Source organism: Ovis aries, chromosome 24 (genome assembly GCF_016772045.2).
Source record: "Ovis aries strain OAR_USU_Benz2616 breed Rambouillet chromosome 24, ARS-UI_Ramb_v3.0, whole genome shotgun sequence".
Classification (NCBI taxonomy): Eukaryota; Metazoa; Chordata; class Mammalia; order Artiodactyla; family Bovidae; genus Ovis; species Ovis aries.
Window position 1 is genome coordinate 4,628,919 of NC_056077.1, and position 138,123 is coordinate 4,767,041.

At 50.1% G+C, this 138,123-nt stretch overlaps 5 protein-coding genes and 1 pseudogene across 10 annotated transcripts; 1 reads left to right on the forward strand and 5 right to left on the reverse strand.

Moving 5' to 3' along the window:
- Positions 1-309: 309 nt before the first annotated feature.
- Positions 310-9,355, reverse strand: NAGPA (N-acetylglucosamine-1-phosphodiester alpha-N-acetylglucosaminidase). Its single transcript, XM_004020756.5, has 11 exons — positions 9,245-9,355; positions 8,687-9,142; positions 7,591-7,730; positions 6,535-6,643; positions 5,347-5,475; positions 4,723-4,928; positions 4,571-4,618; positions 3,370-3,498; positions 3,079-3,210; positions 2,928-2,991; positions 310-1,109 (listed from the first exon to the last, which is right to left on the reverse strand). The coding sequence occupies exons 1-11, from the start codon at positions 9,328-9,330 to the stop codon at positions 899-901; spliced, it is 1,710 nt and encodes a 569-aa protein (XP_004020805.3). The 5' UTR covers positions 9,331-9,355; the 3' UTR covers positions 310-898.
- Positions 9,356-10,147: 792 nt separating this feature from the next.
- Positions 10,148-24,224, reverse strand: C24H16orf89 (chromosome 24 C16orf89 homolog). Of its 2 annotated transcripts, XM_027961423.3 has the most exons (8): positions 23,984-24,224; positions 20,222-20,371; positions 18,962-19,112; positions 17,110-17,227; positions 14,938-15,073; positions 13,849-13,953; positions 13,151-13,237; positions 10,148-10,500 (listed from the first exon to the last, which is right to left on the reverse strand). In XM_027961423.3, the coding sequence occupies exons 1-8, from the start codon at positions 24,189-24,191 to the stop codon at positions 10,370-10,372; spliced, it is 1,086 nt and encodes a 361-aa protein (XP_027817224.1). In that variant the 5' UTR covers positions 24,192-24,224; the 3' UTR covers positions 10,148-10,369. The 2 variants fall into 2 exon arrangements, with proteins under 2 accessions (XP_027817224.1, XP_042095639.1); XM_042239705.2 differs by lacking the exon at positions 20,222-20,371.
- A 3,718-nt stretch (positions 24,225-27,942) lies between these two features.
- Positions 27,943-41,782, forward strand: ALG1 (ALG1 chitobiosyldiphosphodolichol beta-mannosyltransferase). Of its 2 annotated transcripts, XM_015104071.3 has the most exons (13): positions 27,943-28,175; positions 29,135-29,212; positions 29,553-29,656; positions 31,119-31,267; positions 33,423-33,512; positions 34,008-34,118; positions 34,866-34,987; positions 35,141-35,179; positions 35,488-35,547; positions 36,676-36,786; positions 38,101-38,215; positions 39,070-39,145; positions 40,220-41,782. In XM_015104071.3, exons 1-13 carry the CDS (start codon positions 27,968-27,970, stop codon positions 40,349-40,351), a joined length of 1,395 nt encoding a protein of 464 aa, XP_014959557.3. In that variant the 5' UTR covers positions 27,943-27,967; the 3' UTR covers positions 40,352-41,782. The 2 variants fall into 2 exon arrangements, 1 of the variants encoding a protein (XP_014959557.3); XR_009598429.1 differs by lacking the exons at positions 39,070-39,145; positions 40,220-41,782 and adding an exon at positions 36,899-37,108 and having other exon boundaries at positions 38,101-38,213.
- LOC121817904 (large ribosomal subunit protein eL33-like) lies at positions 31,909-32,243 on the reverse strand (annotated as a pseudogene).
- On the reverse strand, positions 40,947-52,032 carry EEF2KMT (eukaryotic elongation factor 2 lysine methyltransferase). Of its 4 annotated transcripts, none has more exons than XM_042240600.2 (8): positions 51,696-52,032; positions 50,111-50,173; positions 48,698-48,778; positions 48,028-48,129; positions 44,738-44,871; positions 44,359-44,654; positions 43,089-43,238; positions 40,947-41,209 (listed from the first exon to the last, which is right to left on the reverse strand). In XM_042240600.2, exons 1-8 carry the CDS (start codon positions 51,927-51,929, stop codon positions 41,109-41,111), a joined length of 1,161 nt encoding a protein of 386 aa, XP_042096534.1. In that variant the 5' UTR covers positions 51,930-52,032; the 3' UTR covers positions 40,947-41,108. The 4 variants fall into 4 exon arrangements, with proteins under 4 accessions (XP_042096534.1, XP_011959467.3, XP_060262031.1 ...); XM_012104077.4 differs by having other exon boundaries at positions 51,719-51,817; XM_060406048.1 differs by having other exon boundaries at positions 40,947-44,169.
- A 2,245-nt stretch (positions 52,033-54,277) lies between these two features.
- Positions 54,278-90,983, reverse strand: LOC101105047 (ectonucleotide pyrophosphatase/phosphodiesterase family member 7-like). The gene is made up of 6 exons (XM_015103812.3): positions 90,703-90,983; positions 71,103-71,248; positions 61,323-61,949; positions 57,805-58,042; positions 56,296-56,419; positions 54,278-54,524 (listed from the first exon to the last, which is right to left on the reverse strand). Exons 1-6 carry the CDS (start codon positions 90,962-90,964, stop codon positions 54,470-54,472), a joined length of 1,452 nt encoding a protein of 483 aa, XP_014959298.3. The 5' UTR covers positions 90,965-90,983; the 3' UTR covers positions 54,278-54,469.
- Positions 90,984-138,123: the final 47,140 nt, after the last annotated feature.

The window sequence follows — 138,123 nt, forward strand, 5'->3', positions numbered from 1 at the left end:
CTGCAGCCCTATGGTCTGTAGCCTGCCAGGTTCCTCTATCCATGGGATTCTCCAGGCAAGAATACTGGAGTGGGTCGCCATGCCCTCCTCCAGGGGATCTTCCTGACGCAGGGACAGAACCTGCATCTCTTATGTCTCCTGCATTGGACAGGCGGGTTCTTTACCACTACCACCACCTGGGAAACCTCTGGATTAAACAAAATGCATCAGGGAGCTGGATGTGCCCATGACTCAGACTCTGGTTAAGCAGTCCCCCACGTGTTAAGGCCTAGAAGCCCCTCAAGTCCACGACTGCTAATTCAGATGAGGTTCTTTTATTATATCAATTTATTTTTATCAATTTATTCAAGTGGTAAAAAAACCCCTCTCAGTGGCAGGGCCAAACAGAGAGCCTGTAAACATGATTTCACCCCTCCTCTCTTCTAAGGAGCTTCCTTCGACAGGAAACACCATTTCAGTGGGCAAGTTTGGTGATGAGGTCTGTTTAAAAAGGGTCCCGTGATGTGGCCATCGTCTCTTCAGTCCACCCCCGTCCAAGGGGAACGGCTGGACCCTGCCACTTGGCTGCGGCACGGTCATCACGAGTTCCGTTGGCAGCGGCTCCGGCCCCGGGAGGCGGAGGCTCTTTGGCAGCAGCGGGCAGGCCCGGGGGGGCAGGCCCCATGAGCAGCAGACACAGGCAGGCGGGGATGGAGGCAGGCCCTCCGGGAGTGCTGGATTGCGTGTGCCATGGCAGGCAGCCAGGCGCGGGGCTGAGGCACGTTGCTGTCGGAAGCCTGGCTTGGCACCCAGGTCACGACTACCCAGATGTGTCGGTGGCCTTGGGACTTCCTCTTGCAGAAGCCAGAGCTCCTGGAAATGAGCCTCGGGAATAGGACACGACTGGCAGTGGGAGGCTTCAGTCCTTGAAGGGGTTACAGGAGTCACCCAGCTGCTCCTTCTCGGCGGCCAGGTGCTCCCCGTTCACCTCCTGCAGCGGGTGGTAGACGTAGGCCCCGTCCAGGTGCCGGCTCCGCGAGGCCCTCGACCCCAGGAACAAGGACACATTTGCCGCCGTGCTGATCAGCAGGAGGAACGCCAGGGCCAAGGTGATGGCCAGCCAGGTGGTCCTGCGGGTGGGAGAGAACCCGGAACAGGGGTGCTGGATGCGATTCGGGCTGGGGCAGTGCCGGAGGGGCTCCCCCTCCCCCACTTTACTCTTCCAGAACAGGAGCACAGGATCAGGTGCCTCCAGGGACCACACAGCGGGAAGCAAACGGGCCTGCAGGGGTGAGGAGCGTACTCCACACACATTCAGAAGCAGCGCGGACAGTTATTATGTGGGACAAACCTTGCCTGATATCAGGCCCCCACCTTGCCTGGTATTTCAAGTGAAGTGAAGGAAGTGAAGTCGCTCAATCGTGTCCGACTCTCTGTGACCCCGTGGACTGTAGCCTACCAGGCTCCATCCATGAGATTTTCCAGGCAAGAATACTGGAGCGGGTTGCCATTTCCTTCTCCAGAGGATCTTCCCGACCCAGGGATCGAACCCGGCTTTTCCACATTGGAGGCAGACACTTCACCGTCTGAGCCACCAGGGAAGCCCTTATTTGAGAGCCTGGTGGGCTGCAGTCCATGGGGTCGCTAAGAGTTGGACACAATTGAGCGACTTCACTTTCACTTTTCACTTTCATGCACTGGAGAAGGAAATGGCAACCCACTCCAGCGTTCTTGGCCTGGAGAATCCCAGGGACGGGGAGCCTGATGGGCTGCCGTTTATGGGGTTGCATAAAGTCTGACACGACTGACGTGGCTTAGCAGCAGCAGCAGCAGGGAAAAACAGATTTTGACATGCACCTCCCTGAGTTTCAGATGCTGCTAATAAATGTCACATTGTACAGGGCACAGAACACACAGCTGGGGACCTAATCCACCCCAAGAGGCAGCGTTTTGCATCCTGGGTTCCTGAGGATGTTGGCAACAGAGGCTGGGCTCTCCAGAATCCTCAAAGCAGACAGAGCAGCGAGGACCCACACCCCTCCTTCCCAGGCAGGGAGCTGGCGGGGTGGGGGCGGTCCTTCAGTCATCTTTCTTCCTTCATGTGAATCTTGGTCTGAAATCCTCATGCAGCAGCAGACATAAGCTGGCTGCCCAGGGTGGGGACTGCAGCCTGTCCCTCAGGCCCCCACAGCTCCCCTCCCCTTGCTGCGGGACCCCGTGGTCTCATACCTGAGACCTGAGCTCGGGGTGCAGGGCTCCTGGGCGCCCCTGTCCCTGCGCCGGTGCGTTTTCCAGCACACCTCCCGGGCTTTCCTCCCAGCCCTCACCCAAGCACCACGTCAGGATCTCCAGGAAGGACCGGGGTTCTGAGTTTTGTGATGAGCTCCCAGGCTCTGCCTCCAGGCCAAGGGGTTTTTCATTCACACTGACACCTGGTTTCCACCTCGAGGGGGCGGGCCAGGCACTGCCCTGGGCTATGGGAGGGACAATCATGAAGAGAGGTTCTCCAAGGGGGGCTCCCAGACCCACAGCATTGGTTCTTGAGCCCAGCTCTGTCTTCTAATACACACCCCCTACCTGGACGTCAAGTTGAAGACCTGCGCTAGAAAATAAAGACCCCACACAAGGGGTGAACACCCCCAGGTGCCAGAGAAATGACATGAATTGCTCAGGCTTCTACACTGAAAGCTGAGAAAACAAGGCCACACCCAGCCCCCTTGACTCCACTGCGGAGGTGGCCAGGGTCCTGGCTCAGCGTCTCCCTGGACGGCTCAGGTGGCTGCATCAGCTGGGACTCTCCCCGAACTTACGCCGGAGAACTGTCACCTGGGTGCCCAGCAGCCACCTCCTAGCCCTGCCTGGGCCCTGAGCAGAGGCCATACCTCAAAGGCGGAGGGGTGGGGGGGTTTTCTTCCCGCCCTTGCCCCAGGTCCCACTGAAGCACCTACCTGGTGAGAAGGGAGAGTTCTCCTGCCCGCACAGTGACCTCAGGAGGTGGGAAACACTCCTTCACTGCAAGAGGCCAGGGGGAGGCTGAAGGCTGGGAGAAGAGGGGTCTGCCCTCTCCTGCTCCCAGGCGGGCCCTGGGAGGGGCCGTACCTTGGGAGAAGAGGCTGCTCAGGGTGGGTGACCAGTTGACACTGCAGTTGCCAGTCTGGGGGTCGCAAGGACACTGGTGCTCACACTTGCAGGGGCTCTGGCAGCCTGGCCCGTACCAGCCGAGCGGACACTCTGCGGGGAGGAGCCAGGAGGACAGCGGTGGGGCCCCGGTGGCCAGGCCTCTCTCTGCACTGTCAGGATGCGCCCGGGTGTGGACAGAGCCGGGCTGACGCAGGAGCACCCCCTGGGTGGGGCTCCCTCCTGGCTGACTCAGGGCACCTTCCTGCTTACCCTGCACACAGGTGTCTCCAGTGAAGCCAGGGGGACAGGCGCAGGCCCCCTGCACGGGGTCACAGGTGGCTCCATTATGACACTGACACTTCTGGGCGCAGTCTTCCCCGAAGAAGCCACTGGTGCAAGCTGGGGTGGGGAAGGGAGTCGTCTCTGCCAGACCTGGCCCTGCCCTCCCATCCCAGGCTGGGGCCCAGGGGATTGCAAACGCATCTTCATCACCCCCAGGGGCCCTGCTGGTTCACGTGTTCTCCCAAAAGGCAGTTCTGGAGAACGTGCCATGTGGCAGGGCTGAGGCCACGCCCTCGTGGAGCCTTTGCTCTGCTTGGGCAGCGGCTTCTGGTCTAGGAAGGCAGTGAGCCAGAAGGCACGCGTCGCAGGACGAGTGGGGATGCGTGCGCTGGAGGGAGGGGGCCGAGTGCAGCAGCAGCGGAGGACTGAAGCGGCAGGCTGGGGGGCTGCCGAGGGCCTGATCTGGGGCGTGCAGGGGGCTGTGGCCGGAGCACCCGCAGCCTGGCAGGCCATGCTGGGGAGTGCAGACTCTCCACTCAGTGCCAAAGACAGCCGCTAAGGATTTAAGCCACAGGTGACAGCAGTCCTGCAGGACACAGCTGAACTGTGTCCTCCCAGAGACAGCTTCCAATTCCAGAACCTGTGAGTGTGAGTTTATTTCAAAATACTGTCTCTGCACATGCAATTAAGGATCTCAAAATGGGGAGCCTCCTGCATTTAAGATGGACCCAAATCCCAGAGGCCTGGGTCCATGTAAGATAACGGAGAGGAAGACTGGCCCCGGACAAGGGAGGAGGCTGTGCCTGTGAAGTCAGAGACAGACTGGGCTGAGGCAGCCACAGCCAAGGAGCACTGGGGCCACCGGGAGCTGGAGAGGCAGGAAGGACCCTCCCCTGGACCTTTCAGGGCCAGCGCGGCCCCGCTGAGCCCTTGATTATGCAGTGCTGGCCTCCAGAACTGTGGGAGAATAAAGGACTGTGTCCATCCCGAGTTAGTGGACTCTTGCTGCAGCAGCTGCAGGTCACTAACATGGTGATTTACACATGGGGCGAAAGTGTGAGACAAGAGCGAAGAGACTAGTAGACCAGGAGGCGGGGATAAAGGCAGCTGAGGCTTGCAGCTCCCACGATCACCCCCGCCCGAGAGCCCCAAGAGGTACCAGGGAGGAGGTTGGCCTGGGGGCGCTTACCCTCACTGCAGTTGGACCCTGTCCATCCAGCTTCACAGCGGCAGCCAGCTGCCAAGACAAGACCAAGAAAGCCGGGTGAGGACTGGGCCGGGCCGGGGCCGTGAGAGCGGGGCACCCGGGCCGGAGCTGCCTCCCACAGAGCCACCACTCACTCTCCGTGCAGAGCCCGTGCTGGCTACAGTTGGCGGGGCCACAGTCCAGCTCGTCGCAGGCAGCACCCCGCCAGAAGCGCCCTGTGCACTGGCAGCGCCCCTCCACACAGGTCCCGTGGCCGCTGCAGTCTGGCGGCTGGCAGCGGGGCGCGTGCACACACGCTACGGTGGACACGCGGCGGGGACAGCGCCACATGTTGTCCTGGCTGCAGGAGGACAGGAGTGTGAAGAGAGGCTGAGGTGCTGGCCACCCCTCAGACCACCCGCTGCAGAGCCTGAGGGCTGCCTCGCTTCATCTCTTCTCCAGCCTTTTATAGGTGCTTCCCACCCCAGGGCCTTTGCACACACTGTTCTGGACCCAGTCACCTCCACACCCTCCAGCTCTCAGCTCATGATTCTCTATCCTCAGGTCTTCCCTGATCATCACCTGCCCCTTCCATTGGCCCCGGGCAGGGCTGGTACACTATGTATACCACTTCCTGTAAGCAGCAGGAAGCTGGGATCTCAGCTTCTCTACTGGACCCCCAGAGCCTGGCAAAAGACAGGCACTCAGTATTTGTTGAATGAGACAGCCGGGAACAGGCCTGGCCTTGGACCTCAGCAAGGGGGCTCTGGTGGGCTTACCAGTGATCAGAAGGGTAACTGGCCAAGGTCCCGTTGAGCACGAAGGTGGCAGAGCCTCCTCCATCCAGGTTGATGGCGTTGACCACGTCCTGTTTCAGCAGGAACTCTGCCATCTCCCACAGGTTAATGCTGTGGCACAAGATGAGCACTGCTGACCTTGCGGCATCTGCTTCCGGGTTAGTGCATCTTACTTTCCACAGTGGACAGTATCACACACCCGCTACAGCAGGCAAGTTTCTAAGTGCTCCCCCTGCCCAAGGTGCCCTGTCCAAATCTCTGGAAGCTATGACTGTATCCAGAGATCAGCCTCATGATCGTGTTACGATACACAGCACAACTGTCCACACATGGGGACCCTGTCCTGGATGATCTGGGTGGTCCCAACAGAATCACAGGAGTCCTTAAGAGCAGAGAGCTTTCTCAGGCTAAGGCAAAAGACGAAGTGAGGGAGACTGGAAATACGAGGGGGTTAGATGGATTTGACACACCTCTGGACCCTGAAGATATACAACAGGAGAGTATACATATGAGGAGGAAAGTGGGCGGCCTCATGAGTGCGGGGGCCCCCAGACAGGAATGACGCAGAGACCTCAGTCCTACAACTCCAAGGACTGCATTCTGCCAACAACCTGAGTGAGCTGCCAAGACAATTCTTTCCCAGAAGCTCCAGATAAGCCCCCTATCTGGCCAAGAACTGGATGCTGTCTGTGAGACACTCTGAACAAGAGAACCTGGCTGAGCACCGCCGCTCTCCGCCGACTCCTGATCTATAGAGCTCCAACCTAATAAATCAGAGCTGCCTGTGCCAATCCGTTACACAGTAGCAGCAGAGCCACTCACTTTATTGAGGAGGAAATGAGCTCAGAGGGGCCAAGTAACTTGTCCACGGCCACAGAGCCAGCACACGGCAGAGCTAGAATGGGGACCCAGGTCTACTCCTGGCTTTGTGAGTAGACACTTTGCGATGATTTCCTTTCACCCCAATCAGAGCTCAGGAGATGAGGCCCTAAGTCAAGGAAACTGAGAGCAAATGTGTGGAAGGTGATGAGTTCGTGGAAGTGGGACAGACCTAGGGACCCTCTGCCTGTGGGAAGATAGGGGACGGGTGGGTATGAAGATCCCCAGGGAACATCTGAGGGTCAGAAGGGCAGCTGATGGTGGGTTGAAGCTCCTCAGAGCAGGACTCACCCCCGCTGCTCCGTCTGCCCATCCACATGCAAGAGCACCAGCTGCCCCTTCCGGTCGTGGCCCACGGCTGTCCTGGCTGAGATCACGTTCACAAATCTGCTGAAGGAACCTGAAGGAGACGCAGCCTGGCTGATCGCCTGGCCCTTCGGGAGGCCTTCTGGGCTCTGCCTGCCACTTCCTGCCAGTCTGACACCACTCTGCACCTCTAGGTCTGTGTACCCAGCTATCTGCCTGCCCCCGAACCCCGCCCCAGTCCATCTCCACAGAGCGGGCAAAGGGCTGTTCTTCAGTGTAAATCAAGCAAGATCAACCTCCAGGTGAAAACACTCCAATGGCCTCCACTGTCCCAAGTCCAAACTCCAAATGCCTTACGGATGCCTGGCGTGACTTCCCTGGGCTGCTTGCTCTACCCCATCTCCTGGCGGTCTCCCCACAATTCCCTGCAGACACCTTCTGTTCCTTCTGGCCGGACTGGGCTTCTCCCCAGCTCTTCTCACAGCTTGCTCCTTCTGAGCTAAGCCACCTCCTCCATGAAGCCTTCCCTGACTGTATAATCTAAAACAGTCCATTTAAACACCTAGGCCATGGCAGACCTTCCCTGCCCCAGTATTTCACATCTCAGTGGTTCTCAAAATCCAACGTTAATCAGAATCACCCAGGGAGCTCCTTAGAACACACATTCTTGGACCTCACCCCAGGGATTCTGATTCTGTAGCTTCAAGGCAGAGGGGGAGGGAATGAAGTTCTGTGTTTATACCAAGATCCTGGGTGATGCTGATGCTGCTGGTCCACAGACATTTTAGGAACACTCCTCTACTGCCTTGTTCATAGCTCCATTCCTCCAACTTCCTCTGTCTTAGCACTAACCACTTCTTTTTAGTATACTATATATTTCCTTTCTTATACGTTTCATGAAGCAGGGATCCCCATGGATTCCCAATACTTAGAATGGTACTTGTGGAAAGACTTCCCCTACCACCCTTGTTTTCAAAAGACTTATTGCCAACACCCCCACTCATCACCCACATCTTATGGTACTCAGTGTCCCCTTCCCACCTGTCTCCTGGGTCTCCTCACACTCAGCCGCCTGACTCTCATTGATGTAGATGCTGCCGTTGCGAATCAGCCACACAACCCCACTCAGCAGCTGCACAAACGGATTCTCAGTGTCCAGCACCTCCTCTTCAGACAGATATCTGGACACAGGGAAGTAGCGAGATTCAGTCAACAGCAGCGGCAAACTGTGCATAGTGGGGCTCCCCATCCCCACCCCCTGCTTGGCTACTAGATTCCTCCTGATGTCCAGGAACCTGCCTGGTCCTAGAAGCAATCTTTGCAAACAGTCCACATATCCCAGTCTACACGTCACTTAACAGAAACAACCAACCCCAATAGATCTCAAGTCCACCTGTAGCCCTCAATCTCTCAGGCCGTCACCCCAGCCAAATTACCATCTGATGCCTGCAACAGCGTCTTAACTGGCCTCCTTGCTTCCACTATGGCTCAACCTGCTTAGTGTCCAGCAGGGTCAGAGCAAGCTCTTAAGTGACCAAAATCAGTTCTGTTCTCCTCTGATACTTTCCTCCTTCCTTCCCTCTCTCACACACCAAGCCCCTCTCCACCTCTGACCCTTAGCATCTGCTGTCCCTTCTGGCAGCAATGCTCTTCCTCCAGTTTTGACCCTGGTTGACCTGTGATTAAATTTCACATTAATTTTCTCATGTGCTTAAGGTCACCTTCTCAGACCAGTCTTTTCTGATTACCTTCCCTAAACTCAACTCTCTATTTACAGTCAGTTCATCCTGTTCACTGCTTCACTGCTTATATAGAATTTAAATTAACTTCAGTATCTCTCTGGATTTTGTTTAATTTTTCACTAGGATTGGGGGCTATGTGTGTTCTTTTTTGAAGGCAAAGACTGTTTGCTTGTTCACAGCCATATCCCCGGTACACAGCACACAGACCGACACAAAGCAAGCAGCATACCAAACTGGAAGACGAATAGACTACAAGGAAGGTACTACCTTCCCCTTCCTGGAGATGCGGAAACGGAGGCTCAGCGTGGTTAGGCGACTTGAACACAGCGGCACGGCTACCTCTCGACTCTCAGGCCCTCTGCCCTAAACAGTTACCGGACACCCTGCCTCCTCACCCGGTGACCAGAGTCCCGTCGCGGCGGATCCCGAACTGCGCGTTCTGCAGCCCCCCGGCGCTGCTCACCCGCCGCCCGCCGCTCACCACGTTGCCCAGGCACTCGCCCGTCTCCATGCCGAAGAAGCCGCCGTTCTGGGCGACGGTGCAGCCGGATGGCCGCGCCGTCTCCTCCACAGTGGCGCGGCGCCTCGACGCGCAGCCGCCGGGTCCGCCGGGTTCCAGGACCGAGAAGGTGCGCAGGGGCTCGGGCGCTCGCGTCAGGTGACCGGGCACCGCGCGGTCTGCGAAGTACGAGACGAAGGTGCGCACGGAGGGGCGGTGGGCGCTGGCGGCCTGGGCGGCCGGCGGCCAGCTCTCGTGCTCCAGGCGGCCGGCGTGCACTCTCGTGCAGTCCCGGGCGAGGCGCGCGCGCGCGCGGGAGTAGGGCAGGAGCACGTCGTCGTCGCGGGAGGCCCTGCGGGGATTGGGGGGCACACAAGAGTTCGGAGTGCTGTGCCCCGGTCTGGGGGACCGCCCCCGCCACAACCGGACTTGCCCCCGCGAGTGCTGTACTCACCCCGAGCCGCGGTCGCCGGATGCTTCCAGTAGGAAGCCGCGCAGCGCAATGAAGAAGAGAAGGAAGCGACCCATGGAGGACGCCATGTTGGACTCGGACCTCCGGTCACGTGAGCTTACCCCACGTGATCCAGGACCAAGCTCGGGTGGCAGCTCTTAGCTCTGAAGCATTTGTGCTTCGGATATCGCGAGATATCTTCCTGATAACTTGCTGCGTTAATTTTTTTAGAGGGGGCGGGGTTCTGGGATGGCGGGGACGTTTTACGTTGTAATATTGAAGTCTACGGGAAAGTTGACAAAGTAGTATAAAGAACCTCTGTGTACTTTTTATTTGTCTTTACCGATTGTTCCCGTTTGCGCTTCATTCATAATACACATTTTTGGAACCATTTCAAGCCAAGCTGTGGACATCATGAAGCATCACCTAGACACTTTTTATGTATCGCACCTTAACACTTTATGTATCCTCTGTGAGGATTTTCTTACATAAGCACTGGTCAAGTAAAATTAGGATGGTTCATACCAATAGAATTCTACTAACTAACCCACAGGTCACATTCAGATATTTCCAGTTGTCCACATAATGTCCTATATAGCTAGCCAAAGGCGGCATCCCGGGTTACGGTGGCCTTTTGGTGCCTCTGTAATGCACAAGCCACACAGGAGCCAGCACAAGTGTTCAGCTGCCAAAAATTCACCAGCAAACATTGGTCTGCTGCCAACTTCCGGGAAATCCCCTGTTCTCAATCAACCAGGAGTTGCAGGTGACTTTTGCTCTTCTCCCTACTTAGATGTTTGTCACTCCCTTATAAGTGTAATGTGTGTGTGTGCTAGTCACTTCAGGTGTGTCCGAATCGGAGCCCTAGAAGTCTGAAAGGCTGAGAACCAAGACCCAACGCCCAGCTCAGCTGCACTCTACGTTTATTCATCTGCTCCCACACCTGGGTCCATCCCGGCCCCACCTCCCCGGCTCGGCTCCCCGAGGGCAAGGGGGCCAGCCATGACCCTGGGTTCTTTGCTTCAGCTGCTTCTGCCTCAGGATGTGACCTGCACCCCAGGACTTCAGGATACGATGGACTAAAGGTGTGGGCTTCATCTTCCTGGTGGTGGCAGGCGTGGAACTGTGTCAGTGCTGGTTGGGTGGTGTCATCGTGGGTGGCTGCAGCTTTCCCTCTGCCGGGGGGTATTCCGCCAGGACATAGAGGAAGCCACCCAGGGCTGCAACAGCCATGGCTGTGTTGTGGGAGGAGCAGCCATCTGGGGAGACAGACAGAGGTCCCGCTGTGAGTCCTGGGAGGGGGGCACAGCAGGCAGCCACTGCTCCACTGTGAGAACTTCTCAGACCTTCTCCCAGCCAGCCTGGTGTCCCCAGATCTCCCTTGCAGGACTGGGCACCCACCTGCCAACCTCCATGAATGTTGGCTGCTAAAGTCTTCCCTCTGGGAAGAAATGTCTTCAGCCAGTTGGAACCTCATCTGGGAGGTTATGTGTTGTCGGAAAGACTTCCTTACACAGGCAGGGGTTACTCTAGGTTGTGATTCACGCTCCAGAGCCCCTTCCTGGAGGCCACATCCTGGTCTAGTTCTTTCCACCTTCCCCTAAGCTCAGGACCTGCATGAGACCTTCTAGAACAGCACCCAATGGCTCCATTTCACAGATGGGGAAACAGACACTCTGGGAGCAGAGCAGAAATCCCAACCCTGGAGACTATAGCTCATTTCTTCTACTTGACAGCCTCCTTCAGTCCTGCCTGGGGCCTACCTGGTCCCATGTTTGTCCAAACAGCAACCTGGGCCAGGAGCTCCTTTGACATTATTTATAATGGCCTCTTATTATGAGTCTTCTGAGCTCAAAATGAGCTGTCCACCTTTAGTCTCTGAGCAGGTTGAAGACAGCCATGACTTTACTTTCCTCTGGAGAAGGGACTGCCCCTCTGAGGGAGAGAGAATGCAGACTTCAAGGAGCCTAATTACTAACCCTGCAATCCATGCTCACTGGCGACCTTCAAAGGACAAATGTCGTGGGAAGCACGTTGCATGATGATCTGAAATTGACCCCCCAAATCCCCTATGAATGAGGCACTGCTTGGTTCCCATTTTACAGATGAGGAAACTGAGGCTCAGAGAAATTGAGCAACTCCCACAGCAAAGAAAAGCAAAAGCTGATTTGAACCCAGACAGTCTGATTTCAAGTCCCGTGCCCTTAGTCAACAGGTGTGCATGTCATAAGTGAAAGAAGGAACATGCCTCTCCCAGCTTCCTGGGCTGCTGGTCAATCTGCAGGGGCCCCAGGAAGGAACTCAGGCTGTAGGATTTCTGCAGCTCCCTCTCCAGCCCTCAGGGCGGTCCTAATGTCTAGCTGTCAGTCTCCAGGGAGCAGCGAGCTCTCCAGAAGTGCACAGCGGCTCCTCTACCACTGGCTACAGGCAGCCCCAGCCCCTGGGTCAGGCAGACCTTGCCAAGGCAGGGGGCCCTGGAGGTCTCCTGAGAACTCTACCCCCCACCAGCCCAGCCTTTGGTGGCAGCTACAAAACAAACCCGTCGTCACTGTCCTCTCTTGTCACTTGCAGGTAGATGGTGAAGCCGTGGTGGAGTTCCTTGTGAGACGTTTAGTTGTTGGAATCATTCCCCAGTGTGTGCTGGACGTCTCTGTGCTGGCCAGCTCACCTCCCTTCCTGCTCTTGCCTTGCAGTTATTTTATTTTTTATTAATAATTATAAAAGAAATCTTTTTGTGTGTGTGCTAAATGGCTTCAGTCATGTCCGACTCTTTGTGAGCCTATGGACTGTAGTCCGCCAGGCTCCTCTGTCCATGGGATTCTCCAGGCAAGCACACTAGAGTGGCTTGCCATGCCCTTCTTCAGGGATCTTCCCAACCCAGGGATCGAACCTGCATCTCTTCTGTCTCCTGAATTGGCAGGCAGGTTCTTTACCATTAGCACCACCTGGAATGCATTAATAGTCATAGCCTGTTTTTTGTTTCTCTACATTGATGGACTGACTACCTAGCGAACTCATCTCAGCTAGAACACATTTGCCAGGGAAGGGGGCGCTGTTCATAATGGCTCCAGGGAAATTCTCTGGAGGTCCAGTGGTTAGGACTGTAGGCTTTCAGTGCCAGGAACCCTGGTTGGATCCCTGGTCAGGGAACTAAGATCCCATAAGCCATGTGGCACAGCCAAAAAATAAATAAAAGGGCTCCAGGATGGCAGGTGTAAACTGGGAACACCAGGACATGTGGCCCCCAGGACCGTGCCTGTCACTTGTCCACTGGCTCAAAGATCCCCCTTCTGCCCTTCTTTGCTCCAAATCCCAGTGCACCAACTCCTCCAAACTATTCAATACGTTTACCAGACTGTCTTGCCCACCACCGGCAGGCACAGGTGGGATGAGGGGAGAAATCTCTCCCCCCGCCCCCGCCCCCTCTCCTCCGCATCCAGCCTCCACACGCTCTGCTCCTCCCACAGTCCCTCCAGCTCTGCATCCAGGGAGGACGGGGGCATCCTGCAGTGGCTAACCTCTGTGTTCCCTTACCTTTTCTGTTTTCAGCTCTTGCAGTACCTCTGAGATGAGTTCCCTATATTTAATTCCCTCTGCTGAAGTTCCCAATGAGGTTCTGTTTTCCTGACTAGGCTTTGATCAAGAGGGCTTACCTCTGTGACGTTCAGTGTAAAATACACTTAAACATCTCTTTTATGTTCCCATCACTGGAGACAGCATCTCTGGACTCCCCACTTTCAAAGAGGAGAGCATCATCAATTCCTACCCTTCCCTTCAGCTCCCAAACACAAAGACCCTCCAGTCTGGCCCCTCGGTGGTGCTGGGGGCCTGTTTGCCTGGAGTGTGAGCTGTGTGTATCTTTTCTAGGGCCTCTTGACAAGAAGAAGGTCCCTTGGGTATTTTCATTACCTGCAAACTGTTTCTCTCGCCTCTTCACTCTTCTCAAAAACTGCTGTTGGTACTGAATGGCTTTAGGTAATTCTTCATCTTCAGCAGCTGGGAGAAGAGTAAAAGGTGAACTTCTCAAGATGGATTTTTTTTTTTTTTGTATTTCTGTTTTTCTTTTTTTCAATTGGGGTATAATGGCGTTCCAATGTTGTGTTAGTTTCTGGTGTAAAATGGAGTCGATGGATTTTTAAACGTTACTGGCTGGGACTTCCCTGGTGGTCCAGTGGCTAAGACTCTGAGCTCCCAATGCAGGGGGCCTGGGTTCCATCCCTGGTCAGGGAACTAGGTCCCACCTGCCACAACTTAAAAAAAGATCCTGCACACTGCAACTTAAGATCCCATGTGTGGCAAATAAGACCAGGTGCAGCTAAATAAACACTGAAATAACTACTGGCTAAGCTCCCTCCTCTTCACAACACCTCAAGCAACACAAGCCTCCTGAATCTGGAGGTACTACCGGAAGTTTCTGCGAGCACCTGTCTGCTGCCACATCCCCAACACCTATGTGTGTCTGTGTGCACGTGAGTGCGTGGACACGCATGGTCCACGTCTCTCTCCACATTCCTAACACCACTGCATCCTTTTCCCACCTGGCCTAGAAGCCCAGCACCCCCCCGCCCCCAAACCCCGCTCCCAGTCAGGGAGGAAGTGCAGCTCACCTGGCTCCCCAAAGCATCCTTCCTGCGGCTTCTGCCAGCTGAGAATGGCCTGCAGCCACCGGAGCTTGTAGAAGTCGGAGAAGCCACTCATCCCACAGAACACAACTGGAAGCAAAGACAGGGGACCCTCTGCAGGCCTGCCCCTGCCCCAGGCCCATGTCTTCCCCCTTCCCAAGGCCACCATGGTGCCATCTACTAGAGAGAAGCAGCACCAGGAGGTGGGCACTCAACACTGTGGCTGGGACCTCCCCGGTGGTGCAGTGGATTGGAATCTGCCTGCCATTGTGGGGGACACCAGTTTGATCCCTGGTCCAGGAAGATTCCACATGCCTTGGAGCAACCAAGCCCATGTGCCACAACTACTGAGCCTGTGCTTGAAGGCCTGCAAGCTGCAACTACTGAAGCTCATCCCTAGAGCTTGTGCTGTGCTACGAGAGAAGCCACTGCAAGAAGAAGCCTGCAAACCGCAACGAAGAGTAGCCCCAGCTGACTGCAATTAGAGAAAGCCCTTGCCAAAAAAAATCAATGAAGACCCAGTGCACAAACAAACCGCACAGCGGCTGGAAGGAGGCAGCCCTGAGGGCCTGCCTTGGTGAGCAGGGGCCCCCAGACCCGAGCCCTGCTTCCACTTAGGGCCTCAGTCAGGGCTGCCCAAGAGTCAGGGTCAGTCGGGGGCCTGGACACCCAAGCAAAGGAGCAGCCACCAGGGATTCCTCTCTCGGTCTCCTCTCTCAGGCTTTAAGGGTCCGTTTGCCAGTCACCTAGTCGGCCAGTCTGTGCAGAACTCCAGCCCTGGGTCAGCTTTTGGGGGCAGGAAGCAGTCAAAACAGTGGCAGAAAAAATACAGAATGTGCACTTAAACTCGAGTTTCAAAAAAATGATGAATAAAAAAAGAGCTAAGTATGGCCCATGCAGTGTTGGGGATATACTAAGAATGTATTCATTGTTTATCTGAAGTTCAAATTTGCCTGGGTATCCTGTATTTTCATTTGCCAAGCCTGGCAGCCCTGCGCTGTGTTGTGTGTGTGTGTTTGCCTGAAATCAGGGACACCCTGCAGCTCTGTTCCTAGAGTAGAATGCGGGGCCCACTGTTTTCCATGAAGATATCCCGGGTTGGGTAGGCATATCCGATGGCATCGGCTCTCCGGTTCAGGTCCATCATGTTGGCACAGAAGACGTTCATGTAGTGCTGGCTCTGGCGGAACAGCCCTCTGGAGCACCCCCTCTGGGGGAACAAACAGAGAGACAGCAGATGTGTGCTCTGTCACAGGGAAACACCTGCTATTCTGAAATGGTTTTGCAAGTGGCTGCCTTTGACAGCAGATCTTTCTCCTATTTCCCCAAATTTCTTCCCCATCTGCGCTCCCAGCCATGGGAGGCTTAGTCACCGGGGGATGGAGAGAGCTGGGTTCAAGTCCTGACTCAGCCACTTAGGAGCTGGGCGACCTCTACCACCTAAGTTAACCTATCATGATCCTCAAGGGTCTTCATGGGGAGAAGAAAGTGAGGCCGCTGGGTGCTGCACCAGAGGGGCGCTGGCGTGGGTGGGAGTGCCGGACACCAGGGGGCTCTCTAAAGCTGTTAGCCGCTGTCACTGCAAGCTGATTCCAGCCTAACCACGCTGTAGCAGACAGCTACAGCGCTGCACAAGGGATAGAACTACAATATGGCCCAGCAATCCCGCTACTTGGTCATACACCCTGAGAAACCCACAATCCGAAAAATGCACACGTGCCCCAGCATTCACTGTAGCACTGTTTACAATAGCCAGGATATGGAAGCAACCTAGGCGTCCATCGACAGATGAGTGGCTGAAGAAGGTGTGGAAAATATGCAATGGAATATTACTCAGCCATCAGAAGGGAATGAACGCGAGTCAGTTGCAGTGAGGGGGATGAACCTAGAGCCTGTTATACAGAGTGAAGTAAGTCAGAAAGAGAAAAACAAATATCATATATTAATGTATACATACGGAAATCTAGAAAAATAACACTGATCAACCTGTTTGCAGGAGAGGAATGGAGATGCAGACATAGAGAAGGGACTTGTGTACTCAGCCGGGGAAGGAGAGGGTGGGACAAACTGAGAAAGGAGCCTTTACATATATACGCTATCGTGTGTAAAATAAATAGCTAGTGGGAAGCTGATAGATAGCACGGGGAGCCCAGCCTGGTACTCTGTGATGACCTAGAGGGGTGGGATGGGGGGAGGGGAGGAAGGCTCAAGAGGGAGGGGACATACATATATATACACACACACACACACACACATATATTTATGACTGATTTGTGTTGTACAGCAGAAACCAACACAACATTGTAAGAGCAATTATCCTCCAATTAAAAAACAAAAACAAAAAAGAGCCCAGGCTGCATATCGGTCTCCCCACACGGAGAGAAGGACGGGTGATGAGAACAGGCTTTAAAAACTGCTATAGCAATACGTCAGACTAATTTTCTATCCGCTGAATCTAATCATCACAACAATTTTCCTTGTAATTTGGCTTTTATTGTATTTATAAAAACACTGGGCTGTGACAATGTGCAAATAAATAATAATAAAAAAGCTATTAAAATCAACAATCCTTTCTTGATTAAGAATTTCTGAGCATTGAGTAGCATTTTTGAATAGAGATAGCAAGCTCTGCTTTGTATGTAAATAAATATATGTTTAAAATGAGTATTTAGCGAGAGTTCCCTGGCAGTCTAGTGGTTAGGATTCTGTAATTTCACTGCTGTGACCTGGGCTCAGTCCCTGGTCAGGGAACTGAGATCCTGCAAGTCATGTGGTGAGGCCAAAATAAAATAAAATGAGTGTTTAGCAAAATGTGAGTGCTTGGGGTTGAAGAGTGTTGGGCACAGGGAGGGGATGGTGGATCTCTTCTGGTCTTGGCTTGGTTTTCTGGAAGCAGCTAGCGACGGATTTTGTTCTAAGACCTTTTCCATCTGTTGTTTACTGAGTTACTTCTGCGGCTCCTCTCCCAGCCCTTCTCTGGTTCGCTGATGCCCTGTGATCCAGTTCAGCATGCAAAGCTCTTTGTCCAACAGAACCTCAACACTACCACCTCCAACCTCGCCCCCACTTTGGTTGGATTTCACTCCCAATGAATGGCATGCAATTTCCCACTCCTGAGGTCTGAAGCACAGGTTTAAAACCCACTTATTTTCCTGGTGTGAACGTGAAAAACCACACTGTCAAGAGTGCCTTCTGGTCATTTTTTCTCCTCCTCTGGCTGTGGCTGGGCCTATGCCTGGCACTTACCATTCTGGCTGAGAGGAAGAAGAGTAGCTGGTGGGACAGGCAGTAGCCAGAGCAGCCAGGCCTGGTCATGAGGCTTCTGCAGAAATTGGAGAGCCTGCAGGGCTGGCTGCTGTTTGTCCTGCGGGAGAAGTGGTTCCAGGCTGTTAAAAGCATCCTGAATAAAGCCTGGGGGCCTGGAGCCTTCCCAGGTCCTGATTCCCCCTCTAGTTACTACAGCCCCCAGCAGGGTCCAGGTTCACAGCTGAGCCAGATAAACACGTGTCCTTTTCTGGACCAGCTGAATCGGTCCCTCTGGCACAGTGAGGTGACACTGGAGCTGTCCTGGGTTGGGGGGAGCCACCAGGGGCTGTGACATCTCATATCTCCGTGGGACTCCCCAGTACCATCTTTCCCAGAATTGCCCTAAACAGCAGATCCCTGGGCCTGGGCTGTCCCTCCCACACCCCGTGTGCCAGGCCTGCCCCATAGAAGGGACGGGGCAGGTCCCCCATTGCAGCAGAGCCACTCTGCCAGCCCAACTGTGTCCTGGCCCAAACACCTCTCTGAAGGATGCTGAGATGACGGGGCCTGGGCACCTGCTGCCTCTTCTGCTCATGGGTTCCATGGGTCCCTGCACCTAGGGCTGGCCCTGGAGGGTTTCCTCCAAGCCTTCTGCACAGCAGGATAAAATGGTGAGCTCAACAAGGCTGAGTCCTTCTTTCTGGGACTTACAGCCCTGTCCTGCTTTTTGGAACCTGTTCTCTTAGGTGGATGCAGTTTGCATTTGTTCTGCAGAACCATAAAACAAGCGTGAACTGCACCTGGCAAGGAGAACTGGTCCGCCGAGGGAGGTCAGCTTCCTGCTATGGGGTCAGGGAAGGTTCTGGAAGCAGGATACTGGAGCTGGCCTAATTGTGAGCAGTTACTTAAGCACAGGGGCTGGGGTGAGGTAGTGGGGAGGGGAAGAGATCCCACAGAGGCGACTTCTGGGCACGGGCAAAGGCCTGCAGTGGGAGGGAACAGGTGCATCTGAGGGTCTGAAAAGAGGCCCCAGGGGCTTGACCAGAGGACCCTGGGGACCTGGGAGGGCAGAGAAAGTGCTAGTCGCTCAGTCGTGTCCAGTTCTCTGCAACCCCCATGGACTGTAGCCCAGAAGGCTCCTCTGTCCATGGGATTCTCCAGGCAAGAATACTGGAGTGGGTTGCCATTTCCTCCTCCAGGGGATCTTTCTGGCCCAGGGATTGAACCTGGGTCTCCTGCATTGCAGGCGGATTCTTTACCATCTGAGCTAGCAGGGGAGGGCATAGGAGTTGAGGCTTTACCTGAGAACAAGGAAGCTCCACACTGGGGTGGGGTGTTCAGATGCACCTTTTGGAAAGACCCCTTTGGTGTGGGGAGACCAGTCAGTTGGGAGGTGCAAGGCATAGAGGTGGGTGTCTGGAGTGGGCCGGAAGCCTCAGATGGAGGTGGGGGCCAAATCAGAGATGGGGGTGGGACAAGGAACAGCTCTCAAGGGAGCTGGCACCTAGTTTTGCCCAAACCCCTGGGGTTTTGGGGGCTTCCCAGGTGGTGCTAATGGTAAAGAACCCGCCTGTTAATGCAGAAAATATGAGAGATGCAAGTTCCATCCCTGGGTTAGGAAAATCCCCTGGAGCAGGGCATGGCAATCCACTCCAGTGTTCTTGCTTGGAGAATCCCATGGACAGAGGAGCCTGGTGGGCTACGGTTCATAGCATCACAAAGAGTTGGACATGATTGAGGTGACTTGGCACAGCACAGCGCTGGGGCTTTGGGAAGCAAGTGGGACTGGAGGACTGGCGGAAGGCAGGTGCTTTGGGGTCTTCAGGAAGTGAGGCAGGTCCAGGGGACCCACCCGGTTCCCAGCAGCTGCACCAGGCACAAGTCACTGAGCTCCTCTGAGAAGGAGTCCTCCTGCTCAAAAGTGGGGTAGACCATGGAGGCCTCAGTGTGAGTCCAGGCACGTGGAAGCTTCCAAAACCCAGGTTTGATGGTCAGGTGGAACTCTGTAGAGAGGAGGGAGTAGGGGGAGACACAGGAGTGGTGAGCTATGCCATGGTTAACCACCCCCAGGCTCCTGTGGTTCTGAGCCTGGGAACTGGCTGTCCCTCCCCTGGCAGCCCTGACTGCACTCGGGTGCCTTCAGGGCTCTGAGCATTGCCTGAGGGTTGAGCACTGCATTTGAAATATTCAGAAAGCTTTTTATCTGATTTTTTTTTAATCACTAGGAACCATGTTGGGACAGGCTCTGAGTAAATCCACCACACCCCATGGAAGCTTCTAGGAAGGGTTAGTTGCCTCCTTTGGTTCTATTAGAACATGGAGCTCTTACAGAACTGACCTCAGGATGAGCCAGGCTGGGATGGTCTTAGGGACCAGGCCTGGGAGAGGGTGTATGCTCAGTTGCTAAGTTGGGTCCGACTCTTAGAGACCCTATGGACTGTAGGCCGCCAGGCTCCTCTGCCCATGGGATCTCCTGGGCAAGAATACTGGGGCGTGTTGCCATTTCCTCCTCCAGGGGAGAGGGTGGAGCATCCCACATTCAGAGAAGCAGGCCGATGCTCGGGAGGGCCAGTTATCTCCCCACCTACCCTCCTGGACCTGGGACAGGGAGCCTGGGAGGCAGGGCTGGACCACATAAGAAGCTAGTTTATACCCCCTACAGCCCCCACCCAGAAACAACTCAGGCCAGGGCTTATAGGGAGGGGCCCCTTGGTAGGATGACTCCAGGCTGACAAGGAGACAGAGGCTCTGCATTCTAGGGCGAGAAGAAAGATACTGGCAAGATGCACAGTTTGCTGTGCAAAGGGCCAGATTATGTTTTAGATCTTGACCCTCCCTCTCCTCTGGTCTGGGATGAGCCTTTGCCCCCAAGCCTGGACATGAGCTGAAAAAATGAGGGACAGCCGCTCCCTACCTTCCACCTGCCCTCCGTGGGTGGGAGAGGCCATCTGAAGCTGAAGTCAAGGATGACCAAACCCCCCCAGGGGCAGCTGGTTACAGGTCCTCCCAGAGCCTCCCTGACACTGACTGAAGCTATACCAGGCGGTTTCAGTGGACGCCCCCAGAAGCTGTCTGTGCTCCTGAAGAAACAGGACCCCACCCATGCTCTTACGTCTCAGGTACTCGGGGTCACTCAGGTTGAGGTAGAAGATGGAATCATGGAGGAGAGGAGCCAACTTCTCCACCAGCTTGCCCACACGCAGGCTGAGTGGCTGCAGCTGGGAGTCCTGTGCCCACTTCTCCTGAACGCCTTTGAGCTGCACTGCAAGGGGAAGCAGAGTTCATTCATCTGGACATTGGACAAACCAGATGGACAGGAAAATATACTCCCAGTTATAATGCATACTGAGCCTCTCTGCTTCTTCCAGCTCTTGAGGGGAAAATATTTGCTGAGTTTATTGGAAATTAGGCCTCTGTGGAGCTCAGCTGGGTACTGGCGGGGCGGGGAGTGGTGGTCAGAATGAGGGAAGGTGGTGGCTAAGAGCTTGATTTCTGGGGGAGGGGGGCAGGGTTCAGATTCTGTCTCTAATGCTTTCTCATTGGGTGACCTGAGGAAGTCATTTAATTTCTCTCTGCTTCACTTTCTCCATCTGTAAAATGGAAGTAATGATATTCCTTACTTCTTGGAGATGGGGTTATAAAGATTAAATGAGCTAATGCATGGCACTAGTGGTAAAGAACCTGCCTGCCAGTGCAGGACACGTTAAGAGACGCGAGTTCAATCCCTGAGTTGGGAAGATCCTCTGTAGAAGGGAATGGCAACACACTCTAGCACTCTTGCCTGGAAAATCCCATGGACAGAGGAGCTTGGTGGGCTGAGGTCCATGGGGTTGCAAAGAGTTGGACATGACTGAAGTAACTTAGCAGTAATGTGTATAGAGGACTTAGCATTGTCCAGAGTGCAAAAAAAAAAAAAAAAAGCACTTAATAATGTTTACCTATTACTATTTGTTATGGAGACTTAGGCTTTGTGGTCCAGGAGGAAAAAATGAGGGAGAGACTCAGATTGCAGAGTGGAGGACTGTTGTGTACAGTTGAGCAGGTTGTACACTGCACAAGTGCAACACACATTCCTATCATGGGTTTGTACATGTTTTAAGACAATTTTCCAGCAGATGTCAGTCAAGTGACTCGAGAAAGGTGGTACCTTTTTCTAATTCTCACAGAGGTGCCCTGTGGACTAGTAGTGGCCCAGAAGGGGCGGGAGAGGATGGGGTGGCTGGAAGAGAAGGTCATGGGGTAGCCAGAAAGAGAGGAGATGTGAGGGGGAGCTTCAGTGCAGAGCTGAGAAGTGAGACGAGGTAGGGCAGCTGCTGTCAGGTTGGGCACTGCGTGGAGCAGAGTGGACAAGTTTTAAGGAGGGTGCTGAGCAAGTCTGGCGGGATGATGGGCTCCGTAACACCCCTCCCCCAACTCCGCTCCCTCTCTGAACTTGAATCAGGCAGTCTAGTTCTGAAGCCTTGTTCTAGATTGTTTGGCTGAACCTGTAGATGGAGAGTCCCAGGAGGGTTGCTGATCCTCAGAGAGACCAGGTGAGCCCAACCTGACCTCGTGGTGATCCTAGGTCCTTGGGCTTGTTCCTGTTTCTCCCTGCATGTGTGGTATCTGCTGCCGCATTCTGGAACCCCCTTGAGGCAGCTGGAAGCAGCTGGAGGGACCCTTTGCTCTCCTAGATCAGTGTCTGCCTGTCCAGCCCCAAGCAGAGAGGACCCAGGAGATCGATGGGCAATCTCTTATCACTGGACCCCTCCCAGAATGTGAACCCCCCTCTCTCTCCCAGGAAGGTTGAGAATGCAGGCAGGATCCTTAGAAGGAGGGCCCATCCTTTCGGCCCCCTCCTGCTTGGAATGGGGCCAATCAGTGAAACCAACATGAAACCGGGGAAATGGCAACATGCGACTTCCAAGCGTGTGCTCAGTCGCTCAGTCGTCTTCGACTCTTCACCAGGCTCCTCTGTCATGGGATTATCCAGGCAAGAATACTGGAGTGGGTGGCCATGCCCTCCTCTAGGGGATCTTCCTGACCCAGGGATCCAACCTGCATCTCTTGCATCTCCTGCTTTGGCAGGCGGGTTCTTTACCACTGAGCCACCTGGGGAGCCCCTGTGACTTCCAACATTAGGTTGTAAGAGACACTGAGGCTTCTGCCCAGCTCTCTCTTGGGTCACTTGCTCTGGGTGAAGTGGCTGTTGAGCTATGAGGATGCTCAAGCAGTCCCTGGAGGAGCCCACGTGGTGGGGAACAGGGGCCTCCGGCCGCCAGCCAGCACCAACCCACCAGGCCTGTGTGTGAATGGGGCAGGTCTGCCAGCACTAGGGAAGCCTTCAGATGATCACAGTGCTGGCCACCATCTGGATGGGAACCTCACACGAGACCCCGAGTCAGAACCTCCCGGACAAGCTGCTCCTGGATTCCTGACGAACATAACCCAGGAGATAATTGTTTCAAGCAGCTAAATCCTGGGGCAGTTTGTGCAGCAATGGGGCTTCCCAGGTGGTGCTAGTGGTAAGAATCCACCTGCCAATGCAGGAAATGCAGGTTCGATCCCTGGGTTGGGAAGATCCCCTGTAGTAGGAAACAGCAACCCACTCCAGTATTCCTGCCTGGAGAATCCCATGGACAGAGGAGCCTGGTGGGCTACAGTCCCTAGGGTTGCAAAGAGTTGGACACAACTGATGTGACTTAGCACGCACATATGCCAATGCAGGAGACACCAGAGATGCAGGTTTGATCCCTGGGTGGGGAAGATCCCCCGGAGAAGGAAATGCAACCCACTCCAGTACTTTTACCTGGGAAACTCTGTGGAGAGAGGACACTGGTGGGCTGCAGTTCATAGGGTCACAAAGAGTCGGACAGGACTTAGTGACTCAACAACAGAGGAGTTATAAGACGGGACCAGGGTTACATGAAGGAGACCCCACCCTGATCCTGGCCTGGAGGGGAGGGGACCAGGGTCTTAAGGGTCTCCAGGATGCAGCCTGGGGGTGGGGGTCAGCGGCGTGGGGAGGCCACAAGGACACAGTGCAGAAGGTCCCAGAGCCCCACCGCCTGCTGGGATCGGAGTCTTGGTGTGGGGAAAGTTGCTGTGGCAACACAGATGGGGTGACACAGGAGTGGGGCCAGCCAGAGCCCGGGAGTTGTCGCTGGGGTCAGGGAGGGGCTCCCTGAAACCCTTGGTGAGTGTGGGGAGTGGCCACCTGTTTGCCTTGGCCTGTCTCCAGCCTCCTCCTCGGGGATCTTATATCCCTCAAAGCTGAACAAACACTTGGCTCTTTTCTCGGAGCCTGCAGGCCGCTCTGGATGGATGTAGGGGGAGCCGGGGAGGGCACACTCCTTCTGCTAGCCTTGGTCCTGGCATGTCTGGAGGGGGTGTGCTTAATAGCCCAGTTGTGACCCCAAATACTGTAGCCCGCCAGAGTCCTATGTCTACGGGATTCTCCAGGCAAGAATACTGGAGTGGGTTGCCACTTCCTACTCCAGGGGATCTCCCCGACCCAGGGAGCAAACCCGCATCTCCTGTGTCTCCTGCATTGGCAGGCGGATCCTTTACCTACTGAGCCGTCGGGAAGCCCTGGCATGTCAGGAGGGAGGGATTGTCAAATGAATCATTCCTCCCTGGAAAATAATAATTTCCAAATCTTTTCTTGAGTGGCCTCTGAATCCTTCCTGCTTCTAAAAAAAAAAAATTAACTGATTGCATAGGGTCTCTAGACGCCCTAAAAGGGGCCAGCCGCCCTCTGCCCCTCTTTCCTTATAGTCAGAGCATCGTATTTGGGGACCAGAAGGTGGGCTGGTCCCGGGGTGCAGAGCAGGCAGGTGACGGGCTGAGAACTGCCTTCTCGGTGGCCAGTCCAGGCCAACCAGAGTGCACCCACCTTCCAGCATCCGGAACCCCACCACGCCGTCCAGGTTGATTTCGGGCAGCCTCTTTTTCAGGAAGGACGTGGCTCTGTCCAGCGCAGAGAGGATGAAGCCCGTGATGGTGGCCTTGCCCTCTGGGGTACCTGGCGGCGGCAGCCAGGAGGGCTGCAGTGGCGGGGCCGCCAGCAGCAAGAGCAGGAGCGGGAGCCCTGGGCTGGCCATGGCTGGTCTTCTGAGAGAGGCTGCTGGAGTGCTTCAGCCCCGGGCCGGCCCGCCCCACGCGCCCGCCTCCCGCCTCCTCCCCCTCCACCCCAGGAGAAGCAGAGGAGAGGCGGGGCTGATCCTGTAGCCTGGAATGGCCTGGGCAGAGGGTTCGGAAAAGGGCGGCTACCAGGGACTGATTGTGGGGATGGGGGTGGGGTGGGGTGGGGTCGGGGAGGCAGGGGTCAGAGCCTCACAGTCAGGCCAGCCCTGCACATGGAGCCAGCTGTCTGCAGGCTGGGGAGAGGAACCATCCTTTCCTCTCACCCCTGACTCTCTAGGCCCACAGGCTACATCTCTGATCGAGCAACTGCAAAGTTAGTTTGGCTTTATTTTGCTTTGTTTGAAATAAGTTTGAAATGAAAAGAGGTTTGCTCTTTGGAAGGAAAGCCAGTTCTTTGCAACCCCATGGACTGTAGCCTGCCAGGCTACATGGGATTTTCCAGGGAAGAATACTGGGGTGTGTTGCTGTTTTCTTCTCCAGGGCATCTTCGCCACCCAGGGATGGAACCCGGGTCTCTTACATCTTCTGCATTGACAGCCAGGGTCTTTAACACTAGTGCCACCTGGGACTCCCTGACAAACCTGGACAGTGTATTAAAAAGCAGAGACATCACTTTGCTGACAAAGTAATGGGTTCATATAGTCAAAGCTATGGTTTTCCTAGTAGTCATGTATGGACGTGAGAGTTGGACCATAAAGAAAGCTGATGCTGAAGAATTGATGCTTTCCAAATGTGGTGTTGAAGAAGACTTGAGAGTTCGTTGGACTGCAAGGAGATCGAACCAGTCAGTCCTAAAGGAAGTCAACCCTGAATATTTATCGGAAGGACTGATGCAGAAGCTGAAGCTCCAATACTTTGGCCACCTGATCTGAAGAGCCGACTTCAGATCAGAAAAGACCCTGATGCTGGGAAAGACTGAAGGCAGGAAAAGACCCTGATGCTGGGAAAGACTGAAGGCAGGAGAAGAGGGTGACAGAGGATGAGATGGTTGGATGGCATCACCGACTCAATGCACATGAGCTTGAGCAAGCTCTGGGAGATGGTGAAGGGCAGGGAAGCCTGGCGTGCTGCAGTCCATGGGCTCGCAAAGAGTCAGACATGACGGAGCCACTGAGCACGCACACATCACATATCTATTGACTTTTCTGGCTGTTCCAGGTCTTGGTTGCAGCACGTGGGATCTCTAGTTGCTACATGTGAACTCTTAGCTGTGGCATGGGGGCTCTAGTTCTCTGGCCAGGGATCGAACCTGGGCCCCCTGCATTGGGAACTTAGAGTCTTAGCTACTGGACCATCAGGGAGATCCCTGTATCTGTGCTTCATGCAGAAATGGCTTAAAAAAAAAGCATAAGGTTTTCTTTATTTCTCAAGAACCAGTATTTGCTTTCTTGGGTGTGCCATTGAGCACAACTGTTCCAGGAGAAGCTTGTCACCATCATCACTTCTGTTAATCCTTACAACAAACTCCTGACGTGGGTACCATTCTTGTCCTCTTTTATACCATAAAGTCTGAGGCTCTGGGGGGTAAATGACTTATTATGACCCACTGTCTCACAGCTAGGGTGGTACAGGATTCACGCCGGAGTCCATGTAACCATTGGGAAATACCGCCAGGGTTCAGCTTCGGTATCTGGAAGGGAAACAATACCCTCTTGACCTACAGAAGGATTGAGTTTCACACGTGATGTCAGCCAAGTGGGCAAGCAGGACAAGCAGGCCGGGTTGGTGTGGCATCTTGTTCCTCTCTCTCCAGAGAAACGATCCAAACGCCTTCCCCAGTCAGGGTTTCATCTTCCAGGACAAGGCGTTTGCTCCTGGTTTGTTGCAGCTGGGGTGCCTGGTCCTTAACCTCTTAGATCATAAGAACAAGAGGGGGCCTCTCAGGTGTAAAGTCCCCCTCCCTTAGTTTACAGGTCAGGAAAGCCAGCCGACAGAGAGGGATGTGCTCAACATCAAGGAGCCCCTGAGGCCGGGGTAGGTCCGGTCCTACCACAGATGGTGCCTGGAGGGGCGGGGTCCGTATTCCGGTCTCGTGACCCCAGCAAGACAACTGAAGGCGGGGCCTCCCTGGAAACTGGGGGGTTGAGGCTGCCCGCAGACAGCCCATCCCTCCATCTACACATATTTACTCCTCCTTCCTCACCCTCTTCTGCTTGGGTTTCAAGCCCTGCCTCTGCCACACACTCACTAAGGATGTGACCTTCAGGAGTCACAGAGCTATTGTGAGAAGCAAATGAGCTACATGCCACATCCTGAGCTGGGTTTTAGGGTCCCTGGCGCTGCTCTGTCTGGGTTCTCATAGAGGGAGGAGGTGCTGTGTTGATTTTTTGTCCAACATGTGAGTGGGTGGAGGGGGGACCCCCTAGAGCAGGTGGTCCCTGCGCCTGACTCTGTGGGTTCTGGGGCAGCTCCCAAGATGAGGGCAGTGGGGTGACTTCAAGGGGATGCCTTTTAAAATCAAAACGCTGTCAGAGAGACCCACACAAAATTCTTTAGTGTGGTTACCATGGGGGGTGAGACAGGAGGGTTAGTGAAACTTTCCCTTGTTACAATGGATCAGTTCTGTTGTTCGACTCTTTGCGACCCCATGAACTGCAGCACGCCAGGCCTCACCATCCATCACTCCCAGAGTTTACTCAAACTCATGTCCATTGAGTCGGTGATGCCATCCAACCACCTCATCCTGTCATCCCCTTCTCCTCCCGCCTTCAATCTTTCCCAGAATCAGGGTCGTTTCAATGGATAGTGAACATCATTATGGTTTTTACTTTCTTCCTTGTCCTTTTCCTCTCTCTATATATATTTATTTTATTTTTCTTCTTCTTCTTTCTTTTTTTTTGGCTATGTTATGCAGCTTGTGGAATCTTAGTTCCCCCACCAGAGATTGAACCCTCAGCTCTCCGCAGCAAAACGGCAAAGTCCCAACCACTGGACCGTCAAGGAATTCCTTTTCTCTATTTTAAACATTTTATTCAAGTACAACATGTGCTGTGCTGCCATTTCAGTCATGTCCTACTCTTTGCGACCCTATGGACTGTGGCCCACCAGGCTCCACTGTCCATGGGATTCTACAGACAAGAATATTGGAGTGGGTTGCCTTGCCCTCCTCTAGGGGATCCTCCCGACCCAAGGATAGAATCTGCATCTCTACAGACCCCTGCATTGGCAGGCAGGCTCTTTACCGCTAGCGCCACCTCAAGCACAAGATACATCCTGAAAAACGGGTAAGTTCGCTGCTTAATGGACCACACCCGCCTTACAAGCACTCAGATCGAGAAACAGACCACGGTATGCCTCCCCACCAGCTCCCAGCTGCCCCCACCCCAACTCACTCCCTGATCCTCCAAAGAAGATCACCCCATAGACTTCGTGCAATTAAGGGTCGTTTTGATTTTTATATGATAGAACCAGCTGCTATGCGTTCTGGCATCTTGCCCCTTTCCTTAACATTATACACGGTTCAAACGAACTGTTATTTCACTATATTGTAAGTTATCTTAGAAATCTGAAGAAAGAAAAAATGTTCCTAGCTCCCTACATAATAACGACTTTACCTTAATACCACTAAAGCTTGGCTCCCAGGGGTTCCTCGGAGGTTCCGCGGACCCCCGCTTACGAAACTAGGTTCCCGCCTCTCTTGTCTCCGCCCACCTCGGAGGCTCGGTCTGCGGCTGCGCACTGCGAGCCCGGCCGGCGGGGAGCGCGGTCACGTGACGGGCGCCGGCCCGCCAAGATGGCCGCCTCCTACGTGGCCCTGCTGACGCTGTGCCTGTTCCTGCCGCCGCTGCTGCTGGTGGCGTGGAAGCACTGGCGGCGGGGGCGCGCGGCCCGCCACGTTACTGTCGTGGTGCTGGGCGACGTGGGCCGCAGCCCCCGCATGCAGTACCACGCGCTGTCCCTGGCCAAGAGCGGCTTCTCCGTGACCCTCCTCGGGTTCTGCAGTGAGTGCCCGGCCCCGGGAGGGAGGCTGCTCTGTCAGCCTTTGACCCTCGGCTTTGGCCCCCCCGGGGCGGGGGGATGGCCGCGGCGGGGGCGCCCGCTTTCTCTCTCTCCTCCCTCGGGCAGCCCTCCGAGACTGTTCTGGCCTGGACAGCTGTTGCCAGGTTTCTGCACCCCAACCCCCGCCCCAGCCTGGATGTTCCTAGAGAGCTAGGAACAGTCAGCATTACCCGAGCGCCTGCCATATGCCAGGACTGTGCTAAGCTAAATGAACTCAGTGCATAGTCGTACTTATTCTTCCTAGTAAGTGGAAAGATGGGACTGGAATTCAGATGGGTGTGACCCCAGGGCCAGTGCTGGTAAGCACATCTCTGAGGCTGTGTCTGAGCCAACGGGCAGCTTGTCTCCATTCCTCACCCTCAGTGCAGAGCTCTGCAGGCAGGAGATGTTTTGTTTTCTCAGCATGTTGAGCTTTTTCCCTTAGTGTGAGGGGGCAGTGGTGTCTGCTCCTCCATCTTCCCCCACGTTGACATCTTCAGAAGGTAGCTCTAAACAGAGCCCATATCAGGGGAAAGCTGAAACAGCACTGGTTGCCTCAGGTGCTTGCTTAGATTCTGCTACCCCAGGATGAGGGGCGGGAGTGGGACTTCCTAGAGGTCTCCCTGGGATGTGATAATTCTATCATCCAGGGAACCTAGGTCAACTTAAGTGCCTGGCGTTGTGTTAAGTGAAAGTGGATAAGATTCCGGGCCCCCTTCTGTGGTTGGTCTAGAGAAGTCTGGACAAGAACTGGCTTCATTCTCTGTTCTGGCTACTGAGGAACAGAGAGGTTTGGAAAGTCTTACCTTCCAAAACACTCTTCCTTATTCAGTCTAGGGTGATGGTGGGGAGTGGGGCAGGGATCATCAGACTTTACATTAGATTGTCTTGTCCAGCACATTAAAGGGGACATTCTTTTCAGACTCTAAACCCCATGATGAGCTCTTGCAGAGTGACAGAATTCAGATTGTGAGACTGACGGACCTTCAGAGACTTGCAGGTAGGAAGCACTCAACTCTAGATTCTGTGTGTGTGTGTGTGTGTGTGTGTTTGGCGGGGGAATCTGCAAATTACCAAGAACTCCTTTACTAGTGGGGCTTCCCCGGTGGCTCACTGGTAAAGAATCTGCCTGCCAAGGCAGGAGACCTGGGTTCAGTCCGCGGTTGGGGAGGATCCCACAGGGAAGGAAATGGCAACCCACCCCCGTATTCTTGCCTGGGAAATCCCATGGGCAGAGGAGCCTGGTGGGCTACAGTCCATGGAGTCACAAAGAGTCAGACACGACTTAGTGACTAAACACCAACAGCCTTTACTAGCGACAGCTGTTTTCTGTCTTGCAGTTGGGCCTCACATTCTCCAGTACGGAGTCAAAGTTGTATTCCAGGCAGTGCACTTGCTGTGGAAGTTGATGTGCACGAAGCCAGCAGCCTACGTCTTTCTCCAGGTATGTGTCAGCCCCGCCTCCCGCTGTGAGAACCACTGTTAATAGTTTTCTTTACTTTCCAGTCTTAAACATGTACAGACTGGTAAATGAATTGCATATTCATGTATGTGTATATAAATCTTCAAACACTTGAGTAGGAGCCTGTGGTCTGTGTCCATCCGGTTTATGATACCCATCCTGTCTGTTTCTCAGTGTCATTGCAGATAGTTACTTATCACGTATCTGAATGTTTTACATGCACTATCTCATTTAATTCCTCACAACAGTCCTAAGAAATAGGTTCTCGTGTTATGTACACTTAGAGATCACACAGCTGGGAAGTGGCTGGAGTCAGGATTTGAACTAGGTCTTCATTCTAGCTCTGAAGTTACGGTTTTAGCCTCTTACTAGCACTGCTTTTTAACAGAAAAGTTCCTTCTTTTAACTGACTATCGTGTCCCAATGTGATATATTCTCTGATGTATTTATTTAGTATCATCTTAATAAGCACTCAGATTGTTCCTGTTTTTTTTTTTTTTTTTTTAAATATATCTGGCAAAGTGGCAAAGAGCATCAGCGAACATATGTTTTTTGCATGGGTCCAGTTTCTCTCTTAGGATAAATTCCTAGTAAGGGAAGTGTTTGGTCAGAGTCCATGTACTTTAAAATGTGATTACTGGATAGTACTAGAGAAGGTTGGGTCATTTTATCCCCCTACCCAGCAGAGAGGCCTTTTCCCTCTCATCCTCACCACCACCAGGTATCATAAGTGTTTTGTTTCCATTCTGACAGGTGAAAAATGGTACTTCCTTGTTCCGTTTTTTTGTCTCCTTGGGTATCAGTGCTCTTGGAATTTTTATGTTCATCAATTTTCCTTTCTTTCTTTCTTTTTAATTACTTGTCTGGCTGTGCTGAGCCTTATTTGTGGCGTGTAGGATCTAGTTCCGTGACCAGGGATCAAACCAAGGCTGCCTGCATTGGAATGTAGAATCTTGGCCACTGGACCATCATGGACATCTGATCAGCTTTCTTTTTTATGACTTTTTATACTTTTTGGTCGGAGATGGCAATGGCACCTGACTCCAGTACTCTTGCCTGGAAAATCCCGTGGATGGAAGAGCCTGGTAGGCTACAGTCCATGGGGTCGCTAAGAGTCGGACATGACTGAGCGGCTTCACTTTCACTTTTCACTTTCATGCACTGGAGAAGGAAATGGCAACCCACTCCAGTGTTTTGCCTGGAGAATCCCAGGGACAGGGGAGCCTGGTGGGCTGCCGTCTATGGGGTCGCACAGAGTCGGACACGACTGAAGTGACTTAGCAGCAGCAGCATACTTTTTGGTGGAGAAGAGGGGTCTTCTGTTTATCAATTTTCAAGAGCTCTGTAAACAGAATTGACACTTTGCCATGTACGTTATTCTCACTTGGTTTATTCTCAACCATGGTCTGGTTTCCTCTGCTTCATTCATGTCTCTCTTTCCTAGAACCCTCCGGGCCTGCCCGCCATTGCGGTCTGCTGGTTCGCAGGCTGCCTCTGCGGGAGCAAGCTTGTCGTCGACTGGCACAACTACGGCTACTCCATTATGGGTCTGGTACATGGCCCCAGCCACCCCCTCGTTCTGCTGGCCAAGTGGTGAGGTTCTGGAAGGAGGATGCAGTCACTGACTCCAAACTGTAATGGGAAGGAGGGCCAGTGCAGAGACCTGGGGAAGCTGGTCCCCTGTGTGCCCTGTAGGGGCGAGGGCAAGGCTGGGTGTTGGGTGATGCTCGTGACCAGTGATAAAAACAGGCCTGAGCAAAGGAGGGCATTTGTTGGCCCATGAAACTGAGAAGTCTTGAGAAAGGGCCAACTTTGAGCTCAGAAAGGGTGTCATCAGGACCTCTCTCTTCCCACACTTCCCTCTGGAGGTGTTTCTCAGGTTCTGGGAGCCCCTTGCTCCCATCCGAATCTCATCCAGCTCTGTGGAGAGAGCAAGCCTGACTTCTGCTCACCTGGTGTCCTCTGACCCTCACTGAGCCCGGGGCGCTTCAATACCCTGTTGTCTCAGGCTTGGGACAAGTGCTCAGCCAGAGAGCTGGGGTCCCTGGCACGCAGACCAGATCCCCAGATGCAAAGTGGGGGCTGCTGTTGACAGCTGGGGGTGTGGGCCACCGTCTGTGAGCTAGGGGGAAGGAAGAAGGGCCTCAGGAGCAGGTTGCGCTTGCAGGAGGAAGCAATGCCATGTTCTTTTCTTTAACAAATCCACACTTTCATTTACTTACTTTGCAATAAGTTTAAATCCTCAAAGGGTACAGTGTCACTCAGATTCTGTGTCCCGTGTTCTTGGCAGGAAGGTTGCTTCAGAATTTGGCAGAAACCATGCCACTCATGTTTCCATGAGCGCGAGTCGTCTTTCCCCAGATTACTCTGGTTTTGTGAGGTTCTCTGCCAGGCGTCCTTGTTTTATGCTTTATAAACACAAGCACATCTCTTGCCTGGATAGAATTCAGCCTCATCTCGAGGACATACACCCTCAGTTTTTGGGGAGAGCTGTGTGCTCCCTCTGGTTCTGTAGACCCCGCTTATGGCCAGCACAAATGGCCTTGGACCACCACAGCCTGCCAGACATATTGGTTGTGTTAGAAGTCCTGTTCCCAGCAGGCTTGCACAGGGTCCCGGGTGGCTGAGCCAGTGCTGGGTTCTGAGCCCGAGTTACACCGCCTGCCTCGGTGTGCACTTGCAGCCGCAAGCCATCGGCCGGCTGCAGCCTTTCCCCTGATGGGTCGTTCGTGGGTGGTAGTCACGGTGGCTATCAGCGTGCACTGTCTGCACGGCCTCAGCCCAAGCCTTCCTCCCATCCAGACTCCACTGCCACCCAGTGAGGGCGTCCCGTGATTGCTATTCTTTTACAAACCAGGAAACTGAGGCTGGGGGCCCATATGCCACAAGCCGCACCGCTGATAAGTGCGAGCGCCAACCTTCCATTCCCAGGACGGACTTCGGAGCTCTCTCTGCATCCTGAGTGAGGAACAGGCCTTGGTTCACACACTCATTCGATAACCCTGTTCATTCCCAGTTCTTTTTCAGTTCTTCCCAGTCACCAGGGCTCATGTCTCAGTGTGGAACTAATCTCTTGATAATGCCTTTCTGACATTTGATAGGGCTTCCCAGGTGGCACTAGTGGTAAAGAACATGCCTGCCAACGCAGGAGATGTTAAGAGACGTGGGTTTGATCCCTGGGTCAGGAAGATCCCTTGGAGGAGGGCATGGCAACCCACTCCAGTATTCTTGACTGGAGAATCTCCATGGACAGAGGAGCCTGGCTGGCTACAGTCCATAGCATCATGAAGAGTCAGACACAACTGAAGCGACTTAGCACCCTGCACGCACAACATTTGCTCAGCTCCCTTTGTGACACAGTGGGAGTGAGCCTCAGCCCCACAGCCTTTGCAGGGAACAGTGCAATGTGGCTGAGATTTAATGATGAGGCCTTTATTGTATTTCTCCTTCATTTTATGGCAGGAGAAAGTGGATTTTCCCTTCCCTAGTGATGATATGATTTCTCCCGAAAGTAATTGTGTTTAAGCTGAAAAGCAATCTGATTTAAAGAAAGGTGCGAAAGAAATAATAGTATAGGTGGTGGAACTCAGTGAAAACACTGGGAAGGCACCTTGCCAGTGACCTGATTTGAGAGACCCCAGCTCTGCAGCCTCTTTGATATCAGAAGGTGTCGAGTCCTGTGCCGGTTGGTGGCGGGTGGTGGTGCTCGGCCCAGGGCTCCAGGTTGAACACTGACACTTCTCTTCAGGTACGAGAAGCTCTGCGGACGCCTGTCCCACCTGAACCTGTGTGTGACCAACGCGATGCAGGACGACCTGGCTGAGAACTGGGGCATCAAGTAGGGGTCCCTCCCAGCGCCGTGACTCCCAGCTGCTGTGTCCTGCTGGCGAGGCACTGGGAGTTCCTGGGGGTCCGGGGAGTGGTTGCTGGTTTGGGGGAGCTGAGCGGGGAGGAGGCTGGAGTTTTTTTTGCCAGCCAGCCAAGTGGTCCAGGCTGTTTTGGTGTTGAACCTTCTCTCTGTGCTTCTCCCAAGTAATTCTTTTTTAACTGGACTTTTAAAAACTGTGTATCTGGGTTTTTTGTTTTGTCTGGTCATGCTCTGTGACAGGTGGGATGTTAGTACCCCAGCCAGGGACTGAACGCAGGACCCCTGCGTTGGATGTGCAGAGCCCTCACCGCTGGACTGCCCGGGAAGTCCCTCTCCAAGTCATTCTGAAGTTTACTGTTGAGACTTGGATCTCCAAGCACCCTTCTTCTGGATCCTTCTGGGTTTTTTCTTCTTTAGGTCTTTTCTTTGCCCCTCCTTACAGCCACCCTAACGATCTCATTGCAGAGCCGTGACCGTGTATGACAAGCCAGCATCATTCTTTAAAGAGACGCCCTTGGACCTGCAACATCAGCTCTTTATGAAGCTGAGCCACACCTACCCTGTGTTCAGGGCCCGGTAAGTCTGCCGTCTTCAGCTGGCTTTCAGGTGCCTTGTTTTATGCTCGCTGCTGACTTGGGGATCCATCAGACCAGGGGTTGGCAAACTATGACTGCAGGCCTGCTCTCTTTATTTTTATAAGTAAAGTTTTATTGGAATGCGGTGCGTGGGTTCATTTATATATCGTGTGTGGCTGGTTCTGCACTATAAGAGCAGAGCTGAGCTTGGCAACAGAGACCATATGGCCCCCAAAGCCTACAGGGTTTACTCCTCGGCCCTTTAAGGAGGTTTTTGCCCTGCACTAGGCTGTGGGTGTCCTTACCCACCTGCCAGGGTTCCTGACCCTGTGGCAGGGTCTGTGCACCTGTGTGTTCTCTGGGCACCTCCTGGAGGGTGAGGAGAGCCTCTGTGAGTGGCTCTCTGCACACCTGGTCTTTGTTCAGTAACCTGGGGGCCATTACAGGGGGTCACAGCATCCTCATCTTAAGTTGACACGGTGATTAGAACAGAAAGCCCCCTGAAGGCAGGGCTGAGTCGGTCTTGTCTGCTGTTGTGGGCTCAGCGCCTGCTGACACGTCAATAATAGGGATAAAGAGAGAAAGTGGGTGCAGGTCAGCACCCAGGCCCCAGGTGGTTGGATCACCTGGTGACTCGGCTGTGGCTGCACCCCGACCGCTGCCTGCGGGCCTCGCCAGCGGGAGACGGCTGTCGCGGGGCCTGAGAGCCTGCTCTGTGGCAGCTCACCGGCTCTCTCCACTCCTTCAGCTCAGAATCTTCGGACCCGGACACGGAGAGGTCAGCCTTCACGGAGCGGGATGCCTTGAGTGGAGCGGTGACCCGTCTTTGCGGGCGGCCGGCCCTGTTGGTCAGCAGCACGAGCTGGACAGGTCTCAGGACCCTCCCGGGCACTTGGGGCTCCTACGAGTGTCAGTCCTGCGCCCCCATGTATTTGGGGCCCTGATGGGAAAGGAGAGCGCACTGAGCTGGTGGGGGAAGCACCTAGAAACCAACCCATGACACTCAGTTCTCTTTTCTTGTAGAGGACGAAGACTTCTCCATCTTGCTGGCAGCATTAGAAAGTAGGTGTGTGCCTGTGATCAGGAGCTGGGCTTGCCGGGGTGTCCTCAGCTGCGGGATGCTCACAGGCCTCGTGTGGTGTCCTCAGCAGAGTGTCCAGGGCCACTGGGTGGGCCAGCCTGATGACACAGGGTGGCGGTGGCGGGCCTGGGTCCCCATTTGGGTCAGTGAGTGACCCCCGGCTTTGAAGCATCCCCTCCAGGGTTGCGTGGCTGGGAGCAGCACCCTGCCCTCCACCCCTCCCAATTGCCCCTTACTCACCCGACTGCCTGATCTTGGTTATCACGTGTTTATTTTTTTTTTAATGCAGAATTTGAACACTTGATTGACAGTGGAGAAAGCCTCCCTTCTCTGGTCTGTGTCATAACAGGTATCCACCTGAGAGCATCCCTGTTCTGTATTAGATGAGTCACTAGAGGGGACAGAAGGCCCTCCCCATGTCAGGCCTGTGATGTTTGCTGTCTCGTTGATCCTCAGCCTAACTCTTCGATGCGTGGTTCTCTCTGCCAGCTTAACAGAGGGGCAGGCTGAATGAAGTTCACAGGGACTTCACAGCAGGCCACGGAGTCTAGATTTGAACCTCAGGGCGACCTCAAAGATACTGCACTTTCCATTGCACAGTGGTTTTTGAGCCTTTTTAAAAAAAATGATTTCACTTATTTCTTCCTGGCTGTGGTGGGTCTGCGTTGCTGTGCGGGCTTTCCCCTGGTTGCAGGGGGTAGGGGCCGCTCTCCAGTTGCGGCGTACGGGCTTCTCATTGTGGCGGCTTTTCGATGCAGAGCACGGGCTCTGGGGCCCGTGGGCTTCAGTAGCTGCAGTGTGAGGGCTGAGTAGTTCTGCCCCCCGGGGCCCCAGGGCACAAGCTCAGTAGCTGTGGCACACGGCTTAGTAGCTACGTAGCACGTGGGAACTTCCTGGACCAGGGATCTAACCCACGTCTCCTGCTTTGGCAGGTGGATTGTTGACCATGAGCCACCAGGAACACCCTCTTTCTTTTTCTTTTTAAATGAGAGTCCACTGTCCAGGGTAAAACTGTTTCCCAGTGAAGAGAGAGAAGCAGAGGAGGTTTGGTTGGAGGAGGAGGGCCCTGGGCCAGCAGCCCTGCTTTGGACACTCTTCTCCTGGTCCCCGGACTCCCAGGGGTGGCAGGGGCCCACCGCTCAGGCTGTGCTGCCTGGGGGTCCTGGGCAGGGCGCGGGGGCAACCTGTGTGAGAATCTGTCTCGGTGGGTACTCTGGTGACTGGCTAGAGTTTATCCCAGACACATTCCCAGCCTGAGGTTCCCTGGGCACAGGTTGCTGGGGGAAGGGCTGTGTGTGTCAGGGTGCACACACCTGGGCAGGTGTTTCTGGAGAGCTTCTGGCTGGGGCCTGATGGGAGCTGCTGAGTGTGGGCCTGCTGCTCACGCCCTTGCAGGCCCTCGCAGGGGCTTCCCAGGCCTGGGGCCATGGGCCAGGGCGGAGGGGTACCCAGTGGGTGACTGTGTTTCCCCTGCCAGGCAAAGGGCCTCTGAAGGACTATTACAGCCGCCTCATCTGTCAGAAGTGCTTCCGGCACATCCAGGTCTGCACCCCGTGGCTGGAGGCTGAGGACTACCCCTTGCTTCTGGGTGAGAGTGTCTGGCGGGAGGCCTCTGGGAGGAGGGAGGGCTTTACAGGGGATACCCGAGGGCAGTGGGCCTCCCAGGGGCTCCTTGGTAAAGAACCCGCCTGCCATTGCAGTAGACAGAGGTTCGATCCCTGATCCGGAAAGATCCCCTAGAGAAGGAAACGGCAACCCACGCCAGTATTCCTGCCTGGGAAGTGCCATGGACATTTCCAGAGGAGCTGGGCGGGCTGCAGTCCGTGGGATCACAAGAGACCTGACTTAGCAACTAAACAGCAACAAATAATCCGAGGGCAGGGAACAGTTTTTCTGAAAAGGGCCAGATGGTAAATGTTTTGCCAGCTTCTTTTGCATATTCCCTGTTTTTATAACTCTTTAAAGATTTAAAGCCATTCTCTGTTCAGGGGCCCGCCACACGCAGGCCTCCGGTTGGGATGGGTCCTGGCTGGACTCCGGGAGACGAGGCAGTTTCCCGGTGTGTCTGCTCCTCCCTGTCTGTTTGCCAGCGTCACGTCTGAGTGCTCTGGGGCTCCACACCCTCCAGCTCGGTCCTGCTGTTCCCATGGGCAGAAGAGCCGGGCTGGGCTGGGTTAGGGCCACTTCCCAAGTAATGGCGGTGCAGAGACCAAGAGTTCAACAGTGCGGACTGTTAGGCAGTGAGGACAGCCGCCCGCCTCTTGCCGTCTTGATCCCTCGGGGAGAGCTTGTTGGCTCAGTGCTGATCGACCTCAGCATCTAAATAATCCATCTCAGGCGGGAAGTTCCTTTGCAGACAGGAGTTCCCAGGGTGCTGAGTGATTCGAGGGTGCTTCCTTGGGTCTGTCTGCACAGTGACAGCTGGTTTTATGTTGGATCTGCTTTGGGTTCTTTCTGTAATTATCGTGATAAAATACAAACAAAAACGTGCCATTTCCCCACTTTGTAATTGTGTTCAGTTCAGTGGCACTAATTACGTCCACGGTGTTATGTGGTCACCGCTACTGTGTCTTGCCAAGACATTTTCATTATCCCGAGCAGAAACTCTGAACTCAGTAAGCAGTAATTGCTAAGAGGGTCCGTTTATATAAAAACATTGGTGATGGGCCGGGAGTTCTCAGAAAGGGCGGAGCAGCCAGGAGCAGCAGGTGGGAAGCGCCCGCGTCCTTGCCTCAGGCCAGGCCACTTGGCCAGCTCCAGGCGTCTGTACGCGGGGTTGAGGGTGTGATTAGCCCCTTTCCTCTCCTCCCCACAGGCCTCGGTCCACAGGCCTGCGGGATGTGTGGTCACTGGGGGCACGGCCGATGCTGACAGCCCCTTCACTCTCGTCCTCGCCCTGCAGGGTCTGCAGACCTGGGCGTCTGCCTGCACCGGTCCTCCAGCGGCCTGGACCTACCCATGAAGGTGGTGGACATGTTTGGATGCTGCCTGCCAGTGTGTGCCGTGAAATTTCAGTGGTAGGAGTGAAAAACACAGTTCCACCGGGTTATATTCTCAAATCAGCACCTGGGTGGCTGGTTAGAATTGCCTGGGGAACCTCCTGGGAGGGTGCCGCTTCTGATCTGTGCAGCTCGGCCACCCCTAGGGAACAGGAGCCCCTATAGTACCCGTGGGTGGGCTGTGCCCCCACCAAATGGGGTGGCTTCCACTTTGATGTTGAGTGAAAATGATGAATCAGATACTCTCCCTGGGGGTGTGTGCTCACAGCGTGACATGGTGGCTGGAATTGCCCGCCTGACTGATGGGGACTTATCTCTCTCTCTGTCCCTTTTGTCTCAGCTCATGTAGTTGGGTTCGAGTCAGCTGGATGTGTCTATTTCTGTCTCCGCTCTTCTTGGAAAAGATGGGCAGGAGAGGTCAGTGTTAGAAGAGGTTTAGGTGCAGTGGCCCCACCGTGAGCAGAGGGGTCAGCTTCTAAATGGGAAAGCCAGGATGTTAGACTCCGGGGTCACATCATGTTGGGGTCAGCCCCTGATCAGTTCTGAGCCTGCCTCCAGCGCGGCTGCCCTTTACCTGATTTCTCTGCTGTAGAATTAAGGAAAAAAAACAGAACACAGAGCTCACCAAGAAGAGCACACACGGCACAAAAGTCCGAATGCCCTTCACTGCCTCTCCTTCCCCAGATCAGTTTGAATTCCTAACACGTGTCCTTCCAGGTCGTTCTTCAGTTCAGACGCCAAGTCTAAGGACAAGCTCCCTGAAGGGAAGGACAGACTGTTCCTGACCCCCAGCTTAGCCCGAGGGTGGGATGAGTTCCGTTCTCCCCCCGCCCGCCCCGACAGCTCTCACACCGCTGCCGTTCTCTCTACAGCTTACACGAGCTTGTGAAACACGAGGAGAATGGGCTGGTCTTCGAGGACTCGGAGGAGCTGGCAATTCAGCTACAGGTGGCGTTGTCTGCCCCACTCGGGGGCTCGCAGGCATTCGGAGATTTGTTGTTCCTGCAGCTGGGTGGGTGGGCCTGGGCTGGGCGCGCTGCGGGAGTGGCAGTCTCAGAGGCTGGGCCCCAGCCTCTGAGGGAATCAGGGCTCGCCCTGCCTGCCGCCTGGGTTTACGGAGCTCATACCACACAGCTGACGCTAGAGCTGGGTGGACCGTGTGCCATTCAAGGGGATATGGATTGGAGGAGGGAGAGGGAGGCGTGAGGGGCGCTTCCTGGAGCAGCCTTGCAAGATGGGTGGGTGTCTTCAAGGGTACTTATTTCTTACTACAAATTACAAAAAGCAGTACATCATTCTTGACAATGGAGCCCAAAGGCAAGAAACCTTGGAAAGGCCCAGAAAGAAAGTATTTTAGACTTTGCCATAGTCTTTTGTCAAAACATCTCAACTCTGTTGTGAAAGCATCCAGTCTGTGAATGAAGGGGTATGGCTATGTTCCAGTAAAACTTTATTTACAAAGACAAGTGGAGGGCTGCAGGTGTCCCACAGGCTGGCATTTGCAGACACTTTAGGAAGGTTGGCAAGAACACAGGCATTGCCTGGATCTCAGCATATGGGCAGGAGGGTGCTGGGCAGATGGTGAGGGGGTGGTGCCCCTGGCGGGAGCAGAGCCTAGCAGGAGCAGGGGTGGGGGCTACCGCAGGTCACGGGATGTGGATGTGAATGCTGCCACTTGGCTGTGCCGTCAGGTCTGAACCGTAGCGGGTGGAGTGAGCTGGGCCTGGAGGGCTCCCCTGAGTCCGGTGAAGGCGGGGCTTGCTGGGTTGGCGATGGGGGTCAGAGGTGATGAGAAGGGTTACCAGCCAGGCCTGGTGGGGAAGCTGGAGACCCCAGAACATGGGTGTTTCTGCAGGTGTTGGGGATGAGGGCGGGCTTCAGTGGGATGACAGGGTTGAGGGGGCGATGTCTGGCAGCTGGGTTTGGGGTGCGGCTGGGAAGGGGGAGCAGCGGCAGCTCGGAGTGGGGGGCCTGGGGTGGGGAACGGGAAGTGGTAATGAGGTAAGTTTTCATCTCTTTTAGATGCTTTTCTCAAAGTTTCCTGATCCTGCTGGCAAACTGCACCAGTTCCGCAAGAGCCTCCGGGAGTCAGAGCAGCTCCGCTGGGATGAGAGCTGGGAGCGGACAGTGCTCCCTTTGATCTCGGACACATGACCCCTCGGGCCAGTGAGGTGTCCCATGCGGGACGCCTTGGACGCCCACCCCCTCGCCTTTCCCCTTCCTTCCTAGGAGCCGCTCACTCCTGTCCTCATGGCTGCGCCGCCTGGTGGACAGCCGCTGGAAAGACAGCAGTGGGCACTGCCTGGGGAATGAAGCCACTGTTGGTAATCGGGCTGGTGGCCCGGGAAGCTGGCTCAACCAGCTTTCTTCTTGGGAGGCTCTGAATTCCTTGTTCTTCTGTGAGTGTTTCCCCCTCAGTCTGTGAGGAGGGAAGTGACTTTCCCATTACTTGCTTGTAGCACCTTCAGGATCCCAGTTCTGGGTCCTGCTGCGTTTGCCCAGGCGTGTCCCTAATATTTTGATTCCTGCCTTGAAAACAGGCACCGCAGGCCACCCCTGCCCCCCCAACAAGGGGACCCTAGGATGTATCCCACATGCAGCATTGCTCTGTGAGGGACATGTGTCCAGGTTGGGGAAAACACACTTGGTATATTTTTATCTGCACAAATGAAATGCTTCTGTCTGAGCCAAAAATTTCACTTCTGACTTAGTGATTTGCTTAAGAAATAAGAAATCTGGCAGAGAGGGGTACCCACACTCTCGAGCAGTTTATATTTTGTTAGAACACTTTATGGTTCTGGATTCAGAATTTAACATCCTTCAAACATTTAAGTCCAGTGGAAGTTTTATCAGATTCTTTCCAGGACAGTGATCTGATTTTCAGGCTGTCCTTCAGAACCATCTGGAAAAGCTACAGCGTTAGTTTCAGAATCGCCATCTCTGAGTGCTCTTCGTAGGGAAACAGTTTCTGGTTGTGACGAGGCACCTCTTCCCACGGGATCCCAGCCCGGCCTGGAAACAGAACAGACACATCTTAGGGTGCTGGAGCTTGGGGGCGGGACGCCATCCTATCAGGGTGGGGCTTTGGGACAGATACCCGGAACCAGCCTCCAGGGTGGGACCAGGAATCCCCTTGGCAAGCAGCTCACAGCAGCCAGCTTTCGTGCGTCCGCCCACTGGGCTGTGTGTATCCCTTGGAGGTCACGGCCCTGTCGGTTCCCCATTGCTCTCTGCCTCTGTGCTCTACCCTCTCACCGGGCACAGCTCAGTAGGAGCTGAGGTCTGAACCCACGTCTGCCTGACCGCTCAGCCTGGTGCCTTCAGAGGCTGGGCCTGTGTCAGAGGGGATTACATCCTCTCTGTAAGCACAGATGTCTGACAAGTCCCCGGCAAGGGTGGTTTTGTCATCAGCTTTTTATGAATGAAAAATCAGTATTTATAAAAATGAAATACTAGATGCACTGTGTAAGTTTCATGACCCTGCTGTCCAAGTATAACATGTTAATAATGTTAATTAGCAAGTATGAAATTGCCCCATGTGTGTATTAACATTTTTAAAAATAAAAATGGGCTGTATATGCTGCATGTGTGTGAGTCGCTCAGCTGGGTCTGACTCTCTGTGACCCCATGGACTGCAGCCCACCAGGCTCCTCTGTCCGTGGAATTCTCCAGGCAAGAACACTGGAGTGGGTTGCCATTTCCTTCTATATGCTGCGCATATATATATACACACACAGCACCTACAGTGTAGGTATATACTGTATATGCTGTTCAGTACTCAGATTTCTTCACTTAAAGTCTGGAGGGAACTTCCCTGGTGGTCCAGTGGCTAAGACTGCGCTCCCAATGCAGGGGGCCCAGGTTCCACCCCTGGTCAGGGAACTGGATCCCATACACCACAACTAGAGAGCCTGCGTGCTGCAATTAGGACCTGGAGTAGCCAAATACATACAAAAAAAATTGTATTAGAAAATACAGCATGGATATTTTTTCTTGTAAGCATCTGAAAAAGGACTCCGTTATTCATTGAGGCCTAACACCCGTTAGTGGGACATGGTATATGGGGGTGGGCACTGGTCATCTCTCTTGGCAGAAGGAGCCGCGGGAGGGCTTTGCTTGGTTTGGGGGTGGGCTTGGGGCTGGCGCAGGGCTCTGCGTGGCTGTCTGGTCTGTGTGGGAAGCCCTGACGACGCCTGGCACATGGTTGGGGGTTGCAGGGCGGGTGTCATGGGGTGGCGGGTGGAGACAGCGAGCTGGGTGCCTGGATGATTACTTAGCCGCCCCGCACCCCGGTGTTTTTCTGGGTGAGACAGGATGACAGCACCCCCATGCCCCCACCAGGTGCTAGAGGGGTTGACACAGGTCAGGTCTAAGGACAGCAACCCCCTGCCCTGCAGCCGAGTCAGGCAGACCCCCTTTCTCTAAGGCACCCGACTCTTGCTGTGTGCTTGATCCAGTGGCGGTGGCCGCCGTTTCCCCGAGGGCCCCTGCTTAACATCTGAGGGGGATGTTTCCGCTGTACAGCGAGGACCCGGAGACGGTGGCCCAGCTCCCATCCACCCTGATGCCGGCTGGTGCCCACCGCCCTGCCCATGTCACAGACAAAGACTGAAGGCTCTCAGGACCCCCAAACACACAGTAGGACTGCTGCTCTCTGGCGTCTGAGGTCACTGCATAAGCTGCCCCCCTCCTCCCATGCTGCCTCCTGCGCAGAGGGTGGAGGTGTCAGTCCCGCACACCGTGGTCTGGGTCTTCCTGGTTTGTCTCCAGGTCACCACCCCCTTCTTTTACTTTCCTGGTTTCTGTGCTCCCTGGAGTTCTGTGTGGGGCCAGTGCAGTGACCCTGCAGGCCTCTCAGAGACAGCAGCCTGGCCTGGGGCCCGGGGCTCACCCAGCTCCGTGGTGAACAGCTGGCATGTCTCCGGGTTGCGGATGGTGAAGGCAACGTAGGCATCAGGAGCCCGCTGGTCCTTCCGGCAGGTGGAGAGCTTCCGCAGGACCCCCACCAGGGAGAGGACCGTTTCAGGACCATACAGCACATCTGTAACGGAAACCCAGGTCACTGGAAGGGCTCCCCAGGATGCGGGCTTCCGTGCCGACACCTGGAGATGAAGGCCCGGAAAGCAGCGGTTTAATTAGGCTTTTGCTCTTGGACGGCAAGAAAATGACGTTGGGTAAAAACAGAAAACCTCAGCAGAGCAAAAAGGCTACTGAAAGACACTACAACATGTGAAAAATATCCAGGACTCACTGGCGTTCCTTTACAAGAAAAAAATTCAATCTTTGCCTGCGGCCCGTTTAGAAGATGCTTCATGAAGCAGGCCTGACTCTGCCCCAGCCTTCTGGTTTCCTTCCTGTGGGGACAGGGCCCCTCCTGCCCGCCAGCTGGGCCCGCGGGGTGCACTGCTTAGACTGCGTGCTCCGCTGCCCCCAGCCTGGGTCTCAGGGCAGCACCACTGGCCCGACGGCCTGGGTGAGCTCGGCGGAGCAGGACGGGCCTGTTGGTGGCCAGGCCACACGCCACTTTCCTCAAGGGCTCCAGAAATGGGTGGGCCCTGCTTGTGGGGCTCATTTCGTGGACCCAGAACAGAGGCATATAAGCAGAGCCCTAGGCCTCAGAGACGCACAGGTGTGCATGGAGCAGATGTGGGGCCCCCAGAACCCCTTCCCCGACCCAGCCCAGGGCACACAGAGGAGTCAGGATCAGGTCGTTGCCCGTGGTCCTGGAAAGACGAGGCTGCCACGGCCACTTCCGTCCTCATTTGAAGACAGGGGTGTAGGCAGGGCCAGCCCCCTGGGGCTAGTCTGGCTTTCTCATCTTTGTTCTGGATGAGAGGCCTCCCTCAGGCTGCTGGAGAGGGATGTGAAGTCTGGCCGCTGGGCTGTGGCCTGGCTAAGACTGGTCCCGCTGGTCTGGCGCCTGGGGCCTGTTCTGTTCATCGCATGCCTTGCTGGGCAGAGCTGGCTCCTCCCTAGGAGGGACCATTCGCGTGGGAGGACCCATGGCCTCGGTCTCGGACAGGGCAGCTGTGGCCTCGGGGTCCCCAGGAGGCACGCCCTGCGCTGTGCCATCATCCCAGAGGCCCAAGCAACCCAGGTCCCGCCATTCCTCCCACCAGGCGGCGTCCACTGCTGCGTCCCTGCTGAGAGCTGGGCGGTACCTGCAGCAAGGATGACGTCTGGCTGGAAGGCCGCAAGCTGCGGTGCCGTCACCGTGTCCCAGTCCAGCTGGGCCACCGCCACCCGGGGGCGCTCTGCCTCTGGGGTATGTGGTCCCGGGTGCTGCGCCCAGGCGTCGATGCTTGGCTCCAACGAGAAGCCGTTGAGAAGGACGTTCCCTCGAAGCTGCTCCAGGACGCGGCTGTGACAGTCGCTGAAGACATACGCTCTGGGTCGGCATGTCTTGCAAATGGCCAGGCCCGTGAGGCCGGCTCCACTGCCAAGTTCTAAGGCCGTCCTGGGAGATGGGGAGAAGGTGCTGTGTCCACAAGTGCCTGGCAGCAGACCCTCCTGGGTCCCGGCCCTGTGCCTCCAGCTCACCTGTGAGTGAAGACCGCTGGGTTCTCCACGGCCCACTCGGCCAGGTAGAGTGCGGCGTTCCACGTGACCAGGCCTGTGGTCCCATGAGACACGATGGCTGTGCTCTCGCAGAGGGTGACTGAGTCACCCGAAGGCTGGGCGGAAACCAGGAGAGAGAATTACTAACCCAGCAGCCAGGGCGGGCCTGGGGGGCCTCGGGGGCCATGTAAGGAAGTAGGATTGGAGTCGAAATGTGATGGGAGCCACTGGCGGGTTCTGAGCAGGCGGGTGATACAACCCTTGTGTGCTCAGCGTGTCGGTGGACAGAAGACGGAGGCAACGGGGCTGGAGGAGGACCCAAGCCAACAGGCATTTGCTGGAAAAGCCCAGGCGCCCACCTAGGAGGGAATCGGCCTGCTCTGGCAGTGGGGGCAGTGAGACTTCTGGGGTGAGGCCTGTAAGTCCACTAGAAACACTCAGAAGTGTGTGATAAATGACAGAAAACAGCATTTCAGAAATAAAGGCTGCCCGAAGGAACGTAAGAATAAAAATAAAACATAAAAGCAGATAAGCCCTTGAGTTTAATCGTTCAGTCACGTCTGACTCTTTGTGACCCCATGGATAGTAGCCCGTCAGGCTCCTCTGTCCATGAGATTCTCCAGGCAAAGGTACTGGAGTGGGCTGCCATTCCTTTCTCCAGGGGATCCTTCCAACCCAGGGATCAAACCTGGGTCTCCTGTATTGCGGGCAGATTCTTTACTGTCTGAACCACCAGGGAAACGCTTGAGAAAGAACATGAAAAGGAGTGAAATTTTAAAAATCGAAAAGAAATTAAGATTGTCACGGGTTTAATCGTTTCCTCCGCAAATTTGTATGGTGAAGTCCTAACCCCTGGCACCTCGGAATATGATGTTTTTTTGGAGATGGGGCATTTTTTTTTTGGGGGGGGGCATGCTGTGTGACTTGTGGGATCTTAAGTTCTCTGACGGGACCGAACCCTGGGCCCTCGGCAGTGAAAGCACAGAGTCTTAACCGCTGGACTGCCAGGGAACTCCTGGAGATGGGGTCTTTACGGAGGGAATCAAGTTAAAATTAGGGCATAAAGGGACCGTACTCCAATCTGACTGGGTCCCTGTAAGAAGAGGACATCAGGACACACATGCAGGGAGAAGATGGTCGTCTGAGGCCAAGGAGACAGGCCTGGAGTACACCCCTCACTCGCAGTCTCAGAATCAGCCCTGCTGACACCCCTGAGTTTGGATTTACAGCTTTCAGATCAACATTCAAAAAACTAAGACCACGGCATCTGGTCCCATCACTTCATAGCAAATAGAAGGGGAAAAAGTGGAAGCAGTGACAGATTTTTTTCTTGGGTCCAAAATCACTGAGAACAGTGACTGCAGCCATGAAATTAAAAGACGCTTGCTCCCTGGAAAGACAGCTATGACCAACCTAGACAGCATATCAAAAAGCAGAGACATCACTTTGCTAACAAAGGTCCATCTAATCAAAGCTATGGTTTCTCCACTAGCTTTGACTATACGGACTTTTGACTATATGGACATGAGGTCATGTACAGGTGTGAGAGTTGGACCATAAAGAAGGCTGAGCACCGAAAAATTGATGCTTCTGGATTGCAGTGCTGGAGAAGACTCTTGAGAGTCCCTTGGACTGCAAGATCAAACCAATCAGTCCTAAAGGAAATCAACCCTGAATATTCATTGGAAGGACTGATGCTGAAGCTCCAATCCTTGGGCCACCTGATGGGAAGAGCTACCTCACTAGAAAAGACCCTGATGCTGGGAAAGACTGAAGGCAGGAGGAGAAGGGGGTGACAGAGGAGATGGCTGGATGGCATCATTGACTCAGTGGACATGAGTTTGAGCAAACTGAGAGAGAGTGAAGGACAGGGAAGCCTGGCGTGCTGCAGTCCATGGGGTTGCAAAGAGTCGGACACGACTGAGCAACAAAGTGACATGACCTGCAGCGGACTGAAGCCCTAAGGGAATGACAGGAGCACAGTTCACTCTCTTTAAAGGGGAAGAGTCAAGGCTGTATCCAGCCTTTCCTCCATAACCAAGTACGGCCAAGAGGAGGTATTTCCTTACAAAATCTCTCTAGCTAATGAAAACAAAATGATTCAGAAAGCCACTCTTTTACATCCTCCAATGAATTAACAGGTCTAAGGCATCCGTAAGTGCTACCAGGAAGCGGTTAAAAACAGATGATGAGCCTTCCGGGACCCTTGCAGTGTTCTTGCTAAGGGATCAAACAGACAAGCGTCCCAGTGGGCCTCCGAATCCAGCCTCCAGTTTGTGGGGAACAGAGGACAGAGGAACAGGTTGAACAGCATCACGTGTGTGCAACGAAAGCCAGCCTGCACAGAGCTGTCCAGCCCAAACCACCAGGAAGAGAAGGGGCTGGCGGAATTGTGGATGAAGGCAGGTTTTGAGCCAGACCTTGTTAATGGACAAGACTAAGTGCAGGCATCTAGAGTTGAGTGCACGGGGCAGCGATAAGACCTCCGAGTGACGACTCTGAAAGGGAGGGAGGGCGGGCTGGGATGGAGGTGGGTCAGATGGGGGTCTTGTGGGCTGGCTGCCAAAGTCCTCGGCTAGACTGGCAGTTACCACGGTGGCCGCCTTGCAGCAATCCGATAATCTAGTTCTTCGCATGGCTTTTTGTGTCTGTGTTTTACAATAAAAGGTTAAAGAACAAGCAAAACAAAACCTGTTGTGTGCAAGATGGATGTCTGTGGGGCAGGAAGCCAGACGACCAGCCGAGAGGCCGCAGCGTTTACCAGGCCGGTGACGGTGGCAGTGGACAGCAGGGAGAGACTGCCATCCTACAACAGTAACAGGAGCGCATGCATGCTATGTCTCAGCCCGCCAGGCTCCTCTGTCCATGGGACTCTCCAGGCAAGAACACTGGAGTGGGTTGCCATGCCCTTCTCCAGGGGATCTTCCTGACCCAGGAATCGAATCTGCATCTCTTACGTCCCCTGCACTGGCAGGCGCGTTCTTCACCACTGAGCCACCTGGGAAGCCCACATCTATCCGTCAAATATTTATTAAGGTCTGAGCAACAGGTCACTGCTGTGCAGTTCATGTGTGTTACCTAATTTAACCCCAGCCGCCCCGAAGAGAGGTGTTATCTGCCGAAGAGCTCGGTTTACAGGTGGGGAAACCAAGGCCCAGGAAGGTTAACTGACCTCGTCTAAGACCACAGAGCGGAAGAGCCAGGGACTGAATCCACATGAGGCTGACGGGACCCTGAATTAACTGTGTGTGTGGAGGGCGTGGGTCTCCTACCAGCAGATAGCTCCGGTGGCAGTGGGTGGGCTCCTCGGCCGTCAGGACCTCGGCCAGCGCCTGGTACAGCTCGTCCGACGGCTCTGTGTGGACAGCTTCATGCTGGGGGCGGGCAGGGAGACAGCATTCACAGGAGGCTTAAGTCCACCCTTGTGATTCAAACCAAGGTTCCACCTCTTCACTTTTACTCTGACTTGTAAAAATGGCTGGAGGATTTTCATCACATTTGGAGGGGAGATTTGGGATGTGATTGACTTAATATAGGTCACTTGGTTGGGGGGAGCTGGGGGGACCTCCGAGAGGGGTAGAGAGGGTGCAGGTGAGGTGCAGTGGAGGGCAGCAGGGAGCAGGTGGGGTTTCCCACACTCAGGGGCTGCCTGGTAGGACTGCGAAGGTTCCATAGGGCGGGGGGTGGGGGGAGCAGGACCACAGCAGAGATGCTGCCACTGCTGGAGACCTCTGGAAGCAGACAGGAAGGACCCTGGCCTCTCCCTTTCTCCCGCCCCGCCTCAGTGTCTCACTGATGGGAGCCCCCTGCTCTACAGGGGTCTGCAGAGCAGGAAAAGAGAACAGGATGGATCTGAACTCCAATAGGCAAAGTCCACCTCTGAAGAGCCAGCTGGGTCCCAGATGCTGCCTGGTTACCAGATGGACAGTGCCCATCACTGACCTTTCTGATGAGCTCAGAGAGAAAGCTCCGGGAATACTTCACTGATGGTGGGTGCTTCACGCACAGAGGGTGCTTCACGGTCTGTGAGAAGGAGCACAGTGTGGGTTGTGGGTGAGACTTCGTCCTAAGTCTCCCATGGGCTTCAAGTGAATACAGGGGCAAACCCCAGTTACCCAATCCCTGGATTTCTAGCCCTGGGTGATCCTCATGCATTGGAGAGAGTTTTAGGTATCAGCCCTTTCCTAAAAATATTTCTCCACTACAGTGGCACAAGATCAAAACCAGTCAATCCTAAACGAAATCAACCCCAAATATTCACTGAAAAGACTGACGCTGAAGCTGAAGCTCCGATACTTTGGCCACCTGGTGCAAAGAGCCGGCTCATCAGAAAAGACCCTGATGTTGGGAAAGACTGAAGGCGGGAGGAGAAGGGGACGACAGAGGATGAGATGGCTGGATGGCATCACTGACTTGATGGACATGAATTTAAGCAAACTCCAGGAGATCCTGGAGGAAGGAGAAGTCGGGCACGCTGCAGTCCACGCAGTTGCACAGCTGGACACGACTTAGTGACTGAACCACACTGGCACAGTCCAGGCAGTGTTTCTAACGCCCCTTCTGGGCAGGAACATGGAGCACGTGGATTCACGCTAATACCCTGCTACAGGCCGAATATCTGTGTCCACCCCAGATCAACATGTTGGCTCCAACACCCAAGGCTATCAGGAGGGGCGTGATCTGGGGGTGTGATTATACTATAAGGGTAAAGCCTCCATAAGTGGAATTAGTGCCCTTATAAAAGAGACCTCAAGAGAGTTCCCTCTGCCTTCTGAGCCATGTGAGGACATGGCAAGAAGACAGCCCTCCATGAATGAGGATGTGGGCCCTCACAAGACACTGAATCTGCTAGAGTCTTGATCTTGGACCTCCCAGCCTCCAGAACTGTGAGAGAGAAATTCCTATTGTTTATAAGCCAAACAGTGTGACGGTTCTGTCATACCAAGACTAAGATATACCCCTTGGTATATCCAAACCCCACCTCCAAAAAGCAGGGGCCCACCCACAACTAGAAAAAGACCCGGTGGGCAAGACGTGCCTGTTTATTTTCCCTTTAAATGCAAAGAAGAAAGTCTCTGAGCAGCGAGTAAAGGCTAGATGTACCTACAGCTGTCATCCCCATTTCCTCTGTGGACGGTTTTAAAAACATCCCCCAGATTCCCTCCTCTCATGCAGCGTATTATGTATTCTGATGTCTTTATCTAAGAAAACAAAAGAGCCCACGTTGTCTGAGCTGGTCACGCCAGATGCAACGTCTTTCTTTTTAAAGGTCACATGCGTACCGAGGGTGCTTCTGTTACCTCTTCACCAGGAAATCAGGCCAGCGATGTGTTCCAGGGATTCTGTGATTCTTACCTTCTGCAAAATATCCAGCAGCAGCTCAGAGCCTGACGAGTCTCTTAGTTTCTCTTCCAGGCTCTATCCAAAGAGAGAGAGGCGGTAAGAGAGAAACGAATCTCAAGGGCATTATCACAGCAACATGAAACATGCAATAGGACATGTTGGCAAAGTGCTAAGTGATCTCTCCCCAGGGACCTGGGGCCAAATGATGCAGAAGCCACAGGCAGCTGAAAGCCTGACCTTGAGAAGTCCCGAGTTACACCCGGATGAGTCACAGAAAATGTCAGAAGACAGGCTGCTGGTTTGCATTAGCCATGACAGCTTAGTCTCACCTGGGTCTCACAGACCAGCTCTGTGACTCAACTGGTCGGCCAGGAATTACGGGGGGAGCCACGGCCCTAACACCTGATGGACTCCCTGAGACCTCCCCGTGGCAGGCGGGCTGCTTTACTGCGCAGGCCCCAGCTCCTGTGTCACGTCCCTGGACAAAGTCACTTGCCCAGGGTCACACAGCTTGTGGGGTCGGCCCAGGATTCAGAGCTGGCAGGCTGTCTCTCAGATCTGAGCTCTGACTTCTTTTCTAGTCAAACCAATGACAGGAATAGTCCCCACCGCATGGGTGCTGTGGCTGAGCTATGCCAGCACTTAGCATGGGCCTGGTGAAGAGTAAGCACTGTAAACAATTACAGGTGATACGCATGGGGCCTCACAGATGCAATTACAAAGGTTTAAATTTTGGGTTAAAAAACGTACATATTCCTTTCTAACGGGAAATGATCTCCTAGGATGCCAAATGATTTATGTCAGTGAAAGAACACAGATGACTGACCTCCCCTCTTAAGACGGGGCAGACCTGGGGAGGACTCTGTGTCCAAACTGAGTCATCCCAGTGAGCTCACCACACGTGAACTATGAAGGACACAGTGTTATTAGAGCCCCTGCCTTGGCAGAATAAAGCTGCTACCCCGGCCCTGAGCCTGTGTGCAAATGGCAGGTCCCTAGGGCAGGGATGTGAGCTCTTCTGTCTCTTTTCAGGACTGTTTTGTACCTCCCTGCCTCTTCCATCAGCTGCCTCTGAGAGGACTCGTCCAAAGCTGCTGATCCACATGAAAAGCTGGAGGCCCGAGAGGGCCTGTGACCTGGTCACTGAACTCAACACAGCGTGATCTCCCGCTGTCCTGAGCATGCTGGCTGTTTAAACGAGCAGCAGCAACTGTTACCCAATGGCCAGGGTAACACGCTAAAAAACCATTTTTTTTTTTATAACCAACTGACCATGACCCTAAAAAACCCAAAGAAAAGGGGAGTTGGGAGGAAATCTCACATTCCTCCAATTAGTGGGGCTGTGTCTGCAAAGGCGGTGAATGGCGGCGAGGGTCCAGCGAAAGAGGCTGTTGAGGGCTGAGCGCAGGGTGGGCCCAAGGGCGAGCCGGTGGAGCGCCTGCCCCCTCGCCACCAGCCCGCGCGGCCCCGGCGATCCCGGGGGACCGGACGTGCCGCTCGGACCAGCGAGGTAGCAGGGGCCATCACGTGGCAGGGAGGACGGGGGTGTGAGTCCGGAGCCCCGCTCACCGCGCACCCCCGGTGCTTCCCAACCCACCTTCCGCGCCCCTTGCCGCCCACCTGCCAGGGGAAGGAGCGCAGGGCGCGCGCCGCCAAGAAGCGGCGCTCGAAACCCCACAGCAGGCGCGCGGCATCCGCTCTCTCCTCCGGCGCCATGGTGGGGCGGCGCCGCGGCGTTGCCCGGGAGACTGAGCGGGAGCAGGGCTGTGATTCGAGGCGGCTCGAGACGGGCGCACGGGGCCGGGGTGGGGCTCGGGGCGGGGCCAAGCATCGCCGGGGCCCTGGGAGGCGGGGCGCAGAGCTCAGGAGGCGGGGCTTAAGGAAGGAACCTGTTCAGGAGGCGGTGCAGTTCAGCCGGTGGTTCGTGATGTGGTGGGCGGGGCGTCGAGGGGAAATTGGATGTGGGCTCTGGTCCTTGGAGGTGGGGCCACGGCAGAAGGGGCGGGGCCATGGCTTCGGTGGGGCGGAGTCAGAATTTAGCGCCGAGTTTCGCTGGGCGGGGCAGCGAGGGCTCCCCGGGAGAGCGTTCAGTCTAGCCAAGGGCCAGGTAATCCTCGTTGTTCCAGCACTTTTTCGAGTCTTCTTGGCAAGGCCCTACGGCAGAAGCGTCGTCCCTTGAGCCTTATCTTATCCCTTCCCCGAATCCTCTGGGACTTCAGCCTCAAGCCCAGCCTCGGGTGCGAGGGTCGCCTCAGGGCCTGTGGGCTCAGGCCGACGCTGCCCTTTCCTCTCCTAGGCCAAGGGCGCTGAGGTAAAGGTGTTGGTTTGCACATTTACCTCAGCCCTGCCCCGTACACGGAGGGCTAGGAGAGACCGAAGAGGACAGCAGGCCGCTCCGGGTTGGTGGGTGGCAGTTTTAATACGTGAGGGAGCTTGCTTAAGAGGCTTGTGTTGGGCACCCAAGGTGAATAGACCCCCACAGCCTCCTGACAGAACCCTAACAGTGTATGTGGAGGCCTTCACAGGGTCCAGTCAGCACGTGGTCCAGTGTCTCCTCAGCGCCTCGCTCTCTCAAGGCTGCATTCCTGAAACAACTTCTACTGTGGGAACCGTGGGCAGGCCATATTTCTGAGGGCGGGAGAGGGATGAGGAGGCCCTGGGTGCAGCTAGGAGGCTCACCTCATTACCCAACCAGACTCATTTGCCAGACGCTGAGATTTGAGGCAGAGAAGGGATTTATTCATGAGGCAGCAACTCGATAGGAGGAAACAAACCTCAAATCTGCCTCCCTGTGCACGGGCAGGGGAGGGGCTGTGGGGTGTTTATGGACCAAAGAAGCAGGGTGGTTTGGCACCAAGGTGGGCGTGGAGTGAGGTGATTGGAAATAAGTAAAAGGTGAGGTCATAGTTGTTTCATGCAAGGGCAACTAAACTATAGGCTTCTTCATGAGACCATTGTTCAAAAAATAGCAGGTTCTGAAGGTGGAGTTTTTGACCCTCTGACGTCAAAGATCACCAAGCTCCCCCATGCCCAGTTGGAGGGTTGGTGGTCCTAATCAGTCTTAACTGACTTGAGCTAGACACAGCTGACTCCAACTTCCTGGAAAACAACCTGGGTGAACATTTTATTGTTTAGGCTTGGGGGTACGTGAAAATCATTTGTAGCATCAAATAAAGTGAACTTGAACAGTGGAGGCAGGCTTATAGGTGTGATGGGTTTAACCATGATTACTCTGATTACACTGATTTCTCCCAACACAGATAGGAACCCTTGCTCCCAGAGACCCCAATTAGGATCTGTCTCTAACCCACAGAGTCTTTAATTCACCAAATACTTTTAAAGCATAAACTACGTTCCTGGTAGGGCTTCCCTGGTGGTTCAGTAGTAAAGAATCTGCCTACCATGCAGGAGACCCAGGTTCGATTCCTGGGTTGGGAAGATCCCCTGGAGAAGGGAATGGCAGCCCACTCCATTATTCTTGCCTGGAGAATTCCATGAACAGAAGAGCCTGGCAGGCTATAGTCCATGGTGTCGCAAAGAGTCGGACATGACTGAGCAACTAATACCTCACCTCATGTGCCTGGTACTATCAGGCACTGAGGATGCAACAGTGAGAAGAACCAGGAGTGGTTCCCTGCCCTCCAGGGGCTCAGGGTTTCATGGGGGAAATAGGTATTGAACTAATTATCACACAAATAAATATAGAAGCACAATGGCAATATATACAGTGCCAGTGAGCACATGGAACTATGGGGGCTTACAGTGGGAACTTTGACTTTGCAGGGAAAGGGATCTGGAAGAAGAGTCAGAATGGTACACAGGTGGGGATGGGGAAGAAAAGGAAAAAAGTTACTTCCATTTGACCGTATTATGTCTTGAGTAAAAAGCAGGACAGTGAAAGGCACTGGTGCTGCCCCTGGAGTTTGAACTGTGTTCAGAATCTAATAAGTTTACCTTCATAAATCTCTTGAAATAACTCTATTTGGAAGCATCTTGGGAGCTAATTTGTTAAATATACTTGCACAATGCAGCTGATGGGGACAGATGAGTCTTATTACCCCTTTCAGATGAGAAACACTTGAGCCCTGCTCAGCTATGAGAACAAGAGAGGAAAATTAATTCTAATTGAATGTGTTTGTTCTCTTATATCTGTTCTACAAGAACCATGTGAGCACAGGATCTGACAAAAATTGTCTTTTATTCCATCAACAGTTGATTGAAGTAAAGAGTGTGAACTGTGGTTATCACTGTGTCTTTACAAGGACTTAAAGGTTTCTGGGTCTGAGACATTGCATAAATCCTGAGTCACAGCATCCTGGGGTAGAAACATCTGACGTAAGATGATTGGATCTTGGTCCTGAAGGAACGATGTTAGAGCCCGGTCATGCGTACTGGCTCACTTGTGCTGTTTTGGTCAGCTCTCTGCCTGCAGTGGAGAGTGGAAACCAATGGGAATGGGTCAAACCCATGAATACCAAGCTTTCTATTAACACACATAATAGCTATTAATTATCTTTCCTCTGAGGAACCAAAGGTCATACAGGGTCAATACCAGAGTAAGTGATGCTGCATGATGTTATACTAAGATATTAATAAATCTAGGCTTGTCTAGCCTCCCTGACACCATAGATGGGAGGCAGATTGTGGAAGGCCCCTGAGTGGGCCACACCACTGACCTGCACACAGACGATACCTGTATCTTTGTCTGTGGGCTTTTGGGAGGGACAAAGGTCATAGGTAATATATCTCACACCTGAGCTTGGAAGGATCAAGGCACTGAAGGGATTTGTAATGGCCTATGGACCTCACAGATGTGGTGTGTAGAGGTGTTAGTGAAGATTAGGTCTGCTATTGAACATAGAAAGTGAAAATTCCAGTGGTATTGATGTGGAGAGAAGCTTTAGGGTATATCTAAACAGTCCTTTCAGTGGCAGAAGACATGCGTATATGCATACACTATAGTAAAGATTCAACTTCTGGATTTGAGACTTTCTTTTATAATGATGATGATGGTGATGGTGGATGATGAAAAACCAATACATTTTAACTATATGAAATGGTTATCTTTTAGAAATTATGCTGTGGGAGTGACCATTCAATCAGTACCTTGAGGTTTTTCCTTTCTCTCTTCTATGGCTAATGGTTTCTGCAGAAAAGGACCAATTGATTTCTTTCTAAAATGTTGCTTCAGGGTATAGAGACATTTATAGGTCATGTTTCAACTTATAGGAAAATTTTATAGTTCAAATATAAATTACATTAAATGTGGGCTTTGTAATGGAGTTAAGGTTAAGTAAAGTTCTGACTTTCCTTAGGCTGTTTATGGTGTTCAGGAGGCCTCCACACTGTTGAGACAGGAGCTCTTTGAAAGCAGAGGCATGGTCAGGATTGAGTGTCACATGGGATGTGAGAGGCTCAGTCTCCTGATGTAACTATGGAGATGTAGAAAGCAATGTACCAGGGCCATCGAGTGCTTTTGTTGATGGCAGGACCAGTGCTATGGGTTGAACTGTGTTCCCCCGAAATGATGTGTTGGAAGTCATGACTCTTGGTACTTAGGAATGTGTCCTCATTTGGAATAGGGTCTCTGCAGGTGTAATTAAGTTAGGAGATCATACTGGAATACAAGTGGCTGTGAATTCCATGATTGGTGTCCTTTTAAGAAGAGAGAATGCCATATGAAGACAGATTCAGAGAGAAGTTGGCCATGTGATGGTGGATGCAGAGATTGTGTCTACAAGCCAAGGAATGCCAAGGATTGCTGGCAACCAACAGGTGCTAGTAGAAGCCAGGAAGACTTCTCCCCTACACATTTCAGAGGGATCAAGTGAATATCTTGATCTCGGACTTCTAGCCTCCAGTTCCACAAGACAAGTTTCTATTGTTGTAAGGCATTCCAGTATGTGGTGCTTTGTTATGGCAATCCTGGGAAACGAATGCAACTGGAACATAGTTTTTGGCGCCCGGTGCAAAATGAAAATGGAGTCTTTGTTAAAAATCAAGATTTTTGAGATCAAACTAAGCTGGGGGCTCTTCTGAGTCCTGGTCCCTGTACCACTGCCCAGACTGCAAGTTCACAAAGATATCCCTGGTTGTTGGGTCCTCAAAGTGCTGGACCCTGACACACTCAGAAAGTGGTTGAAATGGGTTATTACAGTGTGCGCTGATCAACCACAGAAAACTCTCAGACTACTCACATCTTTTTCCGACAAAAGACTGTGAATGTCACACTAGCGACAAACAGAACCACAAGGACTCCTGTGACAACTGTGAGACCGATTGCTGTGTTTTGGAGAGCAGATGCCCTCTTCATCTCTGCTCCTGTTAATAAAAAATCAGATAGTTTTAAATGATCTGATTAAGAGGCTGCTCCTGGGTCTCTGGGAAGTTTCCTATCCAGGCACTGGTGAATATTAATTATGGAAATGAAATGTACATTTAACCCAAGAAAGTGCTCACTGTAGAGAAATCTCATAGGACAAGTCATTGAAAGCTGATTTACTAAATGACCTATTCGCCAAATGACCCATTTGCCTAACGACCACTTTGCCAAATGACCCATTTGCTAAAAGCCAATTTGCTGAAAATCAGTTGGTGGGATGTCCTGCTTATCAATAACGGATGATCAAACACACCTCACCCCAGGCTCCCAGGATTACATATGGGGCAGGTGTAGGGGCCAAAGAGTTGTAGCAAAACTCTAAAACTTAAAAAGAAATTCTCAATAACTTAGAGAATTGTCATTCATTTAGTTTTCTGCAGAACATCCTGTTTATAGTAAATTCACATGAAGATTGTGGGTCTAGTTTCAAGTTGCTCAGTTGTGTCCCCGACTCTGTGACCCCCATGGACTGTAGTCTGCAAGGCTTCTCTGTCCATGGTATTCTCCAGGCAAGAATACTGTAGCGGGAAACTATTTCCTTCTCCAGGGGATCTTCCCAGCCCAGGAACCAAACCCAGGTCTCCCGCATCGGGCAGATTCTTTACCTGGCAGATTCTTTACCGTCTGAGCCACTAGGGAAGATGTGGGTAGTGGCTTGGCAGAAGGGAAGAGTGCAGGGAGCTGTTCCTTGTATTCCATTTCAATTGAGCGTAGTTGCTCTAAGCATCTGATAAATCACTGGGCACTAAGTCTCCCCACAGAAGAAATGCTGGTGAGTGTTTGTAAACAGCCGAATTCCCAGAGATGCTTCCTTTCTTCCTTTATATCACTGCGATTTAGTGTTTTGAAGTCTTAAGGATTCTCAACCTCATTTACAGGAACCCCTGCCCCCATTTCTAGCCCTGAGAAGATCACTAAAGCTTGTTCCTCTCCTGTGAGCAGCCTTCCTCTGGGTACCAGCATGCACAGAGTTGCTGAAGGAAGGCCGCTTTTCAGAATCTACAAGGGGCATCTGAGGGGCAGACTCTACATGCTTTCTGAGGCTCAGAAGGATTATTGCCTGGTTTCCTTTATGGAGAGCCTTCCTTTTTGCCCCGTAGGCACTGTATAAAATGTCACCAACACAGCGAGGGATTTCCTCCTTCATCTGCTACCTGTTCACAGCTGCTGATGATAATCTTGTGCTGGGGGCACTGAAGCTGCCAGGAAACAGGATTGTTCTGTTTGATATTTCCCCCATTCAGAAAACCCCTTTTTGAATCTTCTCTATCTCAGGACAACAGGCCACACTACCAATCTCTTGGTGGTGGCTTTTGTGTCTCACCTGTTTGCTGGTTGTTAGTGTCTACCAGCATTTCCTGGGTGACTGCCAGGGAGCCATTGTGGGGCTCAGGGGTAACCCCCAGGAGCTTACACATGAGGGGGTAGATGTGGATGCTGTCAAAAGGCTCAGCCAGGTGATTCTTCTTGAAATCAGGCCCAAAAGCTCTGAATATAGTCTTCATGTCCATGTAGACATTATCAAAACCATGATCTCCTTTGTTGAAATATAGTATAATTCGCTGAAAAATAATAACAACGAAACAGTCATTTAAGATTCCAGTCCTCTGAAAGAAAATTGCCCCTTAGTTAATTCCATAGTTGTTAGATCCAGGAAATCTTTGAGTGTTTAAATGACAAGGAAGGACACTGCTCTCTGCAGTGGCAGAGAGGAGCAGGAATGGAAGATCTTTAAGGAAGAGAATAAAGCTTACAACTGCCCTGGTGGCTCAGATGGTAAAGAAGCTGCCCACAATTTGCGATTCCTGGGTTCAGTCCCTGGGTCAGGAAGATACCCTGGAGTGGGAAATGGCAACCCACTCCAGTATTCTTGCCTGGAGAATTCTGTGGACAGAGGAGCCTGGTGTGTGGGGTCACAAGGAGTCAGACACTACTGAGTGACTAACACTTTCTTTTTCAAAGAAAAGCACACATGTTAGAAACAGTAATAAGATAGTAACACTGACGGTCCTAATAGGCGCAAACATAGAGGGCTTGCTGTGCACCAAGAACTGTTCTGAATGTTTTATAAAGTGAAGGCTCTATCCTCATCACTGCCATTTTACAGATGAATAACCTACCCTGAGTCATGTAGTAGCCAATGTTGGAGTAGGTATTTGAACCCAGACTGGGTCTAGAGCTAGGAGCATTTATTTTCTTTTTCAAAAATATTTATTTATTTGGCTTCGCCAGGTCTTAGTTGTGGCACACTCCTAGTTGGGGCTTGTGGGGTCAAGGATTGAGTTTGGGCCCCCTGCATCGGGAACTCAGAGTCTTAGCCACTGAACCAACAGTAAAGTCCCCAGGTATGTTGTTTCTTATGGCACAAAATTGCGTATATTTTTCTTGTGGGGGGCGGGGAGAGAAGGATTAAAGAGGAGGGTATCAGGACTGTAGGTAATTGTTTAATGAGTACTAGACAGACTTTTGTCTGACCCCTTTTCAAGTGACAAGGTAACATCAGTCACACCACAGCACTGTTTATATTTTCTTATTTTCTTGGGACCAACAGATACTCTGGCATGTCAGACATGTGATTTCTGTGTATTGAAAAGTTGGTCTCATAGTCTTGGTGCCTGTCTGCCCAGCTCAGGCTCCCTCACCTGGCTAAAGAAACCAGTCCAAAGGCATTTGAGGCCATGCTGTGCTCTTGTGCTCAGTCACTCAGTTATGTCCAGCTCTGCAACCCCATGGACTGTAGCCTTCCAGGCTCCTCTGTCCATGGGATTCCCCAGGCAAGAATACTGGAGCAGGGTTGCCATTTCCTACTCCAGGGGATCTTCCCCACCCAGGGATCAAATCCATGTCTTGTGTCTCCTGCATTGGCAGGCGGATTCTTTACCACTGTGCCACCTGGGAAGAACTTGATGTCATGGGGTAGCCTGTTAAGAACAGTTAAGTGATCCCAGTAATGCCCTCATGTTCTTTGCAAGCTCCATAATCCTAAGAGAGAAGAGTCACACCCACTCTGCTCTGCACATCAAGGCAGGCAGGTGGGTGGGAATATGAGCAGTGGATTCAATTAGAGCATTGAGACACAAAAGATTATCGGTCTAACAGACAGTTTGCCAGAAGATTAAATTGATCACTGCATCCCATCCCTTAAACTATCTGGTTGGTCATGCTGGGAATATGACTGTCCAATTAAATGTCTTATCATCCCTCTCAAACTGTGACATCATTAACCAGGTTTACAAAGAGGTCAGTGCTATGGAAACTTCTTGGCAGGGCCTTTGCCCCCGGCCATGTGGGGGCTTGCAAAATACCAGTTAAGTTTTGCATTTTACTGTAAATGTTTCCACCAATATTAAACAATAACCTTATGAGCTTTCCCAGACCTGTTATACTCTGGACTTTCAGCAACCTAAGAGTATACAGATTGCAAATGTAATTATGATGTTTGGCTTCTGTTCATAGCCTTAGACAAGGATTCTTCAGGTTGTACCTGAGACAGTCTTCTGTCATGTGATATTGAAACATCACTTAAACTTTGTTCTGTCATGAATTACTGGTTGGTAGTTTAAAAAAAAAGACCTCATGTATGTCTCACAATTAGCATTGATTTTGGTATTTTCTTCTTTAGACTTCTTCTTTTTTCATAACAGCTGTGTTGAGATATAATTCATATACAACGCAATGTATCCATTTAAAGTATACGATTCAATGGTATCTAGTGTATTCACAGAGTTGTGAAACTATCATCACAATCAATTTTAGAACACTTCCATCACCCCAAAAAGAAAGCCTATACCCTTCAGCAGTTACTCCCCAATCTCCCTACAACTTCCTCTGGTCCTAGACAACCACCAATCTATGCTCCATATCTATAGATTTGTGTATTCTGGACATTTCATTTAAATGGAATCATACAATATGTGGTCTCTCCTATCTGACTTCTTTCACTGAGCCTTATGTTCTCAAGGTTCATTCAAATGATAATGTGTTTCAGTACTTCAGTTCCTTTTGATGGCTACATAGTATTCCACTGTATGGCTAGACCCTGTTTTGTTTATCCATTCATCAGTTGATGGGCATTTTGGTTGTTTCCACCTTTTGTTTATTATGAATAAAGCTGCCATGGGCATCTGTGTATAAATTTTTATGTGATTAGGGTTGCCTTTTTTCTTTTGACTATATGCAAATAGGAACTAGAAGGTGTTTTTTGGGGGGAGGGAGGGGTGTTAATCTCTTGTTGATCCAACACATAGGCTTGGGTTTGTACATCAGCCTTACATTTCTAATACCAAATCACTCCTCTCCAGCTTTGGTTTCTTCCTCATTACAAAGGGAAGATAAGAGAATCAACCTTTAGGGTTGTTAGGAAAACAAAAATAAAATGTGTGTGTGTGTGCTCAGTCGCTCAGTTGTTTCTGACTCTTTATGATCCTATGGACTATAGCCTGCCAGGCTCCTCTGTCCATGGGATTCTCCAGGCAAGAATACTGAAGTAGGTTGCCATTTCCTCCTCCAGGGGATCTTCCTGACCCAGGGATCAAACCCACATCTCCTATAATTCCTGCATTGAGGTAGATCATTGAGCAACCAGGGAAGCCCAAATATGAAATAACTCATGTTAAATTTTTAACACAGCCCTAGACACAACCTTGGTCAGAGATATATGTCATTATCGTTGCATAATGGTAACATGGAGCAGGGTGGGTAGGGTGGGATGTGGGGAGCTGGGTTAGTGGGTTACTACTAACTCATCATGCATGCCCTTATATTTTAATTTTTTTCAGAACAGTCCTTCCCTACTGGCTGCCTTCCACAACCAAGATGGACTCTGGTTTAGAATCCACTCACCCCGCTGATGCTATAACCAGAGTCGGCGTACATCACGATCGGCAGGACCCGCTCATGTTTGGCAAAATGGAAGCGTTCTGGAAATTCCTCCTTCTTGTAGACATTGAGGTGAGGATGAGCGTTCTTCAGCGCTTGGTAAACGGCTTCCTCTTGCCCCGGTTTGGGCAGGAGCATCCCAAAGCCACCATAGTCCACAATGTCAAACTGGACCAAGTCCTTGAAGCTGATGTAGTTGCTCAGGAGGATCTCGGTGATGTTGGGTTTCTTTTTCATGGTGGTCATGCCGTGGTCTGACGTGATGATGACATTGAGGTGCTCAGTCAAGCTGTGCCTCCCAATGGCTTCCAACAGGTACCCGATGGTTCTGTCGATTTGCTGAATCATCGCCCTCCTCTTCTCTGTGTCGGGTCCGTAGAGGTGTCCCACGTTATCCGGCTCTCCATAGTACAGGGTCACGAAGTCAAAGTCTTCCTTGGTGAACCAGTTCATGACGATGTCAATGTTCTGTCTCCACTCTGTCTCGTTGCCATTGGGGTGGGTGTACGACTCCACCAGGGACCGCTGGACAGCCTCCCCTTGGTACTTGGCGCCTCCCCCAGGATAGTGGAATGACGCTGTTTTCCTCCCCTGCAAGTGCAAGAATAAAAGCCTGTTAGAGCCGTTTCTTCTGTCTTTCTCATCATGTGCAAAGCCCAACATGTCAGCAGCCCTGCCCCAGTCCAGAAACATGCATAGAAAACATGTGGGCTTTGGAGGCAGATGGGACTGGGCTTCATTCCTGGCATTACCAGGATCTCCTGGAATCTAAAACACTGATAATTGGGAGACGTGCCCTTATTTTATGCACTTCTGCAAAGAAAAATGCTGCCAGTGAAACCGCTGACACTTCAGTGACTGGAAGGTGTGTTCCAATTTGGGATGGCAAAATGAAAAATAAAAAAGTTCCTTAGATTGGGAGAGAAATGGCACTTTCTAAACTGGCGATGGTGAGTGAGTTCTTTAATCTCATAGTGTTTCAGTGTTTCTACCTGTAAAATGCCAAGAAGCTGATGGGACTTTCTTGAGGATTAATCCAGGTAGCTTTAAGATAGAGTGTTGGGCATTGTGGGCACTTGGCAGGCGCTCTTTTCATTGTCTCTAGACCTAACAAGCCACCACAAGCCTTCCCCAGTGTGTCCATATGTTTGCCTGCCCAGCGCCCACTCCGTCTGCAGGTTTGGAGCATCTGACATCCCCTGGAGGCTCTCCTCCCTGCTCTTGCTCCATGTCTGGTTTAGGGTATGTTGGTTCCACATTAGGCTCCAGAGGTGGGGTCTGGCTCTGGGCTGGCCAGTCAGGGGACACTGTGTCCCCTGGCCACAGCAGTTGGTTGAGCCTTGGGCCCGTGTCCCAGCCAGAGCCAATGAGATGAGACCTGGGGACTCCCTCTGGGGCTGTTAGAGATGAAAGAATCTGCCTAGCTGTTCCCATCTCTAATGTTTATAGACTTTGGGATGTTTGCAAAAGCGGAGGCTGTCATCTTATTCCCTGTGCAGATGTCTGCTTGGTGCCGGACCCAGCGGCAGACAACAGAGCAGTTAAAGGTGTGCTTATTGCTGGATTGCCTGGGTTTATCTTTTCTCTTTCATTTGGATGTGTGTTACCCAAATGCTCTCCACCTCTGTCTCCTCATCTGTAAAGTGGGGATGTTGATGCCACCTCGTGGGGTGGTTGCAGTGACTAAATGCACATGGAGCACATGGGTAAGCGTTCGGTGAGCTCAGCTTTTATCTTTCCTGGTGAGGAACAAAGAGCATTGGGCCCAACCGCACGGTCAGGTAAAGAGGGGCAATGATCATTTCCTCCAGTTTCTGTCTCCTGAGGGGCACTGAAGGTGGAACTGAAATGTGCCTGTAGACCCCAGGGTTGGAGCCTGCAGAAGGAAGCTGAGGTTGGAGCCTCTGGTCATGGCAGGAATGGCTGCAACAGGGAGCGTGGGATTCCTAACGTCCGAGGAAGGTGGTGGGTCATCCATGACATGTGGCTGAATCTTGCAAGGCCTGACCAGGGCCTGGGGTTGCTGCTTGACCTTGAAACTGTTGTCAGTGGCCCAGCCACCTTCACCCTGTCTGTCACGCTGTGGGAAACCAGGCAGGGCAGTAGATTAGAGCCAACAGAAGAAGAGCCCTGGCCTCCTTCAAAGCCTCCTTCAAAGCCGTCATGGGAAGAGCTGCTTGTCTCTTCCCTCTCCTTGTCTCCAGTGGGTAAACCGGGGAAAGAGGGGTTGGGTGGGGGCTCGAAAGAGTGGACCATGGGTCACGCTCCTTCTTTCCCAGGCAGCTGGGGCCACCAGAGAGTCTGTGGTGGGGTAGGGAGTGTGCTGGGGATCAGAGCTTTGACTCATATCTGAGATCAAGGTTTTACCATGAGTGGAACTGAGTCTTCAGACTGAAAATGAGGCTGTGTTAGCAACACGAGTAATTTCAAAGTCATGAAAGTATTAAGTGATAATGCTCCTCAGCAGAAAGGTTTTAAAAACATTTTTTTGGATAAAGCCTGGTAAAATTGTTAGGAAAATAAAATAATTTTATGTACACTTACCAACTAGTTAACAATAAGATGGACCCATCTCACTAAATATGTTGTAAAGCAGCTCCTCAACCAGGACTGGGCACATACTAGGCACTTGATACATTTCTGGTTCCATAAATGACTGACCTGCTTATTTGGGGAGCAACTACTTTCCTTCTTGGCTGTTAACTTGAGGGCTGTTCTGTGACTCTTCTTGTATTACCCAAGATATGGATATTCTGAAAGACTCTCTACAGTTCAATGGCTTTAGTAGAGCCAAGAGCTCTACTAAAAAGTTTGGGAGAAAAGTTATGACCAGCCTAGATAGCATATTGAAAAGCAGAGACATTACTTTGCCAACAAAGGTCCGTTTAGTGAAGGCTATGGTTTTTCCAGTGGTCATGTATGGATGTGAGAGTTGGACTGTGAAGAAAGCTGAGCACCGAAGAATTGATGCTTTTGAACTGTGGTGTTGGAGAAGACTCTTGAGAGTCCGTTGGACTGCAAGGAGATCCAACCAGTCCATTCTGAAGGAGATCAGCCCTGGGATTTCTTTGGAAGGAATGATGCTGAGGCTGAAGCTCCAGTACTTTGGCCACCTCATGCGAAGAGTTGACTCATTAGAAAAGACTCTGATGCTGGGAGGGCTGAGGGCAGGAGGAAAAGGGGACGACAGAGGATGAGATGGCTGGATGGCATCACTGACTCGATGGATGTGAGTCTGAGTGAACTCTGGGAGATTGTGATGGACAGGGAGGCCTGGCGTGCTGCGATTCATGGGGTTGCAAAGAGTCGGACACGACTGAGTGACTGAACTGAACTGAACTGAGAGCCAAGAGAGGGTGCTGTTGTAATGGTGTCAATTTGGTATAGGGAATAAATTATGGGAAGAACTGTGGGGTATTAGCACCTGGGTCATGGCTATGTGGTGTACGACTGGGCAGAAAAGTATAACCAAGAGTAATGCCAAACTTACCATGCACCGTTTGAGAGAGAGAGGCAGGTAAGCTATTTGGAGGTTGTAGGGAATGCCGTTGGGGCCCCATCCAGATCCCCTTATTGGGCCTGTGCGCCCATATCAATTTCTGTGAGGGTAGCTGCTAATGTCTCGCTGTTCCTCCGTGTTCTGGAAAAATCCCGTTGCCAAGTGGCCAGATCTGCCTCACCTGAGTTGGTAGCCTATACTGCTCCTTTATCCTCAGGAGCCCACGGCCAGTGACCGGCAGCAGGACATAAAGCCTGCTTCAGGGTGGGATAACATGGGGGTGCAATTCATGTTCCTGTGCTTCCTGGGGGATCAGGCTGAAGCTGGTGTCCAGCAGAGGACACATCTCACTTAGCTCTTTCTCCTGCCACGTCAGTTTTCCTTACTCCCGTCTCCTGAGAGCTCTCTCTCCATATGTTACGTGTACTACGTCCCTGCCTCAGGCTCTGCTTTTAGGAAGCTTGACCCAAGAAAGAAGTCCTAACACTAAGCGCTTTGCACAGTTCCAGAAACTCTGCTGTCCATAGCTGTAGGTGAAATATTGTCCTTTCTGCCTTCCAGCATTCATTTCCTATTTTGGGATCCAGTTTTATTTTCTCTAAAGCACTTTCCCCAACCTGAAATTACCTTAATTTGCTTGCTTTGAAAACTATCTAATTCCCTCCTCTAGAAAGTGTGGCTGTTCTTGTTGAGTGCATTTTTCCTGGGACCTAGGACAGGCCTGGTTCAGACTTAAGTGCTGACTGCTGATTAAGTGCATGCTGAATGAATGCATGAATCACATCTCCTTTTAGGGGCAGGAAACCCACCTTCTCTCTTGATTAACTTATGGAAATAGTTTCAGAAATGCTTTCTCTTTTGGGTTCTAGTATCTTATTTGTAACCTCTACAGGTAACACATTTTCCTTTCTGATAATAGAATTTCTATGGTTGCTTTAACTTGCAAATCCTCTAATATTTATTTATTGCATTTCTGATTGGCATTAGACATAATTCTCAGTTTTTAGCAATGGTAGTTTGTTTAACTCTAAGTGTAAATTGACTTTGCTCTCAAGTATGGATTGACTGGAAGGATGAAACTTCTAACGTTTTGTAGAACACAGTTTGGCTATTTTATTATTTAGAATAAGCTGACATTGACATTGTGAGGGACTTAGGCAGCACTGCATATTAGTTAAGTTCCTAGGTATTTGCCTGTTACATCTCAGATGTTCCCAACTTGAAATTGTTTTCTCGTGCTATATTCTTAACACATATTCTTTCTTTAAAGGCATCCAAGCTGTAGTCTTAGGAAGCTATGGTTTTTCTCACTTGGTCCCATAGAAATTTTAGGATTTATGATGCTTTGTGAAATGAGCTCCAGAGAGAAATATATATGTGAGCATGTGTACACACACACATACATACACACACACTTGACTCTGTTTATTTGGGATCTACGATAATCAAAAGTGCTATTTTCAACAAATACTTCTGAGAAGCAATCTGAGCACTTAATTGGATGCAAAAGAGTGGGTATTTACTATTCTACCCTTTAATTAGCATAATCAGTGTTTCCAGAAGCAATAGCAATTGGAAAATCGCTAGTTTTATTAGGTGCATTATTCTTCCTTAGTGTACTATTGCATCAGTGTGGCTATTACTCTTAAGCTGCTGCTTTAAAACAATAGTTGATACTTCTTAGGGCAAAGCCTGAGTGTTGGCTTTTGTATAGAATCTACAGAACTCTTCGGGGCTTCCCTGGTGGCTCAGACAGTAAAGAATCTGCCTGTAATGCAGGAGACCTGGGTTCCATCCCTGGGTTGGGAAGAGCCCCTGGAAAAGGAAATGGCTACCCACTCCAGTATTCTTGTCTAGAGAATTCTATGAACAGAGGAACCTGGCAGACTATAGGCCATAGGGTCGCAAAAAGCTGGATACGACTGAGCAACAAACACTTTATAGAACTCTTCAGAACCCATCATTAGTGAAAGAGTTTCAGTTTGGTTTTGTGTTTTGTCTTGTCTCTTCTTTTAGTGGACAGCATTAATGTCACCAAGGTGCATAGGTTTTAGGAAGGCCCCTGAAGTGTTCATCCCATTGTACTTTGATGGAGAGTATGTTTAGTGGTTTAGGGAAAGGAGTTAGTTACGCGTTCTTGGGAATGACTGAGTGGAAAGATATGGACTCCATGTATTGGGCTGGCCAAAAAATTTGGGTTTTTCTGTAATAGCTTATGGAAAAACCTGAACACACTTTTTGACCAATCCAATATTTGAAATCATACATTGGTTCTGAGTGTTTTCATTGCTCTTCTGTGTTCTGGAGGCATCACTGAACAGAAGGAATAGAGAGGGCCAAGAGTCTGTGTTTTACCCCCTCCCATGCCCTTTTGGAGGTCGGAGTATTATTCTTAGAACCTTTATGATGCGTGATGGAGACACAATTCATACCAGTGCTGGGATGCATTATGTTTCTATTAATGCTCTTCTAAGCAAAACTTGCTGGCACCCTCTTTCTCACAGCTTTTCCAAGTTTGGAAGCGTTTGTCTAGGAGCTCTGGCTGACACTGAGAACCTTAGCTGCCCTCCCCACCGTCTCTCCAAATCCCCTCCTGGTGGCAGCCTAACTGCAGTTACAGACTCTTGGTAGACATGAGTATCTCACCCACACCATTTCACAACTTAATACTCTCTGTCTCCTCCATAAGAGGAGAAACACGCCCCTAGGTTTTCATAGCTTCCCAGGTGGCACTGTGGTAAAGAATCCACCTGCAATGCAGGAGACCTGGGTTTGATCCCTGGGTCAGGAAGATCCCCTGGAGAATGGAAGGACAACCCACTCCAGTATCCTTGCCTGGAGAATCCCATGGACAGAGGAGCCGGGTGGACTGCAGCCATGGGGTTGCAAAGAGTTGGACACGACTGAGTAACTAACACTTTCACTTTCCCGGGTCTCCCATCCATAGCTGCCTGCCTTTCTCTGAGAATTAGGACTTCTGAACTTGGTGAAACACCTTAGTCGTTGATCAGGTTCAGTTATCCCAGGAGCTTGTTTGAAATTCCAGCCTGCTCTTTGGAAATTCCCCGCTGGTCCAGTGGTTAACACTTTGTGTTCCCAGTGCAGGAGGACCTGGGTTCGATCTCTGGTCAGGGAGCTAGATCCAGCATGCTGCAACTAAAGATCTGCATACTTCAAAGCAGATCCTGCACATGCAGTGAAGATCACGTGTGCTGCAACTAAGACCCTGCTGCTGCTGCTGCTAAGTCGCTTCAGTCGTGTCCGACTCTGTGCGACCCCATAGACGGCAGCCCGCCAGGCTCCCCTGTCCCTGGGATTCTCCAGGCAAGAACACTGGAGTGGGTTGCCATCTCCTTCTCCAATGCATGAAAGTGAAAAGGGAAAGTGAAGTTGCTCAGTTGTGTCCGACTCTTAGCGACCCCATGGACTGCAGCCCACCAGGCTCCTCCGTCCATGGGATTTTCCAGGCAAGAGTACTGGAGTGGGGTGCCATTGCCTTCTCTGCAACTAAGATCTAGTGCAGGCCAAAAAAAAGTCCCAACTTGCTTTCAGTGGAGCCTCTCCATTCATAGCCTGACTGTTAGGGAAGTCCCGCTGGTGTGAGGATACACTCATGGACTGTGGAGACTGGATGCAAAGGTGGCTGAGAATCCTATCTCATAGGCATCATCTGCCAAGAGACGCTGATTCTTATGGACCTTGATGGACTCTGGCAGCGTTAGTGTCACTGAAGAAAAACATTTTAGTCCTATTAAAGGTTAATGCATCAGTATCCACAGAGCCTGCCTGGAAGAGACTCAGAAGAAGGATGGATTTTCCCAGTGATGGATACAGGGCGGGCCGCTGTCCTGCAACCCCACTGGCAATGCAAATGTGCCCGCCCCTTGGCGTCTGGCATCTGTCACCCTGTTTCGGCAGGGGCGGGGTGCTGACCTGGGACCACAGGCTTGCTCTGATTACAGGAGATTTTGTGCCAGCTCCTCAGGGAGTTGGCTGAATGGCCCTTCCTGGGCAGGATGAGATACACCAACTTGACATTTGCTTGCCAAACGAGTGGTGTGTTGTCAGCTGCCTGGCCCTGCACCAGATCCTCATTTTGCACAACCACTTATGAATTCAGTAAAGAGGAAAAGCACTCTGATTATGAATTGAGCAGGAGGAAAAAAGTCCTGCAAATAAATGACAAGGAGACAAGAACCATGCATAAGAAAGTGCCAGGAAGGGAGAATGCCACCAGAAGCCTCGTGCCAGTGAACAAATTCTATAGCGAGAGAGGCTCTGGGTTTTGAATAGTGAATTAATCAGGGCTTTACAGACATTCTTAGCAGCCTGGCAGATATAGGCATCACTCTGAAGTCCATGACTAAATGCTTTGGCCACAGAAGAAATAATATGTCATGGTTAGAGTTAAAGAGTTGCTGCACCCAGAGTGAGTTCTAATCCCAGCCCTGCCTCTCACTAGTTTTGTGACTTTGAGAAGTTATGGTGTCACTTGGTGCCTTAGTTTACTCATCTGTTAAAGGGGCATAACCTTAGCACCACCTCAGGGTTGTGATAAATTAATATACGTAAAGCACTTAAATCAGTTGCTGGCACATAGTGAGTGTTATGGATGTTATTTTTATTAGAAGGACAGAGTTTATTTGCATGGTCTATTCATCAAAATTTTAAAATGTGACAGATCGGGGAAGGAAGCTGCTGCTGCTGCTAAGTCGCTTCAGTCGTGTCAAACTCTGTGCAACCCCATAGATGGCAGCCCACCAGACTCCCCAGTCCCTGGGATTCTCCAGGCAAGAACACTGGAGTGGGTTGCCATTTCCTTCTCCAGCGCATGAAAGTGAAAAGGGAAAGTGAAGTCTCTCGTTGTGTCTGACTCTTAGTGATCCCATGGACTGCAGCCCACTAGGCTCCTCTGTCCATGGGATTTTCCAGGCAAGACTACTGGAGTGGGGTGCCCTTGCCTTCTCCGGGGAAGGAAGCTAGGGTACAACAAATAGGGGGAGAAAATGAACCTGAGGTAGAGAAGGGTCATGGTCAGCCTCCTGTGATTCTTCTAGAGCTGTATTGTCCCGTATGGGAGTCCCACCTGTGTAGTATCTAGATTTAAATAGAAACTAATGAAAATGAAACACAACTAAACATTCAGTCCCTCAGTCTCACTCACCACATTTCCAGGGCTCAATTACCGCCTGTGGCTCGTGGCTTTCATATTGGACCATGCAGAATAGAACATGTCCATCATCACAGAATGTTCTGTTGGGTAGTCTTGGCCTAAAGCTCTAGTGACCAGATGAAGTCCTGCTAAAGTGCCTCAGCTTCCATTCATGACAGTGACTGATCATTTCGAGCAGTGAGCGCTAAGCAACTCACGTGCGTTATCACAGTTAATCCTCCCAATGAGCCTGTGAAGCACGAAGTCTGACAACCCTCATTCCAAGGGTGGGAGCAAATGAAGCAGAGAGCAGAGGTCATTGCCCGAGGTGAGGCTGCGGGAGAAGGGTGGGGCTGGCTGGATCTGCTCTGGGAGTCAGAGTCCACAGCCTGTGTTCTGAGCTGCTGCAGTCACGCCCCTTTGCCATGTAGCATGCACAGCGTGGGCTGGAGCACAGAGAGGAAGGGTCAGGACTCAGGGAAGCTTGGAGCCAAGGCTGGTGTCTTGGGGGAAGAGGAGAAGGATCTGTTCTGAAGTGATGACTTTGGAAGCTCACAGGGAAAACACAAGACTGGCAATAGGCTTGGAGCTTGGAGTTCAAAGTACAACTGATTTTTGCCTTTTTGAAGCAATAGTGAATGGGGTGCTGGGATATTATTCCTTGCAAGTGAATGTTCTCATTAGAGCTTTTCATGCACTAAGTGGTCAGCTTCGTTCCTAAGGGCTTTCATGCCTAAGCCAGAGGCAAGAGAAGAGATACTTATTAAAGAGTGGCTGGGTCCAGACCCTATGAGCCCTGGAGGGACAGTTGAGATCGAGCCGACTCTGCCCTCATGGGGACTTATCCATCCAGAACAGCTAAAACTTGCTGAGCTATGCATAAAGAACACATTGTATTCAATCCTTACAGCAGCTCCATTAAATGAGCACATTATGATGATGCCTGTGCCACATTTAGGGAAATAGGAGCTTAGAAAGGTTAAGTCCCTGCCCAAGACCACGCAGTTTCTAACACCCCCAACCCCCAGCCCACAACACGCCTAGGAATGAGAGGTGACGTCCCAGGAAGTCAGCCCAGGGGTTCTGGCGATACCTGTCTCTGGGCTGTGATCCAGAGGGGGAGAACGCCATTGTCCCACCACTCAGTCTTGTTCTGTGTGGTCTTGAAGGAGTACTTCCAGAGTGTCTCTGTGTTGAACATCATGTTGTGAATGACTCCGTGATCTTCGATCCAGCGACCTTGGGGGTGAATAAAGGAGGGAAGGTATTGGTAAGTTCTATGAATGTTGCTGCCGGGGGTGTCCACGTGTTCTTAAGATGGCCCCTCCCAACATCCTTCCGGTTGGCCTACTTAATCTGAGGGCTGACCCTATGGGCTTCAGACTTGTTTTTCTGAGGTGCAAACGTTGGCAGCCACGAAGGAAGGGTCATTATATCTCAGACCTGCCAGATTGGATCTGCTTCCTGGAACAGACCTCACAGTCCTGGGGGAAGTTGGTGTTGGCTGTGGAAGCTGATGAGGGAGGTGGGAAGCAAGGCACAGGAAGGCCAAGTTCCTCAGGTTGTTCTGTGTCCAGAAGCTAAGTCTGGGAATGGGACATTTCCTGTGGGATGGTTTTCCTCATCGGCTTGTGATGACCTGGAATCTCCAGTGGGCTTGAGTCCAGGCAAACATCCCAGAGTTTCTCCCAGGATTCCCACAGGCTTGGCTGTTTGAGGGAACCAAGGGAATCAGGAAGGATTTAAATTTTTTGGTTTGTTTTAAAAAATTTTCTTTTTGGGGGGCCACATGGCATGTGGGATCTTAGTTTCGTGACCAGGAATTGGACCCATGCCCCCTGCATTGGAAGCACAGAGTCTTAACCACTGAACCACCAGGGAAGTCCCAGGAAGGGTTTCTAGACATGTCAGTAGATGGAGGCAGACTTATTTCTCTCTGCTTAAGGGAGAAAGGCAGGTACTGGGGCATATGAGTAAGCTAGGTTGCTGTTGAACACATAGGGACTGAACCAGATTTGGGGAGAAAACCCTGTGCTGTTACACTGTACCAGGGAAAAGGGGACTGCACGTGAGGGTCAGTCTAAAGGGGAGCTGAAAGGTTCAAGGGGAGAGCTGAGGGTCCATGCCTCTCTCCTCCTGGGACAATGAAGCCTCTGAGTAACCCTGCTGATCGTAAGACAGTGATGATTCCTCCCATGTCCACACTAAGAAGGACAGGCTGTGACTGGGGCTTGTGGTTCTGAGCACAGAGAAGGGAAATGCTCTCTGCTGGGTCAGAGTCACTGCCAGACTGCTGATGGGTAAAGTCCCCCTAGGGTGGCCAAGGCCAAGGCTTTCAATGGGGAAGAAGCAAAACCAGTTGTGGCTTTATTGTTTCTGCCTTGCAGGCAGGCCTGACAGCCAGCCAGGCGTGGGGTCACCAGAAGTAAGTTGTGCTGCTGCCAGGGACTGGGGCCTAGAGGTGTCAAGATTCCTGGTTAGGGATTAGGTCAGACAGTTGACAGGTAAAGAGCATGGACTTCGAATCCATGAGAGCTCAGTTCCCCTCCTGACTTGGCTTCTGAACTTGCTATGTGCTTGTGAAAAAGCCTTGATTTGCATGTGTAACAGGGGTAGGGTCTGTGTGAGGGAATCATGGCACACGTTCACCATTAAGCCAGATCACTTCAGTTCAGTTCAGTCGCTCAGTTGTGTCCGACTCTTTGCAACCCCATGAATCGCAGCACGCCAGGCCTCCCTGTCCATCACCAACTCCCGGAGTTCACTCAGACTCATGTCCATCGAGTCAGTGATGCCATCCAGCCATCTCATCCTTGGTCGTCCCCTTCTCCTTCTGTCCCCAATCCCTCCCAGCATCAGAGTCTTTTCCAATGAGTCAACTCTTCTCATGAGGAGGCCAAAGTACTGGAGTTTCAGCTTTAGCATCATTCTCTCCAAAGAAATCCCAGGTCTGATCTCCTTCAGAATGCCATATACAACACACACTTTTTCCGAGTACTTTGGAAACATTAGCTCATGTGAAGCTCCCAATAGCCCTGCAAGGTAGGAACTATTATATCGCTTTCACTCTTTGCTGGAAATGGAGGCACAGAGTTTGTTCAAGGTCATGTGGCAGAGCTGGGGGTGGAACCTGCGAGGTTTAATTACAACTCCCTGCTCCTCCTACCCCCAGGTAAAATTCACATAAAACACCAGTGGTAAAGAAGCCGGCTGCCAAAGCAGGAGAGATAAGAGACATGAAGTTGATCCCAGGGTCGAATTCCTCCCAGATCAGGAAGATCCCCTGGAGGAGGACATGGCAACCCACTCCAGTATTCTTGCCTGGAGAATCCCATGGACAGAGGAGCCTGGTGGGCTACAATCCATGGGGTCGCAAAGAATCTGACACAACTGAACCGACTTAGCGTCGGCAGCAGTGACATAAAACTGTTAACATTTTAAAGTGACCAATTCTGCAGCATTTAGTGCATTCACGGTGTTGTGCAACCAGGACCTCTTTCTAGTTCTAGTACATTTTCATCACCCCTGAAAGGGACTCTGCCTATTAGCAGTCACTCTGCAGCGCTCCACTCCACACCTCCTGGTGGCCACTAATCTGCTTTCTATCATAGAAATGGACTCATTCAGTCTGTGGTGTTTTGTGTCTGGCTTCTTTCGCTGAGCTTCATGTTTCCTGGCTTCATCCCCACTGTAGCATGGATGTATACTCCAATCCTTTTTATGGCTGCGTAATATTCCATTGTCTGGATAGACCAGAATTTGTTTATTCATCCATCCATCAGTTGGTAGACATTTGAGTTGTTTCCACTTTCTGGCTGCTGTGAATAATGCTGCTATGAACATTCATGTACAAGTATCTGTTTGAGACCCTGCTCTCAATTCTCTTGGGTAAATACATGGGAGTACCATTGCTGGGTCATATGACAACTCTATGTTTAACTTTTTGAGGAACTACCAAGCTATTTTCCACAGTGGCTGCATCATTTTACTGTCCCATTAGCAATGTTCAACACTTGCTGTTTTCCTCTTTTTGATTATGTCCAGCCTAGCTGCTGCTGCTGCTGCTGCTAAGTCGCTTCAGTCGTGTCCGACTGTGCGACCACATAGACGGCAGCCCACCGGGCTCCCCCATCCCTGGGATTCTTCAGGCAAGAATACTGGAGTGGGTGTCCAGCCTAGCAGGTGTGAGTAACTCACTGTGGTTCTGAATTGCATTTCCCGAATGCCTGATGATGTTGAGCTTTGCAGCCTGTGAATACCATGAGTGAGATTATTCTGTTAGGAGCAGGTAGAGGTCGCATGGGCAAGAATCTTTGGAGCCTCACAAATAAATAATGGAAGGCTTCTGAAATCTACCAGGAGCCCTCTTGTTACAGCTTCCTGACGACTGAGCCATGTCATCGCAGCAGACGACATGGAAACACAGACATAGACACCCAGGGAGTTCTCTTTTGCCTTTATTTTTTTAAAAAACCTATAATATCCTGAATCCTGTTCTATGTGACTCTTCACCCAGGAAAGAGCAAATCACGTGGAATTACGAATGCCTACCATTTCACCCATTCTAGTGTTTTTCCACGGTATTGACTACCATCAATGTTCGAATCAACTGAGTTGCTTGTTAAAAACACAGATTCCTTGGTCCCCACTCTAATCCTTGCTGAACATAGAGCTGTGGGTGGGGGCCAGGAGTCTGCATTTTAACAACCTCTCTTGGTGGTTTGCGTGCACACTGACAAGTCGGAACCACTGGTTCAGGGATTGTTAGTCCTTCACACAGGCATGTGGATTTGTTCCAACAGACTGCCCCTTGCTCCAAAATCTGGGTTGACTGTAGCCCCACATCCTCTTCCCTAAGGGACCAGGGAGCCCTCGGATCATTCTGGTATCTGGGGAAATGTGGGGGTGGGGTGTCTAGAGCCACGAGGAGGACATGGGAGGAGGGACTGCAGGAAGTCAGTGCAGGAGATGCAAGAGACGTGGGTTGATCCCTGGGTCCGGAAGATTTCCCTGGAGGAGAGCCCAGCAATCCGCTTCAGTATTCTTGCCTGGAAAATCCCATGGACAGAGGAACCTGGCGGGCTAGGGTCCACAGAGTCGGACACGACTGAAGCGACTTAGCATGCACACACACACACTGCAGGCACAGAAACTTGTCTCCTCCTACACCCTACAAATTCTGGCTTCCATGCCCTGGAACATCAGTTAAGTAGGCTAACCAATCATAGCATCCATTTCCCCCTCAAAATGATATTACCTGAGTTTCAAACAACTAACCTAAAATGAGCTCAGGGAGGATGACCCTTCCATTCTGTGGCATGGCTCATTCCAAGTAATTGTACAAAGGGAATCAGCTCTGCAGTGGTTGGGTTATTCCCTCCCTGACACTTAAAGGCAACCCAACCAGTGGCTGGGGACCACTCATCACCCAGCGGAGGTTTCCATTGCCCTGTAGGTTCCTCCTTCTCGCTGCTCAAGCCTCTTTACCCTGGTCAAAGGCCAATTATGGAACGTGAGCAAAAGAAGACGGAGGAGAGGGGAAGCTAGGAAACACGCGGCTGCCAGGAGCAGCCACCCCGGTTTTACTTGAATTGCATTTTCTCTGCTTTATACTCTGGGGCTTCCCGGGTGTCGCAGTTGAAAAGAATCCACCTGCTAATGCAGGAGACACAGAGACGCAGGTTCAATCCCTGGATTGGGAAGATCTCCTGGAGTAGGAAATGGCAACCTGCTCCAGTATTCTGCCTGGAGACTCCTATGGGCAGAGGAGTCTGGCGGGCTACAGTCCATGGGGTCGCAGCGTTGGACATGACTGAGCGACCGAGCACGCACACTCTCTGGAGACAATCGGGAGGGCCTGGCTGGGAATACTGCGTGAAGGCAGCAAACGCCGTTGTCTGTGCCTAGACTTCCAGAGCCTGCTGGTTTCCCACGATGCTGCACGAGTGGAGTGTGTGTGCGTGGGGAGCGGATGGCTGGGCTTGTGAGCCCTTGATCTCTCTCCAGACCTCAGTTTTCCTGTCTGTAGAACGAGCGGGGTTAATGGTTTCCAAGGGCCTTCCAGGCTCCATCATTCTGAGAGTCTGTCATCGCTGTCATTTCAGTGTCTGGCGAGGAAGGTAATTATGCAAGTGAAACAGGAAGTAGGATGAGCTCTTCTAGTGAATGGGATTCCTGCTGCTTGCTAATTACACTCTAATTAGGGTACAGTGCAGACTCCCACACTGTATCCGTTGCGGCAGGGTGCAGCTAAGTCACCCAGCTGAGCGTTTCAGGTCTCAGAGTGAACCCAGCTACCTTCAACTCCTTCGCCTGGTTCTCAGGGACTGATGTGTATTTATTTCTCAAATATGGCTTAGGAAACCAGAGTTGAAGTCTATCCCTTCTTTTCTCCCCTTCTCAGATATTTTGAACCAAGTACTGTGGTTGACTGTCTCATGGTATTTATACTCTAGGGGGCGGGAGAGAGTTAAAAATAGAATGTGTTCTGGGTGCTTCTAATACTCACAGCTATTTTTTTTTCTTGGAATTCCTCTACTAATAGGCCCTGCTAACAGACATGTCAAGGTATTCCGTGTTTGCCCCAAGTCTCCTCCCTTTGTTCAGTTGGTTGGCCAGAAACCCAATTCTCTCTTTCTTAAAATTTGAACCAAAAGACACAGTAACGAATCAGCTGGTGGTAGGCTCTGCTGTCTCCCACGATGAACCAGGAGTGAAAAGAGAAAGGTGGTCACAAGTGAGGGAAGCAGAGACAAGAAAGCCCAAGAGGCAGATGAGAGACCACAGGGCTTCTGAGAGCCAGAGGAGGAAGTTTGGTTTCTGTAACTGCAGTTTCTGTTTCCCGGTTGCCTCTAATTTGGTTCCCATGATCAAAAGTTTGCCCATGAAGAGCCTCGCCTTGCGGTCCTTTCCCTTGTGCTAGTATGAATGGATTTCTGTTTCTTACAGCTGTTACTCCCTGATGTGGTTGAGAGTAGGGCTGTGCCTCATTCATTTTGGTGTCTCCCTGGCACAAAGCGTAGACCTTTGCCCACAGTAGGCAGTCAACAAATGTTTGTTGGATTTAATTGAACAAATTCCCTCCCACCCTCTGCCCCAATCATAGACGGCCAGTACTAACTGAACAAGTAGGAAGCAGACCTTGATTTAGTCCAAACTCAATTTGGGAAAAAAATTACTGTAGTGGGATGAAAATAAGCCTATAAAGAATAGTTAAAATCATTAAATAAACCTATAAAATAAACCTTTAGTGGAATTAAAATGCATAACTTAATATATTCAATGAGAGCATCTCACTGCCCCCCAGGGGGCTTCCCAGGTGGCGCTAGTGGTGAAGAACCCTCCTGCCAATGCAGGAGACATAAGAGACGTGAGTTCAATCCCTGGGTCAGGAAAATCCCCTGGAGGAGGGCATGGCAACCCACTCCAGTATTCTTGCCTGGAGAATCCCCTGGACAGAGGAGCCTGGCAGGCTACAGTTGCAAAGAGTCGGACACAGCTGTAGGGATTCATCATACACGCATGCCCCCAAACATTTGCTCAATTCCTACCATAAATTTTCAGGTGCAACAGTAACTATCTGCCAATAGATTGTATGGGCATAGACACACTTTGTCATGCATTCATTTATTTAACGATATTTTAAGGACCTACTGGGCTTCCCTGGATAGCTCAGTTGGTAAAGAATCTGCCTACAATGTAGGAGACCCCGGTTTGATTCCTGGGTAGGGGAGATCTCCTGGAGAAGGGATAGGCTACCCACTCCAGTATTCTTGGGCTTCCCTTGTGGCTCGGCTGGTAAAGAATCCGCCTGCAATGTGGGAGACCTGGGTTGGGAAGATCCCTTGGAGAAGGGAAAGGCTACCCGCTCCAGTGTTCTGGCCTGGAGAATTCCATGGACTGTATAGTCCATGAGGTTGCGTAGAGTCGTACATGACTGAGCGACTTTCACTTTAAGGACCTACTGTGTGTCAGTCAGTAATTCCTTTGAACCAACCTACCATATTAAGCTATAAACATATCTTCATTTTCCTCCCGATTTGTGGGGTCCAGTACTTCATTAAGTTCACATTCCCCAAACCAAAGAAGAAAGGTCTTCTTAACCAGCTGATATGAAATCAATGAGGAAGAACAGCCTTTAAATGAAGTCAATCAACCACCTTAAATCAACTCATGCTCCAGTCTGGAGCAGACAAGCTCAGTCAGACCTACAGCCAAGACCCTGGTGGATAAACAACCCGCAGTGGGGCTCAAAACTACACTCAACCGAAGTCTACACACTCAGAGTGCCACATGGATGATCCACTGGACCTGTAATAAAATTGCTGGGGACAAGAACAGGTGGCTCAGTGTACCATTCAAAATTTTAAACCTCTTCAACTCATGCTGCAGTCATGAGGCTTGACCCCAGCAGGGCACTCCACAAGGGCAGCCCTTTTTCTGGACGGGGAAGTAAGACCCTAGCGTCCATTTTAGTAAACTGCTCTTTCTCATGTGTAAGTGCAGATGAAAAGTGCTGACTGCTTCTTCTTTGGCATTGCTTTTTAATTATGACCATCAATAAATCATTCTATCCCTGAACAGGACTTGAGAATGGCCCGAAGGCAGAGGCACGATTCCTCAGTAACTAGGCCAGCAGAGAACAGCTTTCTCACCCCCCACCTCTTCCTTTCATCCTCTGTCAGAAACAGAAACATTCTCTCTTCAAGAAGCTGGCAGTGGACAGCCGCACTTGCATTCCGTCTGGGAACCCTGTTAGCACCCAGTTCTACCCTTGGCCTGCCTTACCGGCCACTGTCACAGAAATGGGATCTGTCCTCTGTTTTGCATTTTTTCTCAATTCATTTTCCCTTCATACTGGTGGAGTGGCCTGAATGGTCCCCCCCCCCCCAACTCTTCCTCAAGGATACGTCCATATTCTTATTCTCAGAACCTAGGCGTGCTGCCTTATTTGGGAACAGGGTTTTTGCAGATGTAATTCAGTTCAGGATTTTGAGATGAGGAGATTCAAAAAACTGAGATCATGGCATCTGGCCCCATCACTTCATGGCAAATAGATATGTAAAGAGTGGCAAGAATGGCAGATTTTCTTTTCTTGGGCTCCAAAATCACTGTGGATGGTGAACTGCAGCCACAAAATTAAAAAGATGCATGCTCCTTGAAAGGGAAGCTATGACAAACCTAGACAGCATATCAGAAAGCAGAGATATTACTTTGTCAGTAAAGGTCTGTATAGTCAAATCTATGGTTTTTCCAGTAGTCACGTACAGATGGGAGAGTTGGACCATAAAGAAGGCTGAGCACCAAAAAGTTGATGCTTTCAAATTGTGCTGGAGAAGACTCTTGAGAGTCCCTTGGAGAGCAAAGAGCTCAAATTAGCCAATTCTAAAGGAAATCAACCCTGAATATTCATTGAAAGGACTGATGCTGAAGCTACAATACTTTGGCCACCTAATGGGAAGAGCCAACTCACTGGAAAAGACCCTGGTGCTGGGAGAGATTGAGGGCAGGAGGAGAAGGGGACAACAGAGGATGAGATGGTTGGAGGGCATCACTGATTCAGTGGACTTGAGTTTGAGCAAACTCTGGGAGATAGCCAAGGACAGGGAAGACTGCATGGTACAGTCCATGGTGTTGAAAAGAGTTGGGCAGGACTTAGCGACTGAACAACAAAAACAACCTGCATAGGCTCTAAATGCAAGAGCAAGTGTCCTTATGAGAGGCAGAAGAGAAGAAGGCACAGATAGAAGAGGAGGAAGCAATGTGACCACAGAGGCAGAGACTGGAGTGATGTGGCCACACACCAGGAGTGCAGGCAGCCAGTAGAAGTGGAAGAGGCGAGGAAGCCTTCTCCTTCAGAGCCTCTGGAGAGGGCCTGGCCCGTTGGCACCCTGATTTTGGACTTCTGGCTTCCAGACTTTCTGTTGCTTTAAGCAACCCAGTTTACAGTTCTTTGTTACAGCAGCCGCAGGTAACCAATGCACCTGAGTCCTCAGTCTCAAGTGGTCCCAGCTTCTTCTCTCACTCAAGGCCTTGGGATCCCGAGCAGTCATGATTTTTTGCTTCACTGCTCTGGTGTTTTGGGTTATCCCTTCGGGCTCAGATGGTAAAGCATCTGCCTGCAATGCAGGAGACCTGAGTTCAATTCCTGGGTCTGGAAGATCCCCTGGAGAAGGAAATGGCAATCAACTCCAGCACTCTTGCCTGGAAAATCCCATGGACGGATGAGCCTGATAGGCTACAGTCCATGGGGTCGCAAAGAGTTGGACATGACTGAGCGACTTCACTTCCTCTGTGTGATGCATGGATCTGCGGCACTGGGAGCATCTAGGAGCTTGTTGTTGTGTAGTTGCTAAGTCATGTCTGACTCTTTGCGACTCCAGGGGCTGTAGCCTGCCCGGCTCCTCTGACCATGGGATTTCCCAGGCAAGAGTACTGGAGTGGGTTGCCGTTTACTTCTCTGGGGAGTCTTCTTGACCCAGGGATTGAACCTGTGTCTCCTGAACTGGCAGGTGTGTTCTTTACCACTGAGCCACCTGGGAAGCACAGATGATTCATATACACGTTCAAATTTGAGAAGCTCTAGTAGGATAAACTGTATGGTGACAATCAGATCTCTTCTCTACCTGTAAGGATTCTAGTTTCTTCATGTCAAATCTGTTAAATATGAAGTGGAAGCTTTGTAGCTACAAACCAAATGCTTAGGATAGAATGGCATGCCAATGTGTCATGCATGCAGTGACTTGATGTCTGAAACTTGCTTTAAAAGATTCAAGGAAGGAAAGAAGGAAGGAGGAAAGACAGGGCCTTGGGTGGGGACAGTGGAGGACAGGTGAGGCGGAATGTGGACACATTTTTGCAGCTCGGTGCTGGGTACACAGAGCTTCATTGTGAGATTCTCTCTACTTTTTCTGCAAGTTGGAAATTTCCGCAATGAAAAGTTAGGAAATGCCTTGTTTTCCCAGCCATCCTTTATCTTTAGTTTTTTCCCCATGAGTCCCACTTTTATCCTCTTGTGGAAATGCCTGGTGTTGGAGGGACAGCTTTTCTATCTCAGTCTGTGGTTTTCTTTGCTTTGCGTCTTCATGTTTGTGGGTTTTGTTGGCTTTCAGGACGTTTTCGTCAGACTGTTGTTTCCAGGGGAGCAGGATGGGAGCTGATGACGGTTTACGGCATCATCTGACTGGGTTTCCAGCAACATCTGCTGGGCTTGTGTTGTTACCGGCAGCAGGAATTTGATTTCCTTTCTCTTTCCCTACCTCTCCTACCTCTTTCATTCGGTCTTTTTTGTCCACTGGCTACAGTGTCACGTATATGACCTTCAGGTCTCTGATTTACATGTGATTTGCATATTACACTTCTAGTTCAGGGGTTCTCAATGAGGGGGTGGTTTTACCTCCTAAGGAACATCAGGCACTAGGAGAGGGATGCTGCTGGAATCTAGTGACTAGAGGCCAGGGATGCTGCTAAACCCTCTACAATGCACAGGACAGGCCACCCCTCAAGACAAACAGTGATCTAGCCTCAAATATCAATAGCAGGACAATGAGAAGCCCTGATCAAGTCTTAAAGATCATCCAAGTGGGGACTTTCCTGGTGATCTAGTGGTTAAGATTCTGTACTACCAATGCAGGGCGCCTGGGTTCAATCCCTGTGCAGAGAACTACATGCCTCAGCAAAGACTTGGCACACCAAAAAAAAAAAAAAAAAAAAAAAAAAGAAATCATCCAAGTGCCTTTGGCCATACTTTTTTGCTTTGCCCCATGAAGGAGAGGTGGACTCACGATTGACTGCGTATCAATGAGGAATATTTACTCATAGGTTGATTTTGGGATAGAATGTGATTGCTCATTTGTGCAAGTGGTGCCTTGCACACTTCCAGGGGGCACCGTCCATATAATATTAATGAAAACAACCCCCTCAAAATTGTGCAGCACAGAGTCCACAAAGCCATAAGTGGTTGCTCCAGTTTTGGGGTTGCCCTGGTGCTTCTGGGACTGAGAGAGACTTTTTATTCTGGCTGCCAGAGGCCCTAAGAATGCTGTTGAGTGTCCTTTCAAGAAAAGAGGAAATGTGGAACTCACGTGCTTTATTCTAGACCTTCATTCCCTGGTGGTTTAGATGGTAAAGAAACTGCCTGCAATGCAGGGGACCTGGGTTCAGTCCTTGGGTCAGGAAGATCCCCTGGAGAAGGGAATGGCTGCCCACTCCAGTATTCTTTCCTGGAGAATTCCATGAACAGAGGAGTCTGGCGGGCTAATGTCTATGGGGTCGCAAAGAGTTATCCATGACTGAGAGACTAACACTTCCCACTTTTTCACTTTCATCTCATTATAGAGCATCTTCTTTCACCCCCAGGCCATATCCATTTGACTAGATCTAAAATTGTCAGATTACAGTATTGTGGCTTTCATCTGAAATGTGGTGGTGTTAGCTTCTTATTTTCAGTCAGTTCCTTGGGGGAGGAAATGCATGCTTTCATAAGACTTCCTATCCACCCACTATTTGCTTGGCGGGATTTCCTTGGTTTCAGCAGCATAACTTAATCTTGCTGGTCCTCAATCACTTTGCAATAAAAACTGAGATTGCAGAAAATGTTCATTGTCATTACCAGTGATGGAGCAGTAAGTACAGGCTTCTGGAGAGAGAGAGGGAATTGTGTGATTTAAACTAGCGAAATGAGCTGCTTGCCCCCAGAGAATGGCTTTTCATTTCAGCACGGTCTGAGGGAAACTATGACAGAGTTCAGGGACACAGAGGGACAGAGCTGGGAGGTGTGGTCACTGAATCCACTGGGCACTCCTGCCCTGTGGACAGACCCATGGACGGAGTTGGGATTTCTTGGGACTCGGTCTTGGGTCACTGACTGCAACCCCACATCCCCACACCACGGGGCCCAGGCTGGGTGGTACATCCCTGAGGTTCATGCCAGTCCTTCTTCCGTTGCTTCTCCGATGACAGTCCGTGACTTTCCACCTGGGACCCATTAGTCCCCCATGGGTGACATGGTTTGCGTCAGGCTTGCCATTCCCCACCCTGACCTGGGTGTGGGCACGTGCTTAGCACCATTCCATCCCCCTGGCCACAGAGATTGGTTCTGAGAAGCAAACCGGTGCCGGGAGAGTCGATCTTGGGAATATGGCTTTGAACTGTGCTCCTCAAAAAAGATATTTTGGAGTCCTAAACCTCAGAGCTTCAAAATGTGACCTTATTTGGAAACGGTCATTGCAGAGGTGAGGTCATTAGAGAGGAGGGTATGTCCCTAGTCCAAGTGACTGGTGTCCTAATAAGACAGCCACATGAAGACAGAGACGTAGGAAGAACTCCACGGGCTGGATGGAGGGCTGGAGGGGTGTAACTACAAGTCCAGGAATGCCAAAGATCATGGGAAAACCATGAGAAGCTTGGAGGAGACAGAGGATTCCTACAGCTTTCAGAGAGTATCGCTCTTGATCGTTGTTCAGTTGCGAAGTTGTGTCTGACTCTCTGCGACCCTATGGGCTGCAGCATGCCTGTCCTTCACTATCACCCAGTTTGCTCAAATTCATGTTCATTGAGTTGGTGATGCTATATCTAACCACCTCATCTGCAGCCGTCCCCCTTCTGTTTTTGCCTTCAAACTTTCCCAGCATCAGGGTCGTTCCCAGTGAGCTGGCTCTTTGCATCAGGTGGCCAAAATATTGGAGCTTCAGCTCAGCATCAGTCCTTCCAGTCAATATCCAGGGTTGATTTCCTTTAGGATGGACTGGCTTGATCTCCTAGCAGACCAAGGGACTCTCAAGTCTTCTCCAGCACCATAGTTTGAAAGCATCAATTCTTTGGCTCTCAGTCTTCTTTATGGTCCAACTCTCATGTATGTACAAGACTACTGGAAACAAACCATAGCTTTATTATTCTACTGACTCCTTAATTTCAAACTTCTGGCCTCTAGAGCCATGAAGCAATAAGTTTCTGTTGTTTTAAGCCACATGGCTTGGTGGTGCTTTTTTATGACAGCCCTAGGAGATTAGTATATGTACTTTCAAATTAGATGTCTTCCTCCTCCTCCTTCTTCAGAATCACCATCATCACCATCACTTTTGTCTAAGCAACAGAGAGGGTCTCCTGTGGATGTGGAGACTGTGATATGGGGTAGTCCGGCCTCCACAGTCAGTCAGTGTGCCCTTTGGCATTAGGGATTAGACTATAATTCTGGGGCTTTCTGGGGCTCCATGCTGGGGCACCATCCCCTATTACCTGTCACCTTTCCACAAAGACCGATGCTTCCCCCACCCCCCACCAGTTGTTTGAGTCCCAACCATGACCTACTCATGACAGGGAGAATTAAGATGGCCTCGGGATTGATGCCCCAGATATACACGCTTGTAGAATTCCCTTCCCTTGCTCATGGGTGGGACTTGTGCCTGGCTTCTAACCAGTGGACATGGAAAAGTTGAAGGGATTTTGCAGAGAAACTAAGGGCCCTAACCAGTTGACTCTGAGTTAATCCAGAGGTGATTATCCTTGCTGGGCCTGACCTCAGCAGGTGCGCTCTTAGCAGAGAGTCCGGAGGCGATCTTCTCCTACTGGCCTTGAAGGAACAAGCTGCCTGGGTTCTGCAGCTGCGGGGAAGGAAGTCTCTTAACAATTGCCTAACCTTGGGAGAGGACCCCGAGCCTCAGATGAGACCACCCCAGCCAGCACCTTGACTGCAGCCTTGTGAGACCCTGAGCAGAGGACTAAAGTCAACCGTGCTCAGAGTCCTGACCACGGGACCTGAGAGAAAATAAATGGGTGTTGTCCAAGGCGATGGCACCCCACTCTCGCACTCTTGCCTGGAAAATCCCACGGACGGAGGAGCCTGGGGGGCTGCAGTCCATGGGGTCGCTAAGAGTCAGACACGACTGAGTGACTTCACTTTCCCTTTTCACTTTCATGCATTGGAGAAGGAAATGGCAACCCACTCCAGTGTTCTTGCCTGGAGAATCCCAGGGACTGGGGAGCCTGGTGGACTGCTGTCTATGGGGTCTCACAGAGTTGGATACTACTGAAGCAACTTAGCAGCAGTAGCAGCAGCAGTCCTGTGTGGCTGTTATGCAGCCATAGAAAACCAATGTGGCGTTCCATTTAAAGGAATGGTTAGGTGCTGTGGCCAAGACCACTGGGTGTGTGTGTGTGTGTGTGTGTGTGTGTGTGTGTATTCAAGGAGGTGGGGGTTGATGAAAGGAGCAGGGTGGATCCAGGTGGAAAGAATAAAGCTACCTTGGAGGAAGTAACAGCCCTTCCAATGAGAGAGGGAAGCAGCTCGATCAACATGCAGCCCTGCCCAGCGCCTGGCCCCGCGGGACTAGAGGAAGAATGTTACCCAGGTCTTAGGAGCCTCCATCCTGCCTGGAAGTCCCACTTGCAGGCGGTGCGGGGGGGAAATACTTGGAGGAAAAACACACACTTTGTAAGGATGCAAAGATCTTCTGACGTGGAGTGATAATGAGGTGGGATATTTTAAATTAACAGCCAGCTTTGTTTTTAAAATCCTCTCTCTGGGGGCTTGCCTGGTGGTCCAGTGGCTAAGGCTCCATGCACCCAGCTCAGGGGGCCTGAGTTCAATCCCTGGTTAGGGAACTAGGTCCCACATGCCGCGTCCAAGAGTTCGCATGCTGCCGCAAACGATCCTGCAATGCCACAGTGAGTTTCAAAGATCCCACATGCTGCAACTGAGACCCGACGCAGTCAAATAAATATTAAAAAAAAAACAAAAAAAAAAAAACCAGACTTCTCTCCTTTAGTCTTCCCTTCATTCAAGCAGTCAGGATTTCTGTTTTCATGTCCCGAGGAAAGGATCCCATGGGAGAAACTGGAGAAATCAGAGATTCCTTTTGGCTTTGGGGTTTCATATAAGCCTCTTATGGGAGCCACGGAGCAGTTGGGGTGTAGAGAAAGGTTTGAGGGGGACACACGGGAGTAAGAACAAATCTCTCCTGTCTGATTCCCTGAGAAAGGAAGCCCAGAGGCAGAAGGATCGCCAAGGAGGGGGCTCCTTGTCCTTGACTCTGGTGGAGTTCCAGCGAGAAGGAAGCGAAACCTCCCAAAAGATGTGTGGAGTTTGGGAACAGAGTGGGCGGGAGCCTGGGACTGTGTGCGTCAAGCCCTGCAAAGAGGGCAAGACTCTGGAGACACGTTAGTGGGAAGCTGACCATCGTCTACCCTGCTCGGCTCCACAGGGATGCTCCAACAGTATTCGTCAGTTGACAGGATGAATACAGTCCTAACAAACTCTCCAGGAAGACTTTCTCCACCAGCATCAGGACAACTGATGAGGGATCCTAGGTCTGGGATGAGGGCCCAGATACCACACACCTGACAGCTCCAGGCACAAGGAGGCCCTGCTGCTCAGAGTTCTGACCTCACCAGACAAGTCAGCTACGTCTCACAGCTGGGCCACGGCCTCTCCCTGCCGCACTCCTTGCCTGGGACCGCCTGGTCTCTAATCTCTTGGCCTCTGTCTGGGAAGCTTGGAGGAGTGGCTGCTTGCCTTTCTGGGCTCCGTGGAGCCCACGTGGGAGCAGCCGCCGGTGCAGCTGAGCTGAGCAGCAGGACAGCGGCGTCGTCTCCCCACCCCTCTCCTGACTTAACTGGCCCTGAGGTGTTTGTAAGAACTCCAGTTAATTAGTCGTTGGGCCCAGAGAGCCCCTTTCATCATACTTTGTGTCAGGCCTATCCCCTGGAATCTGAAGAGGTCTTCGGGTGCTGGCAACACCAATTTTTATCCATTATTTTTTTCTATTACGGATGATCCTTTTCCACAGTGGAGTCAGACAGAGGTCGGCTTGAGCTCAGCTCACGAAGACAGATGCGGGTGCTTTTGCTGGGTCCAGGGTGGCCTCTGTGTCATTAATACGACATATTCAGGATGTCTCCCTGCTGCCCGGAAGCTCTGAGTATGTGCAACATTCAAAGGTGTTTGGGATGACTACCTCATGCGAAGAGTTGACTCATTGGAAAAGACTCTGATGCTGGGAGGGATTGGGGGCAGGAGGAGAAGGGGACGACAGAGGATGAGATGGCTGGATGGCATCACTGACTCGATGGGCATGAGTCTGAGTGAACTCCGGGAGTTCGTGATGGACAGGGAGGCCTGGCGTGCTGGGATTCATAGGGTCGCAAAGAGTCGGACACGACTGAGCGACTGAACTGACTGACTGACTGACTTAATTAGGAGGAAGAACACCAAACGGCTGTAGGCGTGCTAAAGGTAGGGAGAGAGGACCGGTGTCAGGGACCATCCAGGGCGGAGTTCAGGTCCTGCTTTGCCCCTCAGCAGAAGGTCTGCTGTGGGACCTCAGGAAAGATTTGTGCATTCATGGGCCTTGGATATCTCATCTGTTCTGACTTTTTATCACTGCTATGAGAATTGAAGGATATGGTGACTGTGGTACTTGCTGAGCATTTTTGTAAGCCAGGTTGTGGTTAAGTCACTTAAGACAGGGGTTTTCAGCTGAGGGCCAGTTTGTCCCCCAGTGGGTGTTGGGCAATGTCTGAGACATTCTTGGTTGTCGGGGAGGAAGAGACACTCCTGGCACCTAGATGATGCACACCAGGAGTCTGCCCAACATCCCACACTGCACAGAACCGTCCCCACTACAGAGGGCCGTCTGGTCCCAAATGCCAACAGTGCTGAGGCTGCAAAACCTGTTTTAAGGCAGTGACTTGTTCACCACCTCAAAAAGTGGCAGGTTGGTTATAAATAAGAAGGATAGAAAAACATGCTTTTTTCTATAAAGTGGTGAATTTATGTAATAGGCATTTTATAGACCTATAGTACTTTATAGGCAATACATACACATGGTCCAAGATCCAAAAGGTACGCTGAATGTACAATCCAAAGTCTCCCTTCCACTCTGTCCCCTTCCTGGAGGAATCAGTGTTACCAATTCCTTGTTTATTTCTTTAGAGGTTCTCTGTGCATCTATTAGCAAAAATATGCATGTATACACACACATATGCATGCTACACGTATTCTTTGCATCTTGCTTTTGTCACTTAATCCATCTTGGAGATAACTTCCTACCAGACACAAAAAGCTTCCTCAGTTTTTCTTAGTTAAAAAAAAAAAGAATATTTTTGGCTATGCTGTGCAGCCTGTGGGATACTTAGTTCCCTGACCAGGGATTGAACCTGTGCCCCTTGCAGTGGAAGTACAGAGTCCCAGCCACTGGATTGCCGGGGAAATCCCTCTCAGTTTTTCTTTTAAAGGTGACAGAGTATGTCATTCTATGCATGTCCATTATTTTATTTAGCCACTCCCCTCTGGATGGATAGGTTGTTTCTATTTTCTTTCACTGTTGCAAACTAATGTAATGAATGACTTTGTATGTGCGTCATTTTCCACCAAGCAAATTAGTAATGGTAGGATAGAGTCCTACAAGTAGAATTGCCAAATAAGAAAGTTTGTGTGTTTGTAATGTATATGATGTTGCAAATTACGCTCCACTGAAGCTGTAAGTTTTCCATTTCCTGCTGGCAGTAGTGTTGGCATGATTTTATAATTTAAAAAAATTTGCTCTCACCGTGTGTATCATCTCATCAAAAGCCTTCTGGGGGTCAGTAAAAGGTGAGCATGCCTTACAATATTTTGTGCCCCTTGTATTCTCAGCGCTCAAGGACCCAGAATCTGCCCATGGGAGATCTTTAAGCGTTATGAAGTTAATGCCGCTGGGGAGTAGAGAAAAGTGCTCTTTCGTTCCTGCTTCCTGGTACTAATGGTTCCCGAATGACTTGCGTCTGGAAGAGTTTACATGTAGGAAAATCCCTCTCAGCAAATCTCCCTCTGAGTGGCTGCTTAGCTTTATTTTTCGAGTTTCTGATTCAAGGGTCCCTTTGAGAGTTGGGTGGAAATCCCAGCAAAAAGGCACCAGCAGTTTGCCCATTATGTCAGAGGTTCCCAGAGCTGCCCTTGGACCCTAGCAAGTGGTTCTCTGGGTGTGTGTGTGTGGGTGAGGTTCACATTACTAGCGCCCCTCCCTGCCCTGCGAGAGGGGTCTGCCGATTCCCAGTTCAGAATGAGCAGAACCAGCTCCGTGTGTCCAGGGCCACCCTGGTTCCTAGTCTGGCTTCTTCCTCCCCACTTTCTGACCATGTGGCTGGTCAGTTACTCAGCCTTGTGGAGTTGTTTTCTCACCTGTGGATGAGAAAACTTGCTTTGCAGTGTTGTCCTGAAGATACCCAAGGCAAAGCCTGTGGCACAGAGCCTGACATCAGGCTCACATTTGAAATGGAAGCTACTGTTAGTCTAATTACAGGCGAGCCCTTCGCATCCTGACTGCCTCCTCCCCTGCCTCTTTAGACTGGAATCTCTTTTCTTAGTGGCAACTGGCATTCTGGATCCATCACGTTCCTTCTTGTCACAGAGACCTCGTACGTGCTGTTCCCTCTGCCTGGAACACTTTTCCTGCCTCTGGACTCCCGAGGTCTCTTTCTTTTTATTTCTTCATGTTTGGTTGTGGTGAGTCTTCACTGCTACGCAGGCTGCTCATTGTGGTGGCTTTCCTTGCTGTGGCGCACGGGCTCTGGAGCGCACGGGCTTTAGTAGCTGCAGCATGTGGGCGCAGGAGTTGCAGCCCCTGACTCTGGAGCACAGGCTCAGTAGTTGTGGTGCAGGGGCTTAGCTGCTCTGCGGCCTGGGGGATCTTCCTGGACCCAGGATTGAACCCGTGTCTCCTGCATTGGCTGGCAGACTTTTTACCACTGAGCCACCAGGGAAGGACATGGGATCTCTGATCTTCCTTGCAGCATGGGGATCTTTAATTGCGGCATACAAGCTCTCAGTCGCAGCATGTGGATCTAATTCCCTGACGAGGGATGAAGCCAGGCCTTTTGCTTTGGGAGCACTGAGTCTCAGCCACCAGACGGCCAAAAAGTCCCCCAACATCTCCTTCACGGGCAGCTCACCTTCCTCCAGGAGCCCTTTCCTGTCTCTCTGATGTCAAGTCCCTCTGCCCTTGCTGCCTTCTTCCGTCTTGGTGTCTCTCTGGCTTGTAATGACATCTATGTCTGTGTTTACTGTTCTGATGTCTGTCTCTCCCAGTGACCCGCATGCCCCAGGTGAGCTGGAGGGGCCAGCTTGGGCAAGACCCCGAGGCAGGTGGGGGCTGGTTGGAGGCACATGCAGGGGGCCTTCGTGACCTGGAGGGAAGCTTGTGAGAGGAAGAGAGATGAGAGAGGCTCGGAGCGAGCAGGTCAGGGGCCAGGCCGTGGGGACCTTCTGGGTCATTGAAAGACAAGATTTAACTTCTCTTCAAAGATCGTACATGTCCCTCCAGTGTACCAGCATTAAGCAGTACCTGATCTAACTGATTACTTTAGGCTTTAATATTTTATTATTCTCAATAAAACTCTTTTAATGATTTACTGTATACAAGATCCCCGGCCATGATATGAAAGGCAGGATGGAGGGTAGGGTGGGCCTAGGGCATCGGGGAGATGCCTTTGGAGTCTGCAGCTGCGGTCCCCATCCTGTCTGCAGGCCACGGGTTCTAGAAACAACCCTGTGTATCCCCAGGCATGCTAAGCTAGCACTTCCTCCAGGGTAGTGATCCCAGGTCGCATGGGCTGCCTCAGTCTCCCCAGAGGTGCCAGAGAAGCTGCTCTCTGTTTCAGGGAACGGCGGACGCCAGGCTTCTGCTGGCACAGTGGCCTGGCTGCGGGGCAGAGCTTACCCGAGATGGTGGTGAAGTGGGACGGGGAGGTCATGGTCACGAAGGGCGGCGTGAGGTACTTGGCCTTGACCCCCTCCTGGGCCAGGCGGTCCATGTTGGGGGTGTCCACGTCCTGGTCATAGTCCCAGCGGAAGCCGTCAAAGGAGATGAGCAGCAGCTTGTGGAAGCTCTTCGTCCTGGGGACGGGGTGGCCGCTGGCCCAGCCCAGCAGGACGGGCAGCAGCAGCAGCAGAAGCAGCGCGAGGGCCTGGGGCCCTGTCATGTCCCAGTGCCTCCCACGCTCTCACCGCCGGGGTCACAGCCTGCTCCCGTTTTCTGCCTTGTTTTATCTGCGGTTGAGCAAAGTCCACATTGATAATTCTGTCCCAGCTCTATTGTGGATCAGAACACCCGGAACCCAATGAGATGGCGCAGGTCTGACATGACGGAAGAGCTCTGGAGGCGGGTGGTGGTGGGGGTTGCACACCTGATATGCTTAATGCCCCGGCCCCGCGCGCTGGAATGGTGACAACGCTCAGGAGGACGTGCATCTTACCGTGATGGGAAGAGGCCAGCCACGCGAGATGGCTTGGGCGCGTACAGATCCCACTGTTGTGAACATTTGGAGAACAAATTAGGTTGGTGCTTTCCTTTACTCGATACAGCCTGTTTTTATAGGGAGAACAAATGACTGTTCCTTATGAAAACAGCCGCTGCGGATCGCATGCCCACGAGGTCTGGGAACTGTACGTACATCATCTATTCTATCCCATTTAATATTTGTTTTTTGAAATTCTAGAAAGGTTATTAAGTTGAACATTACCCATAAGAATTTAAAAAAAAATCACTGTGGTCCGATACACAAAAGATAAAGGTTACCATTCTAACCACTTGAAAGTGGACAGTCTCAGCGACATTCACAGGGCTGACCTTTAGGCCATTCGCATTCACCACTCTCTAGTTTCAGGCTGTTTTCATCCATGCATGTTAGCGGTCTCTTATTCTTCCCTTCCCCCAGACCCCAGCAACCACTAATCTGCTTTTTGTCTGTCTGCATTTGCTTATTCTGGACGCTTCAAGTAAGTGGAGTCATACAGCACCTGAGCTTCTGTGTCTGGCTTCTTTTGCCGAGCACCGCGTCTTCAAGGTTCTTTCGTGGCGCACTGGCATGCATCAGTACTTCACTCCATTTATGGCCGAATAATATTCCATTGTGTGGATGTTCCACATTTTATACATCCGTTCACCAGCTGATGGGCACTTGGCTTCCACGTTTTGGCTGTTGTGAATAGTGCTGCTGTGAACATTTGCATATGAGCTTTTGTTTGAATACTCCCCACTTTCCATTTAATTTGTACAACATATCTATGAGGCAGTTTTTACTTTGTAGCTGAATAAGCAGCTCAGAGAGGCTATAGAACCTCTCCAAGGCCACCCAGCGGAAGTGAGGCTGTGACTGTCCTTTTAATACTTGGCTACATGTTTGGTGCACACAGGGATATAAAATTCCCCAAGGGAACAAATGGCTGTGAACAGGCTTAAGCATCTATCCCTCCACCCCACATTTACTGAGCACGTTCCATGTGCCATGGGCTTCCGCAGTGACTCAGTGACAAGGAATCTGCCTGCCAGTGCAGGAGGTACAGAAGACGTGGGCTCAATCCCTGGGTCAGGAAGATCCCCTGGAGGAGGAAATGGCAACCCACTCCAGTATTCTAGTCTGGAAAAATCCCATGGACAGAGAAGCCTGGCGGGTTACAGTCCATAGGGTCGCGAAGCGTCGGACATGACTTAGTGACTGAGAACGCACGTGATATATGCTAGGTGACAGATACACACAAGCTTAGATGCAGAGTTTGCCTGTGTGGCTCAGAGTCCAGGGAACAGGCAGACACATAAAGGGGAATCCTGCCACAGGTGCTCATTGGGGCTGGGAGCACAGGGAGAGGGTCCTCACCTGGGGAAGCCAGACAGAGAAGGGCTCCCTGGAGGAGGTGGCGCTAGATTTGGGTTTCGCAGGCTGGGAGGAATTAGCCTGTTGGTAACATCTAACTTCGGGTGCTCATCTGGATGTGACAACCGTCTCCTAACAGAGCTGCCTGTAGCCACCTTCTACAAGTACATGGATGACATTTACCTTTTCTGCTTTGAAGGATCTGTGAGCTGTATAAAGCTGTCACCAGTGGACTTTCCAGTGACAGGAGGTGACAGTCTGCCCAGGTTTTCGGGTGAAGTTTTCAGAAGGTTTTTGTCTTGATGTGGGTGGACTGCAGGCAGGATATCAGACCCAGATGAGGTGACCCATTTCCCTCTTCCTGAAACTGCCTGAGAATTTTGATCCAGGCATTTGCTTAGGTTGAGTTTTTGGGGTGAGGAGGTGGAGCATCAGGAGAGCTCCACTCTGTATTTGCGTAACTTGGCCTCTCTTATTAATTAGCATGGTGTTTTGCTCTAGGATGGAATTTTATAGAATTTTGTGATGAGTGTGCAGTGAAGCAGCTGAGAGTGTTTTGCAGCCTGCGGGCTGGGCTCACAGCTCTGCTCTGGGCTTACGTTTTACACCTGGGGAAAATATTATCACCTCTCTGTGCCTCTCTTCCCTTCTCCGTACAAAAGGAATAATGATATATTTCCTGAAGTCATGAGCTGCCAGCGAAATGATGTATGTTGACATGATTGCTTACTGCTCATGGGATCTCCACCTGCCCCCACCCGCACCCCCGCCACTCCCCATCCCCCTTGTAATCATGGCCCTTGTGTTTCACGTGGAAGCCACGTGTATGGCTTCCAGCCTGAAGCTCTCAAGGACTGGTGCATAACTGCCTCACCCTGTCAGTTGCTGCCACAGGAACTGTGGAAGCCTTGGGTTGAGATGCCAGAATTTCCATCATGCTGGGTTTCTGAGTGATCAAACAGATCATAGTTCCAAGCTAACCCATGGTGGAAGTGCAATGTGAGAGGTCAGCCTCTGTTGCCAAGCCACTGAGATTTTGGGATAATTTGTTACTGTGATATAACAGTCTATCCTGTTAATGCAGCAGGTAAAGCACTTACATTGGTCCTTAGTACTGGTTAAGTACTGGTTAAATGTTGTTTACTTTTTATACAATAATGAATTGCCACTGATAGCTTCCATATCTGATCTAATGATGCCAATGATGCTATTTTGTGCTTGGACAAATTGGACTTGGCACTCCTTCCAGCACATGGAAAGGACAGATGACTGAGGGCCAATAAAGCATCATTATCTTTAGTTTGTGTCCCTGGATATCCTTGGTGGCAAAGAACAACGTATGCTGCTCTGGGAAAGCCAGGCCTGGAGGAGAGCTGCTGTTGATGCTGGGAATCAGGACTGTCCCAGGCCAGGCGTTCTTTGGTTCAAAGAGAATCTTGAGTCCTTGGTGTGTAGATTCTTGGAGGGAATGTGAAATATTTGTACTGAGTAGTTTGGCCCTTTGAGAATTGTTTGTTAATCATTTGGGCCCTTTTAGGAACAATCCATATACATCTTAACATTCTGGAAATACAGAAAACACATACAAAACAGCCAGCAGTCATGCAACAACCCACCATGTCTCCTGAGTCTTCCCCAAAGTGCAGCCTTTGGTGCAATCAGCAGAGACTGGTGGAGGACGCTGGCTAGAGAGAATTCTAATGGCGGCCACTGTGATGCTTGTTGTCACAGCGCTGATATCTTGCTTTCTTTTTGTTGAACTCTAGTTTGGAAGGTGTAAGTCCATCATCTGTTTTAGCAAATGTCTATTGAGCAGTTTGGATGTGGTGGAGGATGAGATATGGAGGAGAGGGCAAATCTCGTCCTGGCCACTATGTTTTCAAGCTGTTCTAGCACTCAGCTGCGGGTCATGCAGGCTTGAGGGCCCTCCAGTTCTGGAAACACCTCCCGCCCGTGCCATCTTGGACTAGATTTTTTTTGCTGGCCCAGTAGAGCTATCTTTGACCCTCACCTTCTTTTGCGTGACATTTGTATCAGTCACTGGGAATTTGTACAGAAGTGCAGTGCATTTTTTGAAACTTTGGTTGAAACCCCATTAAACTTTGTTAAGAAAAAAACATATTTATGACATAGTCACTGGAATGGAGATGAGGAAATTTCCAAACACATTTTAGGAATCATCCAGCAGAAGGTAATGGTCAGAACTCTTGGTTGCAAATGACAAAAACCTACCTCTTACTAGGGTAGGTAAGAAAAGGGACCATGCTTTAGTCTCGTTTTCCCTCAAAGCAGATCCTGAAACAAGGATGGGAGTGCAAGTGGCTTATTTGGGCCCATCCCCAGGGAGCACCCACGGGGGAGTGGGGAAGTGACTCGAGGCAGGGAAGAAGGCCGTTGTGGGGAGTTTCAGCCTGGGGTGTATGTAGGTCTAGAGCAGTTGATGCCCATGGGCTGCAGACATGGCATCTGCATGCGGCCTTTCTGGCTGTAATTTCCCAGGTCGCGAAAGTCACTCTGCAGAAAGGCAGGGTCGCAGCTTGGCTCCAGGGACTCACACCCCAGATCTCTCGCCTCATCTCTGTGTCTGACTTTGTCTGCATATCACCTCAGTTTCCTCTTGCTTGGGACTGGCTTTCTCCAAAAGTGAGGAGTGTGGCCACAGAAGTTCCTCTTTGTCTCACTCCATAGTTCACGTCATCACAGAGGATGACTGTATTTTCCCAGTTCTAGCTAGGAAAAAGAAACCTGAGGGAAGAACTCTGATTGGCCTGTTTGAGTCAGATTGCCATCCCTGGACCAATCAACTGCATGGGGGCTGGGAAGTGAGGGGGTGGGGGAGGGTGGAGTCAAGTAAGGACATGGAACATGTGTGCTAAGTTGCTTCAGTCCTGGCCAGCTCTTTGTGAACCCCACCAGAGCCATGTGACTATGGTAGGAAGAGATGAAAATCTCAATAGAAGGGAGGGTGGTAGGCTGAAGTAAAAAAAAAAGAGAGAGAGAGATATCTGTGATGAAAGGAAAGGATTAGGAGATGTATCCTGTTAAACCTGTTGATGATTGGGGGCTTTGAACATTTCTTTGGATATAAAACCACACTGTGGTTCGCTCAGCTTGATTTAGCAGCAGGGAAAAACCTAGCACAGGCTGAACTGTTTACTATGGGCAGGCTGTTGCTGCAGATTCAAATACTTACCAACTGATCCAGAGATCAATTACTATGCTTCTCAAGGGATGTAAACTCTGATGGGGTCTGCTTACGATGGGGCTGAAGTCAAGCAAGAGGAGAGCTGGCATGCAGGACACTCTCATCTCTTTCTTCCATTGAGTACTGTCCAGCTCAGGGTCTGGCTGGCAACAGATGTATCTGGAGGGATGGTTGCACATAAAGGAGTGTGTGGGTGTGTTAGGTATTTTCCAAAGGTGAGTGCAAAACCGCAGAAATGCCTTTTTGTACTCTGATTGTAAATTCTTCATTAAGAGGTGGAGTTTATTTCCCTCTTCTTGAACCTGCACTGGCGATGACTTGCTTTGACCAACAGAACGCAGGTGAACTGATGGTGTCTGGCGTTTGGTCCTGCGTCTTGAGAACCCTTCAAGCTTCCCTTCATTTTGCTCTCGCGGCAGGCAGCACCAAGTGAGCCCTGACTCTCCTGCTCAAGGAGCCAGGTGGAGATGGGCTCTGGAGGATGAGAGGGCACATGAAGAAAAACCAAGTTCCTGGCCACTAGCAGCACCATCTGTCAATCACATCTGTGAGGCCATTATTGACCTTCCAGCCCAGCTGGACCTCCAGTACAAGTGAGCCCCGATAAAGCCAGCAGAGGAAATGCCCAGCCAACTCACAGAATCACAAGAGATAGTAAATGGTGTGGTTCAAAGTTACTAAGTTTTGGGTGCTATAGAAATAGCCCACGAGGGTATGAACTTGTCGGGTACACAGATCCCATCTGATGAAGATCTATGAGTTCCTAGGATCCAACTCAGAGCCAACTTATGTCCTCAATGTCCTTTTTGTTTGAAACTTTTATGAACATTTTCTTTGAAGACAACATTTTTAGAGCAGTTTTAGGCTCCCAGCAAAGTTAGGAGGAAGGGTCAGAGGTTTCCCACATGCTCGCTGCTGCACGAATGCACCGCCTCCCCCACGCCCAACATCCCCACCGAGTGGTGCGTTTGTTCCACTTGATGGACCTGCACCGGCACATCGTAGTCCCCCAGAGTCTATAGTTTTACAGTTCCCTCTAAGTGTTGTCCATTGTATGGGTTTGGGGTGAATTCCTGTGAAATTTTCACAGGTTTGGACTATCCTCAGGGAAATTCCAAAGCTCAGGAATTATTTTGCTTTCTGGAATCTTTCACATGTTGTTGAGCCCTGGAAATTCCAAAGAAGGATCTGAAATGAAAGAAAAGTTAAAAAAAAAAAAAAAAAAGGTATTCCTGTGGTTTCACTTCGGCAAGGTTCATGTTGAGTGTTTTGCAAAGTGCTAGTGTTAAGCCAGATCATGTTTTCAAAGACTCCTTCAGCCTCAGGATTGGCAGGATTTGAATGGCCTCCCAGCCTCTGTGACTTACCTGCAAGGGTTGGTTCAGCGGGAAGGGACCCAGGTCTCTTTGGGTTAATATGCTGTTTCCTTAAGACAAATGCCACATTTCATCCACTCCTGGAAATCTTCACAAATACAACCCCAGAAGCATTGAAAAAATATTAATATTCCTTTAACGGAAGATTTTGGGAGAACATAGAAAAGATTGTCATTAAAAAAAAAAATCAGGTAATTGATTTGGCTGTGCCAGGTCTTGGCTGCAGCACATGGGATCTTTCCTGCACCATGCAGGATCTTTTGTTGGACCATGTGGGAGCCATAGTTGTGCCTTGTGGACTCTAGAGCATGCAGGTTTAAGGCTTGTGAGATCTTAGTTCCTGGACTAGGGATCAAACCCTCATCCCCTGCATTGCAAGGTGGGTTCTTAACCACTGGACCACCAGGGAAGTCCCAAAGAGATTATGTCTTACATCGCACGGTTAAGCCTCTTTCGTAAAGTTCCTCACTCTGTGGCTGCCTCACTCTCCCTGCTCCCCATAATTTCCCCCTTCTGCTGTCTGTAGCCACAGCCCTTTCTCCAACCTCACCCTGCCTTTCCAAACCTCTTCAGCTTGCGTGCTTCCTTTAGCAAAATCTCTAGCTAAACCTGCATGCCTCTGCGGGACCTTAGTCCACTTGACACACCCAGTGACATCATCTTCACTGCTCCAGGCAGCCCTTCGGGTGTGGAGTCCTGCCAGCTGGAGAGCTCATCCTTGTGAGCAAGGACAGGCTGAACTCTTGTCCTGTAGCTTCGAATCTGTTGCTCCTTGTTTGATATCTTTGTTGTTGCTGTTTTTCAGTCACTAAGTCACCCCAACTTTTTGCGACCGCATGGATTACAGCATACCAGGCTCCTCTGTCCTTCACTATCTCCTGGAGTTTGCCCAGACTCATGTCCGTTGAGTCGGTGATGCCCTCTCACATCTCATCACTGCTGCTCTTTCCTCCTTTTGTCCTCAGTCTTTCCCAGCATCAGGGTCTTTTCCAGTGAGTCAGTTCTTCGCATCAGGTGGCCAGAGTATTGGAGCTTCAGCTTCAGCATCAGTCCTTCCAATGAATATTCAGGGTTGATTTCCTTTAAGATTGACTGGTTTGATCTCCTTGCACTCCAAGGGACTCTCAAGAGCCCTGTCCATTACCACAATTCGAAAGCACCAATTCTTCGGCGCTCAGCTTTCTTTATGATATCTTGGGCCATGCTAAAGAAATCAAATTCCTCTTTCTTACAGTAGATATTTGGAATACAGCCATATTCTGTCTCTTCTCTCTTGCCTCCCTCCCTCCTTCCTTCCTTTTCTCATTCCGTTTTCTTTCCAGAGCAGGGGTCGGCAAACCTTTCCTGTGATGACCCAGATAGACCCTGCAGGCCTGACAATCTCTGTCACAACTACTCAGTTCTGCCGCCGCAGCGTGATAAGCAGCCATAGGCAATATGTAAACAAATGGACGTGGCTATTAAGTTCCAATAAAATTTTATTTGTAAAAAAAACAAAACAAAACGGTAGCTCGCAATTTTCCTGACTCCTCACCAGCATGTTCTGTCTAGACTTAATATCTCTAACTCTTTCGAGCTTCTTTGGTGTATCTTTGATTTTCTTCTCCATTGTGGCAATCATATTCTGAATGCCTGTTAGTTTGTCCACCCCTCCTAAGATGTGGCCCTGAGAACAAGGCACGTGCTCTATAGATGTGATGATGTAACACTGTTTCCTGCTGTGTTTTGAGCAGGAGAAAGAGAGCAGGAGCGACTGTCACCCTTGTAAGGGTGACACTCCAACCTTGTGAAAATTCGGTGAGACATCTCCGAGAAGGATGTAAACCTATTCACCCATGGGCTGAAAGAAACCAGGGGCATGGCCTGTCGAGCATGAACTTAATGTCTGATGTACAGAGATCTCTGACTTGTCTGATTGAGATTGGAAACGGGGACGACTTGTCCACAGAAAACAGTTTCGATCCCCAGGTGAGGAACCAGCAGAGATAACTGTGAAAGCAGAACTTTCTGAGAACGAAGACGGAGGAAGGGGTGGTGCGAGAAGAGTGAAAAGGTCAATAATTAAGGCGATGACTGTGCTGGGAGAGTCGAATGAAGAAAATTAGACTGCCAGGCGTGAATAACGAGAAATCTGATGGAATTAGCGGTGCAGAACAGACGCTGAAGGCTTCTTTATTCCTCTCATACTCAAAAGTTTTTGCTTAGGTTGGATGGGGGAGGAGAAGGCAGATATGTTGAGAATCCTGTTTCACTAAGTGTGGAAGGGAGGTTTTGGGAAAGGTCTCAGAAGAAAGAGGGATACCCGGGGGCTCGTTGGAAGTCCGCAGAGGCTGAGCCACATCTTGGCATGTTGCAGGGTTGGGAGGGAGGGGGATGGCACCGGATCACGTCTTTGCTTGTCCAACATAATCACCTCTCACCTGTTGGCTATTCTCACAGCCTAGTCCAGACACTCTCTCCTTCTCCCTCTGGACTTGCTCCTAGGTGGGTCCATCCACCTCCATTGCTTAACCTGCCAATCCTTGGCCGATGACTCCTAAAGGTCCATCTCTAGCTCACACTTCTCCTTCAGTCACCAGCTTATGCATCCAATGTTTTTCTTGCCTTTTCCCTCCTTGTCAGTCATCGACATCTCACGCTTAACATGTCCAAAGTCACCAAAGCTAGACCCTCGCTCTTCCTCCCCTCGTGCCCTGGGCCCCAGCTGTGTCTCCCATTCCTTAAATAGCACATAGACTGTTCAAGGCAGTAACCCAGGCACTGTCCTCTTTCCCCCTCTCCCCACCATCCCCAAGTCCTGTGATTCTGAACTTGATCTCAACTTTTCCATTCTCTCCATCTTTGCTGCCACTGTCTTAGCCCAGGACATCATATATCAGCTGGGCTATGGCAGCAGCCTTGGAACCGGTCTTCCTGCCCCTGCTCTCAACCCTCAGCAATCCATTTTCCACTTGGAAGCTAACGGGATCTTAGGGTTCCTGCTTTGGCTTCCCACTGTGTGGAGAATAAAATCCAGACCTTGGGCCTCTTGCAGGCTCCTGCCCAGCTCCCCACTTCTCCCCGCCTCCTCTCCTTTTCCTATTCTTCTCAGTCACACTGACCTTTTGGTTCTTTGGACCCAACAAACTTTCCTACCCCAGGACCTGTTGTTTAAGCCTGGAATGATTTTCCTCTGCTCCTCCCTAAACTAGCCTCTGATCATCCTTTCAGTGTTAGGTTAAATATCTGCTCCAGGGGCTTCTCTGGCAATCCAGTGGTTAAGACTCCATGCTTCTAATGCAGGGTGCCCACGTTTGATTCCTGGTCAGGGAACTAGATCCTGCATGTCACAACTAAAGATCCCACACGTGGCAACGAAGATCCCATGTACTGCAACTAAAATCTGGCACAGCCAAATAAGTAAATACATGTTTAAAAAAATGTCCACTCCATAGAGAGGTCTTTCCTGACCCCCTTTATAAAGCGGACTCCTTATTATTCTCCACCTCAGCCTCTTGCTACTCTGCATGGTTTCATTTGTCTCCCCCAATAGCCCATAAGCTTCTCAAGGGTGAGGGCATGCCTACCCTGTTCAGCGTTTTAGCAAGAGCACCCAGCGCAGTGCTTGACACACGATAGTTGCCCAATAAAGAAATCTAGAGTGAAGGGGTAAAAAAAATAAATAAATAAAATGGAGAGCTGCTTCTCTGAACTATAGATAATGAGATTAAACACTTGGTGTTTTCCTTCGTCAGACATTATGTGCAATTGGGGATACAATAAATGATGATGATGACAACATCTGTGTCTTGCCTGATGTTCTTCGCCAATCGCTTAATTAGTCAGTTGTGCCTCTTTTGACAGTTCTGTTTCCAGTCTGATGATTTGTTGCTTTTATGTCTGTTGGCTCCGTTTGGGTTCATTAGCCTGACAAAGTAGCGGATTTTATTGGTATTTGCTCTGTTATTCACATTGTCATCAACTCGAAGATTGTCTTAGTCTTTGGCAAGAAGCCCTACTTAGGGCAGTGTATTAGGCAGGATGGTGTGGTTTGTGCTGCTGTAACAACAATCCCCAGAGCATAGTGGCTCAGTGTCCCAAGTTTTATTCTCGGTCATGGTACGTGTCTGGCGTATATCTAGGCATTTTAGGGGGTAATCCGTCCATTCTTAGACACTCAGGGCTGCAGGCTGATGGATGGTGCATCTGTGTGTGTCTCCTTGATCACTAGTGCAGGGGAATCACACAGTCTTCCGCTTGGAAACAACACACGTTACGTCTGCTCTTGTTTTATTGGAAAAAAAAAAAAATCACACGGTCACGCCCAACTTCCACGTGCCTGGAAGGAGAGCCAAAATATTTGTGAACAGCCTCATTGCTCTTCAGTTACACAGAACTCACTTACATATGGTTCCTTATTTGTGAGTCCCCTCAAGTTTTTCCCTTAACTTTTTATTTCATGTTGGAGTAGAGTCGCGACAGTTTCAGGTGCACAGCAGGGCGACCCAGTCATCCGCACACCTGTATCCATTCTCCCATCCAGGCTGTCACGTTAAGGCTGAGCAGAGTTACACGTTTGGAGCAAATTGTCATCCACTAGCCTTCAGAAGATATGTGTGTTTCCAAGCTATGATCAGGCGCCCACTTGGTTCAGAATGTCAGGCTTGAGAGGTTTGTGGGGGGACAGTTTGGTGTGATGGTTAAGGCGGGTTGGGTTCAGGTGCTATTTCCACGGCTTGTTGGTTGTGTGACCTCTGGCAAGTTCCTTTACCTTTTCAGGCATCATCAGTAATGTGGAGGTTAACAACAAGAACAGTAATAATACCATCTATCCCTGAGGGGATAGCCCAGTGACGGAGACAAATGGGCTCAAAGTACTATTGATTACTGTTGTTGTTGATCTGGGGGTTACTCAACTTTGTCAGAATTAAGAGTACGATACCTTGAAACTCTTGGTTGAGATTTCTCATTGAAGAAACAGGTTTCTGAAGAGCAAGGCTGAGGGGGAGGGGCAAAACTTAGTGGGTGTCTTAAACACTGTGGACTTTATTTGCTGGGCTTGGGGCTGAGTTCTAGCTCAGGTGTCAGATAGCAAGGCGGCCTTCAGTAAATTCCATCGCTTTCCTGGGCTTCAGACTTATCTGCAACAAACGGAGTTAAAAGCATCCATTTTTCAGAGCTGAGATAAAAAGAGGGAGTGGAAGTAACTTCCACCGATGGTCAAAAGGGTTAGTTTACTTCTGTATTAAATTTCTATTACTGGGCAACACATTAACACAAACTCGGCAGCTTAAAATAGCACCTATATATATATATATATTTTTTTACATTACTGTTTCCATGGGTCAAGAGCCTGGGCAGGACCTAACTGGGTCATACGGGCTATAGTCAGTGTGTAGCTGAGGCAGGGGTCTCATCTGAGGCCTGGGCTATTCCTCTAAGTGTTTTCAGTTTGTGCGCCAGATTCAGTTTCTTGTGGTTGTGGGTCTGAGGCCCTCAGCTCCTAGAAGCTGCCCCTCTCTCCACAGGCAGCTCGCAGCATCACTCTCTGCTTCTCCTTGAAGGCCAAGGGGGTGGATCTCTTTGAAACTTCACCTGCTCTAAAGGGCTTCCCTGATTAGGTCAGGCCCACCCATTCATGGTCTCTCTTTTAGCTCCAGGTCAACTGATCAGGGTCCTTAATTGCATCAGAAAATCCCTTCCCCTTTGCCATGTAACCTAATCGCAGAGTCTGACCACACTCAAGGAGAGATTATACAGGCTATGGACACCAGAGTGTGGGAATCTTGGGGCCGTCCTAGAATTCTGCCTACCACAGCTTCCTTCCTCCCAGATGAGCAGATGTGGGGGAGGGGAGAGGAGGGATTAAAACAGCTAAGTGCCTCCCAGAGTTCGAGGGAGCCCGGTGTCGGGCTAGGATGGAGGAGGCTGAGAGGCAAGTGTGAGAAACTTTATCTGAAGTGTGAGAACTTTGTCCGGCTTTGTTGGGGCTACAGTCTCCCATCCAGCCACGACCAAGGTAAGGCTTGGTTGTTTAGAGTCTTTTTTTCTCTCTTCCTCCTGAGGCAGCGTGTGCCGCCCCCCAGCCCTCCCCCTCCCTATCTAGGACCTCGCGGCCGTGAGTTGGAATCACGAGGTGCCATGATCAGAGAGGCAGTTGAGGAACAGCTGGGACCACAGGGATAGAGCAGCACCGTGTGCTTCTTCCCAGTTGCTCCACAGACTGCAGGCCGAGGGAAATAAGTCTTGGATGGGATAAAACCCAGAGAGAAGACGAATTTTAAGTGGTGATTTTTTTTTTTTTAAGTGGGGGAATCTACCAGATGTCAGAGGTTCTCTGAAACAACACAAATGCTGTCTCAGTTCTGCAGGAGGAGGCTCAGAGAAGCTGGTGTGAGGTGCCAAGAACCAAATTACCAGTCACCTGTGCAGAAAAGCAGTCTCTCTGTGCTTACAGGGCCGTGGGGCACACTTGATAACAAGCCATATAGAAGTCAAGGTCGGCTAGACACAAAAAGCCACTCACCCTGAGGTCTCTAGATCCTTCTCAGCGAAAGCTTGAGTGTAATGAGGTCGTTGCCAGGGAGCAAGCTGAGATGGTCATTCCGAGACCCCTTTGGGCCTGTGGCAGGTGCTCACAGCTCCGCTAATGGCACTGCAGGGGAGGAAACCCCTGGGGATGTCTGGATTGTCTCCAGAGCCCCCCCCCCCTCCCCTCTGCAAATGCAGCTCCTTCTGCTCTTTGAAATGTACTCAGTACCTGCCAATGTCTGTCCCACAGAAGGAACGGGAATCGCTCTCTTGTACATCACTGCCAGGCAGGATGGAGGCGGACCCTCCCTCTCTCAACGAAAAAGGTGGTATGACAGAGTAAGATGGAGCATCAGCTTAGATTATGAAGGATTCTTCAGATCGATAGAATTCCAAAGGAGGAGGGAGGGCCAGCCCGGGGTGGGAATGACAGTGATAAATCCCGTGTCGCTTGTGGGATACAGATTAGAAGAAGCGTTTGTCCTCGCCCGATGCTAAATGGGCTGCCTGCAAAATGAACTAAAATTCGGAGCCGGGAAACAATTGCAAAAGCCCGTGTTATCATCGAGCTTGTTGATAAATGTTGATGAGACAGGATCGAGCAGCGAGATGGGGCAGTATTGATGAAGAGAGGAAATAAAAAGTGCCGAGCTGCTCCTGACAGTCTAGGCATCTTATTTAAAGGTTCTCTTGCCACAGCATCCATCCTTGTAAGTCTGAGCTGTGACACATGTTACTGTCAGCCCCTCTTCTTCCTCACGCTCTCCCTCCCGTTCGTTCTGTTTCTTATTCGTTCATTTAACAAACATCTGAGCAACTGCTACACATTCACAGAGTGCTGCACACTAGAGTGGAAATAGTGGATAAACTCCCTCGGAGTTTACAGACTGTGGTAGGAGAGAGACTCTGAAACGCAGCCTCAAGACACGGTGTGTGACTTGGGAAAAGACAAGGGCCGCTTAAAGGGGGACTGAGGGTCAGAAGGCTTCCCAGGAGAAGTGATGGCTAGGCTGGGACTGAGATGGGGGCCAGGAGGAGGAATGCTGAACAGCATCTCCGAGAAGGCTCAAGGGACAGAGCAGGGCTTCTGAGGGTTGTGGTGGGCAACTGGGATGGGCAAGGGGAAGGATAGGAACTGAGGTGGAGGGGAGTGTGATTAGCCGTGAGCACTAACCTGAAAAGACATGTCTGAGTCCTAACACCTGGCACTCATGAATGTGGCCTTATTTGGAAATAGGGTCTTTGCAGATGCAGTCAACTCTGAATATTCATTGGAAGAACTGATGCTGAAGCCGAAGCTCCAATACTTTGGCCACGTGATGTGAAGAGTTGACTCATTGGAAAAGACGCTGATGCTGGGAAAGACTGAAGGCAAAAGGAGAAGGGGACAACAGAGGATGAGATGGTTAAATAGCATCTGACTCAGTGGGTATGGATTTGAGCAAACTCTGGGAAATAGTGAAGGACAGGGGAGCCTGGTGTGCTGCAGTCCATGGGTCGCAAAGAATTGGACACGACTTAGTGACCGAACAATCAGGTTAAGGTGAGATCTCACTGGATTGGGAGCAGGGAGTTCTAATCTAATGACTTGTGCCCTCGAAGGCGAAGGAGAGGGAGGTTTAGGTCTGGAGACACAGAGTCACAGGGAGAAGGGAATGTACGATGGAGGCCGAGTCTGGAGCCGCTGTAGGCTGAGGACACCAGGGCTCGCCAGAGCCACCAGCGGCTGGAAGAGGTGAGGAAGGGGTCTTTCCTAGAGTCTTCAGAGGGGCGCCCAGCCCTCCTGACACCTGGATTTCAGATTTCTGCCTCCAGAAATGTGATAGAAAAAACTGCTGTTGTCTTAAGCCAACTTGTTTGTTACAGCAGCCATGGAAAACTGACACAGATGGGTGGAATGTGAAAGGGGGTAGACGTGTTCCTCCAGTTTCCCCAAGGAGGAGCGCCATATGAACATCAGAAATGTGATACAGGGAGTTGATGACACCATTGCCCTCGGGGGTTTGGTGGAGCTGGGGGCAAACAGAGGCCCAACCTAGAGCAACGGCCACCCCTCAGCTTCATTTGACTGTGCCACGTAGTCTGGTTTTTCAGTAGAAGTTAGAAATCAGAGTTTTAAAAGCACGTGGAAATCCTCACTTAAAAGTATTGGCAGCTTGTTAACAAAAATGTAAGAACACTGTGCAGGCGAAACCCAACAGATGTGCAGCCCTGGACTGTGGTCTAACGGTCTGAGACCTCATGACAGAAGTGTAAGTGAAATCAGGACTTCCCAGGTGGTCCAGTGGTTAAGAATCCACCTTGCAATGCAAGGGGATGTGGATTCAACCCCTGGTCAGGGAACTAAGATTCCCACACGCCCAGGAGCAAGTCAGGCCATGAGCGGCAACTAGAGAGTCTGTGAGCAGCGATGAGAGATCCTGCATGAGGCAACGAAGATCCTGCGTGCTGCAACTAAGACCCGACGCAGCCAAATATAGAAATAAATACAATACAGTTGAAAGGAGCTTAAAAAAAAGTAAGTGAAATCATCTATGTAAATTGCCAAACACAGCTCTGTTTGTTTGGGGAGTGTATAAAAATGACTGATTTCCTGTTAATATGGAAGAAAACATATGCTGGAGAAGACCTGGGTGCGGTCTCCAGGGAGACCTAGAATGACTCTCATGGAGACAGGTAGGTCCTTATCCCCCTGACCCCTAAGCTTTCTGAGGCAGGGTCACTGAACATGGAGAGGACTCCAGGCCTTATTCCGAGGACAGTGAGGACCCCAGACTTTGACGTGTGCCTACAAGTCACATGCTGCTGCCACTAAGTCACTTCAGTCGTGTCCGACTCTGTGTGACCCCATAGACGGCAGCCCACCAGGCTCCCCCGTCCCTGGGATTCTCCAGGCAAGAACACTGCAGTGGGTTGCCATTTCTTTCTCCAATGCATGAAAGTGAAAAGTGAAGTGAAGTCGCTCAGTCGTGTCCGACTCTTCGCGACCCCATGGACTGCAGCCCACCAGGCCCCTCCATCCATGGGATTTTCCAGGTAAGAGTACTGGAGTGGGGTGCCATCGCCTTCTCTGTACAAGTCACATGAGGATCTTGCTAAAATGCAGGTTCTGATTCAGTGTGTCTGTGGTGTGGGGGTCGGCAGGAGGGGGCTGAGGTTCTGCATTTCTGGCGAGATCCTGAGTAGGTGTGTTGATGGCTGCTGGCCAGAGGACCAAAGTTTTTGAGGCTGTGTGCACATCAGAGGGGAAATTCCTCAGCTCTGACATGCACTGCACGTGGCCTGTCTGCCCACTGTCTGGAGATGGATGGGGGGATAAGCAGGCAAGGGGGGAACTACTTTCACTCTCAGAAGCAGGGGCTAGGGAGTGTCATCGCTCAAGCTGACAGAAAGGTTTGGAGAAGTTGCTCTTGCTGCCTTTGGCTCAGGAGATGGAGTGGGAAAAGAGTGAATCTGAGACAGCGAACAAAGGTGTCTGGAGAGCTGGCTACCTTCCCCAGACCAAATTCCAAGTTCGTCCTGGTGAAACGCGGCTGTCTCTCTTTCTGACCCAGGCCTGTGGCATCTGGCTGTTCTCATGAAAACATTTTTCCTTGCATTCCTGGAAAAACTGGATCCACTTTCAGGCAGTATAACTTGCGTGGCTAGCAGTTACTCAGCAGATAACCACCAGCCTCGTTAACCCTGGCTCATTCTCAAGGGTTTTGTTTTGGGGAGGGTAGAATTGGTGGTGGTGGTGGTGGAACATGAATTGTTCTTTGATAATTTCTGAGTATGTCAGGAACACAGTCATTTATTTTGTTGAGTCAACACAACTGGTGTTCCAAGTCCAAACTGTTGGTGGTGTTGATGTGTGCATGGATATCATGTGAGTTCACCTGTACATATTGGTGTTGTTCAGTCCCTCAGCTGTGTCCAACCCTTTGTGATCCTGTGGACTGCAGCACATCAGACTTCCCTGTCCTTCACTGTCTCCCAGAGTTTGCTAAAATCCATGATCACTGAGTCGGTGATGCTCTCTAACCATCTCATCCTCTGCTGTCCTCTTCTCCTCCTGCCCTCAATCTTTCCCAGTATCAGAGTTGGCTTTTCACATCAGGTGACCAAAGTATTGGAGCTTCAGCTTCAGCATCAGTCCTTCCAATGAATATTTAGGGTTGATTTCCTTTCGGATTGACTGGTCACGTGTACATGCTCATTTTAAAAGCTGAGTAGTGATCTCTTCTTGGAAGCATCTCTTACCCACGTAGTGTTGCCAAGAGATCTGAAAACTTTTGTTCTGTTAGCACCTTACTTCTCAAAATGGGGTCCTGTGTTCCACCTGTATTGACTCACCAGGAGAACTTCCTAAAAATACAGATTCCTGGGCCCCACCGGGGACTGGCTGTATTAGAATCTCTGGTGCCAGAGCCCAGGAGCCTGCATTTTATCAACCCTCCCTAATGACCCTGGTGCACAGATTCTAGAGAATCAGTGCTGTAGGTGACTCACAGCATCCTTTCTACATGTCTGTGGGGTTGTTGTCTCGCTTCGGCTTGTGTTTTACATTACCAAGCACTCATGTTTCTCAAGGATCACTGGGTTGATGTTTTTATGTGAACACTGTGGCCCAGTGCAGTGACCTTTGCTGCTCACCTTCATGTCCTTATGTTCAGTCACCAGCCCTGGTTACCAGCTGGGGTCTCTTGTCTCCCCTACTCCCTCAAGGCCCCACAGTTTGTAGGTGGTAGGGTCAGGTATCCACCACAGGCAGCCCGGCTTTGAAGTCTGCTCTCTTGCTCGCTATAGCATGTGGCTGTTGCAGGCACTCCTGTGAGCACTGAGCTGCTTCTTGCTCCCATGACCACCTGCTTGCTCAGCCACTCAGGGGGTAGACCAGATGCACTAGACAGTTATCACGCCGGGAACATCCTAAAGCCAAATGCAGGCAGCTTCTTTACACAACCCAGCTTCCTTTCCCTTCAGCAGACAAGATGCCGAGCCTTACTCCAGGTCGTCTGCCTCAGTTTCCCACGACAGGGACCAGCTCATCGTACCTCCTGTATTGGCTTCTCCACTGTCTTGCATCCCCACTCCCCATTCAGTGCTTTTGAAGATCGTCTCCCAGGTTAGCCACTTATCTTGCTGTTGTTTCATCGCCAAGTCACGTCTGACTCTTCATGACCCCATGGGCTGCAGCACACCAGCTTTCTCTGTCCCTCACCATCTCCCGGAGTTTGCCCAAGTTCATGTCCAATGAATTGGTGATGCCATCCAACTATCTCATCCTCTGCCACCCTCTTCTCCTTCTGCCCTCAATCTTTCCCATCATCAGGGTCTTTTCCAATGAGTCAGCTGTTCACATCAGGTGGCCAAAGTATTGGAGCTTCAGCTGCAGCATCAGTCCTTCCAAATAGTATTCAGGGTTGATCTCATGTAGGATTGACTGGTTTGACCTCCTTGCAGTCCAAGGAACTCTTAAGGGTCTTCTCCAGCACCACAGTTCAAAAGCATCAATTCTTTGGTGCTCTGCCAAACCCTTATCCCAAGGGGTCTGCTTCTAGGACATCATCTCATTTAATTTTAAGCATATAATCTCATTTAATCTTCACATCAGCCTTGCCCAGTAGGAATCATCATGCCCCACTTTACAGATGAAGTGGAGGCTTAGAGAATGAAAGCTACTTGAGCCCAGCCAGGACTGGGGCCCAGGTCTGTTGGCGCCAATGCCCAAGCTCTCAGCCTGGACTTAAGCAGTGGTGGGTGTACGGTGTGTGTTGGGTTGGGCGAGTTCTGGTCTTCTCTTGCCACACCCCGCACCCGCCTCCACCCCTCCAGCTGAGAGGGTGGACATCTTTAAACTTACAATACAGGTAGGGAAGGGAAGAACCCTGATGTCAGGCACCACACCCTGTGTTGAGCCAGTGTGCCTACCTGGAGCCTGGCTCACTTGTGTCCAGGCTGTTTGATAATGACTTGGGCTGAATGCAGAGCAACTCCCTGGCAAAACAGACCCTTTCTGGTGGAGCCCCCCCGACCCCACTGCTCTTGACCTAAGTACTGCCTTCCTTCCTCCTCCCCTCTGCCACCCCTGTGAGTCGACCTCTGGGTACCAGCAAAATGCTTCTGTCAAAACCTACTTTTCCTGGTGGGAAGGCTTGCAGGGGTTTTGTGTCGATCGATTTTGAGCTTGTGATCTTGTTTGCGGCTGTCTGGGCGGCTCCCAAGGTCTGCCTTCATGTTATAATTTTGCACTTGAGCCCACAGGCTATTCTGCCAAGAGCAGAATTTCTATTTTTTTAAAAAAGTAAATAACCAACTGCTCCAGAATGGTAATAAACTTTCAGAGTCTCCTGGGGTCCCGTCTCTCACTTACTCATTTGGTGAATTCAGCCAGTTCTCGGGCTCCACAGGTACAAGGCAGTGAGGCCACATGCCTGGCAAATATCCATGGAGTTTTAGTATGCACAGGCCTTTGTGTCATCACAGAGTTGAGACGTGCTGTTGTGGAAAAGAAATGGTGATTTGAGACAGAACAACGGCGGGCCAAATTTTATCACTGTTACTGGGTTTGTCATATAGATTATTACAGAATTTATAAATTTCATAATTAAATCATTATACAGCTTGTAATTATTACCTGTAATAATGATTATAGATGATTCTCCACACTTAGTCATATAAAGTACTCACACACAAATAAGTGGGGTTTTACTGCACATATTATTCTTCAATTTGCTGCTTCTTTAAAATAAGAATATATCATCAACCTCTAAGACAATGCAGAAAGCGTACCTCATTAAAAAAAAAAATCCTTATGACAGACACTTTCAAACACATGCAAAAGTAGAACAGTAGGATAAATCCTCCTGTGCCCAACTCAGCAATGATCAGCTCTTGGCCAAGCATATTTCATCTAAATATTCCCTCCATCTGCTTCCCCCCTCCTCATATTATTTTAAAGAAAATCCCAAATGGTATACTACTGAATTTATAAATATCTCACTATACCTCACTCCTTTTTAACTACAGTGTAATGTTTACTGGTAAACATAGCGTCACTTATTTATCGAGTCTCCCATCAACAGGTTTCTCAGTTCTGTGTAATCTAGGGAAAGGAACGTTTTCTACTTGTAAGCGTGAATTAAATGAAAGGCCCCTCCTGGGAAGGGGCCCTTATACTGAGGACTCAGACTCTCTGGACTTGTGTAAAGCGAAGGCTCACTGTGTTGCTGCCTCTTGCCATCGCAGGCCCAATGCGGAGGCAGGAGTGAGTCTGAGCAAGCGGGAAGGGAGGAGCTTTGCCGGCCGTGGGTGGGGGTGAGGTGGTCGTACCCCCGGCCTGGTCAGGAGGCATAACAGTTTCGCCAGTGGGTCCCAGCAGGTGCTGGGGACACGGAACAGTTTGGAATGTTGTAGCTTCCCGGGGCTGCTGCCTCAAATCACCACAGTGGAGGGGCTTAAAGTAACAGAAATATGCTCTCATGGTTCTGAGTCCAGGAGCATGGAATCCGGGTTGGCAGGGCCCTGCCCCTTGGAAGACTTCAGGGGAGAAGTCTTTCTTGCCTCTTCTAGGTTCCGATGGCTCCTGGCATTCCCTGGCTTGTGGCTGTACCACCCCGGTCCCTGCCTCCCTCTTCATATGACCTTCTTCCCTGAATATCTGTATGTCCTTTTCTTAGAGGGACACTGTCATCGGATTTACAGCCCACCCTAAAACCTTATCTCAGTTCTTACCTGAATTATATATGCAAAGACTTTGTTTCCGTATAAGGTCATATTCTGAGGTTTGGGGTAAATGTGATTATTTGGTGGGGGTGGGGGTGGGGAGGATACTCTTCAGCCTACCATAGGGATTGTCTTGATATTTCCAAGTGCCCAGGCAAAACGCTAGGACTTTTCTGAGGCTGAATGGGTGCTTCTGTGGCAGCGAGGCCACAGAGCAGTTAGGACACATTCACCCTGAAGCAACCAAGAGCCTAGCACGTGATGGGGAAGATCCTCAGGAAGCCTGGAGGTTGGTGTTTCTAGGGATGGTTTGGAAGCTTCATGATGTCTGGGCTCTGGGTTGGGGGTTCTGCAATTCTCTGGGCCTTTTCCTCATGGTTATAAGATGGCTGCTGTGGCTCAAGCAGGAAACCTTTTATAGAGCTCCATTCGAAGGTCTGGGAAGAGAGAGAGAAGAAGGAGGAGATGGAGGTGAACGAGGAAAAGGGCTGGAGAGGGAGAAGGAGGAAGAAAGGGAAGGAGAAAAAGGAGGAGGAAGGAGAGGAGGAGGAGGAAGGAGAAGATGAAATGAGATTATTTTTCTTATGAAGGGGGAGACAGCTTTCACAGGAGACTTCCCTTTGCATCTCATTGGTCAAGACTGGGTCACGTGTCTGCCCCTAGCTATAAGGGAGGCTGGGAAAGCAAACATCTCTCTTGCTCAACCTCTGTCAGTGAAGCTAAGAGAGAAAGAGTGGAGGAGGCGCCTCTACCCATGGACCAACAACCCCATACCACAACTCTCCCAAATAAATTTCCAACTGACACATTCTGCTCTTCTGTTTCCCTATATTCAGTTACCCTGGTGCAGGAAAGCACTATCATCTTGTTATAAGGACCGACGGGCATCTGCTCACATCAGGGGTTGTTTCATTACAAGGCAGCCTCTGTTTGGAGGGCTCCTGTCCCAAGAGGGGGTCTTTCTGGAGAAACCCTATTAAATCAGTAACTTTTGTTATTTTTCCCTGCAAAATTAGAACAGTGCTGAAATGCATACCCTTGTCCATAAATATTTGCACACCAGCGATTGTATTTTGGTGGGTTGCATTTCCGGATGTGGGATTGCTGCGTTGAATACCCTGTGCTGTCTTGATGGGAGCTTTCCCTAGGGCTGGATGCAGATCCCACTTGCTCATCCTCAAGCTGATGGTAGCCCACAGATTTCAGGGAAAACCGAGCAGGAATATGCATATCTCTCACTTCCCTCTCAAATCCATTATCTCAGCCTCGGCGTGCCTTCTCTGTTTTGGCAGCAAGGTTCTCTGATGACTCTGAAGCTGTTGTGTACATTATTCATACATCTTTTTATATCACCTACTGTGGCACCAGCTGGGGACAGCAAATACTACAGACATGGCACCAATAAAAAAGAATGTGTAATTAGTCTTTAAAAATTCCTTCTTGTCTGCCAAGAGCAGCACGTGAGGGTGGCAAGTGAGCAGCTGGCTGGTCCTGCTGGTTTTGAGGCGACTTTACTCCAAAATGAATGAGACCATCACATCCAAGCCATTTGCTGGGTGTGGGGTCCAGGACTCATCTGGCAGGGTTTGGACTCATCCAGGAAGATCTTGACTTTGTCATTGTCAGGGCCAAGGTTGAAGTGAAGAAAGTGAAAGTGTTAGTCTCTCAGTCATGTCTGACTCCTTGTGACCCCATGGACTATAGTCCGCCTGGCTTCTCTGTCTATGGAATTCTCCAGGTAGGAATACTGGAATGGGTTGCCATTCCCTTCTCCAGGGGAATCTTCCTGACCCAGGGATCAAACCCTTGTCTCCTGCACTGCAGGAAGATTCTTTACCATCTGAGCCACCAGGGAAGTCCAGGCCAAGGCCGACATCAGGTTATTTCAAGGGTCCAGTCTAATTCTGTCCAAACCTTTGTCCATCCACGTGGGATATGTTCATGTCATACCTAGGAAATCCCAAATTACCAGATCTACTTGCTTTAGAGGGGAAACATACATGGGTCCAGGAGATGATGGGGTGAGTGGTTGAATCACTGGATGGAGGCCCAGTGGTGCCAAGCATCAGCGGTGCCTCAGTTTCCCCATTTGGCAGAGTGGTTAGTAATAACAATATCTGTCTCATAGGGTTGCCTAGAGGAATAAATGTGTTAACACAAGTAATATATTTTGAAGTATGTCCGGCTGGTAGCAAGTGCTGAGTCAATGTTCTCCTGTCTATTTCTGGGTTGTGAGGAGCTCCAGTCTGGACCCAGCTCATAGTCTTTGAGCTTGGGCGTGCCTGCAGCTGCCTCCTCTCAGTTGTACAAGTGATCAGGCTGATGCTGTGGTCCAGGTGCAAAGGTGAGGGGAGAGAAAACCCCCAGGGACTGATAACACTAGGCCGACCTTTGTTCTCTAGTCAGCTCTCCACCACCCTGATTTTGAGCATGATAAAAGTAAGGCTCAAAGAGATCTGAGGGTACGGGGGTCACATAATAATTGTAGTGCATTTTAATATTCAAATTAGAATTGGAGTGAACTTGGATAATCAAAAACTTTTGAATCCAACTCGACTCTTCTTTCTCTGCTAGGCCTTTACAAGGCTGAATAGCTTTGAAATGGCCATACATTTGCATAATAACTTCCATAAAGCTAATCATTTTAGGTCTGGAAGCATTTTTGCCTGGGACTATTACAGTCTTCCACTGGTCCCCTGTGTGTGTGCGTTCACACACTCAGTCACTCAGTCATGTCCCTTTGTGACCCCATGGACTTTAACCTGCCAGGCTTCTCTGTCCACGGAATTTTCCAGGCAGGGGTACTGGAGTGGGTTGCCATTTCCTACTCCAAGGGATCTTCCTTGACTCAGGGATAGAAATTTTGTCTCTTGCGTCTCCTGCAGGGGCTGGCAGATTCTTTACCGCTGCGCCACCTGGGAAGCCTCCTAGCTGATATATAAAATCAGGGGAATTGAGAACTTTTTTAGGTCGAACAGGGGTGTTGCAGAGTCTAGCTATGTCCCACGTGGAGCACGGAAGAACAGACTCCAGGAAAGGTGTCTTTGGCATTGTTCCTTCTGCCATTTGGGGATGTGTTGGGGGAGGGAGAAGAGCCCTGAGGAGACTGGAGAAGGTCTGTAGGGCGGGCTTATTTATTATTTGGGAGAAATATCCCAAGTCAGTCCTGAAAGGGGCCACTGACCAACTCCCTTTGAGAGCTGGTGAATGCTGTGTAGTCAATGAAATCTGGCCAGACTTTCCTCCTAGTTTTGTTGGTTTCTCAGCCAGGAGCCCCGCCCACTGAGCAGTTGATCGCGCCTTTCCATGCTTCTTGAGCTTATTATACATGTAAAAATAATCCAAACCTTGAAAATCTGCATGTCATGGTAATAGAGGGAGGCTTTTAATTTTTTTTTCTTTTTTTAAAATTTATGGCATTGAAACATGTATAATATCATATAAGAAACGAATTGCCAGTCCAGGTTCGATTCAGGATACAGGATGCTTGGGGCTGGTGCACTGGGATGACCCAGAGAGATGGTATGGGGAGGGAGGAGGGAGGGGGGTTCAGGATGGGGTGTATCACGTGTACACCCGTGGCGGATTCATGTTGATGTATGGCAAAACCAATATAATATTGTAAAGTAATTAGCCTCCAATTAAAATAAATAAATTTAAATTAAAAAACAGCATCAACAACAACAAAATTTATTTGTTTGGCTTCACCAGGTCTTAGCTGTGGCCTGTGGGATCTAATTTCCTGACTAGGGATTGAACCGGGGTCCCCAGCACCGGGAGTGTGGAGTCTTAGCCACTGGATCACCAGGGAACTCCCTAGGGAAGTTTATTTTAATTGAAATTTTATTATTTTCCCTAGCCAAAACATTCAAGCGGTACAAAACTCAAAAAGGTATTAATACAAAGGGCTGAATGTGTGTGTCCCGTCTCGCACCACCGCCCCTCAGCTTCATATGTTGAAACCCTACCCCCCTCATGTGCTGGGATTAGGAGGTGGGGCCTTTGAGAGGTGATTAGGTCATAAGGGTGGACCTCTCATGAATGGAACTAGTGCTCTTACAAAGCAGACCCCAGAGAGCCCCCTCACCCCTTTCTGCCACGTGAAGATACAGCCAGAAGACACCTGTCTCTGAGCCAGTAGACACCAAATCTGCTGGCACCTTGTCCATGGACTTCCTAGCCTCCAGAACTGCAAGAAAGAAATTTCTATTGTTTGTAAGGCATCCAGCCTATGGATCCTGTTAGGGCATTCTGAACGGACTTAGGGGGACACATGGAAAAGGCCCACTTCCATCCCTTTTATTCTGCCTCCAGTTCTCCCCACAGGCAATCAGTTTCTTGTCTCCTTCCAGAAAGTATATTTAAACTATATCTACACCTCTACATACCATCTCCTGTAAATGAAGCTGTAAACCTGTTTTGCATCTTATTTTTTCCATGATGTGTTGGTTTCCTCCTGCTGCTATAACTTAGTACTTGAAAGAGCACCAATTATTTTTTGTATACTCTGGAGGCCCCAAGTGCCCAGCAGGTCTCCCTGGGTTAAAACCAAGTTGCTGCCTTGCCTTGGCATCTTCTAGAGGTACCTGTGTTCCTGGTCTCAGGGCCCCTTCAAACTCAGCAGCGTAACATCCTCAGATCCCTCTCTGGCTCTGACCCTTCTTTCCCCCTTTTATAAGATCTCTTGTGATGCACTGGACTCACCTGGATAATCCAAAATCATCTCCTGATCACAAAATCCTTAACTTAATCCTACATGTAAAATCCCTTTTACCACGTGAGGGGACATATTTTCAGGTTCCAGGAATAAAACATAGACATTTTTTGGGGGGCACATTATCTTGCCCATGACATTTTTTCTTGGAGTTTGTCTCATGTCAGGACCTAGAAAGTTCTTTACCTTTTATCTGTTGCACAGATCTAATCCATTGTTTGATGGGCTATAATTTAACTAACCGCCTCTTTTTTTTTTTTTGAATATTTATTTATTTGGTTGCTGCAGGCCTTAGTTGCAGTATGCAAGATCTTTTAGTTTCGGCCCATGGAATTTTTTTAGTTTTGGCATTTGAATTCTTAGTGGCAGCATTCAGAACCTAGTCCCCTGACCAGGGATCGAACCTGGGCCCTCTGTATTGAGAACATGGAGTTTTAGCCACTGGACTACCAGGGAAATCCCTAACCAATCCTCTCTTGAAGAACACAACATGTTTCCAGCATCTTGCTCTTAGAACCAGTGCTACAAGGAATAACACTTTATTTGGCACTTTTGCTAATATATCTGGTGAATTTCAAGAGGTGGAATTGCTGTGTCAAAGGGAGTGTGATTTTATTAGTTATTTCCAAATTGCTCTAAAGTGGTTAAAAATTTATTCCAGAAAACTTCAAATATATAAAAAGTAGAGTAGTTTAATGCCTGCTGTGTAACCATGATGCCATTCAACAATTCCTAGCTTGTGGCCAACCTTGTTTTATCTACAACTGCCCCTCCGACCCTGCCCCTGCTCCCGCCTCCGTAGCCTCTGTTATACAGAAGTAAAACCCAGACATCATATATGCCAAAGGAGAGATTTTAAAGTTTTAAACATGGTAGAATTTTTTTCTCTTTTTTCTTAATTTATTTTTTAATTGAAGGATAATTACAGTATCGTGTTGGTTTCTGCCATACATCAATATGAATAAGCCGTGGGTGTGCCTATGCCCCCTACCTCTGGAACCTCCTTCCCACCTCCTCCCCCATCCCACCCCTCTAGGTTTTCACAGAGCCCCGTTTGAGTTCCTTGGTTCACACAGCAAATTCCCACCGGCTCTCTCTTTATGTTAGTGTCTATATCTCCACGCTACTCTCTCCGTTAGTCCCACCTCCTCCTTGGTACGCACCTCCCCCCTCCCGACCCCCATGACAGTAAGTCTGTTCTATGTCTGCGCCTCCATTGCTGCCCTGCAAATAGGTTCGTCAATACCATCTGCCTAGCTTCCATACATATGCGTTAATATACGGTATTTGTTTTTCTCTTCCTGACTTACCTCACTCTGTATAGTAAAACATGGGAACATCTGTTAACGAGATTCCTGTGTGGGACGAAACAGAGAGGCCAGTCCTTCACAGATGTTACATTTGGAACACCTGTGTTCCGAGGACAGGGCCCACCCCCCGCCCCCACCCGGGAAAGCCTGGGCTTCTACTGTTGTTGCTGTTTGTTGTGGGGATGGTATCCCATCCCACCCCCAGAGGTGGTTCGTTTTCATCCAGAGGGTGATCTCAGAAATCAGCGTTGCACTGCAGATTTGCAGAGATGATGTTCTGGAAGGTTGAGTGGCTGAGAACGAGCTGACTCAGCCCACTGCTGTGGAACTCTGACACTGAGCGGCTCCAGAACAATAAAAAAGTACTTTTGACCTGCTGTGTCCACATGTTATCAGCAGGAGAGAGCCCTCCCTGTCACACACCAGAACTTTGGTATTTCACATTATCAAATTTTCGCACCTTTTTTCTGAGAGTAATAAGCCCATGCAGGCAAAAACCCCAGACAATAAGGAAATAATACACCGATTAACAACATAACTTTTGCAATATTTGGTTCAGACCTTTTCTGGTTTCTTAAGAAACAACATCACAGATACAGTCAAGCCATCTCACCTGATCCCATATCCCTCCTTCCCGGAGGGAAGCACCTTCTGAAGCTCCTTCCTGCACATGGTTCCACGAGCATGTGCTTGCCCCACAGGCTAGCTTGTGTGGTGGCTTCTAGCGAGGACGCTACTCCAGGAACAAGTTTGTATGTGGCCCCTTGGTATACGATAGGACAACTGACCTGAGAGCTAAAGAGGAATAAATATACAATTGGTTTCATCATTTTCTTTTACACACGTGTGTACATTATTTTGGTCTTCCCAGGTGGCTCAGTGGGTAAAGAATGATGCACGAGATGCTGATCCCATCCCTGGGTTGGGAGAATCCCCTGGAGGAGGGCATGCAACCCATTCCAGTAGAATTGCCTGGAGAATCCCATGGACAGAGGAACCCCGAGCGCTACAGTCCATGGGGTTGCAAAAAGTCGGATCCGACCCAAGCAACTGGGCACGCGTGAACACACATACATTATTTTAACTCTTGTCTCTTTCTATCTCTCAGTTATAACTTGCTGCCAAAAGTTAAAATGAGTGTTGAGATAGCTCAGTGATTGACTTTTAGTTTCTGTCTGGATGCTCAACATAGCAAAAGAGCTACCAGGGGGAGCGTTTGTGTCTGTCCCAGCACAAGTGTGCAAATATGTGCGTGCTTACCGTCCCCCGCCCCTGCTGTCCTGCCCACCAGTAACACATCGCTGTTCCTTCCCCAACCATGGGGTTGTATTGCTGCGCAATGCAGCTCAGTGTTTAGCTCTCTTGAAGAAATAAGAATGTTCTTATCAATTACAAGTTGCTATGAGAGTAGGTAGGGTTGAAATAAAGCAACCACTGCCTCCTAGAATGACATGATGAAAGTGAAAGCCGAGTAGCTGAATGAGTCCATGTGAAAAAAGACATATAGTTTTGTTGTCTTTCAGTTAGAAATATTTAGTAATTTCTAATGTGATTTCTTCTTTAACTCATAGATTATTCAGAAGGGTATTTTTAATTTTACAAATGTGTGCTTATGTGTTTTTTAAAATATAAATTTATTTTAATTGGAAGTTAATTACTTTACAATATTATATTGGTTTTGCTATACGTCAACATGTATCTGCCACAGGTATACACGTGTTCCCCATCCTGAACCCCCCTCCCTCCTCCCTCCCCATACCATCCCTCTGGGTTGTCCCAGTGCACCAGCCCCAAGCATCCTGTATCATGCATCCACCCTGGACTGGCGATTCATTTCTTATATGATATTATACATGTTTCAATGCCATTCTCCCAAATCATCCCACCCTCTCCCTCTCCCACAGAGTCCAAAAGCCTGTTCTATATGCTTGTGTTTTAACTGTCTTTTTTTTCTGTCAGTTTCTAATTTTGCTGCATTATAGTCAGAAAATGTCATCTGTATCATGCCAATTACGGGGGTTGGTTGTGATTTCTCTTATGGTTTTATATGTGCTTAATATTTTGCATATGTGCCATGCATGCTTAAAAGAAATATGGATGGTCTGTTTTATAGGATGATCTGTTTAATTTTTAAATATGTCGAGATTAGCAGTGTAATTGAAGTCTAACTTCTTCCTCTGTCTTCAGATCTCTCAGAACCTTATATGTTAGTCAAGATAACACTAGACAGTACTGTTGTGACAAAGAAATCCTGCAAAGTCAGAGGTTTCCCACAATAACCATTTACTATCACCCGTATCACAGTCCAGTGCAAGTCAGGGGCTCTTTTGGTGGCCCTTCTCCAACAGTGTTTCAGAGATGTTGGAGGTTTCCATCCTGTAAATCTGCCATCTCTTGTAGCCATATGGATGGGAAACAGAGGAAGCATGGAGAACCCACACTTGCTTTTCATTACCTTGGCTCAAAAGCAACGTATGATTTCTTACATTTCTGCTGGTGGAAATGTAGTCACGTGGTAATCACAAGGGAGGCTGGGAAACGCAGTCTTCCCGTGGGTTCAGGATGTGATCGTGGAATGGTAGCACTTTGAGGGAGCCTTGAAGACCCTCCTACTCCTCCATTTCACAGACAAGAACAACTGAGTTCTAGAAGGGAAGTTATTGGTTCCACTGTTAAGTGGCAGGATTGAGATCAAGACTGCAATCATTTCGCCTTTCTGCCATCATGTTCTTCCCCATCTCCACTCTACTGATTTCTTACATTTCTCTCTGCAAACCTCCCAGTGCTGAGTAGCAAAAGACAGTGATTAATCTGCGCTTTTCAAGAAAATCCGTTCCTAGTTGGCATCAGGAACAGGAAATCTCAGGGGATAAAAAATACCAAGTAGTAGCACTTATGTGAATGGCTCCCAAATTAGTCCCTTTACTGTCCCCCGCCCCCCCCCCCCATGAAGTACAGTTGCAAGAAACACACTTAACCTGAGATGAAGCACATATTACAGCAAGGTTCTCTCCATAGCATTATCTATTACTCTAATGAGCATGAAAAAGGAGAGAGAGGACGCTCTCTCTTGAGCTATTATTACCTCCACTATAGAGTTGACATACACAAGCTCATTATTGCGTTATGTTTTATTCAACAAAATAACTTTAATGTTGTAGCTTAAATTGAATTCGCTAAAACATCTTCATCTCCAGCATAATGTGCCTCAAGTGTCTTCTTGGTGCCTGCATTTTCTCTAGAATTATAGTGCTGAAGCTATGGAAGTGGTGAAATTGTATGCAATCTGCAGAACAATGTGGCTATAACATGGTAATTGGCCTTCCACATAATTAAAGGAACATTTCCTCATCAGAGCTGTACCATCAGAGACCCAAAGGCTATCGTTGTACAAATCATCCACTTAGGAAAACCTTTATTCCCAGTAGGCTATAAAAATCTGGTTATGCAAACAGATTTGCTTATTCACTAACATGAATGGCTCCTCACAGTTAAGAAATAATCAAGGTCACTGACCTATACTCTGCCTCCCCAGTGACCAAGCGTCATTTTTATTTTGACGTTTGGGAACTTTTTGACTGTGAAAATTATACGCAGCTTGCATCAAGACAGAGGGAAGGAATCTCAGAAAACCAACAACGTGTGTATTCCCAGCCTGTTAATCAATGGAAAATCACTTCAACTGGATTAGGGTCTTGTACCTGGCAGAAAGGCTCTTACAGACAATGGAATTGGATTGTTACACTTGATGTGACACCCTTTTGAGTCAGATCAGATTTTTGTTTGATAGACACTTGCTGGAAAATTGCTTCAGGGTCTGTGCAATAAGTTGAACTCCTGTTTTTCAGATTTAATTTAAAAAAAGGCAGGATTAAATGTTTTGAGTTATTTTGAATATGATATTTAAATATGGTCCTGACTAAGTCATACTGAGGACACCGACAATCAGTGGGTCTTTTGGGGAAGGTATCTGAAGGTTGGTTGGTTTTAATCACAGGTCCCTTCACCTGTCCCCTGGGTTCTATTCTTATTCCTCTGAACCTTAATCTGGGGAATCACCTACTCCCAGGGTCCTTCTGTTGCAGGAAGAGGGACCCCATCCAGGGCCTGAGAGTGGGCTCTTGTCTAACACTTGGTAATGAATTGTCCGAGGATAAACATACAATGACAAAAAAAAAAAAGACCGTATTGGGAAGGGGTGCCTGGGGAGGGCAGCAGGGTAAGGGAAACCAGGAGAACTGCTCTGCCACGTGGCTCACAGCCTCAGGTTGCTTTGTCTGTCTGTTTTATTGTAATGGGGCTAGTTTCTGGTTTGTCTCTGGCCAGTTATCTTGCTAGTCACACCTTTGGTCTGACTCAGGGTCCTTTCTGGTGGTGAGAGCATCTCTCAGCCAAGACGGATCCCAGGGAGAAGGATTCTGGGAAGTCGGTAGAATATGTGGCCTGGTGTCTCCTCCCACTCCTGAATTCTCCGCGTTAGTTTTTGCAGCAGTGCGATGTTCCCTATTGGGACCTCTTGTGAGACAGCTCACATAAGTGGTCATCATTGTGCCTGGCCAAGGTGGGTGGTTTTGGTCAACAGTTCCCTAACACTTTAGTCTTTATTTACCTTCTGGAACTTTCTGCGTGACCTACTCTGTGTATCAAACAGCACTTGAGTCACCTCCACTTGAATGTCCCTCTTGCACTGACCTCAGCTTACCCTTCCTTTCCTGACCTCCTTTTATGCTTGGGTTCATCAGGTCCAACTCACCCCACCATCACGCTTCCAAAAAGCTTAGACACCATCCTGCATTCTTCCTTCAACCCCACCTCTGTCAAGTTAATCCACCTTCTCTCCTCCATCCACTTTGCTACAACCTTGGTTCGGCCAATTATCTCATCTCACTTGGATTATTGCAGCCTCCCACCTGATATCCTGCCTTCCTATCCGTCCTCTAGCCAGATTTCTCTTCTTAAAAACTTTCAGTTATTTATTTTTATTTTTTGGCTGTGCTGGGTCTTCGTTGCTGCGCACAGGCTTTTTCGAGTTGTGACGAGCAGGGCTGCTCTCTAGCTGCGGTGTATGGGCTTTTCATTGTGGTGGCTTCTCTTGTTGAAGAGCATGGGCGCTGTGGTTCATGGGCTTCGGTAGTTGCTGTGTGAGGGCTTAGTTGCCCCATAGTCTCTGGAATCTTCCCAGACCAGGGAAGACTCTCTACATTGGCAGGCAGACTCAACCGCTGGACCACCAGGGGAGTCTTAGATTTCTGCTTTTTTTTTTTTTTTTTGGCCGCACCCCAGCATGTGGGATCTTACTTGCCTGACCAGGGATTGAATCTGGGCCCCCTGCAGTGGAAGCACAGAGTCTTAAGCACTGGACTGCCAGGGGCGCCCCCAGATTCCTCTTTTTATAGTACAAAGAGGACTTTACTCCTCTGCTTAAGGGCGCCTTCTGGCTCCCTGTGTCCACACGATGGACATGGCTGATCAGAACCTTTTTGGTTTGGGTCCAGCTTACTTCTACATTCCTCACCCCTTATTCCAACAATTATATGAACTTCTTTCAGCTCCTCAAACACTTTTTCACTTCTCAGTCATTGGATATGCTGGTTCTCCGCGTGGAAGAGTCTTCCACCGTTTGCCTCATCACCTACAGAACTCGTATATCACATTCTAGTCTTTAACTTCAGGGTTGTCTGATGGAGGAAGTATTTCAGAAAACCACCTGATACTCAGTCAGGGGCCCCTTTCCACTGCCTGCAGATCCTTACCCTAGCACTTTCCAACACCAAAGCAGATTACAAACAAGTAATCTTTGTAAGGAATTTTTCCCAACCTCTGGTTTGGCCCAGAGCTTGGGGGAAAAAAAAAAAATCATCACATACTGAGATTCTAAGATGCCTAATGGAATTCCCCTGAAACCTCCTGCTTTCTCACTTGAGTTCAACATCACCTGGGGGCTTGCAGGGCAGGGCTGGTGACTATTTAGGGAGCAGCGATGCTTTGAAAAGTCAGCTGGAGAACAGACAGATGGTACCTCAGAGTGCAAATTAACTCTTGAGAGAGAAACGCACCCCTTGGAGAAAATGTGTCCAGCCTCATGGCTATAGCAGAATAAAAATATTTTCTTGTGGCCTCTTGCAGGTGTGAACAGCTGGAGGGTTTTCCTTTCTGAGCAGAGAGGGACCATGCTCTTGGCAGCATACGCCAGCCTGCAGCAAAAGTCCATTCCTGTTGTGTTGATTCAAAGTGCTCACAGGAGAGGTCTGGGGGGAGTGGTGACAGTGTGAGTCGTGGCTCCACCGGCTGCCAGTGGAGCTGGCCATCAGCACAGCTGTGCCAGGGTGTTTTGGAAAGTGACTTGACCTACCAGGAGTGACGGATCTTGCAGCCTGATTGGGGCTATATTTTGTTGTTCAGCTGCTCAGGTGTGTCCGACTTTTTGTGACCCCATGAACTACAGCACGCCAAGGTTCTCTGTTCTTCACTGTCTACCAGAGTTTGCTCAAACTCATGGCCATTGAATTGTTGATGCCATCCAACCATCTCATCCTCTGTCATCCCGTTCTCCTCCTGCCTTCAATCTTTCCCAGCATCAGAGTCTTTTCCAAAGAGCTGGCTCTCCGTATCAGGTGGCAAAAGTATTAGAGCTTCAGCTTCAGCATCAGTCCTTCCAGTGAATATTCAGTGTTGATTTCCTTTAGGACTGACTGGTTTGATCTCCTTGCTGTCCAAGGGACTCTCAAGAGTCTTCTCCAGCATCATAGTTCTAAAGCATCAGTTGTAGAGCCCCAAACCAGGGTGCTTGTTCTGATGCATAAGCAAACTTACCTCCCTACATCCTCTGCTGAGCTCCACTTGCTCCTTTACCCAGGTCTCTATCTGTAAGGGCTTTTAGCAACAGTTACTCTTCTCCAGTCTCCCCTTGTAGCTACCTCTCAGCAGGGGGCAGGAGGAAATCCTTGATGAATCACAATTAAACGACCATTTGGAGGACTCAGGCTAGACCCCGAGGTGTTTGCATTTTTTAATTGGTTACTAGTTATCTCAAATGAGTTTCTAATGAGTAGAGCTTCAGGCATTGTAGGGAAATGAAGTGAAAATATGTAAATATCTTGGAGAGTTTTCCTTCTCTAAGCCTGCTTCATGAGTGACTTTTACTGTCTCTGGTTTCCGTTCTTTGAGTCCAGTGGTTTTCTAAAACTCTTAGTTGCGGTCTTTGTCGGTGGTTGGTTGAAGTGGTTATTTTAAAGTCGGTTTGTAAGTTACTGGCTTGCCTGGCGGTCAACAGTCCATGGGGTCGCAGAGTCAGGTACAACTGAATGACTAACACTTTCACTTTGTAAGTTAGGACAGCCTGGTGAAGTCATGAAATACCCTGTTGGTTGTGGTGGTAGTAATATCAGTGCTGTCTCCCATCATAGGGATTCTTCTAGAAACCTGTCATACCCCCATGGGGAGGTGGAGTACCTTCGAATCTGTTTCCACAAATAGGACACAGCGGCAATAGCTCTCTGTGACTTTGGAGCCTAAGTTCTCTGCAAATTCATGATTGGAACCCAGCCACCAAGCAGCCCATGGCAAGGCCCACGTGGAAGAGCTGAGGCCTCTGGCTCACAGCCCCATCTGGGCTCTCAGCTGACACTGGCATCAACTCTCCAGCCACAGAATGAGCTGTCTTGAGAATGGCCCCTCCACTCCCACTGAAGTCATCCCAGCTGATACTGTGAAGAGAAGAAATAAGCCTTTCTTGTTGAGCTCTGAACAAATTATGTAGTTTTTTAAGCCTGAGCCCTGAAGAACTGATGCTTTTGAATTGTGCTGGAGAAGACTCTTGAGAGTCCCTTGGACTGCAAGGAGATCCAACCAGTCCATCCTAAAGGAAATCAGTCCTGAATATTCATTGGAAGGACTGATGCTGAAGCTAAAACGCCAATACTTTGGCCCCCTGATGCAGAGTTAACTCATTGGAAAAGACCCTGATGCTGGGAAAGATTGAAACCAAAAGGAGAAGAGGGTGGCAGAGGATGAGATGGTTGGGTGGGATCACTGACTCGTGATGATGCCATGAGTTTGAGCAAAGTCTAGGATGTAGTGAAGGACAGGGAAGCCTGGTGTGCTGCAGTCCGTGGGGTCACAGAGTCGGACACGACTGAACAACTGAACAACAACAAGGCTGTACACAGTGACAGACAGGATGCTCATGGGGATGTTGGCCGCAGACCGACAAATGTCCACTCTCACATCTGTTTTGGAATGCTTTTCATGGCGGAGAGGGAGGCTGTGTTCCCTGATCACCCTGGCTTCCCTGAGAGAAGCAGTGACTCCAGAATTCATTTGAGATGCATTTCTGCCTTTCCCCCACCTTCTCCTGGTCAGTGGCACCGTCAGGGTCTGAGAACTTGTCTGACCAGGAAGTGAGCACCAGCCTTGTTGCGAGGCAGCAGTGTTCTCACATGACATCACTGCTTTGGCCTCCTTCCTAATTCACTTGTGGCTTTTATAGCCTTGGCTTCCTGACATGAGTGTACAGCATTTGTCATTTTATGGGACTCAGTGCAGTGTCAGGCCTGGTCTCCCTCATTTCTTCTCTGCTCTTTACTTTCATTTCGTTGGAAATAATCCAAAGCATTGTTTCATTTGTGCCCAGTGCACAGACCTTGGCTCTGAACTTAAGATGGGAAATTGTGACCCTTTGTCAATACATAGGTGGATTTGACCATGAGGTGTTCTGGGCCTCCCTGGGGTGGGTTGATGGGGAAGGGCAGGGAGATTGAGCAGAGTGGGGCTAGGGGAACTGAGTCAACTTTAACGAGTGGGCTGTGAACCCCATCATTCTCATTACTATGTAAAGAGACGGTGGGGAATGTAGGCAGGCTTTGGTGGGGGTTGATGCAATCCAGAGTGGTCCAGCCATGGTCGTAGAGCCAGCAATTGCAGTTTTGAATCAGTTGATCCAATTTTGGTGGCCTGAGAATTGGAGCAAAGGTGCTGTCCTGGGCCTGAAGGTGTGGGTGTCAGCGACAGAGTCCAGTGTCTTGGAGGAGAACTGGGAGGATCAGGCAGAAGGGTACCCTGGCATCTTAGCTTTGGAATCAGAAAGAATTCATTCGGAATCCTGACTGTGCCATTGACTTGGTGAAATCAAGTCCCCACCTGTAGAATGGAGATAAAAGTGGAATCTTTAACCTCATAGGCTTATTGCAAGAAATAATCGACATGATGCCTGCTAAACTCTTACCGTGGTTCCTGGTGCCTAGAAAGTGCTCAAAACATGTTAATTATTGTTAGTAAAAACTGAGAAGGCTGTCATCTGCTGGGCATGCAGGTGGGTGCTCTTGGCTTATCTCAGGACCACTTCAGTTAACTCTCCATCTGCACGGTGGCTTCCAGGAGCCACTGCTGATGATCTGAGCTCATTTGTCCAAACTGCACTGCCGTCTCCAGTGCCCATTCTGAGGCTGCAGGCTTCCTATAAAACGGCTACAACCACTATCTCATCTCCATGGACAGTCCTCCCAAAGGCCCCCCGTTTCTCTTTGATACTCCACCCCCCAGATCAGATCCCTTCCTTCTGCCTAGACTCTTTGGAGACCCAATTTGTTTCCCTGCCTCCCACAGTTCTGCTTCTTTTAGGTAGCCCATTGGCTAAGGGTGCCCACCAAGTGCCCAGTTCCTGTTCTTGAAAGTCTAACCCAGGCAATCCAAGAGAAGTGGTCAGGTCCCCCTCTCTGCGAGATCCTGGGTAGGGTTTGGTTTATAGAAACTAGTGAAATCTTTTCCAGTTCCTGCAACCCAGGAGGATGGAGGAGCAGGAACCAACAGCTTTTGCTCTTTAAAAAAAAATTTTTTTTTTCTGTATTTATTTGTGCATCTTAGCTGTGGCACATGGGATCTTCGATGTTCACTGTGGTATGTGGGCTCTTTAGTTGCAGTGTGTGGGATCTAGTTTCCTGGGCAGGGGTTGGACCTGGGGCCCCTGCTCTGGGAGCATGGATTCTTAGCCACTGGATCACTAGGGAAGTCCCAGCCTTTGCTGTTGGCTGCTGAGGTTCTTGGTCTTTTGGATTCTGTCACCTACGTTGGGGACTGAGGTTAAAGTATATAAACATCGATTGCAGTAAAGGCCAGAGGGGTGGGTGTCTTGTCTTCATCTCCTCATGAGGTATTTTTTCCAGGCTTAAGCATTTGACTCGCTGAAGCAGAAAAGGGAACGTGCTGGCTGAAATAACCAGACCGCGGAGCAGCTCTCTCTTGTCCGTGTTCTTTCCATCTCTCACTTCTGTGTCTTAGTTTCTTTCCTCCTACTGTGGATGGGGTTTTTGTGTATGATGGGGATCTTGGCAGGTGTGTCTTGGCCATTTGTTCTGATGGTTTGTCACCAAGAAGAAAATTGGCTTCTTCTTTCCAGTTTCAGTATGAAAACTCCCAGGAAGGGGTTATGATAGACTCTCCTGGGCTGCTTGTCCACCTGCAGGCCGGGGGTTTGAGATACTATGGCTGGCCCAACTTGAGTCCAGGGGCAGGGGTGGACGCGCCTGTTACTAGAAGGCTGATGGTGGTGGTGGGGGAGCATAGGCAGGACCACCAGAGGAAATCACTTGTGAAATCAGTGTGTGACTTGAGTCTACTTCAGTGCGTGGTTCTGGCAAAGCTATCCCCACTGCACTGTTTTCTTAGCCATTCCAATTCCCCTTTGGAATAAGGTAGGGCACCCATACATTTATCCCCCAAAATAGATGATTTAGTTATAGCAGAAAAGAGTGTGAAGTGAAAAACAAAGAAACCCAACAAAGAGTTACCAGTAACCAGGAAATGACAAATAAATCAGGTTTGCCTTATTGTTCTTGATTATTTTTAGCTTAGAAGGCGTGGGTGAATATGAGGTTCGGGTGAGTTCTTAGGCTCTCAGCCCAGAGACAGTTTGAAAAATGGAAACCCAGTACTTCAAATCGCCACGGGAGTATCTTTACAAACCTTGACTATACAGAGAATATGGGCTTCGTGTCCATATAAGGGTGATTCCAAGGCTTGGACAGCCTGCAGAACACCCAAGGCAGCTTCTATGGGAAGCCTCGAGTTACAAATACAGCCCCAAAATGACATCTGAAGTCCCCAAGTAGAAATATTTTGGAAATATGTTTATTTTCTTGTATGTACAGTTCTACATTGTCCTAGAGGGTGGCCCACGTGGCTTTTAGCTGCATAATATACAAGGTGGGTAGTGTTTGCAGAGGGATGAGGTAACTGAACTACAGAGGCATTGCCACATTTTTAATTAACTATTGATTTGTAGGATTTGTGTATTGAGGTTAATCAGGTACAACAAGAACAGATAACTTTACTTGGCTTCCTTTAAGCTCAAGTATATAAATCTGATGTGGAGTGACTGTTTATTAGAAATGGAACTCTTTTTTTTTTTTTTTTTTCGTCTAGAGGTAATCAATGCTGCTTCGAAGCTGAAAATAACAAACACAATTCAACCCTCTCCTATTTGTGAGAATCTGTGTTTTACTTTCTTCTTGGGTTTTGGAGCAAAGGGGACATATTTCTTTCTTGGGTTTGGAAAAGCCTCACTCCATATGGTGGGCAACAGCCCTTCCTATGGAAGGGACAAATGCAGTATTTTCCCAACGAGGAGTCACCTTGTGTTCCCGGAGATCGCTGGAGCTGGAGCTCAAAGATCTGTCAGGAAAGAAATACTGCTGAGCTTCCTACTAACTCAGGAGTATCTTTGGGTTAACTTTGAAGTTCTAGTGATAAGGCTGAGAAAAAATACACCAAGTGAGATTTCAAACTTGCTGAAAGATTACTGTCTCTTGATGCCAGATGTATAGAACCATGATTGCATTTGTCATGAGTGTGAGCTCCAAGAGGAGTTTTAAAAACCACATGGTTCTTTGTCTGGCAGCCTCCCAAGAGATCCTGGAGCTCACATCTTTCTTTACTGAATCAATACCGATGAGCAAACAAGGGGCTCACCCAGTTGTCTGTCCTTTTGGACTTTGGGAACAGCTGTGGTTTGGGGGTCCTGGAGCATAACTTGATGCTTATCTTAGAGCCCTTCATGGTCTCCTAGCTTCTTCAGATCATGCTTTTTGGCCTCTGGGTATGAAAGATAGGCCAACACCTCTACCCTGGCTGGAATTCCTCTGGTCCAAAGTAGTCATGTGACTCAAGCTCGTCCAACTAGAAGGCTATTGATGGGTTCAGGAATGGCATGTTATAAGAAAGGGGCCCATCATGGTTTCCCACAAATCTTTTCTTATAGATTTGGGGAAAGACACTTCTTCATAAATTGGCATTGGGAGCTGTATCTGGGATGTAGGCTAGAGGCTGTGAACTGCCATCTTGTGTCCACCTGGATCAAGTTTGTCTGATAGTAAAGCAGAGCTGAGGTGAGGGATAAGAAGAGAGAGCGATACAGAGAGCCCCGATGACACTATTTGAACCTGGATCCAGCTGAGCATGAAGCTAGGATCATTCCCTCAAGCTTCCTGGGTACATAAGTCAACAGCATTTTAGTTATTTAATTTTTTTATTGACCAGGAAGGGAACCAGCCTCAGGAGGAAGTGCAGATTGAGGTTGGTAGAGGCAAAAGGAGAAGAGGGCGGCGGAGGATGAGATGGTTAGATAGCATCACCGACTCAGTGAACGTGAATGTGAGCAAACGCTGGGAGATGGTGAAGGTCGGGGAAGCCTGGCGTGCTGCAGTCCACGGGGTTGCAAAGAGTCAGAAACTCTGGGAGATGGTGAAGGTCGGGGAGGCCTGGCGTGCTGCAGCCCACGGGGTTGCAAAGAGTCAGAAACGCTGGGAGATGGTGAAGGTCGGGGAGGCCTGGCGTGCTGCAGCCCACGGGGTTGCAAAGAGTCAGAAACTCTGGGAGATGGTGAAGGTCGGGGAGGCCTGGCGTGCTGCAGCCCACGGGGTTGCAAAGAGTCAGAAACTCTGGGAGATGGTGAAGGTCGGGGAGGCCTGGCGTGCTGCAGCCCACGGGGTTGCAAAGAGTCAGAAACGCTGGGAGATGGTGAAGGTCGGGGAGGCCTGGCGTGCTGCAGCCCACGGGGTTGCAAAGAGTCAGAAACGCTGGGAGATGGTGAAGGTTGGGGAGGCCTGGCGTGCTGCAGCCCACGGGGTTGCAAAGAGCCAGACACAACTTAGTGAGTGAACAACAACAAATGACAACAGAGGAGAGAAACGGAAAGAGCCAAGATCCTGATGGAATTATCCAGGTGCATAAAGCACCTGGACCCTGCCGTCCCTCTGGCCTGCCACTTGTATGAGAAAACACATTTCTTTACTGGGCGAACCAGCTCAAGTCCAGATTTTTTTGTTACTTGACTCCAAAAGCAACCTAACTAACACAAGCTTCAGGGAGACTGGATGAGTCTACCTCACCAGTCACTGAGTGAACCCGAGTGGGTTAGGGGACAGGGCCTGAAACTTTTGAGGGTGACGTCATGAGGGGAAGCTACATATGCTTCAAGCTACCCCAAGCCAGGCCCCATAGCCGGGTGTAAATTCCTGTCATGTGGAAAATATACTCAGAGCAGCAGAGTGTCAGTTTGGGACCTGTGAGTGTTGTCATGGAGCCGCCATCTCCTCCATCTGATCTATTGACTAAATTTGAAAGTAACTTATAATTGTCATGGATCTGCTGACTTTAGGATGAGATGTTTTCTTGAAGAAAATCAAAACCAAAGGTTTCAACCAACTACTTTAGGTTGAAGACGGTGGGTAGGATAGAGATACCTGGGGGGAGGGATGAGCTGGTGGATTCTTACAGCTGGGCTCTGTGCCAACCCTGGTCCTACTCCTCTCCCTCAGGTTTTTTCCCTACATGGATTTTCTATGTGGTTTATGAGAATAGCATAATCACATTTTTTTTCTGGGTGGTAAAATAGATGTAACATAAAATTTACCATTTTAATCATTCTTAAGTGTACAGTGGAGTGGCGTTAATTACATTCACATTGTTAAGCCACCACCACCATCCATCTCCAGAACTTTTTCATCTTCCCAAATTCCTTATGCATTAAACACTCATTCCCACTCTCCCCTCCCTCCATCACAGTTCTACTTTCTGACTCTAGGAATTCGACTGCTCTTAGAACCTCGTATAAGCGTGTTCATGCGACATTTGTCCTCTTGTGTCCGGATTATGTCACTGCATAATGTCCTCAAGCTTCATCCATGTTGTAGCATGTGTTAATTCTATTTTCTTTTCAAGACTGAGTAATATTTCATATGTTCATATACTACATTTTGCTTGTTTTTTTTTTTTATTTTTACCTTTTTATTTTATTGACTTCTGTATTGGAGAATGGTAGTTTTTAGAAAAGTGTTATCCCAAATGCTGAGGTCAGAAAGAGAGAGAAATAGCAAGACATTGGAACTAGCAGAGGAAGAAAAGAGCCGGTTCATACCCCCAGACTCTGCTCAATGGGCTTCCCAGGCGGCGCTGTGCTCAGTCGTGTCTGACTCTTGGCGATCCCATGGACTATAGCCCGCCAGGCTCCTCTGTTCATGGGATTCTCCAAGCAAGAATACTGGACAAGATTGCCATGCCCTCCTCCAGGGGATCTTTGAACCCAGGTCTCCCACACTGCATTCTTTTCCATCTGAGCCGCCAGGGAAGCCCTCCCAGGTGGTGCTAGTACAGAACTCGCCTGCCAGTGCAGGAGATGTAGAGAGACCTGGGTTCGATCCTTGGGTTGGGAAGATCCCCTGAGGAGGATGGCAACCTTGTCCAGTGTTCTTGCTTGGAGAATTCCATGGACAGAGGATCCAGGGGGCTTCAGTCCATGGGGTTGCAGAGTCAGACACGACTGGAGTGACTTAGCACGCACACACTGCTCAGTGTCAGCACTTTTGGCTGCTTCAGCTTGTTTTTATCTGTTGCCAGGATGGCTCCTTGCAGCTGTGCTCTGATCTGTGCTGAGATTCCGTCACTAGGCAGAGAGGGGGCGAGTGTAGGTTGTCATCTCCCAGCCGTGGAATCTTAGGGCTCTGAGACTCAGTTACTTCATCATTAAAAAAAATTATTTATTTGACTGTGCCAGGTCTCAGCGGCCACACATGGGATCTTTATTCTTTACTGCGTCATGCAGGGTCTTTTGGTTGCAGCGCGTGGCATCTTTTTCAGTTGTGACATGCAGGATCTAGGGGTGTCCCTGGTGGCTCAGTCAGTAAAGAATCCGCCTGCAAGGCAGGAGACTGGCTCAGGATCTCTGGCTCAGGAAGATCCTCTGGAGAAGGAAATGACAACCCATTCCAGTATTCTTGCCTGGGAGATCCCACGGACAGAGCCTAGTGGGCTCCAGTGCAAGGCATTGCAAGAGTTGGACACAACTTAGCAACTACAGTATCATCACCATATGGGATCTAGTTCCCTGACCAGGGATTGAACTCGGGCTCCCTGCATTAGAAGCGAGGAGTCTTTGCCACTGAACTACCAGGGAAGTCCCTCAGTTTCTTCATCTTTAAAATGTGCATAATGATTGGTGCGTGTGAGTGTGTGTGTGTACACGCACATCTGTTTGTGCACTTGTCTGTGTGTCTGTGTATGTGTGTGTACCTAGAGACACAAATGAAGTCAACCTCTCTCCAATTCTGCAACTTTTTTTTTCATAAACAATATATCTTGGAGATCTTTCCATGTCAATGCATAAAACTTTGCTCCATTTTTTAGTAGCAGCATACATCGTGCTTTAGGCTAGACCATAAATTCATTTAGCCAATCTTCCATGCATGGACATGTAGGCTGTTTCTGGCTGTTTGCTTTCTCAAATGATGCTGCAGTGAATTTCCTTGTACGCCACCTTGGTTCACTCATGTGAACGTATCTCCAAGATCAGTCCCTGGAAGTGAGATTTCTGGGGCAGAGGGTATGAGCACTTAACATTTTGAAAGATATTACCAAATTAGACAATTTAATTTGCAACTGTGTCTTATTAGGAGAAAACCTGTTAGATTAAGTCCACCCTGTAAATGTTATATTTGAGTAGTTCATCTATTAAATTGATTTGTGTTCTGCTTCTTCCCCAAAAGGGCTCACGAAAGCTTATAGCAAGAGGCAAATCAAATAAAGGCTGAAAATAATAAACATACAGAGAAAAGCCTGTATGGTAATAACAGCTAATACTTGTTTTGAGTGCTTGCTGTGTGCCAGACACTTCCAAGTGCTTTATACATATGAATTCATCTAAGTCTCACAGTCTCACTAGGAAGTCACAATTAATACCCTCATTTCACAGATGGGGAAACAGAGGCACAGAGGGGCTAGGTTACTTGCTCAGGGTCACACGGTTGGGAAATGGTAGAGCTGGGATTTGAACCCCCGCAGGGTCACAGGACGCCTTCTTAGCTATTATGAGACTCAGCCTCTCCAAGTCAGGAGTTGGAAGAGAGAGGAAGGTGGACAAACGAAGGCTTTTATTGTTGTTGTCATTTATTCATTTATTCAACTATCAGCTTATTCACTCACTTATTCAACTAGTAATTATCAAGGGAAGTCCTTTGCCAAGAGCCCATGGGCTAGGTAGCAGTGAACAAAAGTATACGCGGTCCCTACATCTGCTTGATGTGTGAAGGCCAGTCTGCTTTGTGAGTGTGCCTCCCTGCTCCATGTGTTCATTTGACCATGAGAATCCTCTGAGCCCTAAGTCCTCAGCCCCTACACTAGGGCCTCTGAGAATCCTCTGAGCCCTAAGCCCTCAGCCCCCACACCAGGGCCTCTGCCACCCTCTTGTACCATCGGCCAGAGCCCTGGGCCTGATCCTTGCAGCTCTTCAAGATCCCCTGGGAAGGGCAGGGGGAGCAAGCCTGCCTCAGCCCTGTAAGCCTATTCCGTGGGCCTGAACTGACCTATGACTTCCTTATTGCCGAGGTGTGGTGGCCTCAGGTGCCAGAGGGAGAGAGGCAGTCCCAGGTTTCTGCTTCCTGACCTCTGGTGGGAAAAGTGCTGGCCGCATGGGCTCTTGCCTTGCTTGGATACCTGACTGTCCAGGCTTAGATCAATCAAGGTTTTCAGTGTTCATTTTCCATCTGTAAAATGTTAAAAAAAAATGCCATTTCTGCTTGTTGCTCTAAAGTCTGTGTGAAGTAAACATAAAACAAAAAAAATTTCTGTTCATTTGACAAATATCTTTTCAGTACCCGGATGTGCCAGGCACTGAACTCGGCCCTGAGGCTCTAATCAGAAACAGGATGACCGAGCTCCGTGTTCTTGGAGCACACAGATACGCATCAAACAGTTACAACACAGTTCAGTTCAGTTCAGTCGCTTGGTCATGTCCGACTCTTTGTGACCCCATGGACTGCAGCATGCCAGGCCTCCCTGTCCATCACCAACTCCCGGAGTCCACCCAAACCCATGTCCGTTGTGTCGGTGATGCCATCCAACCATCTCATCCTCTGTCGTCCCCTTCTCCTCCTGCCCTCAATCTATCCCAGCATCAGGGTCTTTTCCAATGAGTCAGCTCTCCTCATCAGGTGGCCAAAGTATTGGAGTTTCAGCTTCAACATCAATCCTTCCAATGAACACCCAGGACTGATCTCCCTTAGGATGGACTGGTTGGATCTCCTTGCAGTCCAAGGACTCTCAAGAGTCTTCTCCAACACCACAGTTCAAAAGCATCAATTCTTCTGTGCTCAGCTTTCTTTATAGTCCAACTCTCACATCCATACATGACTACTGGAAAACCATAGCCTTGACTAGACGGACCTTTGTTAGCAAAGTAATGTCTCTGCTTTTTAATATGCTGTCTAGGTTGGTCTTTTAATTTCATGGCTGCAATCACCATTCACAGTGATTTTGGAGCCCAACAAAATAAAGTCTGACACTGTTTCCACTGTTTCCCCATCTATTTGCCATGAAGTGATGGGACTGGATGCCATGATCTTAGTTTTCTGAATGTTGAGCTTTAAGCCAACTTTTTCACTTTCCTCTTTTACTTTCATCAAGAGGCTCTTTAGCTCTTCTTCACTTTCTGCCAAGAGTGGTGTCATCTGCATGTCTGAGGTTATTGATGTTTCTTCCAGCAATCTTGATTCCAGCTTCTGCTTCCTCCAGCCCAGTGTTTCTCATGATGTACTCTGCATATAATTTAAATAAGCAGGGTGACAATATACAGTCTTGACATCCTCCTTTTCCTATTTGGAACCAGTTTGTTGTTCCATGTCCAGTTCTAACTGTTGCTTCCTGACTTGTATACAGGTTTCTCAAGAGGCAGGTCAGGTGGTCTGGTATTCCCATCTCTTTCAGAATTTTCACAAGTAACAGCAAACTTTCATGGAGTGCTACCTCCTGCCAGGCACATTTCTAAAGGTGAGTGCTTTCATAACTCCCATCTTACAGGTGAGGAAAATGTGGCTCAGAGTAATAAAATGCCTTTCTCCAAGTTAACATCTAATAAGAGGAGAAGAGAGGGTTCGTTCTCAGGTCCCTGGCTCCCAAACTTTCATCCTTAAGCAAAGCAGTGTCTTGCTTCTATGCTATCAAGTGACATGGAGAAAAAGAACAGGATGGTCCATGAGAAAGCAACAGTTATTCCGGTGTGTTGGGGTAAGACTCCTAGGATGAGGTGGCCTTGGGGAAGAGAGCTTAAGGAACAGAAAGAAGGAGCCAGACTTGCAGAGTGTGGGAACTTCAGACAGCACAGTTAAAGGTCCTGAGGAACACAAGGCTTTGGATGCATTTGCAGGATAGAAATAAAGCCCTCATCCCTGGGATCCCGGAACCGGAGGTGCCTTTGAGACTTGATGCAGCTCCCGGCACATTGGCAGGACTCAGTGGAGGTTAAGCTTTTCTGTGTCCTTTCTGAGAGAGGATGGAAGAGCCAGGAAAACAGGAGCTTTCAGGGAAGCCTCGCTTCCTCAAGCCTCTGGCTGAACACAACATGTATGAAGGTATTAGCATCAGGAGCAGATAAACACCAATTGGTCTTCTCTGGTTTCCTTTTCCAGGTATGAATCCTGCAGGGGACCTCCTTGCCTGGGAATTCTGGGAGGGTCTTGGGTCCTCACCTTTTGAGGACTCCTCCTTTGTTAAATTTAATATACGTGCTTCCTTTTCTTCCATCAGCCCAGGAATGGGAAGAAGAAAGCTCCAACCTGCTTTTAAAGCTGAGCAAATAAAGATTTTTTTTTTTTTTTTTTTTACAATTGGTTCCATTGTAGAGAGAGCATTAGACTGATTTATTCAAATCAATTCTGGGTAAAAGCCATAAAAGAGAGCTTAAGAATGAGTTCTGTTTCCCCAGGAAACCCGGCTGATAGATTAGCACCTGAAGTGGGGTGGGTGTGTGGCTGGCTTTGGAGGGGACTGGGGGGCGGTTGGCACTCCAGACAGGCTCAGCAAGCATTTTCCTGGGGGAGTCATCAGATGTGGTCCCTGATGGTATCTGGGGATGCCCTGATCCCTAATCTCCTGGGCAAGGCAAGAGGGACCAGTGCTGCTGTGGATTTTTAATTTTTTTTTTTCTTTTGAAAGGAAGGAGGCCTTGTTCTGGGGCACCTTTTGGGAGCATGAGCTCAGCAGCTGGAACGATAGCCTGGTTGGAGCCCCTCCTTTTTGGCAGTAAGAGGGTGGGTGGAGAGGAGGCTAAGACCCAGAGGCCCCAGCAAGTTACCAGCAGAGCCAGATTCAAATTCAAGTCTCCCAGTTCCCTTGCCCACTGCTGTTTGCATCACTGTGTTAATGTCCTGGCTTAAAAAAATACACCCTGACAGTAAGGTCTGTTGTTTCTCCAACTACAACCAGCCATGCTTTGATCTGTCACTTTCCTTTTCTCTGGTACTCCAAACACACGGGGAAGAACTCATCAGCCTTGTCTTTATAAAAATTCTTTCTTGAGATCGGAAGACAGGGGAAAAGATAATTTCCAAGCTTGCCAAACCCAAATTAATTGAATTTCTCTACGTAGGACTAGTTTCTTCCCTTTACACCAAATTTCTCTTGCCTTTTTTACGCTCATGCTTCCATCTGTCTGTCACTTAACTAGCTGTGTGACTCTGACCAAGGTACTCAACCTCTGAGCCTTTGAGTTCTCGTCTGTATAACGGGAATAGTGCCTACCTCACATTGTTGCTGTCCTCATTAGAGGGCATGATGCATATAAAGCAGTTAACAGTGCCTAGCTATGTCAGTTGCTCAAAAATGTCATCTCTTTTAGGATTATTTTCACAGGGTAATGAACCTCTCCCCAGGTGGTTAACATCTGCTGTTTTCTGTGCTCTCAGATCTGGCCTACCTCCCACCCTATTTGCCAGAGTTGTTCACGGACACCTCCCTCTCTCCCTGATCGGTCCTGCTTCCCCCACAGCACACACGTACACAGAGCCCGTTACACACACACTTGGGCTTACACAACACACACTCTCCTTTCTTAGTTGCAAGTAGGAGAGGGTAGCAAGTGAGGGCAGTGAGGAAGAACCCGAGTGTCCACTTCTTTTTACAATTTTACTTATTCATTTTGGCCACACTGTGAGGCATGGGGGATCTTCATCCCCTGAACAGAGATTGAACCTGCGTCCCCTGTATTGAAAGCATGGAGTCTTAACCACTGGACCTCTAGGGAAATCCCCTGAGTGCTCACTTCTTAGCCCATTTATTCTTCAGCGTTTTCCCTGCTCTGAACTGGGATGGAAATGTCACGTTTGGAGTGAGTGTGTCCTGAGGCT

Bases quoted from the DNA above. Each gene is read 5' to 3' on its own strand.
- EEF2KMT (XM_042240600.2), bottom strand. From the start codon at position 51,929: ATGCTTGGCCCCGCCCCGAGCCCCACCCCGGCCCCGTGCGCCCGTCTC. The intron at 48,779-50,110 runs GTAAGAATCACA...TCCTTCTCACAG, and splicing joins TGCTGGATATTTTGCAGAAG to ACCGTGAAGCACCCTCTGTG. The intron at 41,210-43,088 runs GTGAGCCCCGGG...TTCTGTTTCCAG, and splicing joins GCTGTTCACCACGGAGCTGG to GCCGGGCTGGGATCCCGTGG.
- ALG1 (XM_015104071.3), top strand. From the start codon at position 27,968: ATGGCCGCCTCCTACGTGGCCCTGCTGACGCTGTGCCTGTTCCTGCCG. The intron at 29,657-31,118 runs GTATGTGTCAGC...TCTCTTTCCTAG, and splicing joins CAGCCTACGTCTTTCTCCAG to AACCCTCCGGGCCTGCCCGC. The intron at 34,119-34,865 runs GTAAGTCTGCCG...CCACTCCTTCAG, and splicing joins TACCCTGTGTTCAGGGCCCG to CTCAGAATCTTCGGACCCGG.
- C24H16orf89 (XM_027961423.3), bottom strand. From the start codon at position 24,191: ATGGCCAGCCCAGGGCTCCCGCTCCTGCTCTTGCTGCTGGCGGCCCCG. The intron at 19,113-20,221 runs GTAAGAGCATGG...TCCTCTCTACAG, and splicing joins TGACCCCGAGTACCTGAGAC to AGTTCCACCTGACCATCAAA. The intron at 15,074-17,109 runs GTAAGTGCCAGG...TTGTTCCCCCAG, and splicing joins TCTTCCTCTCAGCCAGAATG to AGGGGGTGCTCCAGAGGGCT.
- NAGPA (XM_004020756.5), bottom strand. From the start codon at position 9,330: ATGGCGTCCTCCATGGGTCGCTTCCTTCTCTTCTTCATTGCGCTGCGC. The intron at 7,731-8,686 runs GTGAGGAGGCAG...CCCTGTGTCCAG, and splicing joins GACGGGACTCTGGTCACCGG to ATATCTGTCTGAAGAGGAGG. The intron at 3,499-4,570 runs GTAAGCGCCCCC...TCCCCACCCCAG, and splicing joins AGGGTCCAACTGCAGTGAGG to CTTGCACCAGTGGCTTCTTC.
- LOC101105047 (XM_015103812.3), bottom strand. From the start codon at position 90,964: ATGACAGGGCCCCAGGCCCTCGCGCTGCTTCTGCTGCTGCTGCTGCCC. The intron at 71,249-90,702 runs GTAAGCTCTGCC...TTCACCCCCAAG, and splicing joins CCACTTCACCACCATCTCGG to GTCGCTGGATCGAAGATCAC. The intron at 58,043-61,322 runs GTGAGTGGATTC...ATTATTTTTCAG, and splicing joins CTGGTTATAGCATCAGCGGG to CGAATTATACTATATTTCAA.